The sequence below is a fragment of the Trichogramma pretiosum genome, unplaced genomic scaffold, assembly GCF_000599845.2.
Source record: "Trichogramma pretiosum strain Unisexual culture from Peru unplaced genomic scaffold, Tpre_2.0 scaffold7, whole genome shotgun sequence".
In the NCBI taxonomy this organism is placed as follows: domain Eukaryota; kingdom Metazoa; phylum Arthropoda; class Insecta; order Hymenoptera; family Trichogrammatidae; genus Trichogramma; species Trichogramma pretiosum.
In genome coordinates this window covers 804,936-949,114 of record NW_019641639.1, presented here as the reverse complement: position 1 = coordinate 949,114, position 144,179 = coordinate 804,936, and the positions used below count along the sequence as shown (strand labels likewise).

Below are 144,179 nucleotides of genomic sequence, written 5' to 3'. Positions count from 1 at the left end.
TCGCTTACTGTGAAATCATCGCCCTCATAATCCGATTTTCATTTTCCGAGTTTCAAATTTACTAAGAAGATTAGCAACGAAAGCTCCATGAACGGAAAATCGTTCATAACGTTTTTCTCATTAAAATTTGGTCGTTACGAATTTTCATTTAGCCAAGCATAACTAGAGTAATGTAACACTGTTCGACCTTGAAGTAAAAACCATACGACAAAAAAATATGAGATCACTTTTTGATTTGTAAAGTCTCACAAGCATAGAGGTAAATAATTCTATTGAAAAAGGCATGAAAAAAAATTTTATGTACAACTCATCTCACTCAGGCTCATGAACCATCGTAGCAAACCGCAGAAACCACAAACAGGTTTGCCTCGATCGACGAGTAAGCGCATCAGCTGCAATAGCAATAAGTTCATGTGCACACGTTCACACATATTGCTGAACAATGACCAAAATGACCGAAGCCGAGCACATGAAAGCTGCTGAGTGCGCACTGCTGGACGCTATCAACTGATTGAGGGCTTAACGTTTTGCGACTTTTTCTTTTTAATTCAACAACCAAGTTCATCATTTACTTCCCCGTTTGCGAAATAGCAATAAAAACAATAATAATGAAAAAAAAAAAAAGAAAAGTACACCCGAAAAACGATGCTATATATGCTAATTGTACTATATACGCGCGTTTTTATAGTTGTCAAGTTGAAAAATGTTCATGTAACGATATACGTCATTATGAGAAAAATGTACGCAGGAAAAATTTCTCATTGTTAACATTTTTTTATGGTATCGTTAACATTTTTTATGGTCTCGTTATTCTGGTTTTACGATGAAAAAGAGAAAGAGCGGGAAAAATACGAGCTAGTACCAATAATATTGAATGAAATGATGGTTGGAATGTCGTAGGAGTGATGTCATTTTCTTTGCCCTAAGTTATGATAAAAAAGGATAATAGCTGCTGTCCGTACCTCACAAGCGATTCAAACTTATTTGTATATATTTGTATTCTCTGTCAACGGTTCTCTATCAACGCCTGGAACAGGAAACAACATCACACATACATAGCATATCGAGATAATAATTGTGTCATTAGAATACCATGAAAAGGAAGTCACGGAAACTCGACGAGTGTAATATCGTACCTGAGTGAATCACGCGGGACAAAAGCCTTACGTTTCACAATCCAGTGTACGTTGCATCGAAGCAGTGATCTTAACGAGCAGGCCTTAGAGGCACATATTCATATCCTTCGGATATGACTCGAACAAGCGCGAATGTTCGTAATTCGCCGTCCGAGTTATACGTGCAAGAAGCAGCAGAGAGCCATTTCGATGATTATACGCTCTCGAAGCGAGGACGACGCTATATGCCTTTGTTTTCAGCTGGCGGAGTCAACGATGTATTAGCGCACGTATGTGGACGTGAGAAATTTTATTCGGGTAAACGTTGACAATTAAAGCCTCGAAGCCCCGAACTAGCTCGCTCGCGACTGGAATTCATAAGATTTTCGGTAACTTTATATATTTCTATTTCAAACGAATTCCCGCGCGCGCTCACGTACAAGCGCTAGCGAACAAAAGGGAGAAAAGAGCAACGCGAAATAAGGAGTGTGGGTATATGTGCGAGAGCAGCGTCGAGTATACGTCGAGAATAGGAAAGGATTTATATAGAGAAGGCGCTTAATGTATATTGAAAAAGACGAAAGCAGCTCGCCGAGAAGAGTCGCGGCATCGGCGCACGAGCGGCAGCTCTCGAGAGCGCGCGCGAGAGAGAAGACGAGGAACTTGTCACTCATAAAAATGCCAATTTAATATCTTCGGCATTCGTCGCGCGCGCTCGCTCGCTCGCTCGCTCTGGCGGGCGGGCACGCGGGTGGCACACGAGTATAAGCGCGGCTCGAGCCGGCTAGGCGAGAGCCGTGTTCTTTCTCTTTCGAAAATTACAAAAGTTATAAAGTTTAGCGAAAAAAGCATCGTAGGACACGCCGCGAGCAAGCCACCGACGCGTCTGACACACTTTTTCTTGACTTTTTAGTGTACAGCGTGGAACGAGCGAGAGAGACCCTTTGTTATAGCGCGCGCGCTTTTATGATATACCAAGTCGGAGAAAACAGGTAGGCGTGGCGTTGGTACTTGTACGAAAATCTTAGGGCAACATGGTATGGGAGAAATTGAAGGAAACAGACAAGGATATACACACAAACACATGTATATGGAGTCCTTCATTGCCGAGGAAATGAAAAAGACCGATTGCAGTACGAGAAAGAGTGAGAAAGAGGATTTTTCAAGAGTACTCCAACGTCACCATTGCAACAACAACGCATGGCGAACCTAGGATTCGCGTTTAGCGCTCACAAACACTCTCATATACTCACTCACTCTCACTCGGAGAAAAAAAGAAGAAGTAGTCGTAGTAGAGGTCATCCTCTTCTTCTCCTCCTCCTTTTTTTCGCTTTCCTCTCCTGTGAAGTGCGAACGAGCATTGGCCCATAAAACTGTCTTACAAATAGGTGTTAAGCCATCGCATAGTGGCAAACCCAGGCTGTTAAATAAAGAAGAACCTGCAGCTAGCAGCAGCAGCAGCAGCAACAGCTCGTGCCGACCAGCCAGCGAGGAGACAAAGTGCTTTTTTCGGATGTAACGGTCTAGGTGTGTGCGGTAGTAGTGTTAGAGAGCTTGAAAACATCGATGAGGAATGGAGATAAAGAAGCAGCTGCATCCATATAGAGAAAAGAAGAGAGAAAGAAGCTAAAGAAAACAGAAGGAGAAAAATGTGATTCTAGTCAGGGATAGAGATAGAGGAGTTATATATACTGAGACTGTGAGATGCCGTGTTCGGCGAGTTTTTATTTGTAGGCGCCACTTTTGTTGTTTTTTTTGCTCCTCTACATCTATTCCAATTTATGCATACGTATACAAAGGGTTCACCGATAGCTGCGGATTCTGAACTGTTTTGTAAGATCTACGACACTTCGTATATCGTCTTCGAAAATCTTTTGTCTACTTGCGAAATTATATATGTAATTCCTGGGATCAACCATTTGATGATTCAATTTTATTTGCAGTACTGAAAAACGATCAATGTTTATTAAAAAAAAAACCGGATCCTTTTTCGTAAGAATAAACATTTACTCTACTTATTAGGGGAAAATCTGTACAAAATTTTACTTTAATGACCGAAGAAATCACGTGTACTCGAAAATAGTTTGCTTAGAAGATTTTCGCACCTTTTCCGCGTGGAATTTTTTTCTACAAACACGGACGTGCGTACGGAAAGACAACCTCCTTGTGACTGAAACTCGTGCGAGAGTCAGTCTTTAGCTACTGTTATTTTAAACGAATATTGATTTACTCATGAAAGTGCGAGTTGGTTGTGGAAGAATCCCCCTTTACAAAACCCTCTTTTTTGTGACGTTTTTAGATCGCGATTTTTATGGCTTTTAACACGTGCGAGTCTTCGTCGCACCTCAGATTATTGTAAAGTCAATAAATCTTCTCGTACACTAATTTCAGTGGCTTATATTTTCCCAGCATAAATTAATTTTGTTTACTAAAATGTTGTTGTCGTTACACTTTCTAAATGTGCGAACAGACTCGATAAAAAATTATTTCGTTAAACTTAGTTCTGCAATGAGTCAGTGATCTCCATGCACTTGGACTACTCTCGCGAGTCGGATTACTCTTTCTCTCGCTCTCTCTCTCTCCCTCTCTCCCGAGGCACGATCGATATCGTCAGCTTTATCGTAATTTAATACACCTCACGTTGCGCGCATATATGTAGCAGCCGAGCAGCAATCGGTTAACTTCTAGCAAGAGCTCGCTACAAATTATTATGTTTGTCAGCGCGCGAGGAACTCAATTACATAGTACTTGACGCGATGTTGCTCCTTTTTTCCTTCCTTTTTCTTATTCTCGTCCGAAGGTATTATTGGCTTGGATGAGCGTATCGCTCGCCAAAGAGAGTGAGCGTGAGTGAAAGAGAGAGAGGGAGACTCTCGAAGAGGCGACACGATCATTATGCTCGTTAATATATCGACACTCTCTCGTGCAGCGACTCGTGTTGTTGCTGTTAGGCTGCATAATAAGATGATCTGCGTTTGGGCTCGCGCGCAAGTAGTAATATTCGCGTCGGATCGAAATATACAGTCGAGTCGATAAAGCAAAATAAGAATCGAGACGGAGAATTCGCGAAACGATGCTCGCACTAAAGAGGTAAGAAAGAGAAAAAAAACGAGCGAAACGGGGAGTCAAATTTGCAACTCTGTAATTTCACGCGTGCGCCTGCGTGTGTGCAGGAGATATAAGTTACTACTCCTTAGCCGTGCGCCGAGCTGCTATCTCTTACTATATTGCAGTGGGTAGTTCCTCTTTTATACTTCATTTTAATATTTCTTCTTGTCTTGCTCGGGTATAAAACACACGTATCCTGTGTGTAGAGCAGTAGGAGAAGCAGCAGTAGACGAGCTTCTTTCTACACAACAATTTCACTGCGCATAGCTGCAGTGCGCTCGCTTCTTTCAGGCACAGCTCGACGAAGCTCCCCCGTACACATACATGCATGCAGCTCGCGAGCATTACGCTAATTTTTCCTATTTTCATTTACAGTAGATGCTTGCTCATATTATATCTATGTACCTCGACTGCTCTGCCGTTGCTACAGAATTTCGCGCGTACATATATAGTCAGCATTTCTTGTATGTAAAACACGATGGTTTTCTTCTTCTTTACATGCGGAGATATTATATGGCTTTGGAAACAAAGGCCTCTCGGTGCCGCTTCTGCTGCTGCTGCTAGTGCGTGTGTTTCGCTTTTTTGGGGCCATACTCGTGCACAATAATGTCATGCCCGGGGTGGAAACCGAAAGAAAAGAAGCACATCGATCGACGTGATCGCTGCAAACGATGCGCATTCGACGCGCGAACAATTTCTTCACAATTCAACGGGGCGGTATAAACAGCCGTAATTATTGACTGATGACTCCGGGGGTAGCCGGTATTGCTGCCATTGCACATCCTCCTCTTGTTCGTACTGATGCTGTTGTCGTTGCTGCCGACGCCGCTGGTGCAGAATATATATTCTCGATAATGATGCCTCGGATCTTGACGTCAGCGGCCTCGGCTCTTGAGCGTTAATTAAGCAACAATTGAAAATCAGTTTTGACGCATTTCATTCAATCATGCGAGTAAACACCAAGGTTGTGACTTTGATCAATTTCGAATATTATCCCATGCGTTTACATATAGATGTACGTATCTTGTACGTGTGTATCAGCCAAATGCTCATCGACGGTACACCGTATTTTGATGCAAATAACGTATGCCATGCACGAAATATTTTAATGATGGTTCCAAACCAAATTGGTTAACGTGTTTTGACTTTGACTACGACAAATTTTAACCTCGTTCTATTTTTTTTCATCTCTTCAAAGAGCATATCTCATTCATCTTCTTCACATGAATTAGATCGGTTGCGCGCATCTAATATAATGATAAAGCAGATGACATTCCCAGTGGCTTTGAAAATCTTGGAATGTACACAATAAGAGTCATTAGTGTTTGGAAAATTCTCACATATCTATTACATTCATAACTGTATGAGATTATGTGTCACAGCACTGTAAATTTTTCATCTTCCCTTGATGTACGCGTTAATTTATTTATTTTTTTCTATGAAGAACTTTGTTATAAACTTTTGATGAATCTTTTTTCTCTTTGTGATGTAATAATGACTATAATTGTTATTATTTGTCTCGAGTAACTGGAAATTATATTTTTTGTCGTAACTGTCTTTCACTGAGGAAATTATATCATAACTGATCAAGTAAGTTTTTACAGACGTGGATAAAAATAATTGGCACAGCTGTACATTACAATTTTTTTTCGTGATCAATTGGAAGCAGAACAGAAACATGAAAGAGAGAAAGAGAGAACAGGATGTGTCTTTTATTTGAATTTTTATAAATAATTTACACAGATTGTATGAAATAGAATTGGTATAGTTACATATATGTGCACATGCACATGACATTGCAAATATTCCGTTTTTACGAAAAATAAATATCGCGAGAAAGATAACGGCTTGGCTTGGAATTTGTATTTCAAAATTTTATGGAAGCAATACAGATATTGAGATAGTAAATTTTACTCTGTTTATCTTCGAACATTACGATTTTTGTTTTTTGTTTTTCCTTTTAATATATTTTTAATACACTGCAATGATAAATTCGAAAATGCGAATCGTAAACTCTCGAGAAGAATTTTCGTCAACCATAAATTTCGTGCTGCACGCGCAGTCGAGCGTTGTTTTTACGATTTTTTCTTTTTGCATTTATTATCTGACTATAATATAGCTCTTATGCTGCTTAATCGCTTAAAGGCCAATTTCAAACATGTTGATGCATACGTGGAATTTGCCAAGCATCGATTCAACGATTTTTTTTTCTATACGATTCGAAGGTTTCATTTTTACAGCATTTGTAAAAAGCCATCATTTTATGACAACTTGATATTATTTTGTTTCTTATGCTGTAGTTCGCGTAAGTATATGGGCAAATCTCCAGAACGCGACCGCTGTGAGTATTTTGAAAAAAAAAGTAAAATTTAAAATCACCCCTCTGTAACTTTCCAATTTTTAAGCACATTAAGAGAATTGAAAAACATTTAAAAGTATAATCTGTTTTAAACACATGCTTGATTGATTATTACAAAATTTTAATTTATGTTTAACCTATACTTGATTCAGCAAAATAAGTTATACTTGAAGATTGTCTATGTATCGATGTGTAATTTCCAATGGTCTGCGTGCAACATCAAGGTATTGCATGGTGGATACATTCTGGAGACTTTTCCATATATTTATGTACTTTTGCCATCGATATAGAACCGATGATCCAACAATAATCGTAAAATTATATTAATAAAAATAAATGACACTTTAACAGAATTCGAGAGAGCAGCAGCAACAACAACAACCCGTTCGATGATTATTTTGCACTCAAAGGTGTCTCTCTCTGCGGAAAACATTTCACTTTTTTTTCTTCTCAACTCTAATTTTTAAAGCACGCACATTGAACCGAATTTTTTCCTTCCTTTTTTTTTATTACACTGTAAAACGTTTCTCTTTCGCGGCCAAGAAAGTAGAACGATCAACTCTTCTCCAGAAATCGAATCATGGAGGGGAAAAAAAGCTATCGTGAGAGTTGAGTGACCATTTGGAGGTCGTCATTCCAATCGTTTTTCGACTCTTACGAGTTTTTCGCGGTACTCTTCTACCGCTGCAAATAACTGTTGCGCGCAAAGAGTACACAACGCCCAGTCTTTATTTTCCGTATTGCCGATGATCGCTGCACTCGCACCTTCGTGCGGAGTCGAATGTTTCGCCAAGGCTCGGTTTGTTTCGTATATAATATTTAGTCGGCAAGATATAAGTTGACTAATACACGCGCGAGTGAGCAGGCGGCGGCGAGCAAACTGCACAATGGAAGAGTACATAGGAAAGCCGAGAGAGGATATGATTGCCAGGGCATAGTTACACTATGTGCAGCCGTTGCAAAGCAACTATATACTATTATGTACACGATGCGATTTATAACTGATACCTTTATGCCACGCGATATGCCTTCCTCCACCCTTTATGGATTTTTCTCTATTCCTCGCCCCGGTTCAATAGCACCGGTGGCTGCAGCAGCGCCTTGTAACGTTTATTATTATGAGTAACATAAACATATGCACGCGTATGTTGTTTTTTTTCGTAATTCTGGATTAATAACTTCTTTTTGTCGGAACGAGCTGTAGGCCGCCACAGTCACAGTACGGTAATTTTGCATCTGAAAGCAGATACATAAAATATAATACGACTAGATATTCGACTCGTATTTTATTTCGAGATCGAGTTGGCGCGTTATCGATGTTGTTACTTATACAACTTGTGTGCCAATAAATATTTTACTCAAAAGTTAACGATACTTTTTCGTCATAACTAATTTGTTGATACGTTGATTACGATCGTAATTCATCGCAATTGCATCAGGTCTCACTGGCTATAGTCCAGACTAGCAGAAAAAAAACAACGAAAAAACAAAATGACAAATAAAATAACATCAACGCATCGATTGAAAATCATTCTTGTGCGCGCGAGCGTGTAACCGCACGCAGCGAAGAAATTCGCACCCGTACGCGATGAATCAATGCGACGCGACAGGCTCAGACGCATAAAGAACGTAATCACAGCCATTTGTCGTTCAAGCTACGCTGTACACTGCAACGCAGACTATGTGTGGCGCTCATTGTTGCGACCAACTTGACCCGTTGATTCGCGTCACCTCATCATCGGGCAATTACTCGCGGCTCGCGCGCATAAATCCGGTCTCTCTCTCTCTCTACGGAGCCGAGTCGAGCAATAAAGACTGTCATTGCGGCTCGCGAGTCGAGGGTGTGGCGCGCTGCGCATACAGTACACGCTGCACGCACGCACAAGTCGAATACTGCAGCCGCGTGTGTGGCTTATCTTCACGGAGTTGCGTTGTGTAGTAAGATGAGCCAAGGCGAAATTGTAGCTGATTTCAAACGACGCTTTTGTATATTATTATATTATACGCGCACTGTCTCGGTAACGGTCTTGTTTGTGCAGAAACTGCAACTATCCTGCAACGAGGTAAAACGAGACGAGCGTTTTGAAATATTTTCCATAAAAAGATCATTTGTGAACGGTGCGTATAAGTCACTCGAGCGATTTGCTCATTATCGCACTGTCGTCGTCGTCGTTGCGTTGCCCAGCAAAGACCCCCATTGTCGACGGGTGAATGCGAAAGGAAGATGCAGCAGCAACTCAGACACATCTGTAATTCTAACTCGAGAGAAGCTTTGCTGCAGTTTCGACAGCTGAGATAATATACAAAGGATGAATGGGTTTGATGGGCTTCGCCGCTGCGTTTTATGATGTTCTAAGAAGTTCATAGCTGAGTCGGCGCACGCAGCCTCGCCTGAGAGAATTGAAACATGCGTGCGTGCACCTAAGCTTTCCGATTTATTATATTTTTGTTGTCTTCTTAGGCATATACGAAACTATATTAACTATACTACAAAAGCTACGTTTTTGACGATTATGCTTATTGATTTTTCGCTTTATACAACGACGTGACAAGGTCCCTCCTTGACGTATCTGCCTGCGCTTCGCACGAGAACCGAATAACTTTTTAACGTAGATGCGAGTGTGTGCATGTGCCGTATATATATAATGTAGAAGCTTGAGCGGCGAAAAATCTTACGCTTCGTGCTCGAGGAACGAAAAATCCATAACGCCCGACAAAAATTAACGATCCTTTGCTGCCCGTTTGTGTGTATATTATAAATATTTTGCGGTTTCTTTTGAGCGAACTTGATGCTTCTCGAGGTTTCACGAATTCGGGTACGTATTTATATTTATGTACTCTCGCGATGCGAGTTTGTGTATTCTTTTTTTTTTACTCACTTTTTTGTGATCGACTTACGCGTTATGTTTTCAAAATTATTTCGAATATGAGCTGAGTCGGATAGAGAAAGAGCTGTAGAAATTAAAACATAGAAAATATTTTATAAAAATATACATTTTTACGAAGATAAATAAAATCCTTAATCGTGACCACTGCGTCATTTGACGTTCCGAAATTAGAATCATAATCAATTGCTTTGATCGCCAAACTGATTATTCAATTTGACAAACTCGATAAATCGCCGTAGTAAAAAAATTAATGTTTAAAATATTCCTAAGTTTTTGTATCACGTCACTCTTTGAGTCTTAATTCTATTAAATTAATAGCCGTGAATACAAAATTATTTCGATAATCGTTGCAGATTGAATCGTTGCCATTAGCTCGCTGAGATATCGGACGAACAATAGGACGGGTAAACATCTGTGATGGATGCATGGAAATGGATACAAAGAACGCGAAAAAAAAAATTGCAGAGCAGGATGACCGGGGTAATGCATAATTAAAACTTAATCTGTGTGCAGTTTAATTGAATATGCTTAAGCGGAGCTTTTTCTGATCATCGGACATTAGCATATTGTCATCGTCATCCATCGGTCTCGAATTCCGCTCCCTCTGTCAAATCAAACAAGACCGTGAATAAGATCATGAGATTCGCCTGGGACGTGGCTGCCTTTATCGGGCGGTATATACGTAACGTTAAATTCAAACAAGGAAAACGAACTTGAGCTATTCGTCCCTATTTCTTTATCTTTCTCTCATGACTCTTTAGCATTTGAAATAGCTGACGATAAACTTTGCCCGAGCGTAGGGAAGCGCATTATAATAAGACACTCGCGCACGACGGCAGGAGAGAGTAGAAGCAGCAGCAGCAGCAGAGTACCCAGTGACAGTTTTGAGGATTTTATCAAGTAGCGATTTGCATGACGGAAAGAGACTCTTTTCTCCGCTCGTAGCTTCTCTTTTTCTTTCTCTCTCTCTCTCTCTCTCTCTCTGTCTCTCTGTTTGCTTAAGTTATTTCTTCTTGAACGACTGATTACTACTAGCAACGAAGAAAAGATACGCCAAGTGCGTTTGCGCGCGCCAGCCAGATCGCAAAAAAATCGAGAGAGAGAGAGAGAGAGAGAGGGAGAGAGAAGGAAAAAAATAGCAAATCAAGTGCGGACCGAATGAAGTTTTTCTTTTCTTCGCTCGTATTTTGCTTCGATCGTACAAAAAGGTCTAATAGCAACAATCCCTGGAAAATCGATAAACTCGTAGCAGAAGGTCCGAGAATTCCGGCTTTCTCTTCATCTCTCTCTCTTTCTCTCTCGCCCTGAAAGACTTTATTGCCCAGACGCCAGTGCGATGGCAATGATCATTACGGGATTGATAGTGTATCGTAAAAGTAACATGCCTCGAGAATTCGATTGTTAGTTTTACATCGATACCGATTATTCCATTTAGATCATTTTGAGAAATCAATCAAGAAATAGCTTATGGTGCTCATAATTAAATCAACAATAGAATCAACTGGCACTCCGCGAAATATTGACTCGGCCATTTATGTAGTTGAATCATAAACAATTCGTGATCCGTAACTGCCTTCAAATTGAGCTCTCAAAAAAAAGCGTAATAAAATATATTACACCTGGCTGCTGGTGAAATCGAAACCGATTTCGCTCGCACACATACATCGAGAAGATTTCGCAAAAGTATGTGTGTTATAGGAAAAAATCGTCAGAGGATGAATAAAGTATTCGATTTTCCACGTGTACTTGTTACTGGGGCGCAGAGCTATATAGTAGCAAGCATTTTTCCTCCGGTCGCTTACATCAAGGTTATAAACAAGACGCGAGAAAATAGATAAAGGATATATAGCTCAGCTGAACGAGTGGGTTCGCGTACAGCAGCAGCGTCGAGACGTTAGCCTCGAGTGTGTATAAAGTTAGCTATACGCCACACTCGAGTAAAGGCGTCTACTATACAGCTGGCCTCGCGGCTGCTGCGAGAAAAAGAAAGAGCAGAGGATAGAAAAACGATCACGAGTATAAGAATATAAGTAGCGCTGCTGCAGTTGGGGTGTTAAATTCCGTTTGTCCGCTGCGGTAAATTTAGTGGTTAAAGATCTACTACCGAGAGGGGGTGGGTGATAAACATTTCGACGGGCATGTTTTTTTAATGTTTTTTTCTTACTCCCTCGCACAAATTACTGTCATTTTTCACATCTCTTTCTTTACTCTTGATCTCGTTCGAGCGTCAAGAGTTTATGGAATTAGTGGAGAAACGAAAATACATCTCTGATCGATTTGAAATAGAATCGCGATGCCCATTAGAAACATAATGAGGTAAATTGAGATTTGATAATTGTCTATCTTTGATCTAATTTATTTTCCGCATTAAAATGGATATTTTTACTCGCTATTATGAACGGAATCCAATTAAAGCGTATATAAATAAGTTGCCATATCGAGCTCGACTCGACCTATCTAAATCTCGCAGAACCACGAACATTATGCTAGGCGCATTTTATTTCGAGAAATCTATTCTGCCAAGAGAGCGGCGTGGCGCATGAGAGACTTACTTTTTTATTTTATAAATAAATCCAAGAAGGAAGTTTCATGAGGTTAATGAGTCGAGGCCTAGTACGTAAGACTTAAGCTGCCAGTACTTTCAGTAGCCAACAGCAATTAAGACAATTACAACGTAAATGCATCTATAAACTTTTATATAAGAATTTCAACCTATAGATTATTATCATTGACGTTTGGGCAGCAGCGGGCAGAGAAAAACAAAAGAAAAAAAAACGACTTGAAAAATAATAATATTGATCAAGCGCACGCAAACTTGTGGTTTCTATACTGTATATAACGTATCGCGTCGCGGGGGCTAATTATTTCGCCGCAGGCCACACGCACGCACGCACGTACGTACGAGTATGGAGCGTATGCGAGGCGCGCGCGCGCGAGTAGCTAATTGAACAACACATTTCTCCGGCCATTCGTCGCGCAGTCTCTGCCGAGCGAGGGAAAAAACGAAACTGATCTGTCACTTTACACTGTTTGCGTCGTGGACGCAATCGACGCGATCGATTAAACAGCGAGACCGTTTTTTTTATGCATCATTGTTATTATTATATATGTATAACGGAGAATATTAAGCGCAAGATGCGAGAGCAGCCCGTCACGGAGGCTGAGTCATCCGTTTATTAAGGCGAGCGAGCGCGTGAGCTTTTCGCTTACATGTCTAATATCATTCAACGCTGCTCTCGGGCTCTCTTTATGCATCGTGCGCTTGGCGCGACGAGGTATCAAAACTCCATAATATACTAATGGGCCGTGGCAAAGAACAACAGTATGTACGTATGAAAGTTTGCTAACCAAAGAAAGGCAGTTATTTTCGCATACGCTCGTGAGTATTACTTATACGTATATATATAACGTGTGTTTGTGCGCGCCAGCCCGAGAAAATGTCACAAGTAAGTTTAAAGAGAAATACACTTCCCGCCGTGTATTTTAGCGAAAAGAAAAAAAAATTCCGCTGCATCGGACTGCATACGCACACACGTTGCCCATCGCACTGACGCACATTTACACACACACACACACACGCGCGCGCGCACACAAATATAATAGACCGTAAGAGGTCTGTGGCTGCTACTGCCTGTTTTTGCCTTGACAATGCTGAATAAAAGAAGAAGAAAGAGATAAAAAAAAAGGAAGTATAAAAAATAGCGAACGCGCGAAGCAAAGAGTGAATTGCCTGCGGCCATCGCTGCTCCCGCTGAACATGCTGTGCTTTGACTCAACCCTCTCTTTCTCTTTTACCGTGTCGTGTATGTGTGTATCTGCCTGTCATCGGAAATATGTTAATTATGCATATATATGGCCGAAATGAGTTTTTTGTATATTTATATACCTACACTCGATGTATGTGAGCGAGTGTGTATATATAAGTAGCCCATGCAAGATAGAAAGAACATCGCCGAATCAGTTTTCGTTTTATATTCGTTTTATGTGCAACTTGTTTGGACTCCTTTTTTATTATATTCTTTAGCTCTCTCCCTCCCTCGCTCTTTCTTTCTTCCTTTCTTTCTTTCTCTCACGCAGCGGTAAGTCCAGGCGCGACAACTTATTTGATGATCAAAACAATAAAAGTAAAAAAATCAGAAATAATTCAGAAAAAACAAACTTCTCGCTGTTGTCATTCCATTGCTGTTGCTGCTGCCGTTGATGATGATAACGTATATATCATATACGTATAAAATTTACCACCATGAGCGAGAGGGGCAAAGAAAGCGAGTCTGCATAAGCTTGACATAATTGATTGGGCCATGTGCGATTGACGTGGATCGATCCGTCAAGCACACACGCTGGAACTTTTTTCTCGCTTATATCATATTAAGCTTATTTTAAATATGTACTTTTCTTGCGGATATAAGCGCGCGTGCAAATGTGTATAAGTGTGAGTATATGTCGGCCGCTATGATGGAATGCTCTCATGCAAACGAAACCGAGAGTATCAGATTGTCGAGCAGAAGCTGCAAACGAAGGAGAAAGATGTTATTATCCCATACTGCCACAGAGTCGATGCGAGAGAGCCGAGAGATGTTTGTTGGTGCACATCGCTCTGCTTTCTTTCTATTTGCGGCCTACTAGTAGCTCGACTTGGAATGGAAAAAAGTTGATTTATCGCCGTGACCGAGGAAGCGTCAACTTGGCGCGAATATATACACTCGGGTTGTGGAGGTGCCTGCCTCGCAGCGCGACCGGCCACCAAGCCCGATCGGTAGGAGGAAGCTCGAGCGACGTCAATTAAAGTATTTATCGCGCTGAAAGAGATTAATTAATAGTCTTGCTCCAAGGAATATCGAATGCGCGCGTCTCGGAATAGGCGGCGGTCGCGCTGAGCAGCAGCAAGCGCTGACCCTTAAATCACTCCCAGCATGTGTGAGCAATTTAATTTCTCGTCTCGCAGACGCGAAAATTTGCATCCAATTTGGCAAATGGAGGGAAAAAAACGATGACGAGAATTTTTGACGATCGGCGACGCCCACGCAGCGGCGGCAAGTGAATCTGGCCTCGTTTGCGTGATCACTACTCGGCCGAACGCCTTTGGAGCGCACCTAACGAATGGTCGTCGCGGTTTGACGCGGATAAAAAAGTAACGAAGCCTTAATGGAGTCTTATCGAAATTGAAATCAAGCCTCTTGAAGCCCCGAGAGGTGGCATATCTTACATAAATCAATCTCGACTCGAGCTCTCTGGCAGATGCGCGCTTCGCGCTCTCAAACGTATATACATACTTTATTTACACACACACTCACTCTAAGCGACATTTGCTGCTGAATCAATCGAATCCAGATAATCTCTCTCTCGCTCAGTCGCCGCCACCAGTAGCAGCACCGCCGCCGACGCATAATTGATTCTTAGTACAATTATAATACGAGCAGGCGCGACAGTTCTCGTTTCTTTTTTTTTTTGCTTTTTGCTACTAATTCATCATAGCATCGTATGTAGCCACTTAAAGTTTGACGCGCCGTTGTACATATACACACATATCGAGTGTGTGTGTGTGTGTGTGTGTGTGTGTGTGTGTGCATCGCGTCTCGTGAATAGTGCCGTCGGTGCACACGGCTCTGTATATATACATGGCGTTCAAGTGTGATCGATCGCTTCTCTCTCCCTCCCTGTAGGTTGCGCGCGCGTTCGAGCATGGAAAGTACCGACCTTTTGAACTTTAATCTTTGGCTGCGTGTGCGCTGCGCGACTCCGGCTGCGCTATACGCGCGTGATATAGCTATATATAGAGAGAGAGAGAGAGAGGGTTCTGTACCTGCCGCACACACATCGCGCGCAGAGCCCCGACAAGGTGTTGGAGGGAAGCCGCGTATACCATCCAGATGCAGTTTAGTCTGCGGATAAGTCGACAATGGAAATGCACTAACACTGGCTGGCAGTGTCGGATTAGCTCATAATCTATATAGCAGCGCCGCTGCCGCCGCCGCCGCCGACAATCATTTGTAGCTACACGAGCTGCCGGCTCATCTCTCTCTCACTACCTATATCTAGCTGCCGTATATAGCTAGCGGCCATGTATCAAGTGGATGGGAGAAATCGAAGGAAAAATTGCTCATAACTATATTGTCTAGAGCGAAGGCTATGTGTGGCGCTGTACGCGAGTGTGCGAGTCTGGATAAACTGTAAATAGCCAAAGCTATGAAATAGAGGATGAGCTCTGTATACGAGCTATCGGACGGATCATGTGCATGTGCGCCGTGCGATTAAAGTATTCATTGATTTTTCCGAAGGGAGAGAGTATTACTTACGAGCGTAATGCCTTTCGACTTTGGGAAAACTCCTCTAATACATAACGGCTAAAAGACCCTTTGACAGTTAATACATATTGTAGCATTTCTTTTTTGAAGTAAATTAAATCTCAAAGTAACCCCGAAACTTGTAACGTTACGCTTTAAAACTCGATTTGAGGAAAAAAGAAGTTTTAAACGAAGTTACGCGCTGCACAAAAGAAAGGGAAGAAAAGAAAAAAGGCCATGGCTCTCTTTTCCTCTCCTCCTCCCTATACGTATACGTATATACGTACGCAGGTATAAAAAGCTAAGAAGACGATAGCACAAGCTGGCGATGTAGCGCCTTGATGGTAGGATTCATTTTCTGCTTGGCCACCCATGTGATCGGGCATAAATCAGACAAGTTGACCGTAAGGAAGCTAAGCTCGATTCGAGCGCTCGCCATATATACGATATATCTATATGCCCACGACCAGACCAACGTAATTAAAGACTGACTGATGCACCAGTATTATACATCGAAATAATTATCTTTTGCCGGACACCATTAATTCACGATCTTACTAATGACGATACATATTTCCTGTATTATGAATCGATGTGCCAAAGCGATGATATCTCCTTGATGCTGTTCGAAAAAATGAACAAGGCAGAGACCGAAAGACTCGCTTAAATTGAATATTCACACGTTTCATAGAATCTAATTCGCATTAAGAAATCTAAATGATTAGACAAGTGTTAAATTATTCCAGTTGATAGAATAAACGAGTGAGATATTTCGATGGTATTACGTAACAAATCTTTCTCAATGAAGATACACCAAGACAAGAAAAAAGTGTTTCTTTTGAAAAATATATACAACATGAGTTCGGTCCTTGTATGACGTCGGAGAATGCGCCGATGTATCGATGAACTAATTTTATTTATCACTCTGACGAGGAAAGCGATGAGTCTACAGCGGGATACCTCCAAGCGAGTCTTTAAGCGCCGCAAACTCGTTTCTGCCGAAAATACGAAGGTAATCTATCGTTTGTTTAAGCCATAATTATTCGAATTAACGAATTATCCGTGCACAAGACTCGTGTTGACTCGAGCTGTGATTTTAGTTGAACATATTCTACGATAATTTAAATAAATCTTCAATTTTGTGCTATGTTCACGGTTTTGAACGAAGCGCAGATGATCTCAATCTCGGGTTATATCTTTTCATAGAAATGCAAATGTAAACGTCTCTTCAATAATTCATTCGAGAATGTTTCAAATTTTATCAGCCGAATTTATTCATAGCATTACTGTATCGATGAGGTCTTCTTTGCGCATTGACTGTACATTTTTCCAATAATTTTCACACGTATATTTATATGGACTTGCATTTCATTTTTGTTCTTTTATTTCACGCGTACGGCCAGTCGCGGTCATGAAATTCGAGCTGCAGCGCGCAGTGCGCACAAACACACTCCGCACCGACACATATAACCAGAAAAAAACGTATTTCGCGCGGGGCGATTAATTTATATACATTCGGATACGTCCGTTACATAATCACTTTCTCGTTTACATGGACGAAAAATTCGGGCTGACCTCAACGTGTCCCAGTGACGTTCGTTATTTTCGGAGCTGCACGTCGCAGATTTTTCGCTACTGCCGCATCCCCCTACCGACGGATCGCACGAATTGTTGTTATTACAAAACGCCGTTGATCGAACGCCAAGCGGGGGAGGGAAAAGAGTCGTTTGTCGATTTGTCGAATGATTGTTAATCGGCTGTTGGACGTACGCTCGACGCTCGGCCAAATCTGTACACCGAGCTGGTCGCTCGCGCGCGCGCTACGAGCTGCTATTTCTAACTTGACGTTTTCGACGCTCTTTCTCTCTCGCGACTCGTACTTTTCCAGCTTTTTGTCGGACCGCTTGATGTTCCGTGGCGTATCATTGCTATTTTTCAGCTTTTATTTGGAAAATCGGGGAGACGAGGGGAAAGGCGGCGGGGGTGACTACAGTTGCCCGCGCTCTGCCAATAGCTCTTATCCGATACGTATTCCCTTTTCCTCGGTACTGTATAGGTCCGCTGCCATAGTTCGTAATTAAAATTCCTGTCAACTTCACGGGTAAAATATTCACGTAAATGAAAGAGAACCGGACGCGTGCTTGATCTCGCGTCGATCTGGCTGCGCGCGCGACCAGAGGCATAAGTCAAAGATTCGCCATATAGCATCCACTGAATCTCGATATTGCATAATGCATCAATCGGCTGGACGCGTATCATCCGATTTATCACCTCGCAACTGAAACGTTGATTTTTCATCCATCAAAAGGCGCATAACGAATTCGAGGGTACAAAACCTCACCGCAACTAGTAATGCTTGGTGCTGGCCGAATCAGCTGCGAAAGTAAAATTTATACCCCCTTCCCAGCCGCGTTGGCTCGAGTAGAATGTGCAAATGATGGATACAGGTATAGGTCGGTAAATGTTTGGAATCGAGGGCGTGTATCGGCTCTATGCGGCAAAGTTGTCAGTCGCGTCGCTGGCAGATTCGCGAATGTACACGACCACGCACGGAGTGTTGTAAGCTATAATGAGGCCGTTGCTGCTTGCGACGCAGTACACACACACACACACACAGACAGCCGTGCGAGCGCACGCAAATTTACGTTCGTTTATATCACTGCTTGTTTGCTTTTGTGCTATACGATATTATGAACATCGATGTTTAGCGAATCGCGCGTGTATATCTCGTTGAGAGCGAGCGAGAGAGAGAGAGAAGCCGAAGGGGAAGCGGATGAAGTTGGAAAAGTTCGAGGCTTGTTTAGTCGTATATATACGATACGATTGTCCGGTTATGAATTGTCAGCTCGGCCAGTTTCTCTCTTTGCTAGCTCCGATAGGCCGCTGTGTTTAACATTGCGCTCGTCGATGATAATTTATTGTTTAATGCAAAATGGTAGAAAGGACGTGTTCGCGTCCGCGCACTGCACTCGTTTTATAGTAATATGTTTCGCTGCCAATGCAGCGGCACTCGAGCACAGAGAGCGGCGGTGTGTAGGCAATTTGTCGGGATTTTAAAGCTAGCTGTGCATTGGAAGCGCGTTCATTTATGTCGGATAACATGCGCCGTACCTGTGAGATTTACACGCCTACACTTATTCGCGTTTCTCGCGTCCTTATATTAAATATTGGATTTTGGAGTAATTTTCTAATTGATACGTTGTACGGGTACGAGGCAAAGTTTCGTCGTGCTTCGGCCAGTCACGATGCGATTTTTACTTCCAAGATTTTTACCATATAGTAAATAAAATCGTGTAGAGCCTTGCTTAAGTGCAACGCCGTGCTTTAATCACTCTTTTTTTATCTGATACATCGAATGTAATAACGTTTAAAGAGTGCGACGTATTTTAGCCATGGCTAGGGCAATCTCGCCACGCCATCTCTCTCTCTCTCTCTCTCTCTCTCTCTCTCTCTCTCTCTCTCTCGTGAGCTCTCCTCGCGGGACTGCAGCTACGTCGCTTAAAGCCGTTAAAGCGAGCATAAAGCATTACCTGACTAGCAATGCACATTCATGCGTACTTTGCTTAGTCGCGCGATCCCACTTCTTATATGATGTATACGTGCACACGCGCCCTCGCAGGAGGAACCAATGGGTAAGCAAGAGGGTTTATAGCAACAGGGGTGAGATTTTATCGTTGGCGCGCGTTACTGACCTCGCGCGCTTCTTGACTCTTGCGCGCTCGCGGGGGGTGCCCCCGAGTTTTCATGTTTTTTCTCCCCTTTTTTTTGCATTCGTAACTCTGGCATATGTAAAGTGATTTATGACCAATTACTCGCAATTAAATTTGCGAATACACCAGAAGCTGAGTGATTTACGGTATGCCGCTGTGCTTCTGCTCCTGCCTTTTGTTCTTGATCACGTTTATATGTATATATATACATCGCTCGCAGTATAATATATTATGGAACGCGTGTTAAGTGTTTTCACATTGTTTGCTTGTAAACGGCTTTATAATTGTTTCATTTCGATAACGCAAGAATGATGTAATCGGTGCGAATCCGTTGGAATTTTAGGTTTTTTCTCACTCGGGAGAGTTTTTTTCACAACTATATTGTGTATGAACTATTCAATCGAAACCTATTTGATTGGACATGCTAAGTTACATAGTATCGGTTTATTCGAAATCTGGTAATCCATTGAAAATCGATATTTCGAGTAGAAATCAGTAAAATTTTCGAGAGCGACATCGAATTATTTTCACGTTTGACGATTGAAACTAGATACTTGAATTATTCAAAATCATTGACAAATTTATATCAAGAATGCGATTGACAGATCTTAACGCGTAGAGTTTGGCTTATTTAAATTTTTCTTTCTTTAGTGCGAGTAATTTTTCAGTTTAGTAGGGGACGAATAAAAAAAGTTTAAAAAATCGATTTTTTTTTATACATAAATCTATCGGTGATTCAATCTCGATGGCGTATATATTTTATCTCGAGCCTCGGAGCGTATATGCTTACTTCGAAACGATAACACGATCATTTGTCTGTCAGCGCATTTCGGCTGAAACGTCACGCGCAAAAATCCCGAAAGTATGCGCTGAATGCGAAAAAAATGACTGTAAACGACGTTGTCGAGCTTTTTAGAGTATCACCTAGAGATGGTCGTTTTGTAAACGCCTCGCGTGCGCCCGATGCGCGGGTAAATGCGTCGCTAACACATAGCTCTCGCGGCGCTGCACAATACCTCGTGGCACTCTCGATTTCTCATTAGAGGCGCCATTTTTTTCTTTTTTTTTTTTTTTTTTAATTCCACTCGACTTTCACGCGACAAATAGAGCATCGCGCGCAAAGTACGCTATACGGTGCGCGCGCGGTAGATATAGTGTTTCGCCGTCGACCTCAAGGACGTATTATAATATGCTCGCATACATACTTTATATACGCTCGGCGCGCTTACACACGGCTATATGCTTTTGCTGCTTTTCGTGTAGCAACTTGTTTTTTTGCTCTCGCATATCTCGAGACAACTGACGCGTGGGTGGTATCGCATGCATCGACCTTCGCGTATCGCTTGGCCGATCTATATATGCTCTGGAAAGGTTGTATTTCTTATCGTGACCTATTCGTTATTGCATTTACTTTTACCGGTTTCCAGCATAAATTCCGAAAAATATTCGAAAACATTTTTTCGGATCTCGAGTTTCGCGATGGGCGTTTTTAATATTTCGACCATTAACTATACTGATTTTCTGCTTTTCACCGCAGCAGCTGCCAGCGTAGCCCGGGTAAATTATTTTCATAAAATATCGCGCGCGTCACCGTGAGCCATTGTCCATTGTCACAGATGCTCTCGCGACAGCTGAGCAAATTCCAAAATTCGCTAATAGTTCTGGCGCTTTTGTACTTGCGATTCACTTTCTATGCGTTAGGTATACGCATCGATTCAAATGAACCCCGGCGCAGAAAATTGTCCAAGTGAAATATTGTATAAAAACCCGGCACATCATTGACCTTTTCATTCACTTTGCGAACCTTTGTGACTTGCATCTTGCTTTATTCAGGGATTTTCGGAGCCTTTTTTTTCATCAGAGAGAGAGAGAGAGAGAGAGAGAGAGAGAGAGAGAGGAGCACAGGACAGAGAAATAGTAGACGCGTGCTCGACTTGAAGCGCTCGCGCTATCATAAAAACATTATTTTAAAAGGATTGGAGAAAAAGAACGGCAAGCTGCATGAAGCAAGCGAGCGAGCGAGCGCAAAACACATAGAAGCCACTAACACGCTTCGCGTTTCGCGGATCTGAGAAGCTTATAAGGATAAGAATCCGCATCAGATTTAGCCCCCAATGGTATAAAGCGCTTTATTTATGAGGACGTTTTATGCGATTGCCTTCATTGTATGTTATTCTGTCTCTCTCTCTCTCTCTTTTGCTCGCTCGCTCGCTCGCTCACTCGCGTGTGTGCGCGCGCGCTCGTACTTTTATATTCTGGTGTTTAGCGGCATAAGAAAGCTCCGACGGTTATAAATTGAATTTTAAGCCTTTCGCCCGGGCGATATCGCTCCTTCTAGGAGACATATTTTTCTTTTCCTCGGAATAATTTGCGATAATAAAGGAGAGGATGTGCGCGCGTTAAGCTCGAGCGCGCAAGCGCGGTGAGCTAACATTAAAATACGATACATTACTTGTTTTGCGCGCTCTTGCATAATACTCGAGAGCGGGGCGAGCAGCAGCTCCAGCGAGGCGCGTTTCAACCCGGCGTCATCTGCATCAATTATGCTTTATATATTTCTTCGAGCGCGCGCGCGTCGCGTTAAAAGTATATGCCAACGAAATAACGAGAGAGAGAGAGAGAGAAAGCGCAGTTGTGCCGTGCGTTTTTTATCGATTTTTTTCTGACTATGCTACAGTATGTTTGCGTGTGCGTGTGCACACAGCAACAGTGGCCGTAAAAATATACTTCGCTGCATCTGTTTTATGTGGTCTAGACCGGGGGGCTGAAATGCGCGGACAAAAGTATCGCATAAAAGTCACTGCGCTAACAGGTACACATCGCGCTCAAGCTCCGTCTCGCGATAAGCAACGCAGGGATGTTGATGAATCGCGGGTGGAAAGTACGAGAAAAGAAAATAAAAAAAAGAGGCAACAAAGTCGAGAGTCCTGCGCAAAGGCGAGTAGTTCAAAGCTACGTACGCATACGTACGTATGTAGCATCGCGCACGTACTATCGTATCGTAGTTATGTCGCTCGTTGCAGTAGACGTGCACCGTGCTATGTTTTATACGTGCACAAGCTCGAATCGAGGTCTATTAGGGTTGTCGGGCGAGCTACGCATTGTGCTATATATATACGTATGCACGAGAGCAGCTCGCGCTCAAAAGTTTGCTGCTGCCGTCGCGGCCGTCGCTACTTGCCACGAGTGCAGCGATGATGAAAAGATACACCGCGTTCCGACCTGTAGTATAGTTGGTTCATTTCCAAAGGAGGGATGGACCGCCGCCGCGTGCACAAAAGTGTCGGATTTCGATTTGCCGGGGGATCGCGCCGAGGCGACCCTTTTCGTTTGTATTTGCCTGCAAAATTTGCGAGCTTGCGCGAGGGTGTCGCGTAAAATATGACACGTGCAAAATGGTAGTGGCATTTTTTTTATAAACCACTTGCATATAGGTGTGTATTACAAAAATATCGAACGAGCGGTTGCGAACTTTTTCAATTCGAACTTTTACCGACGAACGTTTTTGAAAGTGCTTTAGTGTTTATCGAATGCGTGCACGAGAAGCTCGCGTCGATTCGAGGCTATAATTTATTGAACGCGCTTTCGGCATCAAACCGGATATCAAATAACCAGTGGAATATCATCATTAATGCACGTATTAGTGTTTGTTTTGGGCGACAGCAGTCAAGGTGGCAGCACATCGCGCTGCGCTTTCCGGCACTATTATTTTATATTTGCGACGTATACTATAATGCACCGCACTGTCGCAAATATCAAGATGAAAGGTTAAATTATTGTTCCGATTCGAACGAAGAAAATCGAATTTCAATTTGACGTCTTTGCGCATTGCAACTAACTGTTTCTGCGCTAAAATTTTCAGCTAATTGATAGCGTAATATATTGCTAATGATTTGCCAGCTTCTTGAAAACAGCTAAACAGTGGCTTAAATTAATGTATTTACATGAATAGAGACAAAAACACAGCAGCTAATAATACTCTCGTTAATTTTATATGATATAGCGTCGCGGCTAAAGCTCTCCCGCCTTCTATACGGTCTGTAACTTTGATTTACGTGTCTGATTAGTTGGATCCGGTTATAAGCTCGATTGTTTTTTACCACGTCCGACGCGTATATAGTATTCGGTCGCAGTGCGACTCTCACGAATGGTCCAAAAAAGTCAGCCATCGGAATTTAGGTGCATCAAAGCCGAGGAGCCATGCGCTGAGATAAGGACGAGCTTTATGATTTGGCACGCGCGTCGACCATGAGAATTATACGTGGAAGCGAACAAGAGAGGGGAAAGAGAGAGAGAGAGAGAGCAATGAGAATAAAAGATAAAAGATCAGAGCCGATGCACAGGGTGCTTGTCTATTCAGCATAGGAAGTGGCCGATAGCCCATCGAGTCAAAGACCGAAATTCATCCTTCTCTGCGCCGCTTTTTCTCTATAGGCATATCCGTGATTCGAGTGTCTGTGCTTTTTCGCATTTTCGGATAAAATCATATCAACATGAAAATTGAATGTATCAAAGTAATCGATTTTTGTTTGCCATCCGATTAATACCTAGTGGATCAGCGAAAGTTTCAGTTTCTCACGCGCAGATTCGGCTTCCTTTTGCTTCCCGTTTTTTGAGTTTTGAAATATTTATATACTTTTATATCCTCATGTAAGCCTCGCGTAATTTATGTGTATCCAAAAATAAAGTATGTACCGAGCGCTACATGGATGCAGCGTATATCGGCCTTGAGCTCGTGCTTTTTGACTCGTTCAAAGGAATATCTCATTCGTGCATTGAAACTCTCTTACACACACACAAGCTTTACAAACGCGCGCGCGCGCGCGACGGAATCGTACGAATTTCTCTCGAAGCTTGAAAATCATTTTTTTTCTCGCGCTTCTCATGGCAAAATAAATATAAATTACAACTAGCGTGGGAGGCTGAAATAAAAAAAAAGAGTTGTGTATATCTATATATACTGCGTTTCAACAGTTCGCGCGCTCGCCTCGTTGACTCGTGTATATACATGCGTATATATACGTCTCCATATAAAGCGCATAGGTATATAGGCGGTGCCGAAATTGTCCCAATCATTCATCGTTGGGCGAGCAAAGAGAGGAAAAAAGGTAAGAGTAAAATAAAATAAAAGAGAGAAGAGCTGGAGAGATGAAAAAAAATGCATTACATTCTCCGGCATTCCTCGACTAGCTCGGCGCTGGCACACACACACAGACACACACTGGTTGATGTCATTTATCGCGCGCGAGCACCCGGCTTATAAGGATGCATCGTGGCGCACGCCTGGCACAAGACACACACACGCGCGCGAGGGAGGTATAGGCATATATATATATAAAGACGGCGCAATAACGAGCGAAGCATAAATCGTCGCGAGCAATTTTCGTCGTGGCATCAAATCACGTCCGGCTCAACTGCAGTTATTGTGCGTATCTATATGTGTGTATTATACGTGTGTGCGTGTGTGTGTGTGTGTACGTTCGGAAGCTATATGGTTGTACGCGAGCGACGCAATCCTGTCGAAATCATCGGCCTGGCCATACGTATATGTGTACAGCAGCGGTGGCTCTTCAACTGCACGCGAGAGCGTATGACAGTAGCAGCAAGCCAGCCAGTGCGGAGAGATCGTTATAACGCACAAATACAGTCGGCACGAGTGCGCTACACACACATATATCGGCTATATGGCCGAGGCTTGGTCGCGCGCAACTGGCCTGCATAGCACCGATTACGGCCCGAGTCATTAACTGTCGCGATAAATCATCGCCTGATCCTTACTCTCTTCTGCCTCTCGATCCCTCCTCTCTCTCTCGCTCGCCTGTGCCCGGAGATGCCTTGCGATTCGGAGCTGCATAATACGTGTGTGTACTTGTGTGTGCCTGAGCTATATCCGCATTATAGAAATACATTGCTCGCGCGTTTGGCGCATGGCTATGTTTTATATGCGGTTGTTTAAGCCCCTTGTTGGATTTTTTTTCCACTTTTTTTTCTCTCTTCGTGCGCGTTCGTTTCATTGGACGCAACGCACAACAACAGTATACCTAAGCGTCGAGCTCGCTCTTTTGTATTGTGTCTGCGCAGGGCGCGTATATGTGCCGCGTATACGAGCTACTAAGCGAACCGAGGGGGATTCATTGTCGGAGCCAATTGATGCGCATTTATTCACGATATACATAGTGCAGCCTATGCTATATAGTGTGACTTATAGACACGAGGCCGGGCTGACTTTTCTTTACACTGACAGACCCCGTGGCTGAATTTTTCTGTAACCGAACTATATCTCCGAGGCTGGTGGCAGAAATCTATACCGTGTATCGCTGCTACCGCTTTTGTAGCTTGCGAAACTTTGTATTCCAGAATGGAATGCATCCACACACGCACTGGCATGTGTCCGTACACGCGCCAACAGTTTTAGCTATTATATCTATATACGTGAATGAAGCATAACATGTATCTGGGCCGACGGTGTCTTCTTCGCCATAATACGCGTGCTAAAGTCGTTTTCCGGTCTTGTACCCATACGAATTCCACGCTGATCCAGTTTTTTTTTACGATGTGACCAATTCAGACATTCATTCACACCGAGTCGAAAGTGGGCTTTGAAGTCGCTCGGCCCGCGCGACATCGAGCCGAAGAAAGTTTCCCTGGCCACTTCAAGGCAGAGTCCTTGCATCTGTATACCATCGTAATACGCGCGCACTGCAGCGAAGGTTTTTATTAACTCGAATGCACTCACGCACTCCATTGAGCGAGTATCGAATTGAGTAGCTCGTCGAATTGGCATTGAATTCGAGTCGAGCGAAATTCACGAGGAGAAACTGTCTACCCGAAGATACACTTTTTAAGCTGCGCGTGTATCGCGTGTATGCAGTTAATTTTCACTCATTAAAATGTCATCGATGTGTATTACAAATTGATTTAGGGCCTCTCGTGCCCGACGGGAATTCGGAAAAATTTCATTTCGATTTCTTTGATTTTTCGACGATAAGCCTCGTACATAGTACGCGTAAACACGCAAGAGAAGCGTACGGATGTATGTGCTTATATGCGATCGTCGCCACTGTTATTCATCTCTCTTACCTATGTCGTGCGCGTTCGTATGATATGCAAATAAAGGAAAATTAATAAACTCGAAAATACCAAGACGCGCGTTCAAAAAGAGTAACTACGAAATGAAGTTATTTACGCGTTGTGTTTTTTTCTTTCAAGCATTTGTACATCGCTTATGTGTAAACGCGTGCGTAAATAAATAATAAGCAATAAAGCAACAATTACGAGTAAATAAACAAAGCATCTCGCGTACGTATAGGAGCATATTTCACGATAGAGCGCACCATTCATCAAAAGACGTTTTACCTTTTCTTTTTCAGGCCTTAACGGCCATAATATATAATGAAATCATCGTCAAGCCTGACATTGAATACCGGCTGTGTAATTAATACACGTACGCGGCTGTAAGAGGCATACACGTTCGAGAGAGTGCGAGGGACTAAAAAGAAGACCAAAAGCAAAGCGAAGAGAAAGAGAAGGAGGAACAAATGAGTATATAGCGTTATAGCCACCACACGTAACAGTCCACTTGTGCGTGTGCGTGTGTTTGTATAGGCATTATAATCCGCGAGCATTTATAGCACACAGTGACTTTTTCATCGAGTAATCGCCGTCATCGTTCAACTGATTTATCCAACCTTCCGTACAAATATTATAGCACCGTAAAATGACTTCTCGAACGAGACGAGGGAACTTGTCGCGCCCTCGCCGCAGCGACGGGGCAGAGATTCTCGAGTCTCGATATATAAATCAGTTTATATCGTTCTTTAATCCAGCTCTTCCGCGATACGTAAATCAGAGCGAGTTTCGCGAGTACAGTACGGCAAGACGTTCCACACACACACACACACACACACAGCTCCGAAAGCTGAGCTTTTTTACAAATACGATTACTTTCTGCGCTGCATTGATCGTCGCAAAGTACGACACTACGCGTAATACAGTTTTACGCGCAGTCGCGCCAAACGCACGTGTGCAGTTAATACGAACGTGCGTCGACGTACAATACACGCAGCGTCGTAAGGTGCGCGACAAAAGCCCCGCGCGCGCGCTGCATCGTACGCGATTCATATGTATATTGCGCTACGAGTGCACCGTGACTGCACTGCCTAGTATAGGTCTATACTCACCCAAGAGCGAGAGAAAGAGAGAGAGAGAGAGAGATAGAGCCCAGGGCGCTGTATATATAGATATCGGCTGGCGCGCGCCGCACCGGTCGAGGCGGAGCGTGCGCTGCTCGTGCAAAAGCAGCAGCGGCAATATATAGTACGAGCAAGCGAGAGAGAGAGAGAGAGAGAACACGCGATAGTAGTGGGGCCATCGGACTCGTGCGCTCTGCGCGTTAAATTCTGCCGAGCAAAGTAGAAGCCAGTACCGAGTCAGGACTCGACGTATATAGAACTAATGCCTCGACGCGCGACAGAGCTGACGATCAGCCCTCGTGTATCACATGCCCTTGCGTCGTCGTCGTTGTTGTTATTGTTGTGCCTAATTTTGCCAGCTCGCAGCCGGTGATGGCTGTCATCGATCGCTCGGCCGATCGTCCAGCGGTGTCGAGTGCGCGCTAGAAAGGCCCAACGATGCATCGATGCAGTTCTGTGAATTACAATCGCACGTCGTTGTAAAAAGTTTAAAAAAAATAATTTTTAGTGAACGTATCGAAGACAGTGCGCGAATGTGATTTTCGTGCGTCGACGGTGTTTCGTTGTGCTTTCTGCAGCTCAAATACAGTGCCAAATTCTTGTCGGAGTAGTTGCTGCGCGAGTGCTAGCGAAAAAGCGCAAAGCGTATACTTAGGTAGGATAGCTGAGAGAGCAGAGCGCGCGTATACTGCAGCAGTAGCAGCAGAGCACGTGACTGTTTTGTACAAGGGCTGCACAATTACTGCAGCGCAGCTCCTCTAGCCCGGCGCCCCAAAACGAAATAAAACAAAACAAAACAAGCCGAAAGGCAAGCGAACGAGAGATAGAGAGATGAGAATGTTATAAGCTCGCGAAGGATGGTATTACGGTAATAAATAAACGAGCTGATTGCGCTCTGCGGTGCTGCTGTCGAATGCAGTGGCCGGCTGCAAATACACACACACGAGTATAATACGTATAGCGCGTCGAGCTCTCTCGTACGATTAATCGAGCTGCAGCTCGCGTATGGCTCACCTACATTACGTGCAAGGGCGAGCACTGCAAAGACCACTACTTACACACGTGCGCGCACTTTGCAATATCTCTCTCTCTTCTTTTGCCGCTCGTGTACATGCTGTGGAAAGAAGAAAGAGCCGCCCATGAAATAATAATCAAGAGCCGCGAATCAGCTCAATCAACGCTCGAGCGCTGGACTCGCTTCGACTATAACGTACTAACGTAGTAGCCGTAGCAAAGGAAGTAATAGAGGCCTGACCTAACCCTTTTTCCTAAAGCTCATACATCACTTTCTCTTTCTCTCTCTCTCTCTCTCTTTCTCTCTCTTTCCCTACGTTCCTCGTTAGTTACCTTTCCCCGGACTGCAGCAGTATTCTCTGCGCTGGACGCGCTTACACATTTATATATCATCCGAAGTCGCTGCTGCTACAACTCGTGCGCCCGTGTATCTCTGCTTTTATTTTGCTGCTTTTTTCTTTGACTCGTCGCTCGAATCCTATACTGCCGTTTCGTGCCAATAGGCCCGTCGAGCGCCCCCGAGTAATAAGGAGAAGGAGATATAGCAGCGCGCGGCACATTGGACATGCATACACACGAACTGGCGCACAACGGCGGCACAGACGCACATGGATGCAGCGAGAGCTGGAGCTGGCAAAGGCTTGTTGATGAAAGGGCTCGAGCGCAAAAGTATTAACGAGCGTCGCTGCACGAGTACGAGTATTCATCGTCGTCGTCGTCGTCGTCGTGGTATGCCTAGGCGCCAGGAGCTACTGTACACCGACTCGCTACTCACACATCGGCACGTGTGCCACTACTGCTGCTGCTTATGTGCATGTGCGCGTAGAGCCACTACTACTAGTATTGATGCTTGCATCGCTACTGCAAGCTAGCTGCCTTGTGATTAGCCGCATCGTCGCGATATTTCGCTTCCGTCCTCCCTCGAGGAGATAGTGAGTGAGCGAGCTTTTTCTCTCTCTCCCTCAACGTGTTGTACGTGTGTAACAAAGGACTGCGCTTGTATAGCCGCGAGTGTGTTTTTTCGCTCTGTGTCTGTGTGTCATCTGTGTCTCCTATATATATATATACGTCGCGCAGTGTGCAGTGTGCGGTATATAAAGCTCCGCAAGTATATGTATCGAGCGATATATACACGATATCGGTGCTTTGTTTCGATGCTTGTGCAGCCGCCGTTGTTGTTGGCGCACCGATACTGAACTGCTGCAGCAAGGGAATGAAAAAAATGCACGGCTACCGGACGTTGCCGAGCTTGCTGCCGCTGCTACGTCGGCCGTTCTTGTTGCAGCTGCTGCTGCCGCTGCTGCTGACGACGACTTGGGTCGCTAATATCCAGGCACTTCTGCAGCCATCGGCCGAGATATCGGATCTGGATAAGCCAAGTGAGTTATTTCAAAACCTGATCTCTCTTTCTCTCTTTCTCATTCTCCAACAACTTATATGTACAAACTCCGCAGCAGCTTAATGTTACTTACGACTTATTTTCCTGTATTTATTATGCACGCACGTATCGCACGCGCGGAAAGAGGGACTATCTCCTCTCGCGAGGATAATATAACTGTGACATGCATTTCGATGCGATAAGACTCGCCGGGCGCGTTTGCGATCTCTGCGGCGACAAAAACTTGTCGAACGATACCCCCCATAAAAGCCGACGAAAGCTTGTATCTGCTATATATGTATAAGGAGGATTTACGGGTGTACGTCTGGCGTACTACTTCGACAAAGGTTATGCTTTTTTGCGACTTTGCTTCTTTTACTTGCTTTTTCTCTATCTTCCTTCTCTCCCTCCCTCTCTCTCTCTCCTCTCTCTCTCTCTCTCTCTCTCTCACTTTCTCGAAGTACAAGCGTACGGCGTATATGCAAGCGAGCGCAAAAAGCTTATACATCCTTATCGTTTTGCAAGAGTTTTCCTTGTTATACGGTTTCGTATTGTAAGCCCAAAGAAAAGTCTCGCGAGACCGCTCAAAAGGGTCAGGTCGGGTATTTTATGAATGTTATCGCGCTACTCTCTTTCTCTCTCTCTCTCTCTCTCTTCCAACGAGTCCGATGCCTAGCCTCTTTGCCCTCTTTCCTTAGCTCGTGTAGCTGCTGCGTTTAACGCAAATTTACGAATGGATGACTTGGACAGGCTTTCGTGAAAACATTTTTCAAATTATTACCAAAAAACGATACCGATCGATCGTCGCTCCGCTTCGAGGTCGAACTTTGTGATCTATTGCGATTTCGTTGGATTATTCTCGTTTCGCTACGTGATGTACGGACACGTGTGCTTGCATTTGAATAAAGTCATAATATTGAAACGACAGATCTAAGATATAGGAATGATTTGCGTTTCGCATTTTTTTCTTTCTCTCTCTCTCTCTCTCGCTCTTCCTCTGTCCTTTTCAACCCAACCACTCGAATATAAGTTACATTATACGCAAGTATATACGCGGCGGTCGACTATAATACCCGATCTATGCATAAGTTCTCGACTTCGACGACAACAACAATGGCTTTGCATATTTATATGCAGCCGCGTGAAAGCTGCGCACGCACGCATTTAAATGAACTAATTTTTGCGACTCTCGAGCAGCACGTATATACGTATACATCTATATCACGCGGGCGAGCATAATATAACGATAAAGGGTAATAACGTGTCTTATAGCGCCACCTTTTTTCCAGTCGAGAGATGTATGTGTATATACTGCATACACGTCACCGACGTCGCATAATGAAATACAAATCGATTTTTATACATCAGCGACATGTGCAGCGTGAGCGCGCACACACGCATACACACATATACACACACACAAACTCACATGCACTTGGGAAAGTCTTTTATAATATTATATATGGAACAGGGGCCTCTTGACTTTACAGTTTCAAGATCCAAGATTCTTGGCAAAATTGCCCAGAGGAAGAGTATAGAAGGGGGAACGTGCAGCGCGCTCACGAACCTTATGCTACGCGTTCGCTCTTTCTCTGCAGCTTTATATATATTATATAGGAGCAAGAATAGGGAAACCATGAGGTGATATGAATCGTGGATGGTTCCAGATTATTATAAAAATACCCAAGACTCGCACGGACTTTTTTATCGTACCAATATATACCGAATAGATCTATATCTATGTGCTTTGTGCGTCACATAATCACGAACGAAAGTAAGAGTAGTCAGCGTAATGGGCATAAAATTAGAATTTATCTTATTTAAATTAGGCTTTTTTGACACTTTATATTTACGTTGAGATGATATACTCAAAAACGAAAAAAAATTAGCTCACTGACGTATTTAGACTCGTAGAGAAGTCCGTATTAAGTGAAAATTTCATCGCTGTCGAAATTAGAGTGCTCTTAGGAATTTGTTTTTTCGTAATATCGTCAATAATTTCACAGTTATTATAACATCGATGCGAGGATTTGTTTTAGTCAATACGCACTTGTTCGGTTAACACGTTCAGGTTAAAGCAGTGCAAAATTTTGTTAAATAGATGGCCGTGAAGTATTATGGAGAAATTATTTTTAACCGAGTGAATTGCGAAATACATACAATGTATGCAAATAGCTCCTGAATAACTGTCATGCCTGCTTTTTCGCAGGAATTAGAAAATCATAAAAGCAATTGTTACCTAGATTTATCGTCGTATAAAAGTATTGTTGAACGTACGTTTGAAATTGGACCTTCTTACAATTCGGTGTCATTGTATTTTTTTCACAATTGAAATGGCATAGCGGGAGTATATAAACTGTCGAGTGGCCTCTTTGAAGGGCTCCCACTTTACCAATACCTTTAGCATTATTTTCAGAATAATTGAAATGATTTATATGTAGTCGTAAAAATACTTCGTAGCGTAGGTTTTTCAAGATTCCAATTGACCTAAGTAAATATTGAAAGACTATTAGTTTCAATTTTTCTTGGAATCCGCGTGTTTATTTTGCAGTAAATTTATAGAAATTTGCAGACATAAAAAAACATGCTCTCTCTCTCTGGTTTGCATTGCTTTCGTTATAACGTTGTTCGTGTTTACGGAGTTGCGAGATAAACGTATGTAGGTGCTCTTGAAAATTTTTTAAAATTAAACTTAAAATATGAGTCGGAGCTCGGGCGCTCGAGCGCGACGATTCGTTAAATTTAAATGCCAAACCGCACACGTGTGCTCTTTCTCTCGGGTTGGCTCAGCAGCAGTGCAGAGAATCGCCAGCAGCAGCAGTTTATCGTCCAAGTCGATAATAGATCCGAGGCAATATTCAATTTACAAACACGGGGACGGGCAAAAGTTCAACAAAATGTAACTCGATCTTTGTGCTTTACGAGAGTAAAACGAATCGAGGCGTGCGCAGGCACTCGCGGCTGAGAGCCGTGTCGCCGAATGACAATTTAAAATCGTGATAAATCCTCCGCATTGTTAGCCTTTGGGAGTAATAATAAGCAATCCGCAGTGCGCAGGCCACACGGTATATCAGTCGGGCGTAACGATCAATCCACGCTGCTCTCTACGAACTTATCCGTGGAGCATATAGCCGCGGGAGCCTATGCATCACCGGTGCACACACACGAAATCGTTTATATTATAGCCGACGCGATCGAAAATTTATCCTCTTTGCCATTTGTATTTCGCTCTTTCTCGTCCCTCTCGATATCTCGCTGGGGATATTATATGGTGCGCGCGCGCGAGAGAGGGACGAGCGAGCGACTCATTACCGGAGCGCGAAAAGTGATTGTTTGCTCGTCGGTCTGCTGCCGCAGCAGTTATAACGAACATCGAGCGCGACAGCCCGGTAATATATAGATGTGATGTGTGGGTGCTTATACACATATACGAGCCGTGCGCGCAGTTCAATTCTTCGAAAGACTAATCGCGTATGGTTGCGGGGGGTTGAGAGATCGAGAAAGAGAGCGAGAGAGAGAGAGAGGGGAAGAGCTGAGGTCTGAAAAAAAGCGCGAGACAATCGCGCAGCGTTCGCCGATTCAGCTCGTCGAGCGATGGGCGCCGTGCCATTAAGAATCCTGCGGAACGATGTAAAAAATAGCCATAGAGCCCCGGCGGCGGTGCGGAGGAGTACAAGAAAGAGAGAAAGAACGTCGATCGATTAGATTCCGACGCCGAAGTAAGCCTCATTTCTCTTGTCTCTTCTCTTGTTCTCGCGACGAAGATTCGAATGACACGCGCGTGCTCGCGATCCCGGAGCCAGTTTAATTAAACTACTGCAATAGACAGAAAGAGAGAGAGAGAGAGAGAGAGAGAGAGAGAAAGAGATGGCAAGCAGAGAAGGGAGCGCTAATCCGCGAATGGAATTTATGGCCCTGTGAGCGTAGCGGCGGCGGGCGCGGGTGAGAAAAAGAGGTCGCGTCGAGACAGAGCGGGAACCCGTGGCGGGGGTGAAAAAATCTCTCCTGCGCGCACCGCATCGATGTGTGTGTGTGTGTGTACCTATATTTATACGTATGCCGGCGCATGTGCACGAATGCGTATATAGGCGCGAGCCGACTGTCAGCTGTGCTACACTGCAGCACTGCTTGGAGCGGCGCGACGAGACCCAACCGCATTTTACCTATACCTACCTAGCTGCGATAAATAGAGAGGGACAAAGAACGAAATATTTTTCGAATTTCACGCTGCCGCTGCCGTTTCGCGCGGGTATTATATGTATACCGAATACCGTTTACACGCGTGCATTTGCGCGAACGGCCAACTGCACAAACTATTATACGTGTGTATGCACGTAGCCGCTATATAGCATAACCGATTGCCGCTATTTATCATTTTTCATATACCTGCACCGGTAGTGCAGGATACAGCGATCCCCGTGTACGGCTCTTTTTTTTATTTATTCATTTCGAGATTATTATGGAAATATATCGCGAGGTGGGTTAGGCGCGTGTGCGCGGGTGAGCGCGGCAGAGATTGTATATCGACGATGAAAAGACGCCGTCTGCTTGCCGCCGCCACGCGGAACAAGGTATCTGCGTATATAGGCTGCAGTTGCGTGGCACGTTTTATACTTATATATACGTATACGTAGGGAGCCGCGCACGCGACCATTAATGGCCCCGGCATAATCACTGCCTCGGCAGCGAGCCTAATGAATTAGTGATTCGAAGCGACTACCTGCCGTCATGCTAGTAACGTAGCAGCGGCATACAGCTGCGACATATCCCTTTTTAATTCTCGGCTCGTCCTCGCCGTGGCTCTTCTATATATGTGTATGCACACGCGCGCCCGGGACTTCTTTTATTGGCAGACACGTTTCATCATTCATGATCCGACTCGACAAGAGAGCCAGAGAAAGAGAGAAAGAGAGAGAGAGAGAGAGAGAGAGAGAGAGAGGAAATGAGAGAGACAGAGTCGTCTATATAGACTGAAACATTAGTGCGCGCGTTACATTTATGAGGTTAGCTTTGATCTGCCATAATGGGCGCTCGTGCGCGCAGTTGCGGTTTAAAATAATCATTTCGACGGATTTTTAACAGCTTTATGCCTCCCAGTTCGCGCGAAATTATTTTATTTTTTCTCTCTTCTGCGCCGCACATTTTGGAATTAGACGCGTATGCAATCTGCGGTATTTTCGAAAAACAAAAAAACGCTTCGCGCCCAGGATACTTTTGGAAATCCAGGCTAATTTAGCTAGAATACAGCGATCGAACTCAATCGTGGCTTTTGGCTAATTATTAAAGTGTGAAATTTCTTTATACATATACAGTACAAATAAGCTTCAACTTCTGAGCACTGTATATATACGGTACACCACTCACGGTTATTTGTAAACAACTTCTTGGAAAACGTAAAAAGTTGGAAATAAAAAAGTTGCCAAATATCGCTGCGTAGAAACATGTGCGAGCCCGTAAAACAATTCAGACGCGTGTAAAGCAAAACAGTTGGTATAAAAGTATTTTGTTTATTCGGTAATCAAAACGAGCTAACAAATGAAATTTTTCTCGTGTTCAAAAATGTATGAATATTCCAGTGAAAAAAAGGCTCGTGCTATAATTAACCTAAATAATTTGCATCTTGCCGCACAGCGCTAAGAGTAATGTACTAGAATAATTTTCACTCCAAAGACAATGGGCCCCAGCGCGCTCACATTTCTCTTAATTTTCCGCGAGGAATTTTTCTCTGTCCTTCGTCTGCACGTTCCTATACCTATGTGTGTGTGTGTGTGTGTATTATATACTGCTATATAGCAAAACTACATCAAAGTCAACGTTGCTATTGAAGCACGTGACGACGCCGGGGTCAAAGAAATTTTACGCTTTTTCCATTCAGCGGAACCTACTGGCATGTTAAGTAAATCATTTTCTACCTGTAACTGTTAACCACGTTCAAATAACGCAAGCTGCCTCGGTGTTAAATGTGATATCTTTGTACTTTTAACAAATATCGCGACTGAATGAAAATTTTATAAAATTTCCTTTCATAAATCATACGGTCGCGCGGTCAAGTGCGCGCATGCGTAATTAAACTCGTTAATTCGCCATAAAGAGAGAGAGAGATACGAAGCGGCATTGCAAAGTAAATACCATCTTCGTAACTTTTGCAATTATTTTTCGAGCGCGAATCAATATTCACGCGCGCTGACTCGTAACGAAGGTTGAAAAAAAAACAACATGCAACGATCGCGCCCAGCCACGCGTGGGCGCAAGCTTGTGCATAAGAAAAATCATTTTGTGAACTTTTCATAATGTTGAAAAAACGCAGCCCCCGAGTAGTCTCTTACTCACTCGCGGCGCAATTATAACGTAAACGAGCTTTTTTTCTTTTGCCATCAGACATGATAGATTCGCGAATGCGCGGGAGTGAGAAAACGCCCAAAAGTGTGCAGTAGTGTGTGCACACTTGTTAGCATTACAGCAGCATTTCTCCCTCTCTCTGTGCCTCATCCCCAAGCCAGGCAGTCGGCAAGGGAGAGTTGGCATTCCAGCCGCAGTGGAGTTAATCTTGGCCAGTTAACCGTTTTTTGCCAGCGCAAGAGAAGCAGCAGCAGCAGTGGAGCTCGCGTACGTGTATATGCCCATAAAAGCACGCTGCTAGTTAGTTCACTCGCGCGAGCTTGCGGACTCGAGCTGCTGTACGTGTGTATTATATGTGTGTGGGTGTGCGTGGGTGGTCGGGTGGCGGTCGGGGGTGGCTCATGGCTGGCTGCTCGACTGTGTATGTGCGGCGTCGACGATTTCACCTCTACGCCGATGGTAATTAACTTTTTGCCAACGAGAGGGAAACTCGAGGTAGTGTGTGTACGTGTGTTTGTATGTGTATGCAAGCTGCAGCGCAAAATCGTCTTAACGACCAGGCGAGCTAGCTGCTCTAGCTCCAGCTCGTTTGTCATTCAAGTGAAATTCGTCGGATGACCGTAGTTATATAGTAGCTCGACGTAGAGTAGCTAGCTAGCTCGCCGCGCGCAAGAGCTTCTGAATTATATGATACTTTGGTACTTCTTATTCCGCGCAGCTCGCACGTACACGCTCACGGCACGGCAGCTAGTAGCTACAGCATCGCCCCGACATACCTGCAGATGTATAAATTGCTTCTCACGCGGCATCGTAGTCGGCGAGGCCAGCTCCTGTGTGCTTGTTAATAAACTTGCGCTCGCACGCGCACACATGTATACCTGGAGCGCGCGCGCGCGGTAATAATGCCCGAGAGTATGTGCATGCTCGCGTACACACGTATATTGTAACTAGCAGAGTTGCGCGCGCGGCTAAATTGCAACGTGTCTGATATAGCACGCGTGTAAGCCCCCGACCATTCGCGATATACATAATAATTGTGCGTTGACTGCTCGGACAAGGCGCGCGAGAGCCGAGACGTACTACGTAGCGATTATTGGCTTACATTTACGCCTTAACTTTGCCTTGTGTTCCGCATATCGTTCCGTGTTCGATTCAGCGATGATCGCTCAACTCTCTAACATCTCTATATATAGTGCAGGTACGGTTCTCAACAAACACGTGTAAACACGTGTATTATATGTGTATAATGAAACGAGCTTCTGAACGGGAAGAAAAAAAAGTTCATTCGCCTCGGTGGCGATGATTAATTTTCCCCCCGCGTCGCGCGCGTTAATCCCATAAATCATTATTTATGTATTTGACCTCGCGCAGCTAAGTGAGACGGAGCTGGCCGAACTGGCAAAAGAGTAAGAAAGAGGAAATAAATTTGCCAGAGCGTTAAAGCCGTATACGTGTAAAAAAAAGGGCAGAATATATCGTTGGCATTGATGCTAATTTTCAATAAACACGTTATAAATACCGTCTCTCGTGATTCGCGGCCCCATAAATAAAGCCTCGTCAGACTGAAATCCGCGTCGGAAAAAGGAAAAAAGTGCTTAGCAGCTCTCGCGATTCTGCGCTCGTCGGGCGTCCCACCACTTCCTCCAAAAAAGCTTTCTCGATTCATTCGAAATGCTTCATCGTTTTGTGAATCGATTTTATGTATATAATAAATTCCGAGATTTCGGAAAACGGGCTGATAAATTTTCCGACAAAAGCGACGTTGGCACTGAGCACCGAGAGAAAGACTTATTAACAGTAAAGACATATCTTGATAGTCACCATATACTATAGTATTTCTAAAGCGCATCTCTTTACTTCCAGCTTCATAACTTTATTGTTAATGAATCCTTCTCTCAATGCGGATGCCAAGTGCGCAATCTCGCGCGTTGATCTACGTTCGCAACGTGTTTCCACGTTTCTTCTCCCTCTCTCTCTCTCTCTATCCCTGGGCTTACATCGGAGGCCCTGCGCTGCGCGCACCCGTCTCCATATATACATATAATTTTCTATATTATACGTGAGGCGAGGGTAACTAGTAATAATCCAGAGAGAGCGCCTCGGCATCGTCGCGCGCGATAAAATGTAAAACAGGCGTCGTAATCAAGGCTTATGATAATCCAGTCATCGCTCGGATAAGCGAGGCATTAAAAAGGCACTTTTCTCCGAGACGAAGCCGAGGTATACACGCACCGCGCGCCCACCGCACACGTAGTCCCCGCGCGATCCGTGTAACCAAACCACACGCGCGCATGATTTTCTCGGCGGTATACCCATATAATATCTCTACTATAGAAAAACCCGGCAGCGAGACTATTCTCAAACGGCGACGTCTATTTTGCGATTAAGCCGTTGCAGCCTTCGACGTATCGTAATTTTTACAATGTCGCGGTATAGTTGTGCGCTGCGAATGCCTAGTAGATGAATGCAGTTGCCGAGTCACGTGCGATTGTGCATTCGTACGCACGCACGAGGGTATGTATGTCATGCATATTATATGCATGTAATATATGTACTTTCGTTTTTACATTCATCCACTGCACTAAAAATTGTTATGAAAAGATTGCGCAGCTATTGTGGGCTTATAACGAATATTCGTGGATGATTGAAAAAAAAAATCCCAAGGTGAGTTATGATGCAGCACACAACACAGGCTCTAGTGTCCTATTTCTCTCTGCGCTAAGCTTTTAATACGTTGTAAAGAAGTGGCATTATACGGAGTTGCCAGTGGCATACTGTACCCCGATACACCTCGCTACTTTCGGTGGCACAGCTCCCCGAGGAATATTTATTTCTCATTCATCATTTTCTGTGGGATTTTCATCGGCCACTCTGTGCAGCTTCAAAGTTTCAAGCTGTCTGTAATCAAAATTTTTTTTCTAGGCGTACGAGTGGAAGAATGTTTCATCGAACCCGTATATATGAATTCTCATCTGCTTTTAGAATCAATTGAAAGCAGCTAGCAAACTCTGCGTAACAACGAGCGCTTATGGAGCACGCAGAACTCAAGTACACATATGCGCGTATACAGTTTGCTTGATAACCGCTGAAACAAATTATTTTTTTCCCACACGACGAGAGGGTTGTCGCGATAACTTTGGGCAATTAGTATTTGAAAATTCATCCTTCGTTAACGAGATTTTTCAAATGTTTCAACGACGCAGCGTGTAACACACTGGCAGGCGCGCGCACGCATCTCTCGTAATTTATCGCTTCTTACTTTTTGATACAGCGTTCGGCAATTTATAGAGCAAACTAAATTAATTGCTGGGCAATCCTCTTAATTGACCGTTCAATTTCTTCTTAACAAACGCTCAATAGCAGCCCTCGGAATTTCATTAAGAGCTTTGCGGAGCGGGCGAGGGTCAGTGGCTTTCATTTATCTATACACAGAGTATTTGACTGTAAATTTGAATGTCGATATACCTACGGGCAGAATTTGAAACTCGAGTTATCTTATAAGGGCTAGATGAGACAGAGAGAGAGAGAGAGAGAGAGAGAGAGAGAGAGCGGGGGAAGGTAAGAGATCGACCGACCGAGCGTATAGTCGAGTCGTGCGAGCTGCGCGTGTGGCAGCAGCGATCCGCGAGAATTCGATGTAGCGTGCAGCGCTCCAGAAAGCCGAGCGAGAGAGAGAGAGAGAGAGAGTTGGGAAGGGGCCACGAGTAGGAGGAGAATCTCGTGTTCGACAAGATCGTCGCTTTTCGTGGCTCGTATATATACACGTATATATATAAGTACTAGGTTACAACGCTAGCGGAGTGTTCCTCGGTCTCCTCTCTCTCCGTCTATGTCTCTCTGTCTCGGAGATTCTCGAGCACGCGCCCGCGCGCTCCATTACAATTGACATTGTGGTATGCTTGCTCGGGCTCGAGCTTCCCCCTCCCTCTGCCCCCCGCGCTCCGTCACCGCAACGACTAGTCGCTAATTCGTGTTTTCACCCGTGTAAGTGGGTGAGCAAGAGCCGGAGACACAAGCAAAAAAGTACATCCCATAAAACTTGCCTCGAGACTCGCTCTGTGTGTATATACATCGCTCGTTTAAATGTACGCGCACCGTCGCTCGAAATAAACCGCGCGCGCAACTTGCGCGGGAGCGACGACTTTATTATTGCGTTTGCGGGCATTCACTGGTATTAAGCATCAATTAAATATTTTTTATTCAACGTCTGCATTCGGATTGTCCTGAAATTCGATCGAATTGTGCAATTTTTACAATATCAATATTTACAAGCGTAAATTATTCAAATAAAAGAGGTCACAAAATTTGCTCATTTGTTCCTGTTAATTTTCGTCTTTTAAGGCCTCGTTTATAAATAATCCGCACTATAATTATATTGTTGTAATGACGTGAGAACGTGCTTGTGAAGACGCGTACTGAAAGCTCGCGCAAGAACAGCAGCAGCGCACGAGAGACGCGCAAAGCAAACAATCTTAAAGGCCCGAGCACATTTTGATCTTTTGATTCTCAGAAGTTTTCTTAGGTGCTCGCACTCTCGCGTCTGCTGTTACAGTCGTTCTCCAAGTGAATCAACGAAACGTTGGGCGCTTCGTTGGGCGCGCGCGTAAGTAGCAACTCGATAAACAAACGCTAATGGTGTATTTTTGGATCGGGCTGCACGACGCGAGTCGTTCTCAAATAACACATTTGCTCAACGCGCATTTTCTAATGCCATAATCCAATAACGCACGCGATTCAAGTTCGCTTTTTCCTCTCTCTCTCTTTCTATCACACATGCAGCATGAAACGTAACACATTGAAATTGATATCTGCGGTAAGGTATTTTCGTTCATCGCATATATACCGCGAAAGCAGAGGTGATGTTTATCTTGAGTTGAAAGTACACCAATTTCTAGCTGTCGTCGATGAAAGCGAACATATGCATCGGGGACATTTGTATATTTAGCTGATATCTCGATGACACGAGGGAAAATATTTTTATATTAAAAAAATGTAAGTCGTTTTTGCGTCTATTGAGGTAAAATTTAGCCTGGAATATGGATGATTATTTTAAATCTTTGCAGCCAGCCAAATGTTTAGAGAGTAATAAACTTAGCGGATAAACGTTCGATCAAATTCGAGATGTCAGCTTTTCTTCGCCTTGGCGCCTGTATGAGGAGTTATTAATTTTCTCACCGTTTGCGATTCACCTCTTGAGTCTTGAGCCGCGGCGAGAGCGTCACATTTACGCGTGAGATCGCGCGCACATCGTCGCGTTGCGCAGCGTAACACAGTCACGCACCAACACGTACAGACCTAAGAACGTTGACAAATAAAAATGTAAGAGTCAAGTACATAAACGCAGCATACAAACACGTTCAACTGCGGCCTACTCGTGGTTATGCGATTAAGATTCCACGAAGAGTCGTATATCGATCGTATTTTATATATGCATACGTAGACGTACGTAGTACTAGCTCGGAGCCGATGAGTGGAGTGGACAGTCATCGCGTTTAATGGGAAGTTCTTGAAGCGGGCTCGAGCGCTCTGCCGGCCTCGCACGCCCCTTTTGATAATATATTGCAGAGAGCCGAGCGTTTTTGCGCCCATTTCGTATTTCGAGGGTACGTGCGCGCACACTCGCGAAATATTCGATGTATGTGTGTAAACGGCCGCAGCAAAAACCCCTTAACAAATATAACAACGTACACGCGCGGTACGCGCCTCGTCTTGTTCAAGGTGTATCTTGAGGGTCAAAAAAAAGTAAAAAAAAAAAAAAAAAACACGAATACGGTACGAGTTTTGTAAACGAGTGATAGAGATGTTTCGAAGTGCAAGAAAAAAAAAGATAACTCGAGTATATTTCGGGTGGTTCAGCATTTTGATGAGGTTTGCCTCTCACGTTTGCTCGCGTTAGGGCCGTTCACGTTTTTCGAGCTCGCGTCTTCTCGGCCCTCGCGGTCGGTCGACGAGCCTCTCCCTCCAGATATTTAATTTACGAATTAAGCAATTATTCAATCTCATATACACGGGGCCCGACACGCGAAAGAAATAAGGTGCAAGATTTACCGTTTATTATCATGAAAATGAGTTTCGGTGTGAAAGGCTCGACGCATTGATTTTTAATTCAATCTTGAATTATGACAACGAAGCAAGGTGTTATTCGCCGGGGTGTGGCGCGGGTTTATATACGACGGCCGCCGGGCTTCATAAACCTCTAACTAACATGTATACGTGCGAGCGTATACAGCGTCGGATAAACGTGTCATTTGGAATGTCAAACTCGCGTGACTAGAAACACAGCGGCAACACAGTAGCGCATACATATATATAGTAGCTGCGCGAGGTGCACCGGCTATAGCATAATGCGCGTGGCATCAAGTATAATTCTGGCTTGAGCTTTCGAACGGTGCCGGCACACATCTTGCTACACATGCGAGAATTGTGTATAGAGCTCGCACGACAACCATGGCAGCAACAGCAGCAGCCACTGCACGACGCGCCGCATATACGGCACAAATCACACTTGGAGCTCGCTCGAGCTTTATGTTAACAATAATGTTCTGTTCGTTCGCTCGCGCGCCTCGCCTCGTGTCTGACGTGAAACTCGACGAGCCCAAACCTCAAAGTCCGCACTCCATCTAAATTTTAATTAATTACTCATTTACTTTATTATTGATACATTCTACGCGAGCAGCTTAATTTCTCTTATTAACTTATGAGCATTATCTTTTGGAAGGATACGAGCTCTAGCGACTAGAATATACAACGTTGACCCAGTTTGCTAATACCAAGATTAGTCCAGCGTCACGAGTTTGGATTGTTAATAATTACCATATTACAGATTCGATCGATATGCGCATGCAACACATGTTCGGTTGTTGTTGTAACGTGCAAAAATAGCTCAAGGAATTTATTGACACCTGTGGTGAATTTCGCAAGTCCCTCTCCGTGGCTTGTCGCAGAATACAGAAAACAATTTTTTTTCTTTCATTTTTCGTGACAAATGTCATACATGGCTTTCAGTGAGCTTTTTTTCATTCATAAATTGGTGGAGGTACAACTTGAACGCCCACTTTTGCTACCTTTGCTTCTTGAAAAACTAATTTATTTTCTTAATTGCTACTTTCGAGTGTAACTAAACGAGGCAATGCTCCTGCCCGTACATCCACATACACATTAAGAGAAGGAGAGTTTTTGCGCGTATATAGGTATATATTGTATATACCTGCTTGACTTTAATATGCCGAGCCACTTTGACCAATCTAAATTAAATTTCAACACGCGAGCTTACTTTGATGCAGCAGAAATTTGTGATTGCTTCCAACTAATATTACGTAACATCATGGCGCCATTACAAACACCTTTGATATTCGACGCCAAGTTGTTTAATTCGAAAGCATCATATTTGATCGTTGATTCAAACGTCGAGATATATTGCGCGAGCCGTAATACAATTTAATTGTAATGAAACGAATCTTATCTGAATTGGATGTACCAGCGAGCCAAAGCAACGAGCAATTGCCAACAGTGGAAAGTTCTTTTTTTCCTCCAAGAGTTCACGCGAACGAGGTCACCTTGGGTCAAGCGAGAACATGGCATTCATGATCGATGCTGATATTTATCGTTTTCTATGCTACACATAGAAAATTTGCTCAGGCTTAATACGAGTGCGTGTGCGTATAAGTCGATCGATTCCATTTTCTGCTCCGCTGTAGCTGCTGCTGGTGGGTGGTGTACTTTATTGTCTAATTTTTAATCGTTTCCGGCTATCGTCGAAAATTAAAAATACTAATTCTGTTGCCGTTCGAGACTTGACGCGTAAGGAGCGAGTGAGAAAATATTGACGTCCGGAGCGATTAAGAATTTAAGCGCATTATGCTCTGTATTATAGCTATCAAGATGAAATACTTGAAATGGCTTGCAGATTTATCGTTGCGATATCTCGTGAATATATCTAATAATAGATTAGTCTGCAAAACTGAGCACTACACGCTAAATGAATGTAAAACGCTGTGTAGCTCCAATTCAAATTTAAATGAAAAATAACGCTCGAGATGCTCTGCGGAGATGAAGTTTTGTCCGTACGATATATAACACATTCTTATTTTACAAGTGTCTCATTAAACGATATAACAAGTCCAGTAATAGAAGAGGCGAGAGAGAACCGTTTTAACGTTGCGCCACGCTATCTCCGAGGCCGCGTAAAAAAGCTCATTTTTTCCCTCGGCAATGACACAATTAGTACATCGTCCCATCACAATATATACTCGGAATAGCCCGGCGTATTCGAGCTTAACTCGACTTAGCGATATCCGAGCGACAGCTTTAAGCTTCTGTAATCTAGAAACAAGAGCTTTATTATAGGCGAAGCGAAAAATCTCAATCTTTACTTTTGCTCGCTCTCAGTCCTGGACAATGTATAACGACTTGTTTCGCAACAATGGGACGTGCATTTCTTTGCATACAAACGCGCAATTACACGCGCGCTTAGCAGGTTATATATATGTGCCTGCAGTGTGCTAGCAATGACATCCGGCGACTTTCGGAGCTAATATTTACATTTCCAAACATTTATAATATACACAAGACGTATATAGATATGGAAATCCGTGTCGTAAACGTATTTATTTGTATGTGTGTACACAAATGCACGCAGGGCACAGGATACATATCGAATTGCGCGTACTGTCCATAAATCACAATAAATGCCCGCATAATTGCTACAGCGCTTTGGCAGCAATGGAGCTTCGTTATATTGCTACAAACAACTGGCAATTTTCGATAATTGCGCGATGCGCGCATGGATCTGCCTCTGTGTTCGTGTCCATGTACACGTTGTACGTGTGTCTGTGTCCGTGCACGAGCAGCAACTGTGTGTGCTGTACTTTGTGCAGTGCAGCTGAATCGCGCCGCACGACTGCTAGAGAGAGCGAGACAGATGAGAGCAAATATGAGCTATTTTATAACGTGCCTCTGATTATTATGATTGTGATTCAAATCTGACTGTGTATGCCACGATCACGACGAGCGATGCGGCGAAATAGAAATTATCTCGTAAATGACATAAGGAAGACGTACACACGACGTAATTATAATTGATGGCAGCTACGCCTCTCCGCTCTATGGGATAATAATTGCTAAGGTGATTTCTTTGAAATGCAAAAAAACGACGAGGCGGTGTGTGATAACGACGTGCGCATTGTGTAATGCGATACGTAGTATTATGATGCACACAGTGTGAGACTGATGGACAGGCGTTGCATTCGTTGTGAGGACTTATTTATGAATGTATGATTTATTAAACGCAGACTCGCGAGCTCTCATCCTTTCACTTTTTTGACGTTGCACGTTGCGCAGATCGCGCAAAGTTTTGACAATTTTAGCTTGTTATACGTATTCGTCCTTTATATTTAGTTATTTATCAGAACAATTCTCTATAGATCGAACAATAATTTTTATACGTACAGTATCATTTACTTTGCAATAATGTACAATATCGTGTGTGCAGTATTACTTTTTAGAGGGAGTAAAATTCTCGACTCGAGAGACTTCCGCATTGAAGATTGCACTGCGTATATGCTCGAGATTCGGCGCAAGCACCGTACACACGTATACATGTAAATATATGTATATACATTCCAGATCCTATATATATGTACAACGGGCAAAGATGTATAGAGCACACACGCAAATTTGGGTGCACTCAACCGAATGGCATACAAAGGCTCAACTCCCTTCTATCATGATACAAGTAACCTATATATACGGTGTCGTAAGTATATGTGTTCGACTGGGAATATACATATATATCTATACACAGGTATACAATAACAGTGAAGCTATCTCGGCACAAACGCGATGAAGTGATTATACAAGGGATAGAGAAAAAAGAGATAGGGTCTTACGGATACAGGAGGTGATATAGCGTTTAGTTGGATGAAAATAAAAATAAAAAAAATAGACGAAAAAAAAAACGAAAAAGAAAACTCTGTAGCTTCGTAGCACACGTATAGGCATTATTGAGACTCTATAGAGAAGGCAACTGCTCCATCTCAGTGCCGAAAAAAGACGACCAAGGAAAAAGGTTGCTACGTGTCCACTATCTGCGTGTGTGTGTTTATGTGTGCCAGGGTATACAGAAGGATAACGACGACGATGGGCCAAGGATAGATACACACACAAGCGCGCACACGTATAGACACTATATATAGGGCCAAAGAAGACGTATTCGCACACACGCAGGGGAGGACGAGTGTCGGTGTTGCGACAACATTGGACTCACTCGAGCGATACACAGTGACACGCAGCAGTGTGTGTATATGTACTGTGCAATACTGCAAGATCGTGTCTCCATCTCCTTCCTCGGGACGAGAAATGGCTATCGTGTATATAGCACATGTATGTGTGTGTCTTCCTCTCTCTCTCTCCTTCTCAGTTGCAGCGAGGGGATGAAGCTTAAGTGATACGTGAGAAGTAGATTGGCTATATCGTTGCAAAATACACGTATATGTACAGAGAAAAGTGAGCGCGTGCCGCATCGTATATACGCATTATGTATACACTGCAGCGAGCCAAGCACATACCGCAAGAGAAATAGAGGGACAGAGCGAGGGAGAGAAAGGTCAGCACGATGTTCTCATTCGGGGCTTCATTTATGGGGTCCAATCAAGACCGACCCTATCTCCGCTGCTATTGCGCGTGCTCCGGTCTTTTCTTCCAGTAGCTATATACCGTGTGGACTCTACGTAACTGTAATGTATTGCAGTCTTTTTTTTATACATATAGCTAGAACAAACGAAAACAAGTAGTGTATACCAATGTCGGCCAGCAGCATAGGATGCGCTGCTGTTCTACGCCGGCTAGATAAACGAGCAACTGCGGCCTATGATCGAATTAAAATCAATTCCATGCTTTAAACCCTAGATGAACGTGCGTCCAGCTACACACAGTTAGTCCAGCCCTTCTCTCTCTCCTGCGACTGTTGGGATAGCAAACAAAGAGTCGGTATAACATTTTTGGCCCTTTTTCCCTTAATTAAGGGAAAATTCAATCGCACGTACGAGCTAGATCTGTATTTTTAAAGCCCTGCAAGGTCCTTTTACGTCGCTACATCATATAAGTTACCTAGGAAAATTATTGCACACGTTGAAATGAACCATTGTATTGTATTTCAAATTTATGCAGACTTTCGTGATAACTGGATTTTATATGTATGGAATTATATGTATGGAAAAATGGTAGTCAATGGCAGGGTGAGATAACTCATTTAGCACTTGACATTGGTATTATAAGGAATCCCTAACTCATTGCCTGTAAATGCATTGAAACTAACGATGATTGACGGCAATCAATGTTTGCGCATATATGCGCGCGTGTGGCTATAGTACTGCGCATAAACCGCTAGTGAGAAATTTTGTATCGTTAATCAAGTCGCGCGTATGATTGCCCAACGATTTATCTTGATAAGCTATTAATATTCATCGAAAGCCAAATTTTAACTCAAAAATCAACACGTATATTCGTGTGCATCTGCGAGAACGAGGGCTCGTGTATAGGTACAAAGAAAAGCTCGCGCTCTGGCAAAGAATATCGCTTTAAAGCCTCTTGTTCTGTCTCTCTCTTTCTCTCTCGCGCTTTCTCCTTCTCTTACTCTTGGGATGTCTGGCTCTGCAGGTAATGGAATTCGAACAGCGGCAATGGTTTATATACGGTCTTCGATGCAAAATTTATCAAGCTCCACTAGGCAAGCGTGCCTGTGTTGGCCCGATTCCCATTTTTACTACTAAACTCGCTACGAGAACTGCATACTGCGGTTACATTACACCAAAGCGACGATCAAATACTCGTAAGTGTATGAATGTACTAGCTGCAAAGATGCTACCAGTTTTTTTTTCTACTCAATGAGAATTTTGAGTCCGCGATGTACACCACGATTTTAGTCCGATTATAGCTGATGAGATTCGGCCAGCGCTTTGAAACTTGGCTACTTGTAATCTTACATGATCAAACGTAACTAAAAAGCACGACTTGACATAGGTTCATACTTATGCCTTTTACCATAAATAGCGCATTCCAGCTCCACGTTGCTACCAAGAACAACTTTTCAGAAAACACAAAAGAAGAAAAAATATAACACGTGAAGTATACGAAAAGACTAGCGGAAACAGCTGTATCTGAAAGAATTATCAAAATTTTAGAGTTCTGAAAAATGTAACGGAATGGATAACAAAAATTCTACAATAATTCGATAAAAAAATGTTAAGTTTAAGGTGCATATATTCTCTAAAGTTTACACATTATAGTGCTATGAAATGCTACTTTTGTTCCTAAAAGTGATATACATAAATACGTCTTTGGTTTGAGTTTAAGCAAGCATGCGACCTATGCGAAAGTATTCAAATTATTATTTTGCTACTAATAAATGATGATGGAGTATTTAAATTGAAGGTAAATATAAATTTATTGAAAACTCATCAATAGAATCAATTAAAGCCCTCAATATAAACGAATATACAAAAAGTAATAGTAAGTGACAGACTAAAAAATTTTCATTGGCTTATATAACCTCAGAAACCCAATGTAGGTAGAATATGAATAAAATGTATGTTAAGAAAAAAATCTTGATTTACTACTTAGCTAGTCCATGACTATTTACTTTGTGGCTACTTGTATGCAGATCAAATACGCAGGTTCAATCACTTCAAGAAAGTTAAAAAACACTTCAAGTTGTATGTGTTATTTTTGTCAAGCTTATTGAAAGCCTATAGGTTGAAAACATCAATTATAATATAGGATTTTGATGGAATAATTGCCACAAAAATCTACCCAAGACTCAAAAATTAAATGAGTTAGTGGATTTTCATTACTCAGAAAAGGAGAAGAAACCGATAAGTAAATGTGTAAAAAGATTTTTGAAAATGCAAAAGACTTGTACAAATTAAATTCATTAGAAGGAGACAGTGTCAATTATTAATCATCTTTCTTTTTTTACTGCTCAAAATAAAAATATAATTGATAATTTGTGATAATTGTTTTTTAATATTCCGTTTTAAGCTGTAATCAAATGTTCTGTTTAACTGTTCATTTTTCATAAAACAAATATAATCAACCTGGATATTGATTGAAGCAGCTGCACTAATGATAACAAGTTCCTAAAATTTACGAATCTATCGAATGACACAAATACTCGCGTGCACAAGCTCCCAGTTGAAAGCAAAGGAGTTTTGTCAGCTGCAGCAGCAGCAGCAGCAGCAGCAGTAGCAGTCGCGTTGCGCGCAAGTTATTGAGTAAACTTTGAATTGCACTTCAACAATTTAACAACGTGAATTTAGTTCCAATATCGACACAGTGACATAATCGTTGTCCTCGGCGCTCTGCGTAGCTCAGTAGCAGCTGTGCAGCTCGGTAGACAGTCGCGAGCGACTCTCTCTCTCTCTCTCTCTCTCTCTCTCTCTCTCTCATTCTATCTCTCACTTGTAAGCTATCTAAATATGTATGTAGAGAAGGAGAGAGAGAGAGAGACCTTACTAACAATCATTACGTTAAGTACTCCTGTATACATATAAATATACGAGGGTGTATGTGCGTGTCGCAACTCATACACACTCACACTAGTGCACACGACTGTGTTTATAGAAAGCACTTATCGATCGACAAACCAACAAACTCACTTGGTACTTCCAGCCTCACCAATACCTGTCTACGCTATAGCATCCTTTAAACACGTGCATGAATATATAGGCACATCTGTGAAACAATAATATTCAACGTTACGCTCGTGACGCTTACAAATATTTTCTCAGTGAGACATTATGGGCGTTAGGCAAATCAGCTGAGCTTTTGGAAATATCTTGATGCATCATTATATCTGCAGTAGGCCATGTGTAAAATTATCTACTCCAGTTTAGTCTTTACTTTGCCTTCACTATATTATTACCTCAAAGTGAATTTACTTAATGTGAGAGAGTCTACAATATATAAGTGTGCCATTATGACTCGTTTCTTTCGCGTAAATGCATGGAAAGAAATTTTTCCCGAATAACGCGTTATATGCTTGGTGGCAGGTCATGTCTCGGATTATCCTGGATGTTGTGTAATTCCAGGCGATCCGGATGATAAGGCAAAACGGCCATCATTATAGGCACAAAGTCACGAGCTGCTCTTTTTTTATATTGCTCGCGCAGCGTCGATCACTTAAAAAGGCATTATTTTTCATATCGAACGGAATCAATTTGAGCCCGTAATACCTACGTGCGCACAAGGAGGGCATTATAATCACGTAGCACTAGGTATAGAGCACTGCAGATTCCATTATGAAAGTACAGTGCAGGGAGGTGCACTTTTTAATTATCTACAGTTCGGCCCAATTATCGCTCGAGCCTTCAATCACAATTAAGATTTTATTTTTACGTCATTAGTTTTATGTACATCACAAGCCGCGTATAGCGAACGTACACAACATTTTGCGTTCTACTCTTTACGCTGCAGTTCACAAATCGTATCATTTTTTACCCAGCTTGTATTCGGAAAATTCATTTCAGATGAACTCATTGTGCCTAGTTGTATTTATCGTTTTAAAATCAAGAACAAAACTTGAAAAATACGGAAAAACAAAATTGCGAAAATAACGGAATGAGAACAATTTCGGAAAAATCATAATTAGAATTTTACAGGATGTAAAGTAGAAAATTTAGATTTTTTTCACAATTTTTAAAAGATAGAGTTTCAACGAAATTGCCATAAGTACACCAAAAGAAAGTGTTTATTAAAAAAGTGTAAATATTTAAAAATTAAGAATTTGAATTTTTATGAAAATATTACATTCTGAAATTATTGATCTCTAAAATGGAATTTTTAAAGTTATGTTATAAATATTTCGATTTTTAAAACTCTACGTATTCCAAAAATTTCTAATATCTCAAATTTATCATTCGAAAATGTGAGCATGCTGTGTAAGTGTGAGTAAGAGGTTTGTGTATCTGTGTGCGTGTGTGAGTATATGGGAAAATCCGCAAACTCGTTAATAATTATTATTCTTCACATCACTTTTTTAACAAACACTTGCAAAACATTCTAATGGAATTAATGCTAGGGCTATGGGTTATTTTATAAATTGAAATTAATTTTAATTTATCTTCAAAAAAAAAATAATAAGCACATATAAATGTAACCGTTAAAGTACATGCTTCAACTTGAGGTTTTACTCGTATACCACCACAGATAATTAATAAAAATTGGTTTTAACCCGTTGAAATTAATTAATTTTTTAAATGTTACGAATGTAAGTTTTGATTACACTGATAATGAAATTGCTTTATACACTAAAAAAATACGGATTAGTGCAACCAAAAGACGTTTCGTTTGGCACAATAGACAGGAATTTTGCCACAACCAATTTTTTTGTTACTCGTATAGAGGACCTGTGACTGCTGGCCCGACGACCATGCGTCAGGGTTAGGATAGTATTAGCCCATGTGTCACATACAGTATACACATCCACATACTGCAGATATACTGAGAAAAAATAAGGCATTTTAAACGGTCTGTTTTACGAATATTTGTTTCGTATATATGTTGCGTTGCAACCCTCGCTGTGTGTTGACAATTACGTCGTATGCAAACACTAGTTGTATTTTTTAGTGCATCTGCAGTATGTGCAAAACGTATTCTGGTTGTGACATTCGGCATTTTTGTAGTGTGATGTGCAATTTTTCTATAAGTTGCATTGGGTTCAGTATTTTTTTCACGATACACTATAATGGTATATTAATAATGGAAGCTTTACTAATGTTAACCCTTTTCGGCCCAAAAGGACCCAAACAACACGTCACTCTTCGAAGCTGTACAGTTTACGCAATTGGCGTTAGAAAAAAATGCAACCTACATATTTTTAAAGTTTGAAAGCTCTCCTTTCCAATGGGGGTATTTAAATTGTGCTAAAAAATTTTGCTCATTATATTTTAAATGTGATTATGAAATAATAAAAAATAAAGGATTTTCGATTGAAACCGGGAAAGAAAAAGGAAGACAGTTTCTTTCATCGTACACATAAAGATCAAAATTAGATGATTTCATAATCGTATTTTTAATGCAATTTTCAATAAAAATACTATTTTTTCGTGATTGGGCACAGATTTTCAATTAGATCCTTTAAGAATTATTATGAATTTAATAGTTCTATATTTGAATTTGAGTTTGCGTCAGATTTAAAAAATGTTTGAGAGTCGAATAAAGTTGTAATTAAAGCGGTTTTTCAATTTTACAGAAAATTAATTTCAATCATTTTTGTGGCATTAAAATATACGTTGATGAAATATTTACGTGACTGTGGATTTTTCCATATATGCTTGTATATTTGGCCTGGATGGTAAAGCGTCTATCAGCGTCATCGTGCACGCCCCGTGACTTAATAGGTAATTACTTTGAGGGCTTAGCAGCAGCAGCAGCAGCAACGGTAACGCCACTGCATCGACACACACACTCACTCACACACACATACATGGTTGTGAATATATTTATAAAGGCGCGCGTTTGGCTCCGTACTCTTCCATATCCAAACCACTTCGGTGGCCTATGTATACGTTCATATAATATATAACGTGCGATGTAAAAGGTCCTGTCGCTTTATTAATGATGCGGCATCCTCGTCGCGTGCGTTTGTAGTCACTATATGCCTCGTTTATATTTACACGCTGGTGGATGTCTGAATATATATAATCATATTATGATTATGCGCCGCCAAGGCTTTCATTAATTTGCTAGGGTGGGTTAGTTTTTCGCGCAGAGAGAGAGGATTAAACGAGATTTCCCTGATGAAGTTTGTAACGCGAAGACTAGATAATATACGAGGCAAGCTCGGTGCTCTCTATATAACGCCGTTACATCATGCGGCCTATAACGCGGCGCCAATCTGACAATCGATATTTTAATCTAAATTGTTGTTATTTGTTAGATCGACCACTGGGCGGACGCGTGGCCCGGACTTAGGCAAGCGCAATTTTTCTCCAAGATTAAGTAAAGGATGATGAACTACGTTAGCCCCCTATGTTATAACTGCAGCGCATTAATGAAAATTCGATCGATCCGTCTGCGTCGATTTTTTCGTTCGTCGTCACGTCGCCCTCGTCGTTTCCATTAATTACGGACAATCGATGCGACTGTGTGTCTCGTTGATCAGCTTTCGCGCGAATCAGTAGCCGTTGCATACATTATACGTACATATAAAATTACAGTTCATTAAGGATTTCTCTTGTCTACTTTAACCAATCGATTGTAGATATTTAAGAAAATTCTCGACCCAAAGATTGCTGCCATTATTTTCATCGCTGTTGTTGTTGTTGTTGCTGCTGCTGCTGTTATTGTTTTTGTTGTTGCGGTAGCATTGGAGCGATGCACTGGTTAGATAGAGAGTAAGGCAGCCGAGGTGATATTCATTAACCCCCGAGTATCGTTCGTTCGCGCGCTGCACTGCGCACTGCAGCACGTTTGCATAACTTCGAGGCTCGGGCTACGGGGGGGAATGTGTAAAAGAATCAGAAAATGATACTTGATACCGATAAACATTCTTTCAGTCAAGAAGCGCGGTGGGGCATTATACGAGCTGCAAACTTTTTAAATGAAAATCAGGCGCGGCGTATACTCGTGAAAAAAACTGATACGAAGTTTCAATTCTACTGAGTGCAGTGGTAGCTTACCTATACCTCGATATGCGCTATATATTGCATATACGCGTATTATATTTTGTATACCTGAGCTGCTATTGCATCTGATGAAATGAAATAGCGATCCGAACTGATACATATTATATACTCACACCGATGCGCGAGAGTCTCGTGTCCATGTGTTTGATACCTCGGAATTTACTTTTTCTTTTTATTTTTGCACTCGAGCTCTTTTTTTTACCTATCCAACTCGCTATACGTACCGATACACTCTCGCACACACCCACACACATACACACGTTCACATCGAAGCTTGCATATATAAATTCGTAAACACAGAGAAACGCGAAAATCAAGTGAAAATACAGTGAGCCCGGAGAGTAGGCAGACCGTAACGATGAACGTATATGTGGCATTTCACGTCAACTCTGCCAGTGCCGCGCGGCGCGGCAGAATTAAGCCAAATCACTAAATTTGTGAATCACTGTAAAAGTACTAAAATGCACCTAGAGAAAAAAACGAACCCATGGTTTCGATGGGAAATCGCCTCAGCTTTCCGATGGTGAGGTCAGATTTTCCGAAATTTTCCGCTTTACCCGGGAAAATCGCTGGGAAAGCTTTAAAGTCGATTATCTCGAAAACTTCATTTTTAAGATTTTTTTAAATAGTCTAGATCGAAAGATCAGGAAATTTCCCATCGATATAGACCTTTTCCAGAGAGGCGTTTTTTGATTTTAGCGAGATATAGCGAGAGAAAGAAGAAAAAACGTGGTTTTTTGGCGCGCGCGGGCGGTCGGACGCCACCAACCGAACAAAAACCACGTTTTTTCTTCTTTCTCTCGCTATATCTCGCTAAAATCAAAAAACGCCTCTCTGGAAAAGGTCTATATCGATGGGAAATTTCCTGATCTTTCGATCTAGACTATTTAAAAAAATCTTAAAAATGAAGTTTTCGAGATAATCGACTTTAAAGCTTTCCCAGCGATTTTCCCGGGTAAAGCGGAAAATTTCGGAAAATCTGACCTCACCATCGGAAAGCTGAGGCAATTTCCCATCGAAACCATGGGTTCGTTTTTTTCTCTAGGTGCATTTTAGTACTTTTACAGTGATTCACAAATTTAGTGATTTGGCTTAATTCTGCCGCGCCGCGCGGCACTGGCAGAGTTGACGTGAAATGCCACATATATACGTACGCGTGCACTCGTGTATATATGTCTGCACGCGTACATGTACACGTGGCACGAGAGAGAGAGAGAGAGAGAGAGAGCCAAGTATACAATGTATATAGCTGAAAAGAGCTAGATCGAGTGCGTTCATTCGTTTAGTTCGTTGGCGTAAACTCGAAACTGTTTTTGTTGAAACTTTGCCTAGTAGTGTGTGGCAGCAGCATCCGAGCGAACGTCTCTGCCGTTCTCGTGTTTGCCCGCGCCGTTGTAGATGGTGCGCGCCTGCATATAGCAGCTTGCGCGTGTTTCTCTTTCATCGCTGTAAAAGGATACAAAGAATGAATAAGTCAGAAGAAAGACCGATTGAGAGATGGAGAGGAAAGAAGAGAGAGAAATGCAAATAAATGTTTCCTCATTCGCGATGCATTGGTAAAATTGTTCTACCCAACTCACTGTTACTCGAAGTAAATCAAATCAACACTTGACACTCGCACTATTAATACACGACCCTGCAGACATTATTTTTTGTACGAATGGAACGCATAAAAACGAAGGAATTTTGCTTTTAACATTTTTTCACATAATCATATTGTTCTCTGTGCCAATTGATTTGAGAAATCGACAATTGCAGCTGGCATGTAAATTACATGCAAACTCATCATTAACATTACGCCAATCGGACACAGAGTTACATCAATTATTATAATTTTGGAAAATTATAATTTACGATCGGTAATTGATCGTGAAAACCTATTAAAACGCTGCGTGAAGCTCAAACAATTTTGCGTACGCCTCGAATTCGCACACGTCATCAAATCATTATTTTATTAGTGCATTAATTAAACGCGAAACGTGTTTATTTAAAATAAACGACGAAATAAAGAAGCTAGGCACGCAAATTGCGTGTGTGTATATCGCGTATCAAAATTACTGTCGCGCACTTTAAAAACATTTTATTTTTTCGTAATTTCGACTTCAAAGCGCTTGTGAAATTTGCTCGCGCGAGCATGCTCGGCTTGTCAATTTTATTCGAAAATCATCAGCCTTTTCCATCGATATAATGCGAACTTTTAACACGCCCGTGCACATACACTCGTTCCGCATTTGGTTATCATAAGTTATTATGTTCATTTTCCAAAATTATGGCAATAATTTTTCCGTAATCTTTGCAATGTAAGTTAATTTTAATAACTCTATATATCTGCGATAACGGCGCTTGCCACATTAAACCTGCGAGCGCGGCTGATCATTTGTGCGAGCTAGCATCTGCATTACAGCCGCGGCAATTGCATCAGAAAGAACAGTAGCGGAAGCGATCTAGTTTATTGCATTTCTGTGTAAGAAAAACAAATTTTATTGCATACCAAATAGTCTCCGCTCTAAATTTCAGGAATTTTTATTCAAAAATTTTTGGCTGCGAGATCGGATTTTTGTTGCGCAAAATTTGGTCTTTGAAACGAAGCGTTTTTCTGGCGAACAAGCGTATCCATGTCCACTCGTTGACTGCGCATTGTACGACGATATGAAATACTGCGGCCGAATATAAGAATTTAACTATGAAAACGCTTAATTTTCGGCTCTCTGCGTCGAATAGCGTTAGCGTATAGCATCGTCGTCGTCGTCGTCGTCGTCGTGCAGTCTGCAGGATTTACACTCTGCTACGCTTGTTATCCTCCCCAATGCCTGCAGATTATATCCTCTCTTTTTAGCCGGTCCGTGCGCGTGCAGCTATTCAAAAGAGAAAAAGATATGGAGAAAGCTGAGGAGGACTTTTATAAGCGTAACATCGTCCGAGTGACTTCATTTTGTGAACAAGGGAGAAAGAGAGAGAGAGAGAGAGATAGTAGAACGGCACAGGGGGTTTTCACTTGGCTGATCTGCGGTGTTTTATAATCTTAAATGCGCTTGCTCCCGCTTTCGTTTCTTTATTTCCATCTCGTCTGCGCTGCAATGCGTGCGAGCTCATAAGAGCGGGAGCCCGTATCTATAGGTATGTAGTAATAGCGCACTATTATCTCGGCATTATCCATCTATACGTTTTTTCGCTGTGCGCGTAAAATAAAAAGGAGCCAGCGATCGCGCGAATCCTATATAATACAGCGAGAATGTGTAACCCCCTTTACGGGCGCCTCAGCACGATGTATGTGTGTGCCATGCGTGTGCGAATGCAAAGTTAGTTTATGCGGCAGATAGGAAACGAGTAAGCGAGCGAACGAGATCGAGTAACAGGGGAAGAAACATTTGTGGCGGCGACTGTGATGCTGCAGTGCAGTGGCTATAGAGAAATTTAGTGCGGGGGATGGAAAACGATCGGGATATAGTCGAAAGGAACGGGTTTGCGTGTGTATATCGGCGAGGGGATTTCGGGCGAGAAGAGATATACGTACACCACCAAGCTATACACCATCAATGCGTCTTTGAGACCACTGCCCCGAGAATCGAGGCAATATCGCTTCTTTCTCAACGCATACATAGATAACGCACACCCGTACATACGCGTACGCGTGAAAGCCTCGACTCGTGCAGGCAGTTGCTAAAAACATGGCAAGCTTGCGATGCTGCCGCTACTATTCGTAAAGTTATACGACGCTGCTTTTTCCGGGCTGAGAAACATCTGCTTATACTACGCTTCGTCGATCCTATCAGTTTGATTTTTTTTCTTGGTCACCTGATTGTTTTCGCTTTCTTTCACTCCCTTTCACGCGCGCGCACACACACACACACACACACACACACACACACACACACACAGACTCTCTTTCTCTCTCTCTCTCTCTCTTTCTCTATCCAGCTCAGCTATGCATCACCTATCAATTTTTATACAGATAGTCAAACCTGAAAGCTCCGAGTGATTTTTACCTATAAGAAGTGATATTAGAGAGTATAAAAGTTTCACTGTTATATTTCGTGGCTATTCTTATAATTGGCAAAAGTAAACCATTGCAGTAAATCGAATAATTTTTATTGACAACGGAAATGTAACGTTACTTCTCTTTGGCAAATATTTCTGTTTTGTACACGAAGCTTATACGAGCGACACTCTCGACACTCATTGAATTCAGCCGCTTGAAAAAAACCGTATAATACACGCGTGTATACACACGTATACGTGGGTGGCTACCGTTGGCAAAAATCAAATGAGTGTATATGAAACGCACCAGCGCGGCTCTCTCTCTCTCTCTCTTTCTCTGCGCATATAATAAATATAGTATATATATTGTATATGCGAAGACTGTTTCAAAGCCGAGAGTACTTCGAGAGGCACTGGTTCAAGTGCTTGACTTGGCCTTCTAAAAGAAACGCTTGAGCTTTTATTTTTTTGGAGCTGCGCGCAAGGCGAGGTACATAAGATGGTTTGCGCACTCTTTGGCTTTTGATCCTCTCTGTAAAAAACTACTTACCCCGTTGAGTGAGATAGAAAGAGAGAGAGAAAGGGTGGGAGGCAAATGACAGGCCATACGCGCGCGCGCCCGACTCTTCGCACATTTCAAATATATAGAGCTGTGCCTATGAATATTGGCATGGGGTAGGGTGGCCGCATGGCAAAGAGCAGCTATTCGAAGTGGAAAAAGCGTTTGAAACTCTCATAAATGTGCCACCGTGTGCGAGCTAGTCTTCTTTCTGTGGTGCTCCTCGCTTGCAGGTGTGTAGGCTTATACGCGTGCGGCTCTTGAAAAGCTTCTGGAAAAATGAAAAAGAGCTGCCGCGCTGCTTCTGCCGCTGCTCGCGAATCTAATAATCTGTGATGTGTGAAGCATTTGTTCTTTGCTAAAAAAGATCAGATTCCTTTTACGTATCAAAAAACTCAATCTTTTTTCCCCGTGTGAACACAATTTGATTGACATTTTTTTTCAACTCGAAGGCAGATTTTTTAGCGGTAAAATTAATTTGCATCCGTGTAAAATCGATAAGGAATGAGAAAAAAATTTTTCCGGCACTAATCAACGTACAAACAAATCCATTCTATCCCTTATCAAAAGAACACTCATTCGGCTTTTCGTCAATAAGACAAACACTGAATGAAACATTGTTTTCCTATAGTACGAATAATATATTATATCCAGTCTGGATATCTGTGTGCATGTATGTATGCCATATAGACAAAGGGTATTAGAGGAAAATCGGACACATGTAGAATTGGATGAGAGGGCAAATCCTATTATTTTTGGTCTTAGCGGTCTATTGAAGTGGCTGCGTTTCTAATTGATCACATCCCTCCCTACCTCATCCTCTATCGAGTGGTTAAGGCAGATAATGGCAGTCATTATTCAGTTGTCTTATGCTTCAGCCCCATGCCAACTCTCATAAAGAATCTCTTAATTCTTACATATCACACGATCATAATTTTGAAACTTCATATTGATTAATTCGTTGTTCTCAAAAATATAACATGTCTCAAATACATAAAACTTTTAAAACGTAATTAATATTTCATAAATATTTTTTAATTAATTTTAATAGGATTAGCACAAATAGTAAGTATTCGTAAAGAAAAAAATGTAGAAATTACTTCGTACCTGTATCATTTTCCGCTAGTAAGAAACATGACTTTCATACTGCTATCCATCCCTTATTGCCAACGGAAAAAAATTGCCAATGTTCGCATCGAAAAAAAAGAAAAAAAAATGAAAAAGCATCGTCTAAGATCCATTATCGTTGCATTTACACGTAAATCAATTACTCGTTGGACATTGGTACAAGTAGAGCCGGAGAAATACTCGAACGATACTTTGATGCAAAAAATCACTTAATTAGACTTATCGGAGCGCGGAAAAAAGTGCAGAAGATAAAAGGGAGCACGAAACAGGAGTAGTATAGAGAGCATTATGGAAAAAAAGCTGGGTGGCTCGCATTCACTCGCTTTCTCTCTCTCTCTCTCTATACTATACGTACACGGACAGATCGTAGTCGATATCTATACATTCAATAAAACGCCCGACGTGCAAGAGATAAATTGCGCAAGCCTGGTAAACGATAAGAAAGGCATATCGACTACTCAATGCGTATACGTGTCTAGCAGCTCTATACGCGCGCGCTCTATATACACCACGTCCATGAATGCACATCCCCGTTTGCATGCACGTATGCTTGCCAGTGCGAGTGTGTGTACACAGAAGAAGGAGCAAAGGCAAGGACGATATATTGCAGCGTCGGGAACGTTAGGTGACTTGTGGCTACCGGAGACCGCCGCGCTCAAGGGAGGATGATGCACGGCCAGTACGCGCGCCGGGTCACTACCGCGTTTCTCTCTCCGACCACGATGTTCAGTTACGTCTACCTATATATGTAGCGGCGCTGGATAGGAGCTCTAGCAAAAGCCGAGCAATGTCAAAGGAATCAGATTTACACCTATACTTATTCGCACATTTACTGTGCATACACACACGAGCACATACAAGCTCGCACATACACGCTTCACGCGTTTCACACACATCTCAAGATGCTCGACGCTCGTATCCACATGTTTACCCGCACGTACACGGCGCGCGCGTTATCCCTCGTATTATACTCATTGCTTTTCTGACCACCGGCACGTATAGATATGCACACATGCATACACCCCGTAGTGAAATTGCTTATATGTACGCTTGAGACGTAAATTGTACTTCGTAAGCCATTATGCTTTTGGTGTGCTCGTATATATGCGCGCGAGTGAATGTGTGTGTGCGTGTGTGTATGTGTATCTATTTCCCATCCCATACGATGGAGCTTGCATCTAAAGTTTGCCACCGCTGTAGCTGTTTCTCCTTTTCTCCCTCTTGCTCTGTACACGTATGTGTATGCGTGTGTGAATTAATTTCACTTCTCGCTCTCTTCCTCTCTGCACCCTTTGTATATCCTCTTGGTGCACGCAGCCACATACACACACACACACACTTAAACACGCACATATTACTTGTACTCGTGTGTTTGCTTTTACTCTGCCTTTCGTATGATTTATCGCATTATTATGGTGTTATCGTTGCTATTATTTATTTTAGGGATATATAAGCTACTGCGCGTCGTCGTACTCCGTGAGTGCAGGCGGCAACTTTCAGCAGACTATGGTCTATAGCTGTATGCAATCTATTCGTGCATGTCGCATGAGTAGTCGCACAATTAGAATGCAAGTTGCGTAATTTTGACTATTATCGTGGCCGGTAATCAGCTGGCGTGACCCTTTCATGCTTCTCGATGCGGAATAATTCAGTATTATCGAAGCCACAGCCAAGAAATAAAACGAAAGGAGCATCGCTGCTGCTGGTGATCCTCGTTCGCATCGCCATAGTTTTTTCATTAGCGCTTGCAATCCTGCACCCCTCTCTCTCTCTCCCTCTCTTGTTCTCTTTCTCTCTCTCTTCATCTCTCTCTGGGTACGTAGCCACACACATCTCACGCTTGCTCCTCTTTAAGGCTATTTTTCTGCTGCTTTCTGCCCTTGTGGCGCTTTTGTTTTGCAGGTCTTGCACGCTCAATATTGCAAGGTTCCGGATGCATCAGGTGTTTTGTTGCATCTTTGACCCTGCAATTAGAATTATTATCATTTCTCCATCGAGTTCGACTTTGAAGGTTAGTTTTCTGAATCACTGAAAATCTGAGGAAGTCTTAAACGCGCAGTCGCAAGATTTCTACAAGTGTCCAGTGCCTCTTAAGTGTCGTGTTTACGTTTCGTGTCGTCTTCTGCTGGTGTTTGGAATCTAAGCCATCACTCTTTCATCATGTCTCAGTCGGACACGTCGTGCCCTGCAACTTTTCAAGGCGAAACCGAGCACATTATCAAATATGTCGATATGGCAAACCAAAAATTGGTCGATAAAATGTATGGAATTATGGATCGCCTTATGGATAAGGTTGAAAGCTTATGTGCGTCGGTTAAAGATCTCGACCGTCGTGTTTCGGAACAGGAAGTCAAGTCATCTACTCTTTCTGAATCGCCAATAAAAAAGGATCTTGAAAATTTGAAAGTCGCCACGGCAGAGTGCTCTGAATTTATAGGCAAAATTCCTGGATTTATTGCACCTTGCTCACTGCAGACTGACCAGTGCGAAATGCTATTGTCTGGCGTGCCATCTGGCCTAGAGCTCTCCGACGACAAGGTCCTTGAAAAGACTTTTTCAACTATGGGTTTAAAACATCACGAGCGATTCATTACTGGGACTCGAAGCTGGAAACCAAGGAACCCACGCTCTGTCAAGGAACGCACTCGTGCCATCGTTTTCCAGTGCTCTTCATCGATTGTGCGCGATGGCCTTGTTGCTCAATCACATAGGCTGGCAAGAATAGGAAATAAGGATCTGTTTGATACTGGCGGTGAATCCCATCTTTCTCTGAGTCCTTTATGGCCCAAAAATGTATATCATCTGCTTCGTGAAGCCAAATCGCTATCTCGTCATCACCAGTATCCCAGCCCAATCGTCCGAAATTTGACTGTCTTCATGCGTATATCACCTCAGTCGGAGCTCATACCAATACTCACTAAAGAAGATCTAAATGCAGTGGCTTTGAAATCATGATTTTATTCACGTACCCAGCTGAGCTGAGCTGTCTTTTTCATGTATTTTTCTGCCTTCAATTATTCTCTAATATGTAATATTTCTCAATACTTGAAATTTGCTATCATTCGATCTCAAGCTTTCTATTGTTAATTTTGCTTGTAAATATTGTTACTGATCGATATGTAAATATTACCACCATTGCTCTGCAATTGACTGTATTATACTTTTGTATATTTGTTCTTATGGGCCACATGGGGTTCTACCCCACGGTCCGTTTCAAAATAAAACTCAAACTCAAACTCAAACTCAAACTCTCGCTTTCTTTCTCTGGTTTTTCTCCGTTTTTTCTTCTTTTCCTTTTTTGCTTTGCCCTCCCATATAATCAGCCGTCTGTACCTCCGATGGTTTCTGCGTTTGACTTTTCTCCTCTACCTCTTTTTTTTTCCTCCTCTCTCTGACATTTTCTTCGTTTAATTAAACTTTTCTGGATGTCAATGCAACGCAGCAATGATCTATGCATGTACGAAATCAATGCAAGGCAGCGCGACAGCGTACGATGGACTCGTGCGCGCGCGAGACTAGAAATTTCATAATCGGAAAACAGGATTGAAATAGTTTCTAACTTTGCCCTGGTTATATTGGAATAATTTCAAGCTGGATGCACGTGCGCGCGGACGTGATGATTAATACTTTTTCAAGATATCAGGGTATATACTCGGCAAGTCGGGAGGATATCTGATTGAGCGCAATGAGGACAATTATGCATAACATATTGTCGGGTAGGAATTGCAGAAATAACATTGATATTGCATCGAGTACATGTAGGCATTTAAAGGCAGTGGAGTGGCACTGGTACGGGCAGTAGATTAATAATAGGTGCCGCGTGCTAGCTCGACGCATATAATTTCGTGTAATTTATCAGGCGCGTGCAGAACCTGACAAATGGTTATCAACGCGTCGCTCTCTAACATACGTACAAACGCACGCACGTGCCAGGCTACACCCACGCGCGAGTAAGTGAGCGAGCAAGCGCAGGCACGCATCTATTTATCAGAAAGCCGCTTTGCGTCACTTAACGCTTTGCTCTTCGTATAGAGAGAGAGAGAGAGAGAGAGAGTTGCCACGACTAACTGCTTGCCTCGTGGATGAGGATATAATACACGTAGCCGGATGACGACGCGGCGCGCGAGAAAAAATGAGCCGAGAAAAGAATTAACTCTTGGCACGGGCCTAAAGGTCGGTAACGTGTACACGCGCTTTTCCTTCTATCTCTCTCTCTCTCTCTCTCTCCCTCGCTCTTCCATGACGTTGCTCCACCTTGACGTATGCATCTTGATATTGAGAAGGTACGTACAAGCGTACTGTGTACACACCCGCGGCTCGCTTATATGCTGATGGTACCTGCACAGCGACGCGTAATCATAATTCATGTTTGTGTATAAAATGTTCTCTACGTATAGCGCAGCGCTAGAGGCACAAGATTGATGACCCACGAGACAGGAGCAGCAGCGCGGCGCAGCTTGTTGGGCGCTATTGTTTTTTCCGCGAGCCCTTTAGAAAATAAGTTTTGCGCACGTGTGATACGCGCGCATGACCGCGTATGTAATGAATTAAAAGAAGCCTCGTAATATTTTCTCTTTTCTCGAGCTCCAGAGTCGCTCCAATATCCCGTAGTCGCGCGGTATACGTCAGCCGGTGGCTGCGGTTTTCTTTTCATCGCGTATGCAGCGTAAGAACTTGCAGCAGGTTGTGATACCCGATAGGCCAAGTTGCGAGCTCGGGTGTGCGCGCGCTATCATCGCCCGACGTCGGCTAGCCAAAAGCTTCGAATGAATTTATTTCTGGCAGCTTAAGTGGAAACATTTGCATATCGAGTTTATGCCGCGCGCTACCTCGTTCGGACCGATACAGAGCTTTATACGTACTCGCTGCCATCTTATCAATATTTTCAACGGATAGATAGGTACATATCTTACTTTGTATGCAGCTTTTCTCTGCATCAACACATTACGTATTATAATAACGCGTGCGCGCGAAGGAAGAAAAAAGGAAGGGGGCGCAGTTTTCACATTATGCAAGTGACGCCTGCAAACTGCGATCTGATAAGTCTCATTGTCGATCTTTCTTATTAATGCCTTCCATCTCGTATTATGCTAATCGGATGTCAGCGACGATGACAACGTCGCCACACAGCTATATGTACAGCTGTTACTGCACAGAGATCGGAGCGTCGTAGCGTACAGCTATATATACACCGAGCTGACATTGCCGCTTCTACGAGGTACTCCCGCTGCGGCGGCAGGATGATCGCGTCGAGTTTTCACATTTTACGTCGCTTATCATCAGCGACGACGGAGCTATGAAATGAGCCAGCGATTGTTCCTCGCGGCGCAGCAAGGAATGAAAAGGAATTCGAAATTGATTTGCTTTCGATAAAAAAGAATCAATGTACGCGAGTTTCGACTCATCAGCTTTTACGAGGTAATGAAGGATTTGTCGAGCACATCGGAATGATTTTGTCCATGTATATATTTCTGCGTTCGCTTCGTTCAATCTGCGCAGCGAGCTTTAGGTGCGACTTGAATAACAACAGGCGTATACGCGCGCGCGCAACAATAGCGCGCCTGCCGTTGCGGCTGTAGCGAGTTTCTGCAGTCATCCAGCTCGCACACGAGAAACATATACATGCGCGCAGACAGACGTACGCCGGCAGACTCGCGTCGAGCAAGATAGAAGGAGAAAAGTCGGTGGTATTATGCCCAGCACGAAGCTCCGATAAATAATGGGGAGCGAAGGATGCTCGGCTGGCTCGCGCGCCGAACGAGTTGAGCTGGCGGCCGCGTGAGAAGGCCAAAAATCGAGCTGCTACGTACAGGCGTGCGCACGAGAGGCTTCGCCGCGAGACGAGAGTTGCAGCGCAAAAGGGGGTTTTGGCTTTTACCCCGGCAGAGAAAGAAAGTAGTAGCTGCAAAAGCAGCTTACAACTTCGACACCCCCCGAGCGCGCGGCACGCCTGATATTGCCTTATTACTCTTGGATACGCGCTGCTCTGCTGGCAAGGCGCAGGCTTCGAAACGCCGCTGCCGTGTGTATATGTGCGCTACTCTACTCTCTACGTTTCTGCTGCCTCTGCCTAAAAGATCGTATTCTGCTAAGCACGTGCGATGCAGCGAGAGCTCGCACATACTTGCCTCGAGGCCTTATATAGCCTCGATCCGGCGCTCCGTCGATTCCGTAGTAGCTGCAGCAGCAGCGGTGGTTGTGTGGCGGCGGCGCGCGGGGCAATGAACGATCGGAAAAAGATTACCGCACGTAGCTCGGCAGTGCACACGCGCGCGCCTACCAGCTATATACAGAGCCCAGCTATTTTTCTCTTTCCCCGCAAAAGAAAAAGACGACTAAGAAGAAGGAGGAAGAAAAAGAAGCAGTGGCAGCAGCTAACCGAAAGACACTCGAGACTTTCTTGGGAAAGGATTCTCATGAGTTTTCCGCGAGCGTACGCGTGCGTGCGATATGGCAAAGAGCAGTGCGCGCCATATACCTCGAGGACGCGGCCGTATTTCGATATTTTTTTTAAACATCTTCTAGCTCCAAGCCTATGTATATCTATGTGCGATATGTATACAATATTAGAGCGTTATCGTACACCCAAGGTATACGTATCAAGTTCAAGAGTATACTTAACGCGGCTCAAAAATAACATATACAAAAAGCAATTTCGCGTGTCAGCGCGAGCGCGGTTAATGGTTTTTGCTTCATTCTTTCAGTCAGCTCCCAGCGAAAGGCCAATCTCTTCGGCGCGTACGTTATAATACAGCACTGTTAACGCGGCTTTTTTAATGGTCGCACGCGAATGCGCGATGATGCGCCTCTATACGGCGAGTGGTTTTGATTCATCATACGGACGAGCTGGTAATACGCGCCACGCCGCCGCGCACATTATAGCCGCATAACGAATCGCTGCAGCGCTCGCGTGCACGCGATTATGAATCGATAAATAACGCTGCTGCTCCCGGTGCGTGTAACAAAGTGCTTTCTTGAGTTGCTCCGATAAAAGCGACCGATAACCGTACGTGGAAACTCGTTGCGCTGCCGAAGTAGTAGAGTCGCGGAGGAGTAGGAGCCGCGCGCAGAGGATGAGGATGAGGAGGAGAGCTCGCCGATACGCGACCACAATGGAGCTCGCAGTCTTTTGAAGGCTTATTATTCATTCACGCACTTTAATGCATGAAACTCGATACGCAGCTCGTCGACGTAGCTCGCGCGTCTTTTTATCCGAACGCGACGCGGCCTCTGTTTTTTCTCCAGCACGCTTCTGACTTTGATCAAATTTATAATGCGACGATAAACAACGTCGTTCTCTCTATATACATAATGAGTACAAACCAAACTATCGCGAGTATCGTATTCGCGTTGCGTAGCGGTATAATGTGGCATTGTGCGTATACGAGCGCTACTCTACTAGTCGAGTCGAGCGTGAGAAAAGAGCATCGTGACTTTTTTCTCGCTGCGAAAGCTCGGCCAAAAATCGCCGCAACTACGAGCTTCCATGTGTATGCCACTACGATTACGTGACCGCACTAGCTCGCGCGTATATAAACCACGCTATATGCGCGTGCGGGGAGCAGTGAGCTGCACGGATTCTTCGCCTCTGTACGCAAAATGGCCCGGTATATTTATCTCGCGAGCCAATTATTCTTCAGTGGTCGCGTCGCGTCCTCGTTATAGTTTGTCCAGATATAATTCACGGGCGCGCGCGCGCGCACACACGAGTCATACTTAAATACGCGCGTACACACAGGCGCATATATGGCGCGCGGCGGTGCTTGGCAGCATTAGGTACAGAGCAAAATAATTGATGTACATTGGTGCTTATACGGCGCGTGGTACAGCTTGCAGCAACAGCGAGCAGAGGACGCACTGCTTTGGACGCGTGAAATCGACGCGCCATTATTCTTGTTTTCGTTCCTATTCCGCAGGCTATATGCAGCCGCGCGTACACACACACACACACATGGGCAGAGGGATGGTCATGGCACGGGTCATAGAAAGAGCGAGAGGGTGAGAGAGTTCCATCCATCGCTGACTGTCGGCCGCCGGCTCCGTTCCAAATATGGCTTATATTTGCACGCAGAGACGCGCACACAATAACGTCCGGTAATCCGGGGCCTCGATATATGAGCGAGGAGCGGCGCATCTATATATCGCCTGGCGTGTATACGCAGAGAGCTAACGCGTACAAATGGGCAGCGTGTTAATTTTTCGACTTTTCATTTTGGCCGGACGACTGGGCGCGTGTTGCTCGCGTAGTGTATACGCGGCGCGGAAAGCCGGTTATTACCAGCCCCCCGCTTGTCCCGCGTTAGCCCCATCGCATGTACACCGGTGCTTTTTAAACGCAGCGACGACAACGACGATGCGCAGTGCGCCCGCGGAAAGGACGACGCGTTGTAGACGCGTTAAACGACCAAATATAAGCGCGCCGCCTACCTATAGGCATACACGCGTGCACCGTGTTTGTCTACTGCTTTCACAAACATATCTATAGTCACATTGGTACATGTCTTTTTGCTGCGTTGCTTATTGCGCGCCGCCTGCGTATCGCGTGCTTCGTCGCTTTTGCGCATCGCCGTGTCCCGGGGCTGCTGCCTTTCCTCCCCTGTAATGTGCAACGGCATTCCGTTTTATTATCAATACTTACGCTATGAATTTTCCCCGCTCGTTTTAATAATTTTTCATTTTGCAACGATCGTAGTCGTATACATGTACACCAGCTTAGGCTACCAATGTTGCACCTGATTCGTATTAGACTCGACACGCTCGTAACCCACGCCAGCATTGAAAAATTATATTCGTTCCAATCTGCTCTTCGATTTCTTTATGCCTCTTTTTTCATTTGAAATTTTATATTTTTAAAAACCACGACGTTTTAGCAGTAGCTGTGTGTGCGCATTTCGCAAATTTTTTAAGTACTATCGAACATGTGCCATTCCAGAAATAATTCCCACACTTGTAAAACGTGTAAAAATTCGATTCGCATACTCCGAGCGAACAATAAAAATTTGTATCCTTTCGGAAGCTCTCCGATAATGATGGTCAGCAGGGCATGAACGAGCGTAAATTAAATTTTTTTTCCCCTTTCTTTTTAGTTGGATTTGACCAAACTACCACCTAGCTATTCCAGCTCGCTTTTTTTTCTCCACGTATACTCGCAAGCACAGCGAAAAAAGACCCACTCGTGCGTTTACAATCGGCAGAAATATGCTCTCGGTCTTTCCTTTTTTTCCCGCATGTATAGCTCACACACACACACACACACACACACACACACACACACACACACACACACACACACACACACACGTACATAGACACGCGCATAGACACGTGCACACACAGGTGAACACATCGAACGTTTCTCCGTATAGGGCCAACGGAAAAGGCAAAAAATCGCGATTGGAAATCCTGGTCACGCAGAATCGGTTACGACTTTATTCAACAGCAGCAACGGCAGCAGTGCCGCTGCAGCCAGTGGCAAAAGTAGCCGTAAAGACTTCGCGACGCGTCGGGACGCTGATGGTTACTTTCCGAACTTTCGGCTTCTGTCGGCGTATGAGATTCCCAAGGTTTTACCACCGCTGCAGCAGCAGCACTAGCAGCAAACTCGCCTTTTTCAATCTTTTTTCCACTCTCTTTAGCCTCTCGAGCGATTCACCCTTCGTTCTTCTTCTCTCTTTCTCTCTCTCTCTCTCTCTCTTCCTCTGTTTCTTTGTTTTTCCCGGCGCTCCACCGACTTTCCTTTCCTTTTTCGCTCGTCTCATTCATTCGATAATTGGAACTCTCGTCACGGCCTGGGCTCATTACTGCACGCGCCGCCGACACCGCCACCGTCACTGCTTCAACTTTAGATAATAGTATGAGTAGTCACGCGCCTTTTTTGCGCGCGTCAAGGGTCGACCCAACATTTGAACTACATTTAGGCCGATACCTCGTATGCGTTTATAAATTCACATAAGCCAAAAGGAAGCAACTGTCGGTCAAGATGATGAATTGTCGAATAAAACGAAAAAGAATAAAAAAGTAAACGAATGCCGCAGCTTGCTCGTGTTTTGTCAATCTCGTTTTTATCTGATTTTGTCTGCTCCGATAGATAATGGGCTTTCGGAGACTATTTTACTACTTTGCCATAATATATCAATGCCCAAGATCATGACTTTTGTCAATGGAACTAGCTTATAATCGCACGTGATGAGGCGGCAAAATCAAAATAATTATTTCTCATTAACTTTTCACAAATCGCTGTTGAAACAAGTTTTGACATTATAAGCAAATTGCATTGGATGTGCTCTCATCTTACAGTAGCGGCATGCAGTGAGATTTGAGGAAAAAAATCAACAATCTGGACTAGTTCCCCGTCTAGTTTTGCGTAATAATAGACGTTCAGAAAATAGCATCATTCGCCTAGCTACTCGTGAGCTTTCCCTCTCACAGGCGTTCTAGGGCTAAGGAGTGTCGTGGGAGTCCTCCATCATTGCTGATAACTCTCTCGACGCTCTGTTGAGCGTACATTCTTCATTTCTCTCTTACTGCTGCTCTGCTTTGCTCACGGTGTTACCTCTTGCCTTTTTATCTTCCGCGTGACTCGTGGGAGCATGTTGAAAAATCTTGAAAATAAGGAAACAAAAAAGGCGATTTTCGAAAGTTCACAGCACTAAAACTTACTTTAGTAATAAGTAAACTGAGCTATTCCAGCGAGATAAGAAATTGTTTTCGCAAATATCTTCTTTATGAATTTATAACTTATTTTAATTTTCCTAACTGAAATTAGAATTTTTTTTCATTGAATTTTCAGCTTGATTATAATTAAGACTTATTCGTTGAGAAAATTTTTTTTCAAAGACATTTTACATGGAAAATATCTTCAAACTTATTTGAAATGAAATTTGTTGAACATTTTCGCCAGGCCGTTTCAAATCTACGTGCATGCAATGCAATAAAAAATACGTCTAGATTCAAGCACGTATTTTTTTGCTACTTTTAATATTAATAAAAGAGAAAAAGAAAAACCTAATACGAGGCAGAGGACATGCTTTTACTACGCTGATGAATGTATGTGTACATGTATAACTGATGAACATAAGTATGACTTTCGGCAGTGATGTAGATACACACGAACACTTGTATTTATAACTTACCGAGCGAATGAACTACTCGAGTCCCTCTCAATAGAAAACTTGCTCAAGCTTGTGATGAGCTCTAAGTACATACATGAAAAAATAGAAAAGAAGCGCAGTTGCTACTAGATATACGGACAGACGAGTACAGCAAAGAGTTTGATGTAAACCTAGGATGGTTTCTGTGCATAATACGCATACTTATACTCACTCACACACATCAGCATCTGAGTGAAAATCAAGGACAAAGTTTTATTCATTGCGTGTTTTTGTGTGTGTATGTGTATATGCGTGTAGAAGTTGATTCCATCAATTTTCTCAAGCTGCAAAGCAGACCCTATGAGATGACAAAAACTCTTCTGAGTAAAAAAAAAAGAAAAAATAAACACGTAGAAATAAAGGAAAGGAACGGGAAGCGATATGAAAAATCGTTGTACTAAACCAAAAGCAAAGGGGATATAAATTCCGAAGCACCTATCATACACTCTTGATTTGGACTTTTATATCAAACCTTTCCTTACAATTTTCTTTACGATTTTATGTCTATTTTACCGGCGACTAATCTTCGGTTCCTATGTTATATGATCGACAATTCATATATTTTTTTATGCAAATCATTTTTATTTGATTTTCGTGGACCGTGGCGTTTCTTATTCACAAGTATTTTTTACTCGTCGAGTCTTCTATTGTTTACATTGATAAATTTCTTGATCAATAATAACAGTTTTTACAAATAAAATTTATCAAGTAATATTTGAGAATTAATGACGAAAATTAGGTGGCATTTAGGGTTAATTTCTGTTGCAATGTCAATGACTGTATGTTAGGGTGTCTACTGTTTCCCAAACTTACACCACATAATTTCCACCCTGAATAATTTCTAAATGCCTCGTAAATAAGACAGCCACGTCAATGCTCAAGAAAAATTTGGCCTATGAGAGGTTCCACTCAAGGTTGCAATTTAAATATTTTTTCAATGAGAAAAAATTGTTTATTTTTTGTAAAGCTCAATATAATTAGGAAAACTGGCCGATTTACTGTGAGATAAAATGGGCAAACATTTTTTTACTACTATTATTATTTCCGATCATACGTATGTCCTTCAATTTTATGAAAGTACTTGGAATCATTGATCATCAAAATTCCGAAGTCAGCATTTTTTTTAAATTAATTTAGTTATGACTAATATCCTAAAAGTCCCTAGCTCAGTCCGGCATAACATTATGGAAAACATCTGTAACGCTTTTTCATCAATGTTCGCTTAAATGTTCACAAAAAAGAGAAGCTCATTACTGTGGAGATAAACATAAAAATCAGCATTCAAATGAGTTTTACCCTCAAACTTTCTTACAATGTCATCTAACACCTTCTAAATGTTCGTGATTTTATAATGCATAATTTCGTCAGAAAGGAATTTTTCAAAAACCTTTTGGACGTCTGAATTTCATCTTTTGAATCATCCCACTTTCCAGTACCAAAATGGATGACACCAAATCCAGAGATTAGGTACGATCCACAAGAAAAGTTTTGAAGAAAAAAAAAGGCTTCCAAATGTTTTTGAAAATAAATTTGAGTAAAAACGTCGTTTTTCATCCGTTAAGGATGAAACTAGATTATTTTTTAGATTTGACCATGTATATGTGTAACCATCGATTCACATTTTCGCTCAAGAATTTAATCAGTCGAAAACTAGTCTTCCTTCCAAATCGGTCATTTCCTGCTTCCTATTACCCGTATAAATTTTCTTTTTGCGCGGTCTGTCTGTTCATTCTTTTAGTGTATATAACCACGTACATATAGGTTGGAGTGGCTGCTGTCGCCGTTTCCAACTGTAAAAGTATCCGTCCTCACGAAATATTTCAACAGTAGTACAGAAGGAATTTCGTCGTGGAAAAATTAATTCAGTCAATTTGTCAGGGACTGCTCGGGAAAAATACTACGGCCAGTGTCCTTACTTTATTTTTCTTTTCTATATACATACATATATTATTTTTTCCTCTGCTTTTTATACTATTAGAGGCAGCAATTAGTTATTTACCGTGGTCGCGCGCAATGGGGAAAAAGCACCTGGCACAGTCTGTATTTTTGTGTAATGAGAAAAAAAAAACAAGCTGAAGGTTGGAAAAATAAAGGAAAGAAAGAAAAAAATCAGGGATAGGTATGACATGGCAGCAAATAAAGCATCGAACGCCGTACAGTGAGTAATAACATCGTGCGAAATGGTATAGAGTGATAAGAGAAAGAAAGAGAATAAGAGAAATAGAGAGAACGACGAAAGAGTAAAAGCAATGCTCGGAACACCCGCGTGGAAAGCTCAAAAGGAGAAAAGAACAACAGCATAAAAAAGGGCTAGCGCCTCCACAAAGACTATATATATATATATATATGTTCATGCGTGCGTCTATATATGTAGATGTAGGTATACAAGAGTGTGGGAGAGAGAGAGAGAGTGAGAGAGAGAGAGAGAGAACGAGCAAGAGTAAAAGAAACGGCAAAAGAGCAAAGAACAGCGAGAAATAATAGAATGAGTTCAGAAAAAAAAGGAATCATGGGAAAATATTGCCGGGGCACGATCGTCTCTCGGCCACCAAATGCTCGTGTTGTTTTTTCGTTTTGCTGTTTTTGTTGTTTTTTTTTTCGTCTTCACCTTCTCTTTTTTTTTTGGTTCCTCGCCGTTGTCGCTAGTCGTAGCAATCGCGCACACGAGCCGCATCGTTGTTATGTTTTTTTGAGCCAAGTCTACTGGGAGAAGTGGTGATCCATAAAGTGCATCCGTCTCGCTTTCTTATGCTCCTCTCTTTTCATACAGAGAGTGCGCGAGCAAGAAAGAGGAGAGAGAGAGAGAGAGAGGCAGAAGAGAGTACGAGAATTTCATCTGTGAAGTTGAAAAAAAAGAGCAAGAAAGCGCGCGAAAAATGTAGCTTACTCGTGTAAGCCACGGGTGTGTACACTCGGATGCAAGTGAAGAAGTGACACGGCGTGCGGGAGGTTATTTCTTTTGCGCGCGTGATGTGGCATCGTTGGAGGTAGTGACTAACTTCTGTACCAATGCGCAGAAAAGAGCCAGCGGAGAAGGCACAAACACACTAAAGATTGCCAGGGGATGCCACCGCTCCGACAGAAAGTAATGGTTCGAAGAAGGGGTTGAAAAAATAAAACCCGGACGCAACCGGGCCATCTTGCAGAGGGAGAAATACCGACGCTGATTTGCAATTGCAGCGCTAGCGCATAAGAAAGTAAAAACTTTGAGAGATGCTTCACAGCTGAGTTTGCGATCGATAAAAAGATAAGCGTGTCTGCAGTAAAAAATCATTGTAGTATATGACTACGAAGAGTGGATAGTAAGGGAATGATTAAAATAGCTCGAGTATCTATTTGAAAAGTAGAGGAGGGAAAAATCGCGTACTACTAGGCAACGTAGGAAAAGAAGGAAAAGTTTTTTGCTCTTTCTTTCTTTCTTTCTTTCTCTTTCTCTTTCTCTTTCGTCTGTGACATTTTTATCGTTCTGTTCGTTAAAATAGCATCAGTAGCGAAGCTTTTGTACCGATTCAAAGGGAAAGTAAGAACAGGGGTTATAGGATGAGGCTTGTAAAACTATACGACTTTTATCGAAGCTGTTTCGCCGCTATACTATGTACTACCCTAAGATTTCCGCTATTACCTCGAGAGCTTTCGGAATTGTTAGAGATTTCCATTATGAAAGTGTATCCGTATGAACATTGTAATAATTAGAATTTTACGGAAAATGGCTATTTTTCGTGATACGGGCTGTCAGTCGGGCAGAGTAGCTGCCACTACAGAAATGATCTCGCTAATAAGATGAAGGAAGTGTGGCTCGGGAAATTGACACGCCTGACAAGTCTTATTTTGGTGCACATTTGACGTTTGCGAATTGATCGATAGACATGCTTCACTTAGGCCTCATAAGACAATTAGATCTTCGTCTAAATATACAATATCTTCTCGCTTTTCCATTGGGAAATTCAGTAACAAGCAATTTGTTTGTAGACCTGCTCGCTCGATAGTTGCGCACCGGTCGTCAAGGTGGTAAATTAACAATTAACTTGTAAAAGGATTTTCAGATTCCAAATTACTGGCCAATCCAGAGCTGACTTCTACAAAGATAGATTCGATGTAAAGAGTAAAGGGGCAAAACGGGGGTAGGTCAAAACAGAGCAGCAGAAAGGTAGTACAGTGAGAGCGAAAGTAGGCTATTTTGCATGAAGTAGACAAGTGTAGCAGACGTTGGTTTGGTAGCCTCTAGAAATTGGAAACCTGTAATTTACGGTGTCCGGCTGCTCTGACACGTGCGTGCTGCAGACGATGGCACACACAAGCCACGCACACGCGGAAATGCTTTTTGGCCAGCACCAGCAGCCAACTGAGTTATGTCAAATTTCGTTCGTCCGCTCGTGCGAGTCTGTTTGAAAATGGCAAAAAGGTCAAAGAGAACAAGCTAGAGAAAGAGAAAGAGAAAGGCACATGCATCGTTTTCATAACTTCGCCCTGACGTGGCAACAAAGAGGAAAAAAGTATCCAATTATAGGGTACTATTGATGCTTTTGAGCGCAGCGGAGATATGTATGTCGAGCCTGGCCAGAGAAAAAAAAATTACGTAATGGCATCTATCGGCAGGATGAAAAGCTGTAAACTTTTAATAGTCCGATCAAAAAATTCCAAGTCACGAGGACAGTATTGGAAATTATTACTTATATTGGATAGATTCGTATAAATTCGTTTGAGAATTCGTGAAGAGTATATATGGTTAAAACATATAGCATACACTTACTGCGCAAATGAAAATAAGTTTACAAATGTACATTTATATGTGTATGTATGTACGAGAATATATATAACATCTTTGAAAACGTAAAAGTTTCAAAGTTTGTTTCTGAAATGGCTTGTAGCTGACAGCTTGTCCAAAGCAGAACTAGCTGTAGTTAGCTCTGCTACCTATCCACTTTTCCACTCTTTCTCTATCTCTCTTTCTCCGTCCCTCTATCTCTATAACTCTCTCTCTCCTTCTTACTCGGCTTATAAATCCATGTCCAAATCTGAGTGGCATTATTGTATTATTACACTATACTATTGTATTAACGACAAGGATGACTTTCCAGAGAACATTGTCTCGATCTCGTAAAACTTCATTCAAATTTTACAATTGCTCAAAAGTTTCGAGTGTACGCAAGGAGCTTTTGTACACAGAAAAGCAAATTAAAATATGCAGAAATTATTCAAATCGAAATATTAAATCTTGCTATGTATTTTATTCGAAACGTATGTTTACAAACGCGAAGAAAAAGAGAAAGAGAGAGAAAAGGAGACTTTTTTACTCTTTTTTTTTCAAACGAGTAATTTAAACGTTGAAAAGCTACTGCGTCGCAACCAAAGACCATGAGGAATTTCGAAGAAAATCCATTAGTTGGCTCTTTCAGTGCGAGCGTCACCATATCGTGAGCTATTGCCGCTGCGAGGGTCGCGTTGTTTGTTCTGTTAAACTTCAATAAACATTTCTTACCTAGCGGCATATTTCGAACAATGAGAGCGCGTGTGCGCGCATTTTCAAGAGAGTAATCTAACGGACGCGCGCACATTGTTGGAAATTAATTCACTCATCTGCTCACGGCCCGGACTTGCTTGTGCGCAAGCAGCAGCAGCGGCGGCGGCGGCATCGGAATGGCTTTGCAGCCACTGCTTGGGAGAGAGAGAGAGAGTCGGGGAGCTTTAAGAAAAGGCGAAAGGAAGCGCGTAGCGAAGCCGCAACGAAAAATTTCGAGATTGATGCCGGTAGTTATATTAGCATGAAAATGCTTTTTACACTTTTAATGAAATAATGTTCATAAAAAATATAGAAGCTAAAATAAAGAAAATTTAATATTAACCAAGTGAATAATTTTAGCATTTACAGTGATGAATCGTCCTTGCTTCTCCACTTGTGTAACTCCATTTTCTTCGCTGTGCGGTAACTTTCATTATTAAAAAAAAAGAAGAAATTGAAAGTCGTAGTGGGGTTATACGATACAGGGTATGAAGCACTTGCAGTCGTCTTTTTTTTTTCTTGAATATGTTAATGTGAATTGAATAAAATTGCTTGGACCTTCATTCAAGAATGATTGACATAGCGGGTTGAAAACGTTTTTTCGCACCAACGTAATTTGCAGGATTGGTTGTGTCAGATGATCCATAAATATGAGATCGATTGATCTCGCGTTTCCGTCGAAATTGGTTCTCCCTTATCTATACTTCATCAACCAATCCACGTGATTCCTTGCAAAAGCAAGTTTCGTATCAAGATCAGTGTTCTCTCAAAATCTCCTTCTTTAACTTTTTCTCTTCATTTTCGTCGTTAAACTGGACTATTTCTCGGCACGAGTGAGAGAACGAGTATGTGTATGTGTGTGTGTGCGTGCAGCCTGTTGATCTAGCAACACCTTAATCCTTTGAGTACTAGATGGAGCGTGCGAAACTCGGAGCTTTGTGAAAAAGCTAGATAGCGAGATTGAATAGAGGGGCAGGGGGTGAACAAACGAACAGTAGAGAGGGTGGGAGAGAGAGAGAGAGAGAGAGCAAGAGGGCAAAGGCAAAGAAATCGAAAAAATTGAAAAGAAGCATGGTTATAGAATGACGTATAGAGCTCGCAGGAAAAGCTATTGCAGAAGGTTAACCAATAATAGAACAGTTCCGCCTTATTGAAGCTTTTTGTTCCGTACCTTTTCTCCTTCCACTTTTCTTTTTAGCCTTCTTACCTTCTATGCAAAAATCTCAATCTTTGCTTAGTAGGATTTTAAATATTATTTAGAAATCGAATAAGTTGTTTGACATTTCTCATGTTTATAAAATACCTTGGGTAAATTTTCCGCTTCGAAAATAGTACTCTTTTTATTTGTGTAAAAAATTGAAGTTATCTGTCATAAAATTTTCGTTAAACTAAATTATAATTCTATCAAACAGGATACATAAAAGAAAAAAACAGGATATTGTCATAAAAACAATTATTAAATAAATGGACATGAAACAATAAGAGACAAAGAGTTTTAAAAAAGTTTCAGATCACAAGGCATTTATACGTGGGAAGAAAAAGGAAAGAAAATAGTTCATCAAAAAAGTAGAAAAACTTGGCATGCTTCTGGCGTACATGCAGACTGTCAGGCTATGTTGCTAGTTGTTCAAGCTGCCAGAAGATAGGCTCCAAATACGATATCTAGTTTTATTCACACATATATACTCCACTTCCCAGTTGATTTTTATTCAAGAGAAGGAAAATTTTGAGCCAACTTTCTTCTTTTCAAAGGTGTACGTGAAATATCCAGAATTCGATGCTGCCTTTGTACCACATTTTGCCTTGTTTTCGCAAATGATTTTTATCTCGCTCCATAAACCTTTAAAATTCAAAAGTCGATAAATATATTATACTTTTTTAAGACTGTAAAGCTAAATTTTGAGAGATGATCGATTATAAATTAATGTACAGAACAATTAGATTTTTTAAATAAAAGGGAATTAAAAGAGCGTCTGCAAATTTTTATCACTTAGATCGGGTTAATAAAACATTTAAAAACATATTCAAAATTAACTTGAATATTGGCTCAGGGGTTTGGTCAAAAGTAAGCTGCAATTTAGCATATATTCAAGCGAAAAGGAGACGAAAGAGGTAGAATGATAACGATGGATGGATTGACGATATGTCTGCACTTGTGTTATCTATAGTGTCTACACATTTTAATGCATTATTACTCTCATGGCTGGTTTACAAGTACTTAGTTTGCGAGGAAAACTTACAACCTCTCGTATTAGAATTTATAACATTAGAAGTCACGCCAAGGATTTTTTCCCGAATATAATTAATAATATATCAAATAATTTAAATTTCGGAGTGTGATAATTAAATAAAGATAAATAAATATTATGCCAATGTAACAAAATAAGATTGTTACATTGTAACAATCAATTCAACCTGTTCGATTTTAACAATCTATAAAATAAGATAGCTTTTAAGATTGAAATATGCGTGACTAATTTCACTTCAAAATGAGGCTTATATATTAAAAAAATTAACCCACAGAATGACTGACATAGTTTTGTCGCAGATATACGACTTTATTAGAGTGGTCGTACATCCGCACATTATGAAATATTCTTGTTACCCGCATTTATCGTACGAAGGTAAACCTCAAGCCCATCAATCTTTTATACGTATAAATATATCGTATCGTACCTTCGCGACAACTCAAATGCACATATATAACCATCATCATCATCATCATCATCATCATCATCATCATCATCATCATCATCATCATCATCATCATCATCACCATCGCCATTATTATCATCAGGAAAGGCAGCGGGAGGTGGTTTGTAATCTTTTCAATGTGTGTATCCACTTATCTAAATGATAAATCTGACTATATTAGTGAGACCATTTGCTGCGTGCTATAATAAGACACTTTCCCTTTATTCCATTTTCAATGTATTTACAAAAATTGGAGCTTAAAAAAATTAGTGTACGGAATTTAGTATTATAGCTACGTTATTAATCATATACCCCTATAGAGAATATCGGCTTCAAAATAAGCTTTCCCAATGAAGTTGAGTAACTGAATAAAAGCTACTTACAATTAATACAGTTCTGAAGATCATAAAATGCTACTTTTATGATGTACATTTTCTCTTTTTTATGAATTATCTCTTTCTCACGAAATAAATATCATAAGGTACATCCAGTTAGCTATTATAAATAATGTTTCCCACTATATAAGAAAAAACGAATTACAAAGCTTGAGTATGGTAATACTCGATCAGTTGTTACTTTTTAACCAAAACTAGCTGAAAGATATTCTTGAGGCACGGTAGACTGGGTAATTTTTTTTTGTCATGTTATGAGTGGTGTTTTCAAGCTCGCTGACGAGGTAATCTTTGCCCCGTGGGGCCATCCTTACGCATTTATTATACCGCTAACGTCCGCTATCCCGCTCTAAGTGAATTCTGACGCCAAGAAAATCTCTGCTGCCAGCGCCGCTTCCCTTTCCCTGCCGCTCGCTGAGCAGCTACTTTATACATACGGCGTAGCCTCTTCTTTCGAGGATATTGCCGGGCTTCGATATTACGCTTGGAAAATCTTTTATCCTTTCCAGACAGCAACGACGACGACGACGATGACGCGACGGTATTCTCATTATGCCCTTGCCTGCTGTGCTACAAAGAAAGAACAGTGACGACACGACGACTGCTATCAATGGCTGTCGTTTTGTTTTTTAATACCGTGAAAATTCTCCACCAGCTGCAATTTATTATCGATCGTCGTACTCTTGGCTTCTTCACCTCCATATAGTTAAGAAAAACGTCGAACCGTATTTTCATCGATTAATGAGGTGCTTCCGATGTATTAGATTGTTTCATTTTTGTAAAAAATTGCCTATGTCGATGCATTTTTCTTTCATATAACCATCCACGCTAATATATTTTTTCACATTATATAATGAAAATGTGCACGAAAGGATAATTTTATAAACAATGTTCTAAAAAACATACAACAACAACACAAGTTAATTAATTTTTATCTTAGAATATAGATCGTGCAAAGCAGTGAATAACTTTGCTCTCCAGAAAACATTTTAAATTGCCATACTTATTTATAATTAGGCATCTACGTGTAAGCTTTTTATCGATGCGAAAAACGGCGCGTGCTTGCCGTTGAAAGCAAAAACTTGATCGTCAGCAGTCGCGACCCCGTTTTGCACACAATCAAATTTTTTTTATTATTTTCTCTCCCTTCGTGCTTCTCAAGGGGAAATATGCACTAAACAGCTCACTCTTGTTGGTTCCTTTCATTTTCTCTTTTCTTTTTTTATCCTCATTCTTCGTATAAACACGCGCACTCTTCTCTGTCACCTCCTTCCTGTTTTTGCCATCTCTCTCTCTCTCTCTCTCTCTCTCTCTCTCTCTTGGTATATAAGCGGCAGGTCGGCGGTGCGATACTTTTAACCACCCCTGCGCGCGCTCGCGCTCAGCCCCGGCCGTGACAGTGTGTTTTCCCGCCTGGAAAGTTTGCGCGCGCCCTACGCTCTCAGCTTTCTGTCGCGAGAATTCAACCGCTATTTCTACCATGATAAATAAAATTGTTCCGCAGAGGCGTGCAGACAAGTTTTGTAACTTTACGCTACTTTTAGAGTGGGCGCGCACCTACATGGCCGAACTTTATGGATGCATTTTTACACGTTGCGGATTCTCGCGTACGTCGCGTTTCAATGCTTGCGCGTTCGGTTAATGCGTTTTTTTGGGGCAAGTTTAAGACGATGTTAAAGATAGCTTGGAAAAATTTCACATTAATAACCTGCGACAATGATTTTGATACTTTAGGAAAATGAAACAATCCAATTGTCAGACATATTAAATGTAATTATAAATTTTATAGAATTCAATAGTATTCTATCAGGTTTTAGAAAATTCATGAAATTTGATTTCTAAAATTGATTAATGAAAAATAAAATATATTACACGTCCTTACACATCAAAACTGTATACGCCTATACAAAATTGTGTAAAATTTATTAGGGGTCAATAAGAAAAATGAAAAATAAAATGTTTCAAACAGATTCAGCGTATAACCATAATATTATTCTGTATTTGCTCTTTATTACTTATATGATTCATAATTTTCAAAGCTTTTAATACATTTCATTATACGATTAGGAAATCTTTCATCCCCTTAACATTGTCAGAAAAAAATAAGCTCGATAAATGGCAACCACTTGAAAATAGTTCAAGCTCATTCATCAGTCCCGGCTTGTCGCCGTATAATTCAATGAGACATACTATTGAGCTTAGCACACGAAAGACTTGGCTCATTCAATTTATATTGATTAAGCGAAGAATGTGTGTATCATTCGACAATGAAAAAAATTAACACTAACGATATCGTTTAATTCTCTTAATGGTAGCCGTAAATTAATTTTGTCAATATTTTGTCATTGCAGTATCCTTTATCAGCGTCTACGGGGTAGCAGATAACAGGGTAAAATTGCCTTGTGACTTGGAATCCGAGAACAACGACGCAGTAAAACTAGTCTTATGGTACAAAGAACCAGGCAATGAACCAATTTATGGGTAAGTCCGCTCTCAATCTCTCTATATAGCATACGACGCAACAGTATAATTGATGCCAAATCGATTTCAATCGAATTTTCAGCTATTTTCAAAGTTAATCCATTATGCACGTGTACGGGGGGCCATAATACGCTTGAATAAATTCTAATGTTCTCTCCCCCTCTCGTTATGTATTATTCTTGAGGCTCTGGTCTGACTAAAACTAACCTTTTCTCAACGCTCGGAAAAAAAAGAAACAGAAAAGAAAAAGGCCGGGTAGAATAAGCTAACCAAAAAGGCAACGGAGTAACGAGACTTTTAGTCGGCACAATGCGCGCATCCGAAGGACAAAAATAAACGAGTTGTTACATAACTTTATTATACGCGTGCAACTATGAGCTCTGAGTGCGCTTATGACACTGAAGGAAAGATTTAAAATGTAAACCTTCTTCGCGAGGTTATAGAGGCACATAGCAGCGACAGAAGCTCGAGTGCTTCAATTGGAAATATCTTTCTTATACATTTTTCTTGCCGCACAGAGAGAGAGAGAGAGAGAGAGAGAGAGTTGCTTGCACGCGCGCGCGTTCACCTCTCTTTCTGATGCCACGGCAATTTATGCGGCTAAAAGCTTCCTCATTCACGATCGACAAGTCTTATAATGGGCAAGTAGAAAAGGAGAAGAAAAAGAGGAAGCGTGTGCGATAGAGGAGCGCGCGAGAGAAGAGAGGCTTTAAAACTCCTCCCTTTCGGTTCCAGACAGACACGCGAGCGGCGGTGGCACACGGTGGCACTGGTGGTAGCTCAACGCAACATCTAGCGCCGCGCATAACAACAGCTCGTGCACACGAGAGAGCGAGAGAGAGAATGAGAGAACGGGACAGGCTTGCAAGGAAGCACATACAAAGCTCGCCTCGAGCGTACAAGTTTAGCTGCCGTGTGCGTAGGTACGAACGGCGTATACACATATAGCGACGCGTCTATATACGACGACAGAGAGTTTCCGCTTCGTGAGTCGTGAAATTTTCATATAAAACGACGACTGCTACTACCCGCGACTGAGCGCGCGCGTTGAATGTGCGCACGCCGCTTGTATGTATATATGTTCGATGCCTGCTGCTGCTGCTGCGCCTATAGATCTTACTTAGGAAGCCTAATAAGGCGTAAAATATGCCGCAACTATGCGCGCGATATTCCGTGCATAGCTTACGTGCATACGCACGCGTAACAACATTTTGCACGAGCGGCTCTTTTTCTACTCCGCTACATACGCTCTATAACCTACACTTTATGTTCTTTAGCCAGTCGGCACGATGCTGCGCGCGCGCTCGTTGCGCTATTCGAAACCTTTAACTCATCATTGCCTGGCGCGAGCTCCCATATAATGCACCTCGACGTGCGCGAATGAAAACCATAGCTCGCGGCTCGTTCTGCGATTATCTATACTATGCCCTCGGAGCTATACAAGTTATTTTCTCGACGAGTTCGCGCGCTAATTATGCTGATAATGCGATCCGCACTGCCGCTGCCGTTTCGAACGCGCGTAAGGCACAAGTGGCTATATGAATCATTGTCTCCGCGAGCTCATGCACGCGGATATGTTCTTTAAAGTAAAGCCATACACGCGCGCGAGTATATTTATATGTTTACCCTCTCGCGCGCATAAAATAATGATGTGCAGCGCTCGAAGAAAATTTAAACAACTTTTCTTCCTGTCTAGGCGTGCGCTACGTATGCGAGCTCGAGTTTAAGGGCGAATCGTTCGCCGGCTTTGAATACTGTATAAGGGTTCAAATGACTGTATAAAGAAAAGCTTTGCCGCCTAATGGCGCACTCAATTCCGAAAAGCGCAGCGTATATGGCAAGGGTAGAAATAGAGTGAGAGAGAGGGGTGCGGGCAGGAGGCTGCGCGCGTGCACGTGAGAAACGAGAGGGAACATCATCATGATAAAGACGATTCTCGTTCGGCTTTAATTGCTGCCGGCTTACGTAACGAAAACATTAAGATTATGATTCAATTAGGTTTTATTAATTTTTTTAATTTCAACTGCCGTCTGCCATTTAAATTGCTCGATCGAATTCAATGTGGTTCTTTGTATAAATTTGCCGGAATTCGACGGAACGGTGGGCGAATAGCCGAAAAAAGGGTATTATTAATAAACCGATTAGTTTCGGTTTTACATGCACACTGATTTCGTCGGCAAAAATCTCACTCTAGGCTCGATAGAAAAATACTATGTTTTGGACCAAAAGCTGAAGTTCTTTCAACGCGGATATAACATATAAAACGTGTCAAATATGGGTCGGAAATTATCGCGTCTCTGACGCAGATAGCATGCGCGTAAATTTCCACGAGCCCCGGGAAAGTGTATTACACAAGTGCTACATATATATATATATGTGTGACGCTACGTATACGTGTATATATTTACGCATTGCGATGGCAAATCGTTGCTACGACGAAGTAACGAACGATCTTCCCTCGGGGCGCTTTTGTATATATACGCAAATACCTGTATATATATAGGGATGATCCATGCATAGGATGCATCGCACGCGAATATATAGAGAGAATTGTCTGGCCGTGATGTGATGAGTGTCTGCCTCGCTTGCGCGAATGTGCGCATCACTATATAGTGTACGTAGAGCGCGCGGTGTAGTAGGCGATAGATAGGAGTTGGCGCGCCACTGAGAATTATAAACCATGCACTTCCTCTCCACATTTCTCTCTCTCTCTCTCAGTCTCTTTCTCCCGCTGCAGAGAGAGAGAGAGCTCACCTTCCGCGGAGTTATAGCGAGCCGCCTGGGGCCCATCACTGGCTGCGTGATTGCATATTAAGCACGCCGCCGACGTTTGCTCCGACTTACCTGCTGCCACCACTCCCACCTATACATATATACATCCCAGATATAATGACGTGTATGCGCGCACGTGTTTGTAGCTGTGTGCGCGCATATAAATGTTATGCATATATGTATGCTTGCGAGGATTATATGTGGAGCAAAGCGCTCGTATATACGTACCGGGCTGAGGAAGAAAGAAAGAGAATTAGGTATTGGTAGCGGCACATGCAATCGCAGGAGGATTTGATCTAACAGGTGTAAGAATGCCGAGAGAAGGAGCGAGAGAGAGATGAAAAGAGAAAGTTATATAGATCTGCAGGTTGCAAGAGAGCGGGGCCGAGGGTGGGTGCTTGGAATTTCTCGGCACAAACGGCTAAAAGTTAAATTGCGTTCCCTCGAAGTATAGCGCTGTATGTATAAACGTATATAGGAGCCGGGTATAGTCGTAGTTGCTGCTGCTCCTGCTGGTGCTACTGCAGTGCACACTGGCTGGCTGGCGGTAGTCAGCGGCAGCAGCAGCAGCAGCGCCAATTCGGATTTCTCCTCGTGACTGAGTATTCCCAAAGCCCTCTTGCGCTCCTGCTCGCGATGCAGCTCAAGCATTGACGTTGAAATACGATTTAATTCTTTTGCACTTCTCTCTCTCTCTCTCGCTCTCCCCGGCACCTACGGTACCTATACACAGACGCCACGGCATACATGCTGGCAGACACACCCACAGCACCCGCATATACTATTTATAAGCTCATCCGAGAGCAGTAGCTTTACGAACCTATGCAGCAGCAGTAACACAGCTAGTATTTCAACTGACTTTATATATACACGTAGCGCTGAGCCGTTTGATCGATTCGCACGACGCGTGGAGCGAACGAGTAAAAACATAGATCGCGCGCCAACGCAAAATGAAGCGAGGAAAGGCAAAGAGCGAGCCAGGATAATCTTCTTCTTCTTCTTCGTTTTACTCGCGCATATATAGCCAAAGCTCTGTGTCTTTTGACGGGTATATATGAATCCGGAGGGGTAGATGCGTACTTTTTTCGTTCCTGTGTATACGTGTACACACGTAGTACTGCAAGTGGAATAGAGAGGCTTATGCCTTGGTCGTTTCTCTGACAATGGAAATTTATCGTTGACTCAGCTTGAATACGAGGTGTCAACGTAGCAGTACACAGCAGCGGCAGTACACAGCAGCAGCAGCAGCAGCAACCACAGCCGCAGAGCTAGAGAGGCAGCTTACAGTGCGCTAAAAGAGTAGAGCTTGCAGGGAGCGACATCGATTCGTTGACTGTTGGAATTCTCTCGCGCCGCACCTTTTGGATAAACGTTTTTCTGCCACGCGCAAACTCCCGCAGCCGCTCTCTTTTCTATGTTCCGATTGGATTTTCTTTCGCCCTCGTTGAATATGAAAGAGAACGAAAGATAGAGAAAACGACGACAGCGCGAGTGGGGTAAAAATTGCTGCGGTTGTTTCGCCTATACCTGCCTCCCCCGCCACGAAATTCATGGAAATTGGGTTAATGGAAAGCTCGGCGTGAGCTTTTTTTTCTCTCCACTTGAAATATACATCAGCTCATAACTATGCGTCGATAGTAAATTCAGCGAGGATGTATGCCTATGCCTATGCTGGGTCTCAAATTTCCATACACCCAACATCGGCTTTTACTTACTTAATTATGAAGCCAGTCAAAGAAGATCATTTTCCATTTTAATAGAATGGAATTTAACCTTCGCAAAAGAAAAAAATTAAAAAACGAATAGCTGTGAGAAAAAAATTTAAACTATAAAAAATCACAATTAATCGGAAAGTATCTTCGAGAACGTGAATCTAATCGAGGAGCGCGCTCGCGCTCGCTCTGGTAAGTATACGGCTAAGCATTTACATTAAAATCAATTAAAAACATTGAATAATGAAAAAAAAAACTTCAGAAATTAGCTATATAAGAACAACTTTAAGATGTGTTACGTCTGGAAGGACAGGCAAAATTTTACTTGAATATTAAACAATTCAAGTAATTCAATCGAAAACAAAAAAAAATAAAAAAACTTTAGTTGTAATTTTCAAAAAATTCAAGTAAATCAATTTATAAATAAAAAAAATCAAAAATTAGTTCGATAAGAATCGCTACAAGATGTATAGCTGATTTTAAATTTGAAGGTAAAAAATTCTGTAAATATGAAAGGTATTTGACGTTACACATCAATACATTTAATTGCATTCATGGAGCTCAAATAACATTCGCGTGTATAAAGATGAACAACAATGAGGCTTTTGTAGAAAGCGTGAGTTACCAACAGCATCTCGTGCGAAGTAATGCCAATGACTAGTTATAAAAGCGCACTACGTAAAATATGGAGAATTAAAGAGCTGCGAAACCATGCAGGGGGTACAAGGGTACTAGTGCAAGCTCACGAAATTTATAGCTACGCAGCATAAGCACCCACTATAAAATCGCGAGCTTATCGTACTTATCATAATGCGACGGTTACATACCGCTCGAGCGCAATGTAAATGTCCGATACGCAGCCACTCATAGTGTAACGCGCACGAACCTTTGATTTTCTAATCCTCGAAACTACCAGCGCCGGATCGCGGTTGTGCCCGTAAATCATTGAAATTATGTACTTTTCAGTGCGCGTTGAAGATTCATCGATTATGTTCATTAAGCAAAGTAATTTAGTGACTACGAATTCATGTACTCAATTCAACAATGTGTACTTTTAATGAGAAATGCTGTTACGAGAATTTAGGAAACAAAGTTCAACCCATCGCTTGAAATCATTTCACGCTATGTAAATTTATCGCTTTATATACAATAAATTGATCATCGTTTTCGATGCATTTATACTAAAATTTCAATTGAAAAGGTTACATAGTAATTTTTCTTTCGAGCTTTACTAGTAGTTTAATTTCATTCAATATTTTACTCCATTTAATTTCAAATTAATAAATATTAAAAAAAATATCTCTCCTTCACAACACATATTGACAAACAATTTATGGTTTAATATTGTTAATTGCACAATAAATTTAGGGTAAATAAATGAGTTTTGAAAATTTCATCGGTTCATTTACTAGTCATAATAAGGAAATAACAATAAAAGTTGTATATCACATCGTAAACTCATTACGTTAACGATCTCGTTTAAAGCTACTAGTTTGACTTCTCCGAGGTTTTTCGCCTGAAGTAAACTAACAGGTTCCAGACATGAAATAGTTGTTGTACTTTTTTATAATCAAAGATATAGTAGTTATGTACGACGCTTTAACTTTGCAAATGCTCCGACATTATTCTTTTGAGAACAGAAGTGCTCTAAGCTCGTAAAGAATCATCCCTCGAGATCGACGCAAACCTGCAGTCTTTGCAGCCAAACCGACAAATAGTAAATGGATTTGACGCATCTCAACTTTTACCCGAGAGCACGGGCTTCGGTAAATCACCCAGAAAATTTTTCGTAAGCTACAGACGATGGTAAAATCTGTATATACATGAATGCTCACGTATAATTTTATTTCATCGTTGTTTTATGTATTTTTTTTTTTTTTTTTTATAAATTAAAATTCTTCCAAGAGATTTCATACGTGCACACGCGCTCACGGGAGCAACGGCGAAGGAAGTTTCTCGGATGTCTGCTGCGTACGGACGATAAGCGTGCGAGTGGCTGGAAAATTCATCGCGCAATAAATAATTTAAGGAAGAGTGGCTCAGAATCTTTGTAGCTACTTTAGTTGCTTGGCAAGTTAAAGTTTCAAATTTGTGGTGTAACGCAACAGGATTAAAGCATGGGGTTACGCCAACTTATACCGCGACCGCTTAGTTAAATATATGTATATACAAACTCTGGTATATACGCGAACATGCATAAGCGCGGAAAATGAAAGATGAAAAATTTCTCAGATAGATTGGAGGAGATGAGTATTAGAGAAGAAAAATGAAATGAAAGAGCGATTAAGGTCAAGTAGGTAGTAAAATCAGAATAGTCATTTATAAGAAGAGGATTTACACGACCGAGATGAATTTTTTTTACAATGTACTCTTTCAATGGTTTGCTGAGAAAAAAACCGAATATTTTTCTGAATAAAATTATAATTTAACTGAATATGAAAATTAATAATTAACAAACGGGTTTGTTTTCGATGAAATATAAGAAAAAAAATTTATTTTTCAATCATGCTATTACTGAAGGCGGTGTAAAAATTGTGTTTCAGATTCGATATGCGCAATGGAAATCACGACGTTCTACGCAGATCATCGCCGCAAGCGCTCGGTCACAGAGCTTATTTCATTACCGCAGCAAAGCCGGCGCACTTGAGTATTACTGACCTAAAGCTCAAGGACGAGGGGATTTACAGATGCCGAGTGGACTTTGTCAATTCTCCGACGAAAAATCAAAAGATTAATCTCACCGTAATAAGTTAGTTCGAAATTATTTCGTGTTTTATCTGGCTTATACTACATCGCATAATTGGCTTTAACTGGCGTGATAAAGATTCGTTTCTTGAAATTATAAATGTTTCGGTTCGGTCGCAAAACATTTAAGATAATCTTAACTTGTTTAAATTCAAATAAAACGTTAGAGATCTGCATTAAAATTGGTGAAAACGCAAACAAAATCTAATTTCTGCCAAGCGCGCTTACTCTTTGACGTACACGAATATATGTATATAACATGCACGTGCATGCATACGTACCGCAGAGTCATCTACCTTCGGAGCGCGGGCGGCGTCGGCGGCGGCTGGCTGCAGCGCTTTTGAACGAATTGTGACAGCCGCTGCGAAATATTCGTTTTGGAGGCTGCTGCAGCCGAAACCCGACGCGCACATGTGTTTGAGCGCGCCTCTGCATTATACAGTCACCGCGGTACATGCGAGCTCATCTCTCTCTCTCTCTCTCTCTCTCTTCGCGTCTACCTTATATATATATATATGTATATATTGCAGCCCACACTCGCGAATGTAGCAACGCATACAGCACATTATAATTTCAGAGCCTCCGGACAAACCCGTCATTTTGGACGGCGGGACTATGAGGCCGGTATCGGAATTGGAGAAGCGCTACAACGAAGGCGCGAGTGTCAAGCTGATATGTGCGACGAGCGGCGGTAGGCCGGCACCTAGGCTCACTTGGTTCCTCGAAAATACCGTGATTGACGAGTCGTACGAGTTCAAGAGTGACACCGGACAGACGCTCAATCATTTGTCTTATCCACGCGTCGGTAGGCAGCATCTTAAAGCGAGATTGGTCTGCCAAGCCAGCAACACGAATCTCGCCCCACCCCAGACGGCTCTGCTCATCCTCGACGTTAATCGTGAGTATAAACTTTGACTCCTCTTTTTCTATCGAGATATCCAAGATATGCGTCCACGTGTCCCCGCATGGTCCCAGCTCCAAATCATCGACATTTGTTTTATCCCTTTGCCACCATCCGGGCCTTTCCAATACGGTAAAAAAAAGCTTTCGAAAATTTGAAGCGCGACGAATCGACTTGATTAACCGTTGCATCTGCTCGCTCGAGTAAGGACTAATTATGCCCCACCCGTGGATGCACAGGCACACTCTCAGATGTAGCTCGAAGGAAGCAATTTAACAATTTCGTCATGAAACTGTATCTACTGAGTCGTCTAACTTGTGTTCTGCGAGACGAGTATGCGACGCAGTCCTCTTTGCTGCTGCTGCTGCTGCACTTCTTCCGCTTATATATATACGCTCCTTTATTGTATAAATCCGTAATTTTGAAGTAAGACAGCAAGCGATGCTCGCGAGAACGTACATGAATAATTTAGCATCCTTTTCGTATTTCGTCTTCCGCTAAGCGGCTCTGATGAGATGCAACGTATCAACGTATACAGACGTTTGCATACACGCATGCACATATTAGTGCAGTAGCAGAGACGAGAGAAGCGCCGAGAGGATCGCTTTATATTTCTCTCGAAATGTTTGAGCAGCGCAGTATGTGTGATTGGGCTCGGCAAATGAAAAACGGCATTTGCTGGATTCTCTCTCGTTTCTTCTCTCTTCGGAGAAATGCTTCGCAATTTTTTCTATTGAATTCAGATCCATCACTTTGTCAACGTTTTTTTCCTGCACTTGCAAAATCATGAAATAATATCGTGGATAAAACGAAATTAGCTACCAAAAAAAGTTTCACGCGCACAATTATATAGAATAGAAACGACGTGTTTTCGTACCTTTATGGAATTTCGAGTAATGCAAGTTGAATTTAAGATAATCCAACATTTTTTTTAAATAAAGCCGACAATCGCTGGCAAGTTTGTTAACGGGCACTGTGCTAATTACTTGTTTTCCACTCACTGCATAAGCACGGACTCACAATTAAGCCCCAATCGATAAAATGTTGGCGCGCATTAAAATTTATTTTCCTCATTCATCTCTGTGCGCAATTTACGAGCGACAGCATTGTGTATAAAGATGTGTTTCGCGTCGTGAAATATTTTAATTTTCTCCTATTTTATAATCAACGCGGAACAATAATTATGCGAGAATTCCATTCGAGCATTGCTCTTAAACGCTCAAAGTACATAGAACGTTTAATCGGGTAAGTAATGGGCTCTGCCGTAACACAAAATCCATGAATCGTAATGGCATGAATTAGAAGTGTTAAATCTTAATGATAGCTCCAATAATCCATTACAAACATATCGCAGATAGCCGTAGATAAGTTTAATGTGGCTCAGTTGTTGGCCCGAGTGTAATTCGAATTTCACCTGCGCGCGTGTGTGGCAACGCGTTTTATATTACAGTGTACACAGATACACTAGTCGCGTGCAAACCAAGCATGTTTATGCCTGTGTACATGCATGTGTACATATGTGTGTGTGGGTGTGTATGTGTGCGCATTTGCGAGAAATTAAATCAAATCCCGCGAGATATTCGCCAGGCGAGAATTATTCCGCCTTCACGTAGACTACATTATATGTGTATGTAGTTCACAGCGTGCAGAGAGGCCAGACAGGAGTCGTGCGATAATGCCTCCGCTCGGCGCTCGGTGCGTGAGCGTACGACGTCACATTACAGCCCCGGCTGCAGGCGGCTCTCTCTCTTAGTTATATATACGTTCCTTGCGCGCAGTCGCCCCCTGTAGACTTCAGTTGTGCAGCCGAAAGAAAAGTAGACAGCTCGTGTACGGCGCCGCGCACTGCTAGCTGCTACGAGCTCGCGTGTAGAGTACGAGCGCGCGCAGCTCCTAGCTGCTCTCGAGATAAAGGATGAAAAGCCGAGGACTGTTTTGGAATTAACACGGCGAGCGTAACGATGCGCTGCTGCGACTGCCACTGCTGCTGCCACTGCTTTTTCTTTTCTATGATTATGAGTGCAAAATCTTAGCTCACAATTACTCGAGCCGCCACGCGTAATAAGCCGACGACGAGTACACGAGTAATGCGCTGTTTTGCGCAAAAAAAATCTAGCCAGCGACTCCTGGCTGAATGTAGGAAAGCGTCTCCCGCCTGTATGTATTCTACATATGCTCGCTCAGCGGAGACCTAGACGATGTGATCAGGTAGATAAGAGGAGTGAGGGCAACGCCTCTAAGACCCCCGCACGTTGCTGCTCTAAGACGGATCAGAGAATCGCGTGTCGCTCGCTCGCTCCCACTGCTACGCGCGGTATATACATATATACGGAGCTTTCGATTTTACCTTCTCGCGCGCCTTAAACCTATAGCGACAAGTGTGAGTATGTGTTACGGCCGATATAAATGCATAAGTGTATAGGGCGTTAGATCTATACGACGATGCCGGCGTTTCCCTCGGCTGCACTGCTTTGTTTATGTGCTATGCTTTCGCTGCATATACCTCCGCGTAAAGTAAATGCACCTTTACGGTGAAACAGTTTTCGTGGATTGCTTTGCCACCAATAAACTGGATAAAAACTGTTTTTGTTTCGAAATTTTCAAAGATAATACGAATGATACATGTAAGAATTAAAAAATCAATTTCAACAAAAATTTGGTTTGAGTCAATCAAAAATGGTTTCAAACGTATTTGATTGTTACCGCATTGAATAATTATTGTTACAAGTATAAAATATTGTAATTTCAAATTTTTTTATGGATTACATATTTGTTTCTTTATTTTTCCCGCGATAAAGTACGAAAAATGACTCTTTCATTAATCTTACCAAACTTTATTGCAATTGATTGTTATGTATGCTAAATTTTTTTTTTTCAATTTTCTACTTCTTGAATTTATTTCCGTCAAAATAAAAATCAAATTAGTATACAACTGCCTCGACTTGCTGGGTATTGGCTTGTGCATATGTTGAGTGCATTACGAGTATGCACTATACTACTCAAAGTTATGGTCGACACTTCGATTCAAGCATTATTCAGAAGTTTCTTTGTCACGGCTTCTGCTGCTGCAGGAGAATATAACCGACGGCTTGTTAGACTCGAGTTGTAAAATCACCGAAGCCGAGCGAAACAAGTTCTCTTTTCTTTTTTTTTTTTTTTTTTTTCTTCAGCAAGTCAGCTTATTTTTTTTTATTTACACGAACACTACATAATAGACCCGTAGCCAAGGGATTTTTCCTCGCATTTATTTCGATGTTTGTGAATACTCGTATAAGCGTCGCATGCTTGCACGGGCACAGCTAACTGTGTGGTTTTTCAAAAATCGTCAGACCATACATTACTGTTTTCTCTCGCGTGTGAGAAATCCAAGTGGTCTCGTGTACATATATTTGTTTGCGCGCGAGTGACAGATGCAAGTGGGTCAGTGCTATACTTTTTCAAAACGGGGGGAAAAAACATTTGAATTTTTCCTGGTACACGTATTATTATTATTTTACCAAGCGCAATTTTTTCATTATATATACTTTGCACCATAAATTGTTGAATCGCGGTAGCTGTATGAACGACTAATTGGCAAGCACTTATTGCCGTCCGTGAAAAATAAGGAGAGAAAAAAATTAGGGTATGAAACAAAACGTGGAACTCGAGCCCTCAATTTATCTCTCTCAGTGGGTTGCGTATTATGTAAAAACAAGCGATGAGTTTAATAATTGCTTGACACTCTAGCTCTGTCCGTTATCAGCGGAACAACTATTGAAATGAACAAAAGGGTACGTGTACTTGCAGTACGTGTACATTTATACGTATATGACAACTCGACGTTTTAATCAAAGCTATGGGCCGTGATACACACACACCTACGCACACATTCGTACCACGAAACTCCATTTATTGCTTTTGTAAAATGACAGAATACAAAGCACCGTTCGGATTCAAGCGAGAAGAGGGAAAAGCATCGGGGAAAATGAGTCTCTGATTTTGCGTGAGCGTGTATAAATATGTGCATGCAGGCGTGTTTATATGCTATAAGCGTATACGCACGACCAAGTCCATATAAAAATAGTTCGGTGCTTTGACTTTAACACTTTCAGACGATGTAACCTCATTGGTTTATATAATTACTATGCAGGGATGACTCGTTTACGCGTCGATCGGTAACAATATATATGAAAAAAAAATACCGGACGATTATGCTAACGAACTATGTAGCGTGTACTGTGCGTAACGCGGAGGTGCATAATAGGAATTAAAGGAAACACAATTATTGTTAGGCTCGAAGCGCGGATTATCCATTGAAAGAAACGAAACGATGCATTGATTAAATTTTTCGATAATAATTCACTGACATGCCCGAAAAGGAGTTATGTAATGCGCTCATAATATACCACGCGTACGTGAAACATTGAACAACGAGATTTAATCATGGTACAGCTGTCTATAATAAAATGCACATATCTGCAGTCTGTTGGGTCTTGGTAATGATGAACTGATGTTTACTCAGAGTACGCTTCGAATTGGGATTTATATATTATTTACAGAATGAAATTGCCACGAATATTCCAATTTATGAAAAATTTAGATCATGTGAGTTATTTTGGACCGTACTCGAATCACAATTTTAGTAGCTTTGGAACTTGGTTTTCGTATCAGTTTTAGCACAGTAAAGCAATCCAAGCGGAATGCATGATAATTTTGGTGCGTGTTCTAAACATAATTTTATCTATTAATTGCTAACACAAAAAAACGCGTATACTTTTAATTTAAAATAAACAAAAAAAGCAGAGCAGTACCGAAGAAACTACACGAAAGTCTTAGCTGAGATTCGGTTGTTTGAATATTTAGCAATTGGATTCGTTAACGATTTAATCAGTTGATTGAAACTTGTTTGATACTGCTTGTTGAATCATTGGCGCTGCATCCTTTATAGTGATTCCTGATCAATAGAACACCAATCCAAACAATTTATCGTCAAGTTTATCTATAAAGTAGCCTACGAGAATCTCGCTCGGCTTGCTCTTGGGTTTCGCCCTCGCTCACCGCTTGTTTTCGTGTTGCTGCTTCAGCACAATGTGTATATATACACATCGACATGACCGCCACTGTGTCTATGTATGCACTCGTCGATGTGTGTACTACATACTGTAGCGTACATATATATACGTATGCATAGATGGAAACTATAGTGTGTAAGAGGGAGAGAGGGAGGTAGGAGAGGAGCGAGAGGGAGGCTAGTTCAAGCGAGGTGAAGCAATCAGTCTGTCAACGGGCGAAGCAGCAGCAACCCTCTTGATTTCGAGCACAATCGCATTAGCAATACCACCCGGACCATTGCTGATTGCCAGCGTTCGACTGTGCAGCTCTCTCTCGCTAGCTCTTACCATCCGCATTGGGATTAAGACGAGAACAAGACACACACACACACTATCTGACGTGGGCTTGGTACGAGTTGCTAGAGACACGACGATGACGACGACGTTGAATAATATATACGTCTAGAAGATAAAGTCTTGGACTTGGTTCGATCGAGTGTGCTGCGTAACTTTGCTCCAAAACCTGAAATTTCGCGTTTGTAGTGGTTTAGGCGCGCTGGATGTACATGTGTACGCCAGACGAACGGTATGAAATACTGTGGTGTGTGCTCGGTATACCCGGCACAAGATGCAAATCTCAATGACGATCACAAGCTCGATTAAATTGCGCAGATATTTTGGCTAACCGATGATGAAATTTCGATGATTCTTGCACGCACAGCGCGAGGGCATCAATTTTACACATCCTTCATGCGTTTGATCTTATTCACTACTCTAAGTATTTCATTCAGAAAAGTGCCCTCAAAGCGTCAGAATAGCGTTTCGCCCTTTTCACGTTGATTCGATCGATCGATATAGACTCGAGTATTAATCGGAAAGTGGTTAAATAAACAGCATCTACGCGGGCATGCATTCGTACATGAGCTGTAAGTGTTGGTGTGCCGTGGCATTTTATTTGCACATTCCTTTTTATATACCTATATGCTCAGACGATGGTAAAATTTACCTTCACGAGTTCCAACATCAAAAAGCTCTCAAGGCACAATACCAGTAAATAAATCAGATGCCTATTTCTTCCGAACGAGCCACCATTTGAGCTACCGTACGTAGGAAGGTGAAGCAAAACGTATGAGTAAAAGAAAAAATCCAATGTTAAAAGAACTGTCATTTGAATATTTAATCAATTTACGGCATTACTCGTGAATGCAGCTCACGTGCATATATACATGTGCTTTTACTTCGCTGAGATGCGTGTGCGTGTGCGAGTCCGCGTGTATAGATTCGTGTATTTATTCCGATTAAGCCGCGGTGGTGGCGGCGAAGTAGTGGCGGCAGTAGTAGCAGCAGCAGCAGCAGCAGCAGCAGTGGCGATGAATCGCCGATTGCAGATTTCGCATGTAAACCAATTAGTTTTCTCGTGCACACATAATTGTATGGCATTACTTCGACTGCTACTAATACTATGTGTACGTGGTGGTTTCATCAAGTGTTTAAACAGCATGAACTATTGTGCCAAATCAATTTTGCCGATCTCTCTAATTATGGCTAAACATCAATATGCCCCGCGCTTTGTCGTCTACCTTATTGCGCTTAGAGTAAATAATTTATTCGTTGTGAAAATATTTTATTCCTGCGGAACATGACCCAAAATCCGAACAATGAAAGAAAATCCAACTCGCTTTGCATATCCCTCTGAATTATTGCTAGGAATGCTTTTAAATTCGAAATGAAGTTATTAAGTAAGCTCACCGTGTGCGTTATGCTTTTTTTTCTGTTCCAACAGTCAAGCCGCTGGACGTGCACATCTTAACGAAGGAAAGCAAAATACAGGCGGAAAAAAAGTACGAAGTCGAATGCCGCAGTACCGGCTCGAGGCCCGAAGCTGCGATTACCTGGTGGATAGCCAACGAGAGAATCTACAACCAGTCAAAAACCGTAAGGCCATTATTATTTTCCTGACTTCATATCCGTTAATGTACGAAGGCGCGCGCTCCAGCTCATGCATGGCTCTCTGCACTTTATACCCAAAGAAATAATTCGATCGTATCGATCGAGCAAAGAGAACGAAAAGTACAGAATTTCAATCAGACGAGCCATAAATTCAAGCGCAGTTTTCCTTCTCCGCTTTGAGACTACGTTCGCGTCTAGCATACCATATGCCGAGATTTACCAATGCTCCATCAAAGCACAATTCTATTAGACGTTCAATTCCGACTTAGCATCATCATCATCCATCTACACCTTTCGCGCGCGCGCGAGTTCGCTCACACTGATTCATGTATACATGCACACACGCACACACACACAGACACACATGAGTACTGCACAAGCCGTGCACTTTTCGAGTAACGAAACGACATTTTAGCACGAAGGCTCTCCCGCGGCAACGGATCGATTTTATCAGATCGCTAATGTACTCTTGACTCGATATATATACGCGCATGATGTGCGCTGCACGGCGAATGCTCGTATTCGTATATATATGGTAGTACCGATGTGTATTTTTACATGTGTGGTTGTGCGGTCACTTATTTCCTCCGACGTTTTTGAGAAATTATTTTTGGCCCTGCATCCTAAACAAAGTTTTCGCGATACTCTATGTTTGTTTTTTTTTTGGCCGATCAATCTTAGCGGCGTCCAGTCGTGTACTTGCGAATATGTAGAAAGTTTTCGACTTTCATCGTTTTATTACGAGGCACGCGGGCAACCGAAAAGTTTCTCCATACTCGTCGCGATCTATCATAGTACTCGCCGCTTTTTCTCTCTCTCTCTCTCTCTCTCTCTCTCTCTCTCTCTCTTTCTCTCTCCCTTTTTCTCTCGCTCTAGCTCTCTAGATGTACGCGTGCACTAGTTACGATGCGGAGTAATCGCGAAGTTACAATTAAATGCAGACGAAAAGTTTGCGCAGTTACTCGAAAGCCATTAGTCATTTTGACAAACGACAATTAGATTACGATGGCCTGGTATTACGATTCACGAGTGTGTGTGCGTGAGCGAGTGCGGCGGCTACGTGTGTATTTCATCCTCGGATAATAGGTGATAGGCAACGCCAGTTGGCTCTGATGATTTTAATGATATAGGCGAAGAGGGCAAACTTTTTTTTCTCTGCTATATATTTGTAACTCTATGAATCATGCATTTCTTGCCTCGTTATTAACACGACGCGCAGGGCTTCGAAGCGGCAAGAGCAGAGAGCCGATGCAAGAAGTGAAAAGTATGATTATTAATAGATAGTTCATTTTATCTCTCTCTCTCTCTCTCTCCCTTTCTCCTTCTCATCTCTCTTGCCGGTAGCCCGAGTGGATAACGCGTGGGGTGCGAGAGACCGTGTACATTTCATTTCATGCATCATAAAATGCTATCTCCACGGTGTGAAGTTATAACTACGAGATGCCTCTACGTACTCCAGTATACGCACACACACATACACACATTTCTGGTTGAACTCATAAAATTATGAATGTATGAAAGTAGATAAGTAGTTTAATAAGAGACCCCCCGAGCGCGCGAAGAGAAGAAGAGAAAGAGAGAGTGAGAAGGACTCAGAGAACTGCAGCACGTTTTATGACCAGCGCTGCGCGCAGCTCTCATATTCTCTTATCTGATAATTAACACTGTATGTATACAGCTCACTCTCTCTTCCTCTTCGCCCCCGCTGCACCAGTGTGTATATTATATACACATTACTGTCGACTCTTTTAGCTGTCATCCCCATTGCGGCGGGTTTGCGCGCAGGGCCGGGTCTTGTGTATATACACCGAGCTCGCTCGAGCTTTCGCGCCCGAGCGCCTGTGAATTGCGAAAAAAAAGCTCGCGAAATTTCCAGCTCTGTCATTGTCCACGCGTCGGCGGCACTTATCTCGCAGCTTAATCGGATCGTTTTTTGCTATTCTTCCTACCTCTTGTACGCGCGCGCAAATGTGTATGTAGAGCCGTAGTGAATTACCATAATGAAACATCGGGACTTAAAACTATTTAACGTCGTCGTAGTCGTCGTCGTCGTCGTCGTTACCGACCTCCTCTATAGCTTGCAGCAAGTGCTACGTTGTACACCGTCGTGCAATGCAGCTTATATTCTTGACAGGACAGATTACACCGAAACGATAACAGCTTACCGTGAAAAATTGCTATAAACGTGCAATCACGATGCATTTTTCATCGCCCACGCATATACTCACGCATTTTTCTATACACACGTGTTTTTTTTGTGATACTTTCCTATGTATGATTCATAATAAGAACGAGCTTGAAACAAGAATATACTTTTCGACGCGTTGATGAGCTTTTTGATACAAGCTTTCGTTGTTCATTTACACGCTCATTATGCAAATCACTCGCACTCTGTTAAAATTTGTTTCTACGCGCGCTCTAGCTCTATTTTTATACGATACACGTAGGCGAGCGCAACGAGACGCTCAAAGATCGCGAAAGGTACGACGGATAAATGAAAAAATATATCGACGCAGGGCGAATGCAGTGGCGCGCAAGCATGTATACGCATACAGCCCGGACGGGGTGAGGAGAACGAGAGAGAGAGAGAGAGAGAGAGAAGAGGTAGAGGAGAGAGAGAGACTGAGCGTGATGTGACTGGAATCTCCGAGTGGGTACTCAGACCACATTGCTTTATCAAATAATTGGCCGCTATGTCACGTGCTAAACGTACGGCTTATCCCCTGCGCTCCGTCCTATACACGTATACGCATGCATGTATCGCGCGAGCTCGCCACCGCTCTGTGTGTCTCTCTCTGTCTCTCTCTATACAGGTGCACAGCTCGTTCGCTTGCATACACACACATGGACGCACGCGCTCGGTTGACTTCATATATTGGGCTTTGGTATATAGTTGGGCTGCAGCACGTACGTGCGCATACTCATACACACACACACATACATACGTACACGAATACACAATTCGATGTGCAGTAAGGAACAAAGAGAAAATTAAAAAGTGCACGTGTATACTCAACGTGGGAGCTTCGTTTAGTTTGAAGTGCACTCGTGGCTTTTGTCGCGCACCATACCTACACGTATGCGTGGATCGCCACAGAGGCAACATTTGTCTTAATGATGTTTTTTTGCGCGCGTCTCTCCGTCTTTCTCATTATCACTCGCTCTATTCGCGAAGCACATTTTTGTCATGCACGCTTGCATATATGCTCTGTAGATTAAAACGAATCACTGCTTCTCCGATGTATATTTTTTCGCGTCATACATTTTATCGTACTTTATAAAGCCGTCAGTTTCAATTAATATAAGTTTTGAAGTGTGCCAAAATTAGTGCATAATTAGACGAGGTACGTAGTGCTCGTACGTGTAGCACTCGTAGAGCTCGAGCAATGGTTGGATTGGAATAAAGTTGATAAAACCAAATAAAAGATTCGCACGATAGTCGCAGTTACATTGTTACTCAATAGTACATTGACAGAGGGCTCGAACTGTCTAAAGAAATAAATCGATATCGTAAAATTTGGATTACTTCTACATCAATCGAAAGACGAGAGGAAGACAAAAAGAGAAAAAAATTATAGGTGAATGCATGTGCTCTATAATGCACGAGTATGTAACGGTATTATAGAGCAAAAGAAAAAATCAATTTCAATGGGCTCGATCGTATCAAAGCTCGCGCACGCGCAAGCTCGCCCGTAAAGAGTTCGTAAAATGAGAAAAAGCTAGCTGAACACATACGTAGAATTTAAAACCGTCAATGCGTACACCGGGTATATAATCTATAAATGTTTATTATACGTCTGCGAGTGTGGACCGTACGTTACGATTGTTGAAGTAAGAGGAAAAGTCAATAAGTCTTTGACTCTGTTCACTCGCTCTCTCTCTCTCCTTCCTCCTTCCCCTCTCTTATACCCTCCACAAGTATATACATACATACGTACAAAGATATATAGAGCTCGACGTGATGAATTTTCTGTTGGTGGGCTCTGCTATGCAGTATGCGGCCGTGAACAATCAAAGCCTGAGTGTACTGAGCTTCGTGCCGAGCATCGAGGACGACGGCAAATATCTCACGTGCAGGTCGGAGAATCCGAATATAGCGGACAGTGCTCTGGAGGATAAATGGCGTTTGGACGTGCAGTATCAGCCGCTGGTGAAACTAAGTATGGGCAGCTCTCTCAATCCGGACGACATCAAGGAGGGCGACGACGTCTACTTCGAATGCGCGGTGCGCGCCAATCCCAAGGCCTACAAGCTCTCCTGGTTCAAGGATGTAAGCCAATTTTCGCAACTTCCACACATATCTATACTATATATGTTATATAATACGCAATATATGTATGCATGCGCGCTATGCAGTTATATCAGCTTTTCTCTTTTGCTATCTACGCTACGGACCGACTTCCACACGTGATGGGTGGTTTGTTCGAGCCTCTCGGATCTCGGCTTTCTCATGTGTATGTGTACATTCACATGCGCTCACGTATCTTTATTCTCATACGTACTATGTGCTCTTCAATTATCTAATGTGCGCTGCTGTGCTACGACTAAAGAGTTTACTCTCGGAGAATGTCTACGCATTGTGGAATGGCTTCGACCAGAGAATCGACACGGGACCACAATTTGCTTCGCTTTGCTTTTTTTTATTTGGAAAAATCAGTTTTATTTTCAGCGTCCAATGACGTGCACGACGAGTAAAAATAAATTGCAACGTTTTTTTTTTTTTATCAATTTACAGTCGAAAGAGCTGAGAAACAACCTGACACTGGGCATCGTATTGAGCGATCGCTCGCTGGTACTTCAGCGTGTTACTCGACATTCGGCCGGCGATTACACTTGTCTAGCCATCAACGACGAGGGCAAAACCGTCAGTAATCCTGTACCTCTTCGGGTCATGTGTAAGTAATTGTTAATCTATCATCGCCAAACCACACACACACACACACACACACATATATACACACACACATACAGCAACTGCTCACTTACACATATATAATATTTGTAGTAGCTCTAGCATTTTCTCGATATGAACAAGATGCCGTGTAGTGTTGCACTCGCTGCTGCTGCTGTTACTGACGCTGCTGCCGACACCATGCCTACTGTACGGCAACGTTTATTGCACGATTATAATCGCTTTATTTCTCAGAGGGACAATTAAGGTCAAAGGGTAAAGCCTGCATACAACACGGCTGCGCCCGAGAGCTCCTGCTACGTAGGTGCGCGCATTTGCACGTTAATTGATTTTCGATCGAGAAAATCGTGCGTTAATTTCTGAAGCTTTCGATGCAACTGTATTGAAATCATTGACGCACGAAGATTCATTGTCCGCTCCCTTACTATATGTTTCGTACCGATTTCCACTGGTTCGTGTATAATGTAATGCTCGCGCGGGACTAATTTGATTATTCTCTCGGATAAGGAATATTGCAATTTTGCAAGCCGAGCTTCTTAAGAGAAAAATTATACTTTTAAGATGGGAATTAATTATTGCACAGCCCTAATTTAACTTATGTAAGTGAATTAAATATTGCAAAAAAAAAAAAAAATTATCTTCAAGGTAGGTCAAGATACTAAGCTTTTATCATATACTTTTTTTACTACTTATTAAAATCATTTATATTCATGGAGCTTTATTAGAAGCATAAAAAAAAAGATCGAAGGAAGATTTTGCAACTTTATAATAATCGACAAAAATTGCAAGGCAAGTGCTCCAAGAGAGGTTAAGAGATGCAGCCGCAAAGCTCCTGGGAGGTGTATTTCGATGAGCGAAGCGTAAAGAGGGAAGGAAAAAAATCCTGAAATCGAGAGCATACAGGGGACTATAAATGGGTTCTATTAAAATAAGTAGCAGTCCCCGGAGGATATGCGCCGCCGCCGCCGCCTCGAACACGTTCGCATTATATATATATATCTATAAATAGCACAACATTCTCAGCCCCGCTAGCCCTTGGCCTCCCGGTTTAGATAGCTAGCTAGGGCATATGCGGGGCGCGCAGAGAGCGAACCGCACATACGTACGTATACCTCTATACGTGCCTCCGCAGAAGCGTGAATGTGCGAGCGTGTCGGGGCTCTCGCTCTCTCGACTGCGCGCAACCTCGTCGTATCTTCATCTTGTAAATGACCTAAGAGAGGCAAGGACCCGTCGCTCGGCGTGCGCCCGATGCATATTCAATGGTATGTAAAGCGTGTACGAGCTGTGCAGCAGCTCTGGGCGACTACGTACGTACGCCGGCCTCTCGAACCTGTACGGAGACTGAATATTCATGCATGTGCGGCTGATCGCTTACGCACGCATCAAACGGCTATTCCTATCCTACATATACATATTCGCCCTCCTGCGAGGCAGCGCACGTCGTAGCAGCTATACACGTGTACAGAGAGAGAGAGGGTGCACCTGAAATTTCTCACGAGCCGTCTAAGATGTCTCGAAGTGTAATCGATCCCTCCCCGACACACACTCGCTCGGCGTATCGCGTTTTGCACGTGTATAGGTCGGATCGAGCGCGCATATAAAATATATTGCTCGGGAATTAATCGTCGAACTGCGCTCGCGACGACGTCGACGCCAGCACACGCAAATACGCTCCTAGCGCAGCATGTACCGCATATATAGTTGGATGTATGCTAATAAGTGACGCGCACGTATCCCAGGCGCGTTATTGCATTTGGCTCGAGTGTCGGGGGCCGAGAGAGAGAGGAGCGAGCGAGAGAATTTGCTACTGCTGTTGTGAGACCACTTAAGCTTCGCACGATGGAAGTGACACGTCCACTTAACCCTGCAGAGACGCTTATTGAGCTGATTGAATCGAAGCATGAAGGACACACACTGCACGACTCCCGCGTTTCTATATATATACGCATATCTTATATGTATATACGACGTGTTCTCGTGCGCATCTATAGACATGCACTGCGCTATTACTGCTGCTGCTGTTTCGTGCGAGGGCCGTAAATTAGCTTGTGTAGTGCCCTCTCCTCCAGAAGTCCAAACGCACACACACACACACACACGTACACAGGCGAGCGCAGCCTTGGAGATCTCGCGCGCCCGCGCGTCCACCTACATTATACACATGCAATAATATATACGTATACAGGAGCTTGTATTATAACATGTATAACACGTTATACGGTGTGTTCTTCGGCTGCGCGCATGCAAACTGCAGTCAGCGGGACGTGCATGCATATCGGTGCATGCATATCGCCACTGCACATACGTGCATACGACGCGCGCTAGGGAATGTCACGCCGCGACGATCGTATTTGCGCTCTGTAGCTATGGAAGAGCTCCAGAGCGGAGCGAAATTTCCCAGCTAATCTCGACGTCGAGCGATTTTTCCCCCTCCCCTTATTCCTGCTCTCGTCGAGAAAAACGAATTATTTCGAGTTGGTAAATGTTGATGGGAGGAGCTTTTTTTGTCGTGCTTCGGTAGTGATCATCGAACCAGAAAAACGTCATTATTCAAAAGGTTTTCCAAAGCATTTTCTCGGGCTATGCTCACGAACGAAAACTCATTCTAAAACTTTTTCTTAACACTCGCCTCTCCCCCCCGCTCCTTTTCCTGTGCGAGCGCGCACAGCGCTCGAGCCCAGCAAGATATTTCTATTAGATCTTCTAAGAAGTTCGAGCAACTTTTCAAATGCCTCGCGTATAAACTGTGAAAAAAGAGTGCGAGTGCGCGACCGAGTATGTATGGCTGTATGCGTGCGAACGCGCGCGAGAAAGTGTAAGGTGACAGACCAAAAAGCATTAAGAACTTGAAAAGTTCTTTTTTTCTTTTTTTTTTTTTTTTTAAGTCTTTAGTAGAATTGTACTTGGAATTTTTTTCCGATGTGATTTTCCGAATAAGCGGCACTCGTCCAAAAAAAAAAAAAGTAAATAAAACTTTTGAAGAAAAAAAATATTGAAATGCTTCGGTCGATTGAATTTTGCACTATTAAAACTTGAATCTTGCCCAACACCTTTTGCGTTTTTTTTTAAATTTTCATTTTAAAACTGTCAATGCAATCGTTTGTTACAACGATAAAATACTGAATAGCTTATTTTCAAAGGTATTTAATATCTGTCCCAAGTATTACTTGGAAGAGAAAAAAATGATTTCGAAGTTATTATAATTGTTAACCAAAGTTTGACAATTGATGAAGAAGTTTTAGAAACTTTTGAGTTACTCAATTATTTTTTGATTTTTCGTTTACAAAAGTAATCTGAGCTAATCGAGTGTACAAGCAAATATATGTAAAACTAACTAGTTGATTCTAACAACAACAACAAAACTTACACAATTTCACATCAGAACAATATAAAATAACTTATACCTTTTTGAATTTTCAGATGCACCTGTGTGTAAAGAAGGTAAATCTGAGGTAGTCGTCGGGGCTTTGAAGCAAGAGACCATATCATTGGTTTGCGCGGTAGAATCTCACCCAGCGCCGTTAACGTTTCACTGGACCTTCAATAATTCTGGCGAATTAATAGAAATGCCCCAGACGCGTTATTCCCACGCGACTACCTCGTCCACATCAATCGGTTCTCAGCTACAGCAGCAGCAGCAGCTCGATAATAGCAGCAGCCAACAGCAGCAGCAGCATCAGCTGAAGGAATACCAAGAGTTTCACGGGGTGAGGATGAACTACACGCCCTCGACGGAAATGGATTACGGTACCGTCGCCTGCTGGGCTAGTAATCAAGTCGGCAAACAGCATTCACCCTGTCTCTTCCAGGTAATGACGCTGCAGTCTGCAAATCATATCGTGTTCTTTTTCACCTTTGCATGTGGAAGGCGAGAAGCCGTATCTTTTGAATTTTCAATATTCGCTTCGTTGCGAAACGTTTTGCGCAGAAGTATTTATTTTTTTTCTTCAATGATATCGAAAAAAAAAAGAATGAAAAAAATGACAAGCCGATTCTGCACGCGCGTCTGTCAAATAAACTCAGAGTCGGGGTAATGTATAAGCGCGCGCGGCACATTTCACACGATTTCTGCACGTAGCGAGCGTATATGTATGCGCGCGTATACGTAAATTAGCCTGCAGTTGTCGAGTTTTTTCTGTTCGGCTCATCGAGACACGCGTGACAAATTGAAAATGACAGGTATAAATGCACCGAGGACGTTACTCGATATCTATACGGGCGGTTATATGCAGGTAGTTGTTTTTTTCTCTCTCCATACATCGCGTTTAATCGGTAAATCATTTAAAAAATAATCGATTCCGCTCGACCGAATCCATTGGGTCGTTTTATCTAATCAAACGAACGAGACCGCTCGAGCTGGATCGATAGATAGCTGCCACGGGAAACTTTACAAAACGTGCTCGATTTCTGATGCAGGTCATAGCAGCGGGTAAACCGTATCCACTGCACAATTGCACAGCTACCGAAATGTCAGCGGCCATCGGGCGCGAGGACCTCGAGCAGCAGCAGCAGCAGCAGCAGCAGCAGAAAACGAGCGGAGGCAGTAATTTGCAAGTGCAGCCGCAGCAGCAGACGAGCACGGGCTTGCTCGTGAGATGCCTGAAAGGTTACGACGGTGGCTTACCCATCCAGAGTTACCACGTCGAGGTGATAAGCGTCGACGAAGACGAAGATAGTCGAACTGTGCTGAATAAGACCGTAGTGGCGTCGAGTCCAGTCTCGAGTAACGGCGGTCCGACCATCGAAGTGGCTGGTCTCGTGCCCGGCAAAAGTTACCGACTATATCTCTATGCGGTCAACGCCAAGGGTCGAAGCGATCCCGCCATGCTCGAGCCCGTGACTCTGAGGGGTGTCGCCATGTACACGACCGGTGAGTAGAGAGACATGACTTTCTCCTATAACTCGATTTAATTTTAACCCGACGACGACGAGCTCTCGCTACCCGCCAAAGGAAGTCGAAAGAGAGCGAAAGAGAGACTCGGGATCGCGCGGCTGACTAGATTTTAAAACAATGGAGCGTGGTGAGAATTCTATTTAGATGCCGGGGAGATGTTCAACAAGGCAGATGGTGGTGGTGGTGGTGGTGGTGCCCGCTGCTGCTGCTGCTACTGCTAAACGTGTATGTAAGGGCAAAGCAGCCAAGGCGGAATTGTACTCCGGTATCGCCTTGACAAAGTTAAACTACTCTTGGTAAATAGAACAGTGCTAAAGGCAATATCTTTGAAACCCAACTTTCTACTTCTGTAGTTCTTGGGATTGCAATTATTCGCACACTGGTGTACGGCACAAGTGAGCGTAGAATATACACAGAATGCCGGAGCAACTGCAGACCAACTCAACCTATTGACATTATTCGTTCGATTGTCAAATGCAATAAAGTTTAGGGACGGGGCGACAAAAAGAGAAAAAAAGAGGAAAAACCCCAAGTACATTTCACTGGGGCGTTTTGAAATTGTATTTTTAGCGCAGTGTGAAAGTCACTCGGACTCGCGATATCTGCCTGCGAATAAGTTCATACTTTTAATTACGAAAGCAGCACAAGCGTACGCCGGTAAAAAGGTATAAAATCAACTGAATGCATATGGCATTTGGGACGCGAATAGTGCAATGCTCGAGCCCGTAAATGGCCGCAGCTTTGAGCACAATCAGAGTAAAACGGGATATAATGAAAATTGAAATGACTAGGCGTACGTGAAGCGATACTCAAAACTCTGCTTGTCAGTGAACTAGTATACGTGGATGTGGAGGGTGGGTATAGCGGCGCACTACACACAGCATCGGCCGATGTAATTTTAATTACCACTAAACTCTAAAATTGCAGAGCGCAGAGCCAATTTACGCTGATGTACATATGATTTTGTAAGGTGTGTGGGTATATCTATAGGACGTATATTTATAGATGCGGAAAACGTAATGAATAACCAATTAAATTGCATCTACACACCTATAGATAAATATGTATGTATAGGAAGTCGTATACACGCCGCAGCAACTGTCGAGAGTCTCAGGAAATTTGACGATTGTTTATAAAGCTACGCGCGCGAGCAGCCCCAAATGTGTATCAAAAAGCTGGCACAGTGCGTGTGATATATACGCGCGAGTACAGAAAATACCTTTGTCTCTAAGTTGCAGCAATAGCTGCAACGGTGGCACAGCCTCGATGCCGTTAGCAACTTCGTTGTTTGTGCAAACATTGCGTCAGCATTGCAATTAGCTGGTTAACCACGTGCTTTGTACCTTTATATGTCTCTATGTGCTTCAGCTGTGTCTTTGACATTGCTGCTGCAGCTGCAGAGAGAGAAAGAGAGAGAGACACACACGCACAGAGGGAGAGAGAGAGGGATATTTATACCTCGTTTTGGTTCTACTACTCCAGCACAAACGAGCGACAAAAAAATTGGCTACCTAAGTTACGGACAAGCTTCTCTTTCTCTCGTTCTCTCTTTTGGTTATGGATACAATTTTTAGCTTCTCAAGGAAAACGTTGGCAATCATCAGAATAGATTATGTTTTATCCAAAATTTCTAAGTTTTGAGGTTTATTTGAGAATAGGAAATTCGATTCTAATAGTACTTGATTCCTGTATCAAAATTGTTTTGAATTTTTCAGTAGTGCTTAAAATAACTTGTTAGAATTTGGATGCCCAGAAAAGCTCAAGCCATTTTTTCTTCAAAACATACTTTATTTTTATTGTTATTATTATTGTAGTTTTTGTTATTATTATTTTAACGATTATAAATACTGAATTACATTATGAAGGCATATTTTTTCTTTTTGTTGACCCAAAAAATATACATAGCTATGCATTATAAAGATCTTCTAGAAAGCTTACGAAGATATGTATTTCCTTGGGCGTGTTGATGTACATATTAACTGCTACAAACGATAATCAATTTTTTTTGGCAAGCACAATTATAGGCTACAATTCAATATTTTTCTTTTGTATAGTATATAGATGGAATCTGATATGTAGTATACTTGATCATTATTATCTAAAGAGAACAAAACAAGGGTAGATTTCACCGTAGGCGACAAAAGCATAGTTGGCGTGGAAAGAAAAAATGGCCTAAACTTTTCGATGTTCATGAACATTTTTTTCTTTACTGAATGGTTGAAAGAAGGGGACTTTTTTGCTATTAAAATAAATCATCCCTGTATTAAGGGTTCGCTTTAAATATAATCAGCTCATTTTTTAAAACCTATTTTTTCATACAAATTTTCTGGGAGTCACAAATCATAATATGAAATCAGCTTATAGTTTTTTTTCTTTACAAGTTTAGAAGATCTTGCTGGTCAAAAGCTAACGTCTGCTTATAAACTCATTGTAATAATACGTGCGTCCCTTGACCGCGGGTTTCTTGTCTCGGTTCATTGTATACTAAAAATGTGCCCGATGCAAAAAAACTAATCCCTAATTGACCTCAGCGCATTAGCAGATTTACCGGGCGCACCATTTAGATGATTATATTAAACATAATAATAATTAAAGTGTGGATAGGAACAGCAGAATGAGGAAATAATACATCAACATTTACCCCGTGCGTGGAAATGTAGTCTCGGCGAACATGTATAGTATTCAGAGTAAATAATAGAAAACGCAAGCTCGAGCCAGGAAAGCTGCAGCGACTGCAGGTAAAAAAAATAGAAGAAAAATAAATGAAAACCAGAAACATTTCCCGCAAAGAGCGCTCGCGCGCGTATACGTGTGCATCACCGTGTGTCAGTGGAAAATTTAAGTAAATAACGCAAGCGAGTAGTCGGAGAGTCCCGCGAGAGCTCGAGCCGTGCGCTGTGGTTTAGCCGCGTTTTTCAAAGATGCTGCGTCCTCGTAGTCGTCGTCGTCGTCGTCAGTTAGGCATAAGGCAGAGACTTGTTTGCTCATGTGTGTGTGTATACAGATGGTGGTGCACCATGATATGAGTGTATGTGCGCAAAAGCTAGCGCAGTCGCTAGTCCGACGTCTTTTATATACCTCACGACTCCAATCAGACCAAATTGCTCGCTCGCTCACTCGTGCAGCCTCTATACACTCTCCTCCTCGTTTTTCTCATACTTGAATGTGTGTTCGAGTACGTAGGCGAGCTCTCGTGTATTAGTGTGTGCACAAGCTAAATGTTCGCTGCAATTCGCCGTACGTCATACGTGTGCGGATGCAGGTTTGATTTAGAGAAAGATCTTTCCTTGGCGAATATATAAAACGCCAAGAGAGCGGAGCAAACTACTAGACACCTTATTCATGTATAAAGGAGAGACGCGCTTTGCGTGCATATACATGCAGTCGAGAAGCAAGAGCGAGAGAGAGAGAGAGAGAGAGACTCGGAGAGTAAGTGGTAAGCAGGCGTCGTCGCGTCGTATCGAGCAGTGGAGATATTAATTCTCACGAGAACAGAGTGAGAGAGAGAGAGAGCTGAACGAGAGATATTGAAAATCGCGGGGCGACAAATGTTTGCTTTTCTTAAAATATTAAGCTGGAAAGAGAGAGAGAGAGAAACGATTGAACGGGATGCTAGAGAGAAACCGAGACGGAGGGGTGTTCGAAAGGAGGGAAACAAAATGAAATATCGTCGTGCCAATATTGCTCCTAGCGTATAGACTCACTACCTATGAATCCCGCAGCTATGCCTATAGATAAATCTATAGGTATTGTGTACATGCTAGTGGATATAGAGTGGTGTTTGTGGCGAAGGAAAAAAATCTTGTGAAAAATAAAATGCCAGTCTGGCGAAGGGGGAGGAAAAAAAAGTGATAGAGATGTATTTATAGGAACGAGCCAAAAAAAGAGCGAGAGAAGAAGCGCGTACACGTTATGGCCCGAAGAAAAGACGAAGGAGAGTAAAAATTTTTTACTCACTCCTGCATGACCTTACTTCTTCTCTCCTACGGCTGCTCTCTCGTCTTTTCCGCACTATACTTACACAGCAGCTCGAGCGACAAGCTCGAGTTAATCCATTAGCAAAATTGAGCGTACGTAGTAGTACGGTAGTCGTAGAAGTAGTGGTGGTAGTGCTAGTGCTAGTACATAGGAGCAGCAGAGAGTCGAGTCTCGTTGCTGCTGCTGCTGCGAATTCACTGCGTGCACTCGAAATTGAACATAGTTACTCGTGAGCGACTTCTCACTTGGGTTAAAAATGGAATGAGAAATAAGCGAAGCATACCCTTTAATCTTGAACCCATTCACCTGCACGAGCAGAATAAAGAGAGAGAGAGAAAGAGAAAAAGCAGCGAAGAACGAGTAGCGCAGAAAACGAAAGATGACTGCGGCTAAAGAAATAAATGGTTCGCCTGTGCAGGGGTTCTAGCTATTGCTAGAGAGTCGAGCTCTATACGTATATACCACATGCATCGCCTACGCCGACAGCATCGACGATTATCCAAGAGCTTTCACTGTGAATTATTTTTCCTGAATTACAACTCGCAAGATGTATTATTTTTTTGTGAGAATGCAATATCATGTGACGTAATATCATACTATTAATTTCGCACTTATCGTGTTGCGGAAAAAAGTTGGAAAAAAGTAAAAAAAAAAATCAGGTCACACGCGATATTCGAGCCACACTCGACGCGGGTATTTACCGGAAAATTTTTCGGATAACCTGCATAATACTTATGTATATGTATATCATACGCACGCGCGCATATACGAATACAGGCCACTCTCACATACAAGTACGAGCACGTGCATGTCGTAGTTGCTGTAATATGCAAATTCCACTTTTTCGAGCTGCAGCAACAGCAGCGGCAGCAGCAGCGGTGGCAGAAGAGCCGAGGCATTATAGCGTGAGCAATTTTTCGAGCTATACGTATTTACACCTCTGATGCCTCTGTACGCAACAGCACTCGAACGCGCTTCTCAATATGAGATTTAAAGCACGCGTTCAAAAATGAGCTTTGGACGCGCACGTGATATGGCTCGAGAGAGATTGCAATTCACGTAAAATGGGCTTTAAGCTTCCCTTTCAGCCCCTCGCTTTCCCTCGTCCTCCTTTCGCTTCGTGAACACACGTATATACACACACTCATACAAAATCGCTTCGATTTAGGACAAATTGTAAACGCCGGACTGCGAATATACCCCCTCGTTGCTGCAAGCTCAGTGAGCGGCGAAATTCTCCGCTACACTTGATCGTTATTGCGCCGAGACTTTTCTTATACGTATTAAAAATACGTTTCTTTCTTTTGCAGCGAAAAAAATATAATATATATGAAAAGGAAGAAGGAGAGAGAGCAAAGAGAATGAATTTTATGGTGAATGGTCTCAAGCTGCACGGGTGAAGAAATCGATTGCTTATTATTATATTCCGCACATTGCCATTAGCAATATACATTATATATTAAGAGAAATTGAGTTGGGACTGCAACTGACTGGATCTTTTAATGAACGTTATCATTCGAAATAACTATTAGGATCAATGAGTTTGGCTCTTTCTCTCGTTTGCCGTCTGAAAGCCGTAATATTGCTTGGGATTTTATATAGAATCGAATTCGTTATGAAGAACTTTCGAATAAATGTAAATATATTTTCTTGTTAAAATGAAAAAAAAAGAAAGAAAATTAAAAGCGAGGCAGAGAAGAGCAAAAAAAGTGTTCACCGCCAGAGACGTATTAAGAAGTTATGCAATTATAGCAACACCTTTGCCCATTTTCCAATAGTTTAATTGGCAAGAAAAGTTATGTTTATACGAATGAAGTGCAAAATGCAATCCTGATAAGACGTTAGAAAGTCAACAAGCTTGCTGCACCTTCATTTCGCTTCTGCTTTTACTCCCTCTTCTTCTGTTTCTTCGAGGTAACGACGAAGACGATGTGGCCGCCGACGAGCCAATTTCCGTTCTTTGCTCTTGCCTCGATGTTGCTCGGGGCTGCACTGCACAGAGAGAACACGAGGCATCCACAAAACGAGATGAATTTTCATGGCCATGAAAGTTTAATTACATTTGCGAGAGAGAGAGCGCGCGTGGAAAGTAAAGAATAGAATAAACGGTCGGGAGTGCAGTAGAGCAAGTGAGAATGAGAGAGAAAGAAGCTTTCGTAAGTATATTGCGTGGATAAACGTATCTACGCCCAACGGTTGCAAGTTTTTCTCTTTCTTTCTTGTTAAAAATAAGGATGGAAGATGAGAGTATTGCGTATACATAAGAAAATATAAACGATAAAACGCTAACAGCTAGTTCTTGGCGCTATATCCTTACTGATGCGCGAGCCGCATCGGTTATTTCGTTTTACGAAGATGCGCACAGCACCCCCTGCTCCCCCAAAAGATGTTTGACTTTAAATAGCTTTTGTTGCTCTTCTTTCTTTCTGTTTCCCTCTGTCAAAGTCTTGCGAACGTTTTACAAGCCTCGCCCACTGGTACAGCTTCAGAGTAGCAAACAAATATTATACAAGCGAAAAGATACACGAAAAGCTCTGTTAGAAAAGCTTCTAGCTCTATCTCTCTCTCTCTCTCTTCATATCTGTACCTCGATTTCTTACAATTCTTGTAAAGGCAAAATTGAAATTGTCCTCGTCCTTCTACTTGCCAACTATAGAATTTGTAAAATACTTTTAATTGTTACATTCTAAACCGAACAAGGCTTTTATTATTTAATAAAGCCGAGTCGTAATGGAGTCATGTACGTGATCTTATACTTCGGCTGTAATGATTCTGCAACTTATTTATGAATGTACGCAACTTTTCGCGACAAATTGTGAGTATTCGGGTAAATTGCGAGTTGAATTACTAAGATTTGGAGGTAGTTATAAGACGATGGGAGTCTCGAATCGTTTTACGTTCTCGTTTTATGGGTTGTAACTTAGTTTTGAGAAACTTTCTAGCACTTCCTTAGCATTCACCTATATATAAATCATAATTGAGTCAAAATATAACGTTTGTCTGTCTCTTCTCTTCGTTCAACTTGTTCTATATGCAATAAAATTTAATTACAATATAGAAAGGCTCAGCTTAATTTTTGTTTCGCACTTGTTAAAAGTTAACTATCAGCACACGCGATTTCAAGTATAGAATACTTCGTTGGACAAAGCAGGCGAAAAAATAAAGAACAACAATGGGCAATGAATGAAAAGCAGTAAAATTTTCGTATACTCCAAGAGGTTTTTGTACTCGAGAAGAGGATATAAGCTATTCGTAATGAAACAAACGTGCTTGGGCTGTTGACTCATGACAACGTGTGTGTACAAGTGTCTGACTTTGCATTCGTATATTATATATGTATAAAAGAAACCAACAGCCCACAGATGGCATAGAAGGCTTTATTTTGTTGGGATATATATATGTGTCTCTGTGTGCATGTGTGAGTGTACACCTTAATTGACGCAATTATATTCTCTTTGCGCATCTAAAGCCTAGCATGTGGCTGCCATTCCGCAGCGGCATTGCACCAAAAGCGCTCATTGAGTGCACTTGTGTACGTCTCTCTCTCTCTCTCTCTCTCTCTCGCGCGTATACGAAAGTTCTTCCTCTGGTTACAGTGTCTGTGTGTATATGCACTTGCTGCTGTGTGCAAATCCGCGCGCAGCAGCAGCAGCAGCAGCAGCAGCCCCTCGTTTCGCTATCTATGCTCGCGAGCGCTCGTGGGCTCTATGTGTCTCGAGCAATTAGAAGAGATACGCACGAGACCGAGCAGTCGTTATACAGTGCTATAAATTTGTGTGTGCGAGTGTGTATACATCTTGTAATTGTACTTGGTTTAGCTTAAAAACAGCTTCAGGGAGATCTTTTCTTGCAATTTAGAAAGTATCAATAATTGCGTATTAATACCAAGCAATTGTTCTATGCAGCATCGTCTTGTGCAGTAAGGATAACGCATAATGTAGATTATGGTTTGGGCCGCATAACTACGTAGAATCGCAGTGAACCTATCTCTATGTACGACCATTCTAGCAAGAGCGACGAGAGAGAACGTAAAACAACAGGCGCGATGCAAGTCGAAATTCGATGCATTCGGAACTTCGAATTGGAAGCATTTTCGATTAATTAACCTACTCGCGTGTGGATTGAGTAGTAAAATACGGCCAACACGTTTCGTATACATACACACATAGGAGCTGCTGCAGCGTACGCTGGTAATAGTGCAACTGCATTCCATCCCTATATGCAGGGCTGTATCTAGCTATAACCTCTCTTACTGGCGTTTATGCGAGAGAATCGAGAAAGCCCCTGCACATGCACACTATCGTAGCAGTGTGCTCAAGCAAACCCCTGGCAAGCTATGATAGGACAGTAATAGACATACCTGACTCCCCCCCCCCCCCCCCCNCCCCCCCCGACTCTACGCCCCTCCCAGTGAATGATTGTGCTACTATTAAGCCAAACGTACAGCAGATTTGCGAATGTTGCTCTCTGTGCACCGGGCAAATGTATATATAGAGCACAGTACCCTTACAAACATATATACGTGTACTACACAGATATGTGCGCACATACAAACGCATCGTATAAGTATATATGTGCGCGTGCGTGTGTATATAGATGTAGAAGCAACAGAGTATATGTACGTATATTTACGCATATAGATAGAACTTGCAAGCTGGGCTGTGCGGCAACTGAACACGCTCGCGTGGATTAAGCTGATATTAGCGCGGCGTTATTTGAATATCGACAACTAGCAAGTATGCAAGAGAGAGAAAGAGAGAGAGAGAGAGAGACATGGTGCACATTCAGTGATAAATCACGACTCGATGCAAATGTAATTTGCACCGATTGTTATTGCGTGTATAGATATATAGATGTATATGCAATAGGTGGTGTACGGCGATGTAGAATCGCTAACGTATATGTTAGCGCGTACACGCAGTTCACTTGTTAGCATTTTCCAATCCTTTATCTACTGACTCGACAATGCATAGTTGACCCACTGTAACACAGCGACTACTAAGGATTATCTGGCCAAACGAGTTTGTTAAGTCGGTCGGCTTTGCGTGCTCTTTATTTTTTCCTCACTGATAATGTACAGTGTCGATAGGTATCGGGTCACGAACTTTAATCACTCCGTATATCGACCGCCACCTACTAAAAAACAAACGAATCGTTGTCTGTTAACAGGAAATGCGGATGTCTCGGTGTTCAGTCCGCTGCTGCTGGGTCTAGCGGCGACGGCGACTCTTTTGGCCTTAGCCGTCGCGGGCATTTTGGCCGCCCTGTACAGGAAGCACTCGAGCGGCCACTCGGGAAGTCCGAAGCACGCGCCGATTGTGTGCGAGCCACCCAACGCCGGATCGACGACGCCGATTCACTCGCAGACGAAGCAGCCGATCGACGACATCGATCCCGACATAATACCCAACGAATACGGTAAGAACCGACGCTACTCTCATATATATTTTTTTTCATTTATTTTTCGAGCTGTTTGTTTCAAACTATGAATTACGATGCTGTGTAATCTTTAAATTCGTTGCCCTTTAGCGCGACGCTTACTAATGTTTTATTCAAAGCTACAACTTTAAATCCAATAGTTTTTTTCATTTAAACAACATTACAACTAATTTTTTCTCCCTTGGAAAAAAGTCGCAACGTACATGAAATGATAATTAAGACAGAATATAGCATCTTAATTTCATTCGCTCTCTCTCCCTCTCTTTTTTATACATCACACATCACGTCAAGTTAATTAGATTCAATGAAATTATCGAACTATAGCACAATTTACATGACTAATGGATGTTGTACGTTGTGTCATTGATAACAAATCTTGATTAAAGTATTAAAAAACACGAGTACAATACGTTATAGAAACGTTTTTTAACACAATCATTTTGGAAGAAAACAATTTTAAGTTCTAAATTTAATTTACAAGTCATTAAAATCAAAGTTAATGCATAGTAAAATTTTTCAAATACAATTTTTTTGCATAAAATCATGAATAATTGAAGATGATATCGCCATTCTATCAGAAATAATCAAAGTATCAGTGTCGCTTCAAGGAATCGCCAGAGGCACGAGAGACTCGGCGAGTCTTTGCAAGACCAACGCGAAGCTCAAAAAGTATACGCCAACGCGTCAAATTAACATTAAACCCTCGAGGCCGATAATAGCAGCACAGAGCTTGTAACTATATAATCGATCGCCTTTACTTTCGTTTTATAATTCAAGAGAGAAAGAGAGATGGAGAGAGAAGCAAGGGCCATGTCTGTGTACCCACACCATCACGCGCCATGGTGCGTGATAATGCATCAAGGGGTTGTGTCTTTGTAAAGCTTAGCAGAGACTTAGCCATGCCCGGGCAGGGCTTCGTAAGAAAAGTATATATGTGCATAGCTCGAAAAAAAAAAAAAACGTTGCGGAGACGACATTGCAATTCGCCTAGACTTTACATATACATATATGCATCATTGCGCGTTTATTCGCAGAGAGAAGACCTTTAACTTATATCCCAGTGTACAAAACGCCACCCCAACGAAGACGGAGGGTCGTCGAAGGTAGCTGCGCGACGACCACCGACGAATCCAGCATTTCGCCGGAAAAAAGACCGATGATTATGCAGCATCAGACGACGAGCGACGCGGCTCTACTGGTCCTGCCGGAGGCCGCACCGACGATACGCCAACAGCTGGGTCCGTTGCCCACGCTACAACCGCTGCACTCGCCGCATCAACAGTTCGGTGGTCTTGGATTCAGCGCCAATCAGCCGACCTTGGCGGACTTCAAGCAGATGGCCTTCGAGGCCTACAATCAACGCAACAATCACAACCAAAACGTAAGACTACATTTGGTACTTGCACTCACTACTGCCCACTACCGAAGCTGGGCACTTTATTCGGATTTTAGGCCGGCTACGATGCCAAACGTGTACGAGTGGCAGAGTAAACGATCCACAGTGCTTGGGCGCGAGTTCGATCGTACGCGCGCGCGAGTCAACCACTTTAACTTTCTATAGCCTTAAAACGCGCCCCTCACGCGTCCTTGGACGTATAGAAGAGCTCTGCAGTCAAGCCTCCAGGCTATCTGCCGCACAGTTTCACAAGTTTAATTACCTCGGAAGTTTTCTCGATAATTTGAGTGGGGCCAGTCTTTAATGCGCGCGTGACTCGACTCGTGGCAGATCGGCTGTTGGCCACTATATATACGTATCACACTCGAGCGCCGAGCTATCGTGAGCGCAAACGACGCGCGCGAATCTCGCCGAGCTCTTTCGCTTCTTCGGCCGAACTTTGATCTTCGTTAAATAGTCAAATAATCTCAAACTTGCTTCACTGGACAAGACTTTCTCCTCGCCACCGCTCATGAATTTGTGTAACGCACTTTTTTGTGTATCATTAATTACGCGCTCTCGCGCTAGAGATTTGTTTCGATGCTCGTCTTACGCTTTATGACTCGTAATTTTCCTTAAAAATTTGATAAAAAATAAATTTCAGAAATCGTTGCCAAATGTAACCTTTGTCTACGAAAGCTCCGAGCGAGGAGGAAATATGAAGCGGTGTCGTTGATACAGAATTAAATTAATGTTCACAGGTGTATTATAGTCTGCAGAGGGCGAGCAAAGGCGTCTCAACGATGCCTCAGAGGCCTGTAACGTCGTCGGTCTCTGTGCATGGCAAAATACACCAGCCAGAGGTAGTCACTCGTTCTAATCGAATTCAAGAGAGTTGTATATAAAGCCGTTTGTGCATGCCCGACCCCGGCACGATCTTCTATTCTACTTGTATACATTATGATTACCTAGAAAGACTTTTTCAGTAAGAAGTGCAGGGCAGCGAAGGATTTTTTACACGATCTACCCAACAATCCTTAATTACAATCGAGAACTTCATGTGTATGTGTTTGTGTCAAAAAATCAGTCTATACTACAAGCCCAAGAGATATGAATATGTAGCGAAAGTGAAATCTATGTGACATGATAATACTTTGTTTTGTTCCTATAAGTGTATTGTGAACCAAGAGTCTTTACTCTGAGTATGTCTCAAAGAACATTTTTCGGTCAGGACGATATAATGTACTGATAGAATTTATGAAAACTTTTAAACGAATTAAGTAGTTATAAATTGTAATTCAGAATTACTGATATAAACAAAGAAACATGTAATATTTTTTTCTATAAGTAGGATTATTGCAGTGTAATAGAAATTTTTGTGTTATAAGATTAATCTTAAAATAATATATTTTATTTAAGGATTTGCAAGTGTGAGCATGTATTTGCAATGTAAATTTGTTATTTATTTATTTGTTGTAGATATAAACTAAAAAAAGAGGTTGTTTAGAGGAGAGCGTTGAATAATCAAGCACGTAACACACATATCTTCCATGACATTGTTTAAAAAAATGAATATTGTTTTTATTAAAAATTTTATCGATTTTTTAGTATTTTTAAAAAAAGCGTTGATTACTTTTGATATTATGTAGATAATAAAATCAAGTGTTGTTCATAAAATTTATGTATTTTAAAAAGGACGTATAGATATAAAAAACTTGCATATATAAATATATGTATTTGTTACGTAAACTATCGGAAACGATTTTTTTTATTGTTAAAGTGTAAAAAGATATGAAAAAAATTAGAGATTTATTGAAATAATCGGCGCTAGAAGCTAGAAACGAGTTAAACATAATTAACCATTTTGACTTTTGCTACTAACTGGATAGAGCTAAATTAGATCTCACACGTTTTTTTTGTGAAACTTGGCGCGTAATTGTGTTTACTGGACAACTAAATTCAGTAACAAACCTAGGAAATTTTCGGATTCGTATTTTTTACCATCAGCTCTTGAGAGAATTTTAAAATTGAAAAGTAAGGATTTAAAAATTCGCCGAAAATAAAACATATCACACGTATGAGACCGCGAAACACAATAAAGTAAATCACCCCGTGAAAAAGTTGTCATGGGCATGCAATAACAAAGCGGGCACGTTCTCGGGGCTCGGCTGCGGCACGACGAGCGAGAGTAGCAAATAATTTCTCCCCCGTAAAAAAGTACGCATTTCACCAGCAGCAGCGGCAGCGGTGGCGGCGATGACGGCGACGGTGGCGCATATTGAGCGGCGCGTGCGAACTGCAGCCGAGCCAAAGTGCCGAGTTGTTTTCATGCGCGCGCGAACGAACGGGCATCCCGCGCACTCAGCACACTCGGCCTCGGCCGGCGGGTAGCGTGTTTTTTCTCGCTATAACGCGAGGTCGCGCATTCAATCACCGGTCCTTTCAACGATTCACTGCCTTCCGCCGGACGATGACGACGAGAGGCGAGGCTAGAAATTTTCGGCAACGAAGGCCCAAAGCTTCCCATTCGTCTCTTTCACCGTTGACCTAGTAGTTGTGTACACGGTACAGCGCGACGCCGACGGGGTGGAGAGAGAGACAGAGAGTGAGAGAACGAAAATTGCATGCAGTATACGTACGACAAAATTCGATGGCAAACCTGCGGACACGTGCGGTCGCGCGGCTATAGCTTTTGACTCGTATATTTCTCGGGTGTGCTTAGCCCTGCCGATAGTTGATGGTATTGATGCTTCTATAGAGAATTTCATCACGCGTTTGCAATCGAGACTTATATTTAAAAATACCTTCAAAACATAATTTTGTATGTTATTCCGTAAAGTAAAGCGCACGACGACCGATTTCATTTGAAATTCAATATCTTTCAATATTTTTTATACCTTAATTTAATATTACTTTCGCTTTATATACAAGTACAGTCACTGAAAATAAAAATCATGGTTCGAGTCTACAGCCGAAGCTCTATCTAGTTGCCAGCAAAACGAATTCGATTTCGTGGCTTAGATAAATCCTAAGGTTAGGTAAACTTTTACTGTTGGTATCATGAGAATAAAAAAAACAATTAATAGTTCTTTTGTACAAAAAAAAATTTATTGTAAATAGTACTCAAGGGAGCTTTGTATTAAATACCTGTACGACTATTGTAGGTGTATACACAATAAATGGACGTCCGATCTCCGTGTAAAATCAGTACTGCGATTTGCACATGTTAAAATCACAAAGGCACGATGAACCGCTAAAGTATCTGAAGTAAAAAATCGAACATTATTATAAATACGTAAAAACTCGATGATGTAATATAAATCCAAGATAATAAAAATAAATTCATGAGCGTTTTGTCTGTTTTGCATAATTTACATGGTTGATTTATTTACAAATCTTTACTTTTACAGGATAACAAGTATAGAATATGGAGTTAATAAACATTATTCAATTCATCTATTTGTTTTGAACAATCTGACCTAAGCTACGCCTGACATAAACAAGTAGTCGAAATCAAAGTATTGTCCGGCAGTATATTTTCGAAAAGTTTCGAGTTTGGTAAACTATTAATTCGATCAGGCACTCTTGGTCTATCTCAAAGTCAAAAAAAAGTTACACAACCAAATTATTATGGGAAAATTTATGTTTTTTATAGCATCAGGATTATTTTAAAAAAACAGGCGGAAAAAATTGAGTTCCGCCTCTTCATCATACTTCTCTTCGTCTCCTTCTTCCACTGTGATATACAAAACTGCGCGGACGATTTTCTTGCGTCAAGTTAATCTTATATTTATTCCATAAGAAGTGAGAGCGAAGGAGAAAGAGAAAAAAAGAGATAGAAACTGCAGGAAAAGTCGACAAATTCCGTAGAGTCTCGAAGGACCTCTCTCTCTCTCTCTCTTTCTCACATGCAAGACATTAAATGTCGACGCGAGTGGAGTACGCCGCCGGCACCCAAGTAGAGGCTGCAGTACTTTCGCGTCACAGCCTCCGAGAGTAAAACTGCGCTGTGTGCGCTGTACTCTTCAGGGCGAGAAAAGTTTGGATTAAAGTTCTGGTCGCGAATGCGTGCCAAAAAGTCGAGCGCGCACTGCCGTCACTCTGCGCTCGACAACGCGAAAAAGATAGAAAAATACATGTATATAAAAAATACGTAGCAGCAGCGACGTTCTGAGCTGAGCACGTGTATATAGTATTAAAGCTCACATGGCAGAACTTGAAATCTAAAGTAAGTATAACAGCTAATAGTGATTTGATAAAAGTCCCCCGCTTGTACGCGAAACGTTTTTATCCCCCTTCTGCGGAGCGACGAACTACAGTGCTTATTTGCCGTTTCCAGCGCAAGGCAGAAAGAAAGAGAGAGAGAGAGAGAGAGAGAGAGAGATCTGACGATTCATTATGAACTTTTGTAATAGTTGGCTGCCTTTCAACTTTCTTATATTATATAAGTCGACGGTACTTTTCTACTACTGCAGTTGCTGCTGCCTGTGCTTTGGGAAAACCGATTAAAGTGATTTTAGAAATCGTCATGATTGTAGCGTGACATTTTAGTTTGACTTATTGCACCGCTTATATGCGTATACATAGTAAATACGTTTAATTTTGAAAAACTGTGAATTATCTTTTTTCATGTTTCATGAAATGCCCTAATATTTTTAATATTCATTGAAGAAATATAACTAACTGCTTATAAAAAAAAAACAATAATTATAAAAATGGACTCTATAAGTTAGCTAAAGCGCTGACTCAATTAGGCAGTAAAGAAAAAAGAATTAGAAAATCAGTGAATCGTGACCGAAAGAAGAAGCTTCTCACTGGGCTTTACAGAGCCACTTTAATCAATCTCGAAAATTGTGGAGAAAACAGAGAAAGAGCAGCTCTCGCGTGCCATGGAGTGAGAGAGAGACAGAAGCTCATCGTTGATGCGACGAGCATAAAACACCAGCGAGTCTGTTGCTGCCACTGCTTTGCTCCCGCTGCTGCTGCTACGTCGTTGTCGTCTCGTTGCATATTTATGCCGCTGGAACATTTAAATGCAATGCTGCGAGCAGCAGTGGCTGCGGCTGCTTTGCCGCTTCTATACTTAACGAATGTCACGCTGCCGCTGTTGCTACAACGACTCTTGTACAAGCTATTCTATCCCCCTCTCTCTCTCTCTCTCTCTCTCTCTCGATCTCTTGCGTACACACACACACACACACACACACATAAACCTGCAACGCTTCTCTGCAGCCATTCAACAATTCTTTCTTTTATTTGTCTCATTCGTTGTGCACGACCCTCTCAGTCAACATGCTCATACACTCGCGAGCGGTCGTATCGCGTCATTCATCCTCACTTCGACTATCCAGTCATAGATGCGAAAATGAAAAGAAGAAAAAGATTGCCTCGGACGCTAAATTTCGTGGGGGTTAGCAATTCGTACTTGCCAATGGCAGGAAGGGGGGGGGCGGATAGGTAGCGGGTAACAGCACACTTTTCTCAATTTATTTTTTTGGTTTTAAAACTTATACCAGTTGTTTGGCGGTGCGCTCGATTTATATATACCGGGGTAAAAACACACGATGCTCGAATAAAAAGAGACGTATAAATAACGGCACACGCTTGCCTCTAATGGAATTATTTTTCCGTTCTAGTCTACGCATCCATTTATAAATATAAAGTTTAACGGCTCGTGCAGATCTCGAGGTCGTAGCATACTCGCTGGAAATGTGTATGATTCGAACCGAGCACTATTATATTTGCCGTGGTTTTCTCCGGGAAGATACACTAAAGCCAGGGAACAAGTAATTTTACGCTCGCTCGGCCGTGAACCAGCTGCAAGCCTTAGAGAGCAGTACACCAAAATGACGACTACTCGAGTTAAGAACTCGGCCGGGGGAAAAAAATTTGCGCGAGTGTGAAATGCGCTTCGTGTTTGTGCTACAACACCGGCTATATCTGTATTTGCATCAAGACTCCGTCGCGCGGAAAGAGAGCTTGCGGAGTAAGAGTTGCCTGGCTATATACGTAGCTGCTGCTAGCACCGGGGAACCTTCTGTCGCTAGTAAATAGCATTAGCAAGTCAACTAGCAATTCGACTATACTCGTTCTGGCTTACTTACTTATTTCTTGGAGATTCGCTGAGCGCGGAGTTAATTTATACCAGTGGCCTGTCCTCACTATACGAAGAGCCTCTAATGCAGTTATGCAGTTCAGGCGCGACCTAGCCAGACCGCTTACGCGACGAGTTTCAGCTTATTCACAGCTAATTTCCCTTTCTCGTTGTAACGTTGCGAATGTTACACGAGTCGCGTTTGATACAGCGGGCTCGCGAGTGCGATTTTCTAGTGGTTTTTGAGATGCAAGCAATGAAGATTTGACTATAAAGAACCACCTGCAGAGTCAATGATTTATTGCGCGATTAATGAAATTAGAGAGAGTATCGAGACAACCTCGAGAGCAAGAGCATCGAGTGCGTGAACATTGGGCGATCGTGCGTTTTGAGCTGGCGCACGTTGGGCTGAAGCAACCGTTGACGATTACTACCAACTATCGCTGGTCGGTGGAAATTAGTTTGTACGACACGCCAAGTCTAAAACTTAGTGTAGCTCTAAGCACATATAACCTTACTGATGTGCTCGATGCTTTAAACATTGTCCATTATTTTACCCTGCATACCACTTTTCTCAGTGTAGAGAGGAAAGTTTCCGTGCAAAACGTTTCACTTACAAGGGGATCTTCTCACCTTCGGAAAAAAGGAAAAAAGGGAAAAAGGGTATTAGACGACTCAAAAAATTCTGAAAAAATTTTCACAGATTCTTTCAAAAATTTCAAACCTTATTTGGTTGGTGCATTTTTTTAAGTGCTCCTAACTTGATATAGAAAATCTCGACGATTTTTAATTAAAATAGAAAACCCCTCTTAAAATGGGTCCTAAGGCCCATCCAATAAAACTAAGCAGCTTTATTATTAGGTTCCTGGAGACCTCAAAAAATTTTTGGTATATATCCGAGACCAGAAGGTAAGAAGGTCTCCTTTTTAGTTGAAATTTTTAGCTCAGCGTAGCAATGCGTTTTAGTCTCTTCATGAAGTTGTGATGTTTTAGAGCCCGCCCAGCTCTGCAAAGCAATGATTGCTTCATCATAATATACGTGTAGCTCCGGAACGTGACTCCCAGAGTTTTTGTACTTTGTCTTTTTTTCTTGAAATACCAAATATACGCGATCCATATTGAAAGAAAAATATCGAACATCCACTTTAAATCGAGAAGCTACTTTACTGAAGAATACGCCAACGAGTTTAATTTTCCGAATGTTACGCAAGCAGCTGCAGTGCACATTCAAAGGGCAGGATATGAGGTAAGAGCAGTTAATTGACCATTGGCTTGACGTTTGCCAGGCCAAGTTGACTCTGAAGTCTCGAGTGTTTGCTGCATTGACGCTGAGGCTGCTGTCTCCTGCATATCTTGATGCGCTGACATTTGGGGTATTTATTCAGAGTTGATTATACTGTAATGCCGAACTAATGCTTTTCGAGTGCTTAGCATCGCAATTTTGAATAAAAATAATTACCATCATATAGCGAAGAATTTCACTTAAAAAAATTAAGAATAAAATTAATTTCTCAATTGAATTACAGCGTTATCAAAAATACAATACGGTACTAGGCTGCACCAAATGAAAAAATGTTCTCGCTCTACCATCTAAAAGCTGCATGCTTATAAAACGAGGCAAACTGCATTGCTCTGAGATAGCAAGCAGCATATATTGTGTAAATGGAAAATGATGCATAATATCACACATAGAAGCACATACACACACACATACCGACATACAGAGTGAGAGAGACAAAAAAAGATCGTAATATATATGAAAATACATAGAAGCGAAGGGTTAGGGACTAAGGGGTTAAAAAGGAGTTACGCAAGCAAGCGCATTGTTTCTCGTTTCTCCATTGTATGTACGTAGCCAACAAATGCTTTGCTTCGCGTTGCAACTGTTCTGGGCTGCGGTGAGGACGTTGTTAAGAAAGATATCCTAAATAGGCGCCTGAGCTTTCCCAAATACCCATATAGCGCATGCAGCTTTCGGGAACGTGTGCGATGCACAACTGCAGGACTGCGCACGTAACGATGCGAGTATTTTCCTACTCGCTCCGGTCGATGCACCCAGGCCGTGAAATCCTCTGCAGCTTTCGGCATTATTTGGAAATCCGTGTGTTATCTTTGGAAAGACAAAAAGCACATCTTTTTCTTGCTAATTTCGAAACAAATGCCAAGTGGAGTTTATATTCAATCGATACAGCTCTGACTAATAAGTAATAAGTAAGCCGATGCAACTGTAACCGCGGTGCACTTCGTAAGCAAACAAGACTTCGTAAGTGCCACGATCAAGATTTCATACGCTCTTCGATTCATGACAATTAAAAAAGCAATGTCAGACCAAAACGGCATGCGGCAACTTTGATACGATTTATGAAAATTAAACAACAAAAGTTGAGGAGGGAAAAAGTAATTATAAAAACGTATATATTGAAGCTAATGTTGCTGCTGCCATACTGCCGCTGTTGGCGTGTAGCGCTGCGCCTCTCGCGACTTTTCGCATTAGTTCAAGTCTTAATGGGGGTACGCTGGATGTTCATTTGAGTTGTTATGCCTTTGAGAACGCTTAAAAGTCTCATTAAGCTGCAAATACGGAGGCATTAGAAAAAGATTTTCTCGATATTTCTACGATTTTTTACGAGCGAGCTTTCAACTTATTTTTCTATCTAGATCATTTACAAATTTGTGTAAACAGCGAGTTTGATAGAGAGAAAATCTCGAGACTTTAATAAGATTGGCGGGAATAACAGGGAACGACACAAAACGTTGATAAAAATAAAAAACACTTCAATTTATGATTGACTAGATCTCGTTGTTTGTTAATTGTATTACTGAATGATACAGAGTGTATTTAATATTCGAATAATCAGTTAAGAAAAATTAATTGTCTTCTGCTACAAATTTTGAAATATTAATGTTATATAATTTTTTATTCAACTTTTAATAATAATGATGACTATTTATTTCTTATCTTCTACTCGCTGCTTTTGAGATTGTAACTTCTTTAACACTCATTCAAAGAATAGTAGCAGCTTTATTCATGTGAAACTACGAGTATATACCTTATGAGTATTACTTGTAGTAGACTTATGATATCTTTCTCTCTCTCTCTTTCTCTTTCGCTCGATGTTCTCGTTTGGATGTGCGGGAAAGCTGTAAAAGCCAAGGACTGCGTAAGTGAGCTGTGTAAGGGTCGTCGTTTAGTTGCAATGGCTGACCAAGAAGTTTGCCAAGTTCGAGAAAAGCGGATGCGTGCTCACTTCTAGAGAAACACAGTAAAGCTTGCTAGCTTCGGCACTCGATAATTTCCTTTTGTTCGCTGTAGTGGTTTGCTTTCTCTCGCTCTCGCTCTCTCACTCCGCTCTCGATTCTCAGTTACAATATTGCACGTGAACGTTCCCATACCACCCGCATCGAGCGCAACTACTCGCGAACTGCAGTATGATGCAACTTAGCGAGAGATGCTATACTATATATATGCGCACGCACACTGACGTGATATGTAAAGTAGAGTAAGAGCCTTTGTGCTCCTATACTCTCTCTCTCTCTCTCTCTCTCCCTCTCTCTCTCTCTACACGTGAGAATCACTTATTTGCCAAGTAGCTAGAAGAGAGCATATATACATTGCCCATTTACAAGTATGTGTGACTGTGCGCATAAGAGAAAGAGAGAGAGAACGTATACGAGACCTGAGGAATTCAATTTCAGGCTTGATTAAGCTGTTGAAATGAGCTTGTTGACTCCCTTATGTATTGTAGCGACTACAGACTCGCGTGCTTGCGTGTGTGTGTGTGTGTGTGTGCTCGCGCCTCATCAGCGCGTAGACGCGACAGCTCGGCTCGGGCTCGGCGGACATACGTGTTCCGCCTGTGTGTGTGTATGTGTGCAGTGGTATGTGTGCGCAGCCTGCCTAGGCCTTCTCGCGCCAGCAGCCGTGTATGTCTTCCCCCACCGTGCGGGGACCTGCTCCGCATGTGTGCCGGCGACGTGCTGGTCGCCGCTAGACAGATTAACTTTGACCAGCCTAGAGTCAACGCGTGCGAACAGTGTAAGCGATAGTGAGCCGCGAGATTAATAAAGTGAACATAATTTACAATAAACTTTGCGAATACGCATTTTAATTAATATTGCACCCTTCTGACCATCCTATACGTGGTGACGCAATAGTATGTTGTCGTTGCCCCTTACCATATAAATAAAATTAATTCTAAAAAATAATACATCAGAAGAATAGCAACTCATACGTGCAGAATTTGATTGTTTGGAAATAAATTGTTTTTAAGCATGATTAGATTATATTCTTTGAATTAATAAAAAATCTTGTAATTAATTCTCTTTATTCTAGAAATTCACATGATCACTTTTCGCGCATACTGTAGAGAGAAATGATTTTCACACGAATAAAAAATAAAGTACACTTAATGCAACTCACAATCGTTCTTTTATTTTCATTCTATTTTAAAACTAGCTCGCTCGGTACATCTGGTCATCTGCGCACAATAATAAGTTTATATTTATGTAATAATATAGCGTAACTTGTATTCTCTTGGCGGCGTTAGTAGAGCTAGACACGGTCATTTTACAGTAAGGTTAGAGGTGGTATGGCGATTAGAACATAAGTTACATCGTAAGATTCGTAAGATAAATGTGAGAGGCTGCTGATAACGCCTAGGCAGGCTTGTCGATGGGTCGACTTTGCTTAGTGTAATGTATACGTTTGCCTGCGTCTCCGTAGCACTGCTCTAGATAAAGATTCCATAAAACAGGATTGAATCGATGACGTTGGTGTACAGTTTCCCTCTGCTGCTTCAAGGTCCTCCAATGCTGGGCATGATTCTCTACAGTGCTACTACTACCTCTATGGCTCCTCACTGACTATTCTTAGGTGTTTATCGAACTACAATTGGATGGTTCTGTGTAGGCCCAGGTAAAGGATGTAGGAAAACGAGGTGATCTCTACCCTGACAGGTTCTCTACCCTGATGGTAATGGTTTCGTTGTCAGCCTTCCGCAGGCTGATATGCAGGAGTGTTTTTCGTTTTTGTACGATGGTAGCGTTGAGATGGTATTCGATCTACCAAAGCTTCTTTCCCACAACAATCAGCGCAAATTTGTACAGTGTCAACAATATTTTGTTTAAGACTGAAGCGCAGGATGGCATTGCATAATGATTGAAAACATGAAAAAATACACTAAATTCTTGCTTTGAGTAATAATAAATAAATGAAAATAGCCAAACAATTGAATTTCCGTAAAATAAAACTGAAATATTTTAATAATAAAGTGAAGATGGAAAGTTTACAGTGATTGAATATTTGAAACAACTCGCCATTTTAATAATGAATATAATATTTTTCAAACTTTTGAGCAGCAATGTAATGGTGTAAGAAATAATCAGGGTCCAAGGAGTAGGTGAAAAACGTCAACTTATACTATTATACTAGGATATTATTCAGTATTAGCTGTAGTAACATCGTATCCAACGCTGCACATCTGGTTTATACGCGCTTCTTGTGTTGTATATAGTCGATCCGATGTAGCGTCAATCTCACTTACAGTGCAAGTTCCGTGCCTTTCGTGCCAAGAGCAGCAATCGAGTGCATTAGCTATTGCGTTGTCGGGAGGGTTACTGCAGTAGTATGTGGTAGGGAGGCTTTTCTATGTGTGTGAGTGTTAGCATTTGCCTGCGTGTACGTGCATGCATGCATATAAGTAGGAAACTATATGCGGAAGCCTTTATATCGTATAGCAGTGAATCACTTGAACCTCAGTTTGAATGTGCAGAATATGGAGCGATCTGAGGCTAAGATTTCCTCGTATTGCATTCTATTATGTTCCCTTTAATTCAAGGTACTTACGCTTAAAGTGACGATTGCCTGCACCCGTGAATCGTTGCATGGCTCTAATTATTCTTTACGTCATTCACCCGTGGATCTGACTTTCGAGTTATTTTGACACTTGTAGCACATTGTAAATTAACTTTGGGTAAGTGAACACGTAGGTAAAACTGCATGCGATATACATTTAGACCACATGATTCATTACGTGCAGGATTACTTAAAAGGTCAATGCCATAAAAAGAAAAAAAACGTTTCGGTCATTAATAATTGACTAAAATAATAATACATTATAATACAATGCCAAAAAATGTGGCAACCTATACTCTTAGCCTTATGCAATTTTGAAGATCTTTTATAAATCGAAGTATCAATTGATTCTCTTTGTGAATTTTGAGCTTATAAATCCTTCTACCGAAAATATGCCATACGCCAAAAATAAGCCGTGGTAAAATTTTCGAGTCTCAAAGGGCCATATTCTTAAAATAAGGCTCACTTTTTCACAACTGCAGTTGTAGAATGCTGAGAAATTCCAATTAAGGTGGTCTGTACCCCTCATTTCACATGAATAGAGTCCCTAGGCTCTTAAGGTAAAACAGGTCAAAATTGAAACTTACCAACTATACGTCTAGATGGCGCGATCGATTGATCATTTCGATTGATCATTGAGGCCGCGGTGGCTGTGGGGTTTGAGCTCTTGCTTCTCAACCGAGAAGTCGGGGGTTCAAATCCCGGCGGTGGGCTGGTTTTTCCCGAGGATTTTTTCTGCGGGGTTTGCACCGTTGGGTGTAATCCGTGGAAATTTTCCTTGGAAAAAAGCCGGTGCACTACAACTGCGGTCTCTGGTGTTGGGGGTCACACCATTATCAAAGCGTAACCTCAGTGGTATGGGAGGCGCAACCATATCGACTATAGGTACACGCTAATACACTAACACACACACTTACATATACACGCAAGACCCACCGTTAGGTAGAACGGTGAGGTTGGCCAATTAGNGAAAAAAAAAAAAAAAAAAAAAAAAAAAAATTGATCATTTCGATTCATCAATTCGATTCATCAACCACTGAAAATACTGATGATCTATTCGTTAACCATTTTTTCTATAAATAGAAGTGAACTAAAATTTAGAAAAAGAAAAAATACATATATAATCTAGAGAATTAGAATTGATTGATTTTATAATCGTATCAATAAAGTACATTATACATCGTGTTTCGGCGAAGTTCTGACGAACGTACCGAAAGAAGAAACATCAGCACAAGGGAGAGCACCGACAAAGACGGCTCCGGAAGCCGGGAATGACGCTGGATGAGGGCTTCGCGGGGCGAGTGGGGGATCACCAACGAGTTGACACGGTTCCTGAACCCCTGATCACTGCGCCTTGGCGTGCGGTGGATGGGGGATGTAGGGAAATGACCAAATACGTCGATGCAGCCGCACTGCTAAAAGGCACCCACTGAAGTAATATCTAACGATGGTTCCGGTGGGAATCAAGCCAGAGTTCGGAAGGGCCACTGGTGCAAGGGTTTACCCTGCCCACGCCCTCTCCATAAAAAAAAACACACACACACACACACACACACACACACAACAGCCTTCGTTGGTCTAGTGGGTAAAGGCGTTGGGCCCTCTATCTGCTAAACCAACGCTGTGCTGAGGGAGCGGGTTCGATCCCCACTGAGGGAAATTTCATTCGTGATTTTTCGCACGGTGAGGTCGAGCCCAAGCCCGCAGTGGTTCGGATTCCACTATAAACTGTAGGCAGACTCCTGGAGGGTGAAATATCCCCCAATCTCCAAATTCAAATATTTTCCCGACAAAATTCTAAAATTTTTTCCCGCCAAAATTCAGAAATTTTTTCCCGCCAAAATTCAAATATTTTCCCGCCGAAATTCAAAAAATTTTCCCGCCAAAATTCAAAAATTTTTTCCCGCCAAAATTTGAAAATTTTCCCGCCAAAATTCAAAAATTTTTTCCCGCCAAATTTCTGAATTTTGGCGGGAAAATTTTCAAATTTTGGCGGGAAAATATTTGAATTTTGGCGGGAAAAAATTTCTGAATTTTGGCGGGAAAAAATTTGAATTTTGGCGGGAAAAATTTTTGAATTTTGGCGGGAAAATATTTTTCGGATTCCACTATAAACTGTCAACGGCTGTAGGCAGCCTCCTGGAGGGTAAAATATCCCTTTATCATCCTGCGGCCCAAGTTATACGCAGAATCGAGCGGCAATCCGTTGCCGCGTACAAACTAACCAACAATCAAGCCCGTTCGAAGGCGTACATGCGAGTTCGAGTCGTACCGCACGCACCCTGAAACCGAAATTCCAAAATCCCAAAATCCAAGGAACCCAAATACCAAAAATTAAAAAACTCAAATAATAAAACCCAAGTAACCTACATTAAAAATCCAAATGGCCAAAACTCGGGTGAAAAAAATTGAAGGAATTCGAACTTTGGAAACTTTAAAATCGAGCGCATTCGTAAAGAATTAGTGTCAAACTGTTGATTTTGTCTCGTCAGAATAAACGGAAACATTTGCTCGACTTGAAACGCATTTATTTCGAAAGCACAAAAAGTGGACTTGGCCTTCCGACCTTATAATCAATTTTTGAGCTATAATCAAACATAAAAATAGTCTTAAAAGATAGAATATATGTTTACCTGATACATTTTAGAACATTTTTATGATAGAAAACTTTTTTAAAAATTTTTCACAATATAATTTTTCCAAGTATTTACATTATGTGAATGTATTCGTAGATGCACAGGAAATGAGAGAACACTTTAATTAATTAAGTATCATATGAAGATAATAAGCGCAAGTGAGGCTGTGCGTAGCTTATATAATACTGAAAGCTTCTCTGCAAAGTCATAAACCACTCCGTGGAAAAGAACGATATGTCATCATGGTAGTACAAGAGACTGATGCTTGGTTGTGGATCTTATTTTCTCTAGCTTGCATTCGCATACTCATTCGTATATTCACTCGCATGTACATGTGATAAAAGAACATGTTTTGAATCTTCGTGTTATAGTACAAAGATTACGTTGCGTAAGTTTTTTAATAAAGTGCGAAGCATCATTAAATTTTTTTAGAGAACTTCTATTTGTACAAATTTATAGCTCTCATTTTATTCAAATATTGGAAAAAACTAGTATAATATTTCAGACACCTAATGTTTCCAGCTTATTCTATATGAATTTGATAATTTAGTTATAATTATTCCACATCTTATCTTAGACCGGTGCATGTTAATTAGTGGATGCATTTGCTGACTTGATTGTATTTACGTAAAACAATGGAAAGCATTTCTTTTGAAGGGTGTGACAGACATTGCTGGCATGTACGAAATTATGAGAATTCATTATATTTATATAGCTAGGCATTTTGCGTGACACCAAAAAGCAGTTCTAGGCATGACAAATAGGAGTTTAAAATTTTTTTTTTTTTTAAGGCAGAAGAGAGTGGGCAAGTAAAGAGAAAAAACAAAAATATAAATGGCAAAAACAGCAACCAACATGGATAAAAATCCGCGCAACCGAGAGTTGCGTCTCGCATAAATCCTGTACAAAACTGACTCGGCCACTACTCTCTCTCTCTCTCTGTCTCTGTCTCTCTCTCTCTCTCTCTCTCTCTCTCTCTCTCTCTCTCTCTCTCTCTAGCTCTATCGTACTTTTGCGTAGTATACGTGTATACAAATAGGACAGAAAAGCAGGGAAGAGTGTGTATATATCTATGAGAGAGAAACAGAGAATGAGTTTTTTCCATTTTGACTCTCACTGTTATTTATTTCTTTTGTTTATATTTTGTTATTTTTCATGATATTTAAATACTTGTCGAACTAATGCTCAACTTATAAGTCTAATAGTTTTTACAAAAAGCTGCGTTCGAACAAGCATTCAATTTGTAAGTGCAGGAGTCGAAAAAATCTATAGGAAAAATGTGATATCACCTTTTAAAAATGCGATTCATTTTCAAAATCTAAAAATCCCAGAAAATAGGCATCCCTTCTGTTATTAAAGTAAGTCGGGAAACAAATTCTTTCACATTCCAGCCTGTCAAAATGAAAAAATAACATGACCCACGGTGCAACCACCGAAGATCCAATACTCCCACGCACATTGATTTTGATTTTACTTTGAATAATATTTTTTACAATAATGAAATTACGTATAAGTAACTTCAATAATTACACACTTGTAAATAATTCTTTTAAAGAGCTGGCGTAAAACAAATTGACATTCCCTTTTTATCTCTTAGTGAATATAGCTATCGTTAATGCGTCAAAATTGAAACATAAATTACAAATGTTAGTTAATGATATAAACACTGAGATAAAGACCATTTTCTTATATGATTTTCTAATAAACTCGTTAAAAGATGTTTTTGTTTCAATCAGAAATGACCGTTAACTGAATAATTTTGAGCATCGAAATAATGATATCTCGTTCATCTTCATTTGATAAGTTGTACGTAACAGTGTGGTGTATACATCTAGGCTGAAGCATCATTACAGCATGCATGCATTAATCTTTATTAATTTCATGAAAAACTTTATGACGCTAGACAAACTTAACTTCTGGCTCACTCGCTTACAATTTCCGAATTTCATTAACGCTAATCCTGATATTTACATCAAGTTCGTCAACTTCAATCTAATCTAAGTTTTTAAAATAACTGTTTTCCTGCAAAATCTATTCAACGATATCGATGAATGTTCAATATCTCTTATTTGCCAAGTGTTGATATTTCATTAGTATCGCTAAATCATCTTCAATTTTCATTTAAGCTTGTGTATACCTATTTTCAATGCCGTAGTTTAGAGGTACGATTTTACGCATTTAACCACATGTTAACGTGATCGTCAAGAATGTACCTTTCGCAAAAATCGTCTTTTCCTGTAATCTAGTTAAAAAATCAAAAAATACAACATGTGTATTTCCACATGTTACTTAATCACTTTAATGGGTCTCATGCTTATAATTTTTTATACATAGTTGTGCCCATAGACCCCAGTCATACAATATCTATGAATATATATCGATGAACCGAATAATTATTCATGCAAATTAGATTGACGCATCCGCATCATTTTCCGAGCTATACGTTCTCCTGCATTTTCTTATTGGCGAGTTTCCTGAACATGTTAAAAGACCTATTTTCACTGCAATGATGACGTTTTTAACTTTTGTGTTTGATTTTTTATTTTTGACGTACTAATAGAATTTCTCTTAAGTTTAACAATACGTATAGCGTTCATGATAAAAAGAAAAGAAATGAGTAAGTTGGGGAGCTGTTACCCGTCGCGAGAGATTGTGATGGTGCTTCAAAAGGATTTTTTGAGTGGGCGGGAAAAGTGTGGTTTCAGGGGCACAAGGGGGCTACCAAAATTGTCCTCTTCGAGATACCTTCCAGGAAATGGGTACATCATTGTTGAGTCCAAAAGCTGCATCTCCATTAAAGTAATAAGATGATTACATTGTGCTATTGGAAAAATTATTGGGCTCTTGTGCAATATTTAACCACTTTTCATTGTGCATCCCATCAATATCTCCTACGCAGTTTGGTAGAATCCAGAATGCTTAAAAACCTTCGGCGATATTTCAAACCACGTTTATTAAGTAGTTGTAATTATACTTTAAACACTTGTTTCGCTTACTCAAAAGCCACATAACTGAAAAAGTATTTGACATATAAAGAAGTCGGTAAACAACAATTTTAATTATAATTTGTGTAATATAATTATAACTTTACTTCGAAATTAGAAATAATCATTTTTTAGGCGAAACTTTAATTTTTCTTTTTCTCAAAGGTCTGATGACAACTTTAACCTTTGAAAATAGGTAATAAAAATTTTTTTGTCCATTTTCGTGCTTTAAAAAAATAACACCTCATCATTTTTAAGCTCATCAAAAGAAATTTAAAAAATCCTAACGACGATCTTTTTTCATAAAAAGGACATACGAGCCACTTTCGGTTTATCCATCTTTTACTTTTTTCAAATTATATGCCTCAGATGAATGATTTATCTTTTAAATCTTCAAAAATGTGCAATAACTGCGTTCGTAATCCATCCATACCTAATTTTACTAGAATGATAAACGTGTTTTATTATCAACAACTATCAAAATTAGCAGAAAACTGTTTACAAGAATATACAGCGACACACTGCTACATATAGCGACGGCGCTATGCATTAATATGCGTCGCTATGCATTTTAAGTGTGCAAGAATTATATCGGAGTACTTAACTGTTTCTAAGTATCTAACTGGACAAAATATTTTTAAATGGAGCATCGAAAAAGGTTGTTATGTATGTTCTTCAAAAAAAAAGTTTTCACTTTTACAGCCTAATACTGTAAATAGAAAAATTAAACAAATTCAAGATTTTTTTGAGCTCTCAATTTTTTTTCAAATATCTATGCGCAAATATTTCACGCAAATATTTAACACTTCAGAAATGTAAATTAAAGCTATCCTTTCTAAGAAAAAATTCAAAGCATTAAAAAGAAAAATGGATACGTTCGTTTACTTTATAAAGTTGAGTCAAGTATTGTTTCGTGGATAATCTCAATCGAAAGGGATGAAAGAGAATAGCTCATGCAGCGACATATAGCTTATAAATTGTATTAGGCAGAATCTACGTACAGACGCTCAACTTATGAGTTTAAAAATTGGGGCCAATAAGACTGAGTGGGTACTTGAACTATATACTAGTCGGCTGTTATCATACGCGTTATTTGATTATAGCTATTTGGCCACTTATTAACAGTGGATATTCGAAAAAATAAATATGCTTGGACACATTCAAGTTTGCAATGGTATTTTATTTTCAATAGTGCTAATGAATGAAAATTAATTTTCTCGGGACGATATAGTATATAAGACTTTCTTAAAAAATTACTTTAAGGTGATTGCTAGCTTTTTCAGTAACAAAGTATTTCAAATATAAAAACAATATTCGAAAACTATAATTTTCAATATCTGGTCAATTTTTTTATTTAATAAAAAATTTGTTTTATACAATTTAATCTAAAGTTAATTCAGTACTAGGTAATCTTTTGTTTTTCGAGTGACATGAAACCAAGTGTTCAGGCTTTTATAATTTTGTTTGAACCTTGATTTGAAAAAAGCTAGTTACAATTCCTTATATTCGCATTTCATAATTGGCTCATTCGACTACTTTATTTTTTCATTTTTTTTTCAAGTCATCTCGTTCCGAGTTGAAAAATCTCTTAGATCATACAATTATTTTGGTCAACAAATGGTTTAACCCTTGAACAGCCAATACCTATCGAATTTTTTGGTATTCAATCACTTTTTCTTACTTCTAGGACTCTCAAAAGTAATTTCCATTGATCAATACCCACGTACAAACGAGCTTTTTTCCATTTTTTTGAGCTTTGCCACGACATATTTTTTGCCTGAACTGTTTCCGACATCATTTTCATTGTTCTAAGGTATGCAATGCTGAATATTTTCTTGTAAAAACTGGTTTCGCCTGATCAAATACTCGTTACAATATTTTTTGTTTTTTAAATTTTTCTCGGGATTGAAATATTATCTTTTTTTTTTGTTGAAAATTTGTGTATTGCATGATTGTTTAAATAGTGTTGCTAATCTTTCAGGTTAGGCAAAAAACTTCAGAATTTGTAGAATATTTATAGAGTTATTCATATTTTCAATACTCAAATAGGACAATGAGGTTTCCGTGCATAAAAGTTATTGAAATAGACAATAGTTCTTATGATATTGTATGTTTAAAAAATTGCCAGTTACATAGAATATTTGTATTATATTATCCAAAAAATTGAAGGTAATCAATAATTTTATAAATAGACACGAAGAAACTACTGTTCCGAAAAGTAATTTTCACTTTTAGAATATATAACATAAAAAATTCCAAATCTCACGGTACATCCCATCATTCAAGCAGATTGTTTTCTCATGTATAAACTTGGGATAAACCGAGCGTTTCTTAAAACTTTACTTAGAAAGGCTTTTTAGATTCACCCTGTTGAAGTTTCTAAAGTTTTATCAATCTATTAGAGTTACGAAGCAAAGAGAAGAGAAATTACGCAAAATTTTAAAAGTAATAACTCAGTTAATTAAGATGAACGGTCAACATAACGCTTCAAGTGGTTCATTAAATGCAAAAAATTGGAAACTACGAGAAAACTATACATAAATATATATTTCAGATAGCAAAAAATATTGTTCTGTCTGCTATAAAAAATATTTTCAATATTTTTAATATTAATTTTTTTGTATACTTTGCGGACCAAGTCTTTATTAATTTATATATTTTCAATAATAAAAATGCTTATTCGCTCTAAAATTTTATCGGTATACATAAGTCGTAATAGCAAATATTCGTACAAAAAGTAGAAAAGGTCTGCGAATTAGTTAGATTAAGATACGAAAAATTTTTTTTAATTGAAGTTGTATGTCTACAAGAGCAGAGATTCAGAGATTTGCCGGAAAAAAGAGTCTGGTAAGTTTCATCTTTAGAGTCAAGAAAACATGCGCGAAGCAGATAGTTCACAGTTTACCGACAATTTTTCAGTTCAAAAAGATGTCTGGTCAGTAGTCTAAAGAAGGAGTACGAAAGAGGTAATGAGCCGTGGTGAATCCCACACGGTGGATTCATGTGATGAAGTATACGGTTCCACCGACAGCGAGAGTCAAAGTCACATATCTGCGAAAAAAAACCAGATGACATATTCAGGAGGGGTAGAAGAGTGTGTATACTGAAGGAAAAGAAAGATATCAGCGAATCTATTTGTCGCTTCAACGAGAGAAGTCTGGCAAAAGTGACTCATTAAAATCCTATCTGGAGTTTCTTTCAGAAAAATCACGTGCTTAGAAGAAAGTAGTAGCTGCGCATTGCGGTATACGTATTCACATCATCAGAAAGTATGAAAAAATGGCCGAAGACGACCACACCAAGCCTCGGGTTCGAGGGCGATGAAATAAAAAAAAACTTGAATGAAAGGTAGAGTCCAAGAACGATTCAAAGAAAGATGGCAAATATGACAAGATCCGCGTATAGCCTATTAGAATGCCAAGAGCTTTTCCCCCTTTTTCATGTGTGCTTACTTTCTTTCTTTTGCCTTAAGAAAATGAAATGACGAATGCCTTAAATAGCTGCTTTGAATCTTCATTCGTCTGTCTGGTCCCTACAGTGAATAATTATGCTCATTTGTTTAAGTAAACAGCTACTTGAATTTTATAATATTTAATGAGAGGTATCTACATTTTTAAATATAAATATTGAAATTTTAACAAACCTCATTTTATTTCTTATGTAAAATGACGAAAAAAATAGTACACCTAATGGGTTTCAAACATCTGGCATACATGTATAGTGTGACATACTAATATACATACAAATATATTTTTATATATGCTCACATGCATGTGTATAAGTGTACATTGGCTCGTACAAAGATCGAAAAGTATAGTTGACCATACATAGAAGAGGGCGTTCACAGAGGCATCTCCCACTTTCAACTTGCAACTTTTAAAGAAGACGATTATAAATACCAATTGCGTATTATATAGGTATATAGTGCTCCGTGTAATGTTGACACTGCACTAAGCTGTCTCTGACCCGGCCTGATTGAGCTTCATCTTCTTCAAAGAGCGACACACGAAACTTACACACAGCGGCAGCTGATCGGAACTGCCGATAAGACTCATAGAGAAAGAGATTACCTTCACAGTCAAGAGAGAGAGAGAGAGAGAGAGAGAGAGGAGCAAGCGCCAGTAGAAGCGGCTCTGTACAACGTCGAAACGACGTCGTAGTCGTCGCCCCGCATTGCTGCATCTCCGTTAGCTCGTCTACTCTCTCGTCCGTTCTTGATCAAAAGGATCATAATTGCCAATGCGTAAGTGAGAGCTTGCGGGCTTTGTACCAAGCTTGCAAGCTTTTCAGTCTTTCATTAGAAAATGTCGGCAAGATCTGCAAAGAATCGAGGACACGGAAGAGAGACAATCGGGCAGACCATGCTTTTTATTTATAAAAAAGCTTGCGTGCACGGGAGGCAGAAGGATAGAAAATAAATAATAATTTATCATGGAGACTCCTTTCAAAAAGAGTTTATTTTTAATCGTTCAAAAGTTTCAGAAGTGATGCAATTATTACAATGCTTGATAACTTAGTGTGAAAACCAGCACAAATGAAAAATGATTTTTCAGATCACGGGGTGTAGTTTTTAATTTGAAGTATTTATGTAGAGGAAAAAATATAAATTATAAATGAATTTTAAAAAATAAGTGCAACCGTGAGTGAGCTTATGTTTATCATTAATGGACAGCTTTACTGTATTTTTTAATTTTTTGTGTCTTAGCTATAAAGCGCATGATAAATGTTCAATATAAAAAGGGATCAAATGGGGACTTTATGATACTCGGTAAGCAGGTCAAGTTGAATAAAAGCTCCGATTGCTACTCTTTTCTATGTAATCTTTCTTAAAACTGTGAAATCGCTTGGTAATATCTAAGCTCGGAAGTACCAACGCAGCAAAACTTAAGTCCTAACAACGCGCGCTTTCAGCCTCGTTGTACATCTTCTCAGATGTACACGACAGAATTCTCGTTTCCCGAAATATTTCCGCAGTGAACAATGAACTACGATATTCAATGTATAGAAGAAAAAGCTATTAAGGAAAAAATAACGAGCAAATAGTAGTTTGGAAAAGAACCAAATAGATGATGATGCTGCCCGATGTGCTGATGGCGACACAATCAGCCACAGTACGCTTTGTAAACAACGATTCCCAAGCCGCAGAAATGTAAAAAAACAACGAAGAGCATCGTTTTTTACCTAATAACCATCTAGTACTTGTACTCTTGATACGAAGATGCAATCAATGTTGGATCAAAAAACCCGAAAGAGGCCGTAAGCGATTCTGAATAAAAAGCCAAAACTCTTAGTTTAACTGCAAAAAGCAAAATATGGAGAAAACTAGTGTTGCGCAACATTTTCTCAGAATACGATCTTGATTCATTGAGTGATAAATAAAATAATCGCATAGGAAAATAAATTTCTGATAAAAACATCACTAACGAGAGATATATGGGTGAGTACACGGGTGCGCGTATAGGAACATTTCTGGAATAGTACAAGATCACGCAAACAACATCGCACGCGAGAACGATGTTTGCTACTAGCTTATATGACTCGAGCTATTTCATATACGCACAATATACACTGGAGACATTCGCATAGCGAGGAGTAGTAAGAAGCATCAGTCCTGCTACTGCCTCTATTTCCCCGGTGCATTCCTTTATGATCGCTGCAAGCGCTGATGTGTGTTTGTGCCGCTTCGCACACACGTCACCCACGCGTATATCATACATACACAAACAGGCGTATACACAGACACAAATACACACACTCGCGTAGACTTTTTTACTATACCCAGTAACAGCTACACAGTCCCTTTTATCGGACACAGCTGAGCGCCGAGCGGGGAGGCAAGGGTGAGCAGAGGCAGCAGCAGCAACAGTATAGCGGGCGCCATTATCGCGATGATAAATCGTTTCTTCGTGAGCAAATAAAATGGACGCGTAGCTCTACACGTAGCCGCAAGTGAACGCGAATAAGCGTTGAGCGAAAATTAATTTTCCCTTTTGACAGATCTTCTTCCTTAGCCAGAGCTCGCGCGCGAGCGGCTACCGGCCGTCGCATCATCATCCTCGACTGTAACGACGAAGATGAGAAAGAAAGCGACAAAAAATTTCCATTGCTACCACCACCACCACCATCGTACGCCACAGTAACGACAAAGCGGCGTAACTAAAGAAAGAGAGGTGATTTTCTTTATTTAACGAGATCAAACCTGAGCGAATCTAGTAATAAGATTAACGCGCGTCAGTGAAACTTTTCTGTCTCTCTTTCTTTCTCTCTCTTCTTCACTCTTTCTCTAACCCTTTACTGCTTCTGCTTTTTCTCCTTCTACTTTTCCTTCTTCTTCATCTTCTACTTTTTGTGACAATCGTTTGTGTACTTTTTCTCGAGTATGGAAGATGCGTTACGACTCAGTGCCTGGGCAAAAATGTGTAGCTAAGGAGTGATGCATTCATCGCCACGTTATCTCATGATTTCCACTTGGAATCACTTAACGCTTTATATAGCGCACAAATTTAAATCCACTGCGTCACATGGCGTAGAAAAGATTTCTACGAGTTTATAGAAAAATAAGTGATATAAGCCAAGCTTGCGATGGCGTAATGACACTCGAGCTTAAAAACATTACGATATTTTTATTGTCGCTTTTTCCGTCATGCGGCCCTTATTATAACAGCGTCGCACGGAGTTTTCTCTCGGCTGCGAGGAGATAAAAAAAATTTTCTCGCCGAGACAACGATGACGCGCTTATACATATTTGTACCATCTCTTCAAGTTGAGGAAAAGTTTTGCCGCCCTGCGAGCAACTTTTGCTGATAAAAGTTTTGAAATAAACATTTGATATCTGTTTTCAAGTACAACCAGATGAGATTTAATTAGGTCAATTGGAATTTCGCTTAATAAAAAATGTCACTCTTGTCCGGAATAAAATTTTACGTTGTCAACAATTTTTTCAACATTACGTCGATCAGCATGTTGTAGTACATCGGAGCATTAATTAACTTCTTAGTACAAAAGTTAAGGTATTTTTTATGAACCTATTTTTATTTTTTTACATTTCTAATTTTAACTGTTACGTAAAATCCAACTGAACAATACATTTTGCAATATTTGCAACATACTTTTGATGGCTGAATGAGTTATTGGAAGTAAAATCCAGAGATATATTACTATTACATGAGCTTAGCGTCAAAAAATCGTAAACATTTTTCTACAAAAGAAAAATGCCTTATCAATCCATCTTTTCTCCATTCTTTTCTCCACGAAAAAAAGTTTCTTTCAAAGTAAGTACTATTTTCAGTTCATATTATTTGAATTCTGCAAATTAAGTGAATATTATGTTACAGTCTGTACTTGTGTATTTAAATAAATAAATATTTAAAATTTAATTTTATTATACATTTTTTATCGTTCCTTTTCCTTGATATTAAATTTAATACACGAGAATAGACTTTATTTGTAAAAATACTTCCTCACTGAGATAAAGTTGAAGCTCTCGTAAGGTCTCGTAAACGGCATTTGTAGAGGATTGTCCGTTGTGCATTATCCTTTTCTTAACGAAAATGAATCCTTGATAACGAGCATAGAGGCTTGTTAATCGATCGAAGAACAAGAAAGTGTATGAATTTGTTGTTTTGGGAGTCTATCACTCTATCACTCGTCGATAATGTAGCTTTCTTACAAGCTAAATTTTTTTGCGATTGTTTTTCTCGGTTGCTTGAAAACGGAGTGGCGAGCTAACTTTTTTTGTACAGGAGAAACAGATTCAATGAAAGCACCGAAATCAAGCAAGGTACCCAGTTCGTTTGAAAGGTTATTTTAATGTACAAGAATAAAATTATCTTCCAAAAAGTCTTTGTTCTAGTATTAACTTTCTAAGATACTTTAGTATTTTCGGAACACATATATCTATTAAATTTTTAGTCTCGTCCTGCAGTCTCACGTGCAGCCTTATTTAAAATTAAAGAATTTCTTACACTTGAGAATCTGCAATCTGCATTACGTGTGACACCAATTAATTTTACAGAGTGATTATATTTATTAATCTCGTAGTTCATGAAGCAAGAGTTTAGTCTAGAGTGACCAAAACATGTAGATGTGGTACAGTGTACTCGGACTTAAATATTTTGTATTGTGTCAGGTTTGGTTCCTGTCTACATTAAAGCAACAGTGCATACAGTTCGTAATCAAATTAAATTCAGATTAAGTTCAATTAATTAAAGGGCTCGTTGGCACGAAAACTTGGCTGAGATCTTCTGGCAATATATACTTCAAAAGTAAATTTTCTCAACGAAAAAAAGGTTGTATCTTCCTGCAAGGGAGGGTAAAGTTGTATTGGACAAAGCAATGCAAATATAATCCCTTTTTAATTAGCATGGCAGCAAGCAACCCTAAATGGGAATTATTATTAATTTTTAGCATGATTGTTCCGTACTAAAATTTCTTTCCTGTATTTTATTCGTGAAAGGTAGACATGCGTGTGTGCATGTGTGCTCGTTGCCTGTATTTGGTGTACACACGTAAGCTTCTCTCTATATTACCGGCAAATACTTCCATGTGACTGAGCTTGCTTGTTTGTTCATAGCCAGGCCACACAGGCAAAGGACCAAGAGAGGGCGTGTGAGGGGGAATTGCTGTACCGCACATATCCATACTATTTACAGCAACTATAAACTCTTGAGCGTAGACTCCATTATCGCTCTCTGGTTAACGGGCTAGCTCACTCGCTTGGTCCCTTTCCCAGAGCTGTAGCCTAGTCTCCATATTATTCTCGCGCGATCTACAGTTTCTACCGTAATTAAGCACGGTGTGTATATGCCTACTTTTATTACGTACTTGGCGTTCATTTTTTTAAAATAAGAGCTCAAGTATAAACTCCGTAATATAGGTTACACATTAAATATTTTTCGGAAATTTTAAGAATACAAATAATGGTTCGTGTAAGTGTATGACCTTTGACTGT

General features: G+C 41.5%; 1 protein-coding gene across 1 annotated transcript; it reads left to right on the top strand.

The window, feature by feature from the left end:
* Positions 1–28,153: 28,153 nt before the first annotated feature.
* LOC106655955 (hemicentin-1-like) lies at positions 28,154–119,301 on the top strand. The gene is made up of 12 exons (XM_023459561.1): positions 28,154–30,049; positions 81,821–81,950; positions 88,978–89,183; positions 89,757–90,077; positions 96,894–97,045; positions 101,055–101,330; positions 101,796–101,955; positions 105,396–105,784; positions 106,392–106,845; positions 116,017–116,265; positions 117,321–117,667; positions 118,423–119,301. Exons 1-12 carry the CDS (start codon positions 29,884–29,886, stop codon positions 118,564–118,566), a joined length of 2,994 nt encoding a protein of 997 aa, XP_023315329.1. The 5' UTR covers positions 28,154–29,883; the 3' UTR covers positions 118,567–119,301.
* Positions 119,302–144,179: the final 24,878 nt, after the last annotated feature.

What these genes read in the sequence shown, in the direction of transcription:
- LOC106655955 (XM_023459561.1), top strand. Translation starts at nt 29,884, where the DNA reads ATGAAAAAAATGCACGGCTACCGGACGTTGCCGAGCTTGCTGCCGCTG. An exon ending in ATCGGATCTGGATAAGCCAA is followed by an intron (nt 30,050 to 81,820) that starts GTGAGTTATTTC and finishes TTGTCATTGCAG; the next exon opens with TATCCTTTATCAGCGTCTAC. An exon ending in GGCAATGAACCAATTTATGG is followed by an intron (nt 81,951 to 88,977) that starts GTAAGTCCGCTC and finishes ATTGTGTTTCAG; the next exon opens with ATTCGATATGCGCAATGGAA.